General features: G+C 35.7%; 8 protein-coding genes and 4 pseudogenes across 10 annotated transcripts; 8 read left to right on the top strand and 4 right to left on the bottom strand.

The window, feature by feature from the left end:
* Nucleotides 1-7,373: 7,373 nt before the first annotated feature.
* LOC132161618 (zinc finger protein JACKDAW) lies at nucleotides 7,374-9,856 on the top strand. The gene is made up of 3 exons (XM_088511475.1): nucleotides 7,374-7,891; nucleotides 7,999-8,395; nucleotides 8,549-9,856. The coding sequence occupies exons 1-3, from the start codon at nucleotides 7,756-7,758 to the stop codon at nucleotides 9,603-9,605; spliced, it is 1,590 nt and encodes a 529-aa protein (XP_088367601.1). The 5' UTR covers nucleotides 7,374-7,755; the 3' UTR covers nucleotides 9,606-9,856.
* Nucleotides 9,857-23,342: 13,486 nt separating this feature from the next.
* On the top strand, nucleotides 23,343-28,383 carry P58IPK (DnaJ P58IPK-like protein). Its single transcript, XM_059607372.2, has 9 exons — nucleotides 23,343-23,648; nucleotides 24,064-24,229; nucleotides 24,948-25,149; nucleotides 25,325-25,485; nucleotides 25,573-25,666; nucleotides 25,842-26,054; nucleotides 26,245-26,325; nucleotides 27,384-27,602; nucleotides 27,732-28,383. Exons 1-9 carry the CDS (start codon nucleotides 23,519-23,521, stop codon nucleotides 27,927-27,929), a joined length of 1,464 nt encoding a protein of 487 aa, XP_059463355.1. The 5' UTR covers nucleotides 23,343-23,518; the 3' UTR covers nucleotides 27,930-28,383.
* A 505-nt stretch (nucleotides 28,384-28,888) lies between these two features.
* On the bottom strand, nucleotides 28,889-29,680 carry LOC132162177 (fasciclin-like arabinogalactan protein 11 pseudogene; annotated as a pseudogene).
* Nucleotides 29,681-31,696: 2,016 nt separating this feature from the next.
* On the bottom strand, nucleotides 31,697-32,809 carry FLA11 (FASCICLIN-like arabinogalactan-protein 11). The gene has a single exon (XM_059571757.2). It carries the CDS (start codon nucleotides 32,796-32,798, stop codon nucleotides 32,037-32,039), a length of 762 nt encoding a protein of 253 aa, XP_059427740.2. The 5' UTR covers nucleotides 32,799-32,809; the 3' UTR covers nucleotides 31,697-32,036.
* Nucleotides 32,810-35,438: 2,629 nt separating this feature from the next.
* On the top strand, nucleotides 35,439-44,117 carry LOC132191269 (uncharacterized). Its single transcript, XM_059606214.2, has 11 exons — nucleotides 35,439-36,068; nucleotides 36,614-36,928; nucleotides 37,012-37,120; nucleotides 37,208-37,301; nucleotides 40,471-40,558; nucleotides 40,648-40,731; nucleotides 41,664-41,760; nucleotides 41,853-41,940; nucleotides 42,126-42,231; nucleotides 42,322-42,414; nucleotides 43,356-44,117. Exons 1-11 carry the CDS (start codon nucleotides 35,898-35,900, stop codon nucleotides 43,752-43,754), a joined length of 1,644 nt encoding a protein of 547 aa, XP_059462197.2. The 5' UTR covers nucleotides 35,439-35,897; the 3' UTR covers nucleotides 43,755-44,117.
* A 212-nt stretch (nucleotides 44,118-44,329) lies between these two features.
* Nucleotides 44,330-49,354, bottom strand: LOC132191271 (uncharacterized). Its single transcript, XM_059606215.2, has 8 exons — nucleotides 49,093-49,354; nucleotides 47,675-48,172; nucleotides 46,614-46,779; nucleotides 45,693-45,987; nucleotides 45,244-45,316; nucleotides 45,085-45,175; nucleotides 44,915-44,994; nucleotides 44,330-44,812 (listed from the first exon to the last, which is right to left on the bottom strand). The coding sequence occupies exons 1-8, from the start codon at nucleotides 49,177-49,179 to the stop codon at nucleotides 44,501-44,503; spliced, it is 1,602 nt and encodes a 533-aa protein (XP_059462198.2). The 5' UTR covers nucleotides 49,180-49,354; the 3' UTR covers nucleotides 44,330-44,500.
* Nucleotides 49,355-56,660: 7,306 nt separating this feature from the next.
* Nucleotides 56,661-59,233, top strand: LOC132191889 (small ribosomal subunit protein mS80 (rPPR6) pseudogene; annotated as a pseudogene).
* A 1,231-nt stretch (nucleotides 59,234-60,464) lies between these two features.
* On the top strand, nucleotides 60,465-62,139 carry LOC132162385 (protein argonaute 16-like; annotated as a pseudogene). The gene is made up of 6 exons (XR_015909351.1): nucleotides 60,465-60,610; nucleotides 60,708-60,805; nucleotides 60,893-60,990; nucleotides 61,091-61,258; nucleotides 61,351-61,467; nucleotides 61,550-62,139. The product of XR_015909351.1 is annotated as a protein argonaute 16-like (transcript).
* A 4,560-nt stretch (nucleotides 62,140-66,699) lies between these two features.
* On the top strand, nucleotides 66,700-68,881 carry LOC132161920 (uncharacterized). 2 transcript variants are annotated; one of them, XM_088510895.1, is made up of 2 exons: nucleotides 66,700-66,988; nucleotides 67,184-68,881. In XM_088510895.1, exons 1-2 carry the CDS (start codon nucleotides 66,873-66,875, stop codon nucleotides 68,541-68,543), a joined length of 1,476 nt encoding a protein of 491 aa, XP_088367021.1. In that variant the 5' UTR covers nucleotides 66,700-66,872; the 3' UTR covers nucleotides 68,544-68,881. The 2 variants fall into 2 exon arrangements, with proteins under 2 accessions (XP_088367021.1, XP_059428122.1); XM_059572139.2 differs by lacking the exon at nucleotides 66,700-66,988 and having other exon boundaries at nucleotides 67,003-68,881.
* A 1,397-nt stretch (nucleotides 68,882-70,278) lies between these two features.
* Nucleotides 70,279-74,598, bottom strand: LOC132192079 (putative E3 ubiquitin-protein ligase LUL2). Its single transcript, XM_059607284.2, has 3 exons — nucleotides 73,790-74,598; nucleotides 71,146-71,644; nucleotides 70,279-70,663 (listed from the first exon to the last, which is right to left on the bottom strand). Exons 1-3 carry the CDS (start codon nucleotides 74,281-74,283, stop codon nucleotides 70,547-70,549), a joined length of 1,110 nt encoding a protein of 369 aa, XP_059463267.1. The 5' UTR covers nucleotides 74,284-74,598; the 3' UTR covers nucleotides 70,279-70,546.
* A 10,955-nt stretch (nucleotides 74,599-85,553) lies between these two features.
* LOC132162033 (putative serine/threonine-protein kinase) lies at nucleotides 85,554-87,564 on the top strand. The gene is made up of 6 exons (XM_059572279.2): nucleotides 85,554-85,731; nucleotides 85,859-85,974; nucleotides 86,099-86,315; nucleotides 86,404-86,641; nucleotides 86,730-86,880; nucleotides 86,976-87,564. Exons 1-6 carry the CDS (start codon nucleotides 85,668-85,670, stop codon nucleotides 87,288-87,290), a joined length of 1,101 nt encoding a protein of 366 aa, XP_059428262.2. The 5' UTR covers nucleotides 85,554-85,667; the 3' UTR covers nucleotides 87,291-87,564.
* Nucleotides 87,565-91,388: 3,824 nt separating this feature from the next.
* On the top strand, nucleotides 91,389-91,964 carry LOC148583424 (putative ripening-related protein 1; annotated as a pseudogene).
* The last annotated feature ends 29,932 nt before the right edge of the window (nucleotides 91,965-121,896 follow it).

The following is a 121,896-nucleotide window of genomic DNA, read 5'->3' as shown; positions in this document are numbered from 1 at the left end:
AAAATTGTTGCCCAATGCCCATCAGTATTAATTGGCGGTGCCACTCATTAGTTAAACAGTACAACAAAAGCTTGTAAAGTCAATTGTCATGAATTAATAGGTAAACTTTCACACACACGTACACACGTCATGAAATTCATAGTAGATTAGGTGAAAGTAAAATTAGTACATAATATTTTATCCAAATATATATATAATACAATTGACCGCACCACCACGTACAATCCTGCTAAGGACACTGCAAAAACAAGCTAAAGACAAACATAGGTGTATTGATGGTGGACACTCTAATGTTTAAGTCAGTAAAATAATTTCTAAGAGAAATGAAAAATAGTGTTGCATGTGTACCTCAAATTATGGCTCGTTACCTTGCTTATAGGATTGCCATAAGTGAGGCAAGTAGGCCTGATGTGGCATCATCAGAGGTCAGGGGTTTAGTATCCGCCATCCGGAGGTGGTTGATTCTCATTAACGCCTTTACTTCTTAATATATCAAATTAGATCCTTTCCTTATAGAGTCACCCCTTCCTTATACATAGAGCGTTAAGTTTGAATAGGCACGACTGCTAACGGGGATCCTTATCCTTTTCCTTATATAGTTTTCTTAGTATATATGTATGCGACTACTAAGCAGGTGATCGTTGGTTTACTGGGCTTGTTGTTACTGTGTACAATAACTGATGAACAATATAAAATCGAAAAGAGAGAAATTAAGAGAGAGAGAGAGAGAGAGAGAGAGTTGAGATACAGATTTAACGTGGTTTGGCAATGTGTCTACGTCCACAGAGAGGTAGCTATATTTTTCTCTTATTAATGATCAAGGTTTACAACATAATATATATATATATATATATATATATATATATATATATATATATATGAAAAACCCTAAACCCTATTTAAATTCTCAAAATACTCCCGCTCCATGAATGTCGCTATTGCGACGTTCACTCCGCTCCCGTCTACTTGGCTTTCCACTGGTATTAATATGAGCCACTAGTTTCAATAGGACTCTTTTGGACCATTGATGCTCGAGATTTTATTGATCAATCGGCTTCCAAATGAGCCCTTATTCGAGGAAACCCACGTTGACATGATGCTCAACTCATTCAACATGGCCACACAGACCTATATGAGCCCAAGGGCTAACGGGTATGGGAGGGAAATTAGAAAGAAAATTCGAACTAATAACTTTCATTTCATGAGACGTGGCCCCAACTGATTGAACCCTATTGAAGATAGGGCCAATGAGTCTTAACATGCCTATTTTATATCACCAAGAAAAGTTTTCCCTATATATATGTTTAACATTATTATGCACGTCGATCCACAATTAATTTGGTTTGAAGGAATTCGTATAGATCAATTTTTATATCATATAGGGTCTTTGAAAATCTAACACTAAAACATGTTTAATACAACATTTTTTTTTAATTATTAATCTTCGAACAACTCATGTACGTGTACTTTAATCCTCGTTAATTTGTTAAATATCTCCGAGCAAGACGAAGCAGTTGAAGGGAATAAAGAAAGAAGACTGGGCTTCTCTCCGTGCATTGGGGGGCAGACGGGGAATCTATACCCGCAATGCATGGATGCAAAGGATGTCATTATCCGGTCGGACAGATATAATATAATAATATAATAATATAACACATAACTCATTCTTCTTCTCTTCCCTACTTGAGAATTAGGGTTTTCATGATCCACGCAACCAAACACATGGGGTTTTGTGTATTTCTTTAAACGTGTGCATGTTTTTGTGTAATAAGAAATATCTATAGAGAGAGAGAGAGAGAGAGAGAGAGAGAGAGCATTGGATACTGATTTGGGATGAGGAAGAATCAATTACTTGGAAGGAAGCTCCGAATGGATGGAGCCAAAGCAGTTGAATTATCTAATGTCCTTCAAAATATGATCTCATTTAATTTTGATCAATAATTTGTGTAAGATCTGATCGAAGGCGCGGGGGGAAGTCAGCTCGGAAAAAGACGTGGTGGTGGTAATTTGGTAAATAATTAATGAAACATTTCCAGATTGCCGCTTGTTGTTTCAGAAACGGTAGCTAGCATGTCGTTGACAGTACCCCCATTTGCGTGTCCCGGCCCTCCTTGTGCTTGATTGATGTGTCTCTGGCTTTATTCAAATTATTGCGGACTTGAAAGCTTTGAATCTGCCTGGAAGGATAACTAACGTCGTAGTAGGTAGATGAATTTCGATTAGGAATTTATTGCAGTGAATCATCAATTTCAGTGAATAACCAACTAACCAAAATTGAATTTGTGACGATGACAGCTTATGTTGGTTTTTTTTTCAGCAGGATAATATTGTGGTACTACATGGCTCAATGATCATTCTCTTTGGAAAATGTTTGGAGCACTACAGTTGTATTAGCACGACAGTTGTATTATAGTTCTTTTTAGTGGTTGATGTGATAAGTGTCAATTAGTTTGTAAACATTCATACATGTGAGTAATACTGTCATGTGGCAGTCTACAATTGAGTGGTTGATGTGATACGTGTCATGTAAATTGTCATATCAGTTTATAAAGAATTTGTAATAAAAGCTTTGCTACCCATCACGAATGGAGGTGGGTAGGAGTGTAAACCCGGTTTCAGTTAACGGTTATTGATAATTTTTTTGATTTCATCCCTTCTACCCATAATTGCACCCCTCCTCAATAGATTGTTTAAAAGTCATATCCTTTGGGGCTATATAGGGTGGTGGCGGTTACTGATTATTGTTAAATTATCACTTATCCCAAAAGCTTAAGTTTATGAGATAAGTGGTAATTTAATATGGTATCAGAGCCAAAGGTTCTGAGATCGAACTTTAACTCTGTCAATTCACCCCCCATTTAAATTAAATATTCCACGTGTTGAGCATCACTTATTAAAAGGGGGGGTTTGAGCCCACACGTGAGGAGGAGTGTTAAATTATCAATTATCCCAAAAGCTTAAGCTTAAAGGTTACTTTTGGGATAATTGGTAATTTAACATGGTATCAAAGCCAAAGGTTTTGGAATCGAGATTCATCTTCCATTTAAATTAAATATTCCACGTGTTGGGCATCGCCTTATTAAAAGGGAATTTGAGCCCACATGTGAGGGGAGTGTTAAAGTAATGATTAAATGATTAAATTTATCTTTTCCTATCAGCTTAAGCTTTTGGGATAATTGATAATTTAACAATTATTGCGTCTAATTCCAAACCACCACTTTAGGCAATTAGCAGTTTTGAGTAACCATACCGCCCGCCTATGTCGTGTAGTTACTATCCGTCCTCATCGTCCGTTAGCGGTTATTTTTGCCCAAATTGCACTGCGGTAACCACCGGTCATGCATATATGGGCCTTTTGGGCATATTTTGATGTTTTGAACTTCTATCTAGAACTTGTTTTAGACGGTTTTGAAACTATTTTAGGCATGTTTTAGCGTTTTGTTATATATATATATATATATATATATATATATATATATATATATGGCACTGTTTGGTAAACAGTTTGGCCAAGGCACAAAAATCTAACTTTTTTATTTTTTCAACATTCTCTTATTTTTTACATCACATTAATAACTTTTTATTACTATTCTAATTAAAAAATCATCACAAAATAAAATTTTTTCATATCAAATATTCTTACTTTTTCACTTTTCAAAAAAAAAAAAAAAACTTAATTTTTTTTCACATTAATCAATTTTTGCTACATTATCGAACAAAAACCAAAATAAAATCGTTTATCCTGTGTGTATATGTGTGTGAGTGCGAGAGAAGGGCCGGTGTAGGGGTTTAACCGCTTCCGCCTACCCTACCGCCCCTAACAACACCACTTTGGGAGGTTAGTTGGAAAAAGCCAACCACCCACTCATGCACGTACGCTTACAGGGTTAATAGTTAGTGGCAGTTCACTGTCCTAATATCCATGCTGCGTTGGAAATCATACAATCCACATCCACCAAATTATTTGATATAACGTAGAGTTGTCATATATATATATATATATATATATGAGAAATGAGAAAATAAAAAAAGAAAGCGAGGGTCTAGTGTTAGAGTAGAACATTATAGTGGGTTAGGGTGGTAACGGCCAGGTCACCCCGCCGCCCCTAGCATGCTTGTTTCAATGGAAGTCAACTACCCTATATATATAAATCAACTCAAGAATGTGTAAACACCAACTATGTTTGAAAAAGATCAAAGTACTTCTAAGCTACCTTTTAAGCAGCTCCATCGAATTTTCTATGTCCAGTACTGCTTGTGACTTGTGACTGTAACTGACTAGCTACCACGTCAAAAAATCTCTAAATTTCTAACTCAAATTGACAATCTTTTACTATATATATATAAGGGATTCTACCAAAGTTAAAGATTGATTTACGTTTTAAGAGCATGCTTGAGATTGCGTTGGGAAATAGAGCTTTTACAATCAAAAAAAGTTTTTTTAAAAAAGTTTTATTTTTAAGCTTTTCTTTTTGAAGTGCGTTTTTACCATTTTTATAGTGAAAAAGTCAAAGAAGTATTACCAAATAAGCCAGCTTTTTGTTTTGCACAACTTTTTAAATACTAAAAGTATTTTCTAAGCTCTGTAATAAAATTCCAAACATACTCTAAAGTAAAAAATGCCATGCTTGGGATGACGTTTGACAAAAAAGTATTAAAAGTACTTTATAAGCTCTCTAAAATATGTTTGAGATTACATTTCGAAAATAAAGATTTTAAAGTTAAAAAAAAAAAAAAAAAAAAAAAAGAGTATTTTTTGTAGTTTTTTACCAAACATATTAAATTTTTGTTTGACGTGACTTTTTAGATACTGAAAGTACTTTTTAAACCCTCTACACTTTCCCGCTTCTTTTTTTTTTGACCGAAAAGTATGCTTAATTGGGTTTGTTAAATTATGAGAACATGTGGTGCATAGAAGATGCACATGGTCCATCAACATTAATTAGCAATCTAAATCTATACTTCTTTATAAGCACTAGGTAATCACGTGGTATCATAGTATACCAGTAACTAGATAATAATAACTTCAACAATTCTGTTCTTTGTTTGGTTGGATTTTTTATTTTTTATATTTTTTTAGCGCCTATTTGGTTTAGAATTTGGGAGTACTGTATATATGTTATTTATTAATAATCAATTATTTTGTTTGATTATGACTTTCTCTCGGCGTTTTTGTTCAGAAAAAGTTTATACGTAGCATTTAAAACTACCACTCAATTGGTAATGTCCTTTTCAAATTATCAAATTTTGATTATATTCCTCCCTAATACCCGAAAAACATTGACGGATATTTTTGGATGATAGCTTACATGGGTGATGTACAAGTACCTTAAGAACATATATGGTGTTGAATTTCTTTGGTTCTGAAAGCCTGGAAAAGATGCTCCCTGAAATTGAACAGGCAATGACCAGAAGATTACACCGGTGGTCACGTCATGACGCCGCTGAATTCAAAGAGGCAACTGCAAGTGTAACCATTCTTTTCCATTAAAGAATCAACAGATAATTTGTTGTTAATCCACGTCTAATAATAATTTGATCTTTACATATGATTTTTGATCTGACTGCAAAGAAACTGATAAGTTATACTAAGTCCTCAGAAAATTTGGGGGTGGCCGAACCACTATCAAATGGCCAAGGCCACCCACTATTATGGCATGGGTTTTTATTTTATTTTTTGTTTTTAGTCTTTCTTTTCTTTTCTTTTTTAATTTTTAAATGTGCTTTTTATGGAAAAAAAACTTTAAGGTTATTTTTGTCTTTTCTAGGCCTTAGGAGCCCCGGAGGACATTGACAATTTTTTTGTAAATTAATTTGGGAGGAAAAAGTGGGGAATATTGTTATAATAAGTTCGCGGGGACATTGTCACTTGTAAAACCCTTCCTCAACCTCCTTTTGCATTTGTTTCTATTTTCTTCAACAACTTTTCTCTTTGGGGTTTAATTTGGAAGCCAAATCTATCGTATATCCTCCACTCACCTAAGCCACGCACCCCTCCACCACCATCTCCGGCGCCCATCCCTCCTTCTCCTAACAATCACCGATAAATGCAACGCACATATGCCACGCGCTGCCTTGGCACATGTGGAAAACACATGTTATTGCCCTTTTTGGCTCTACCCCTACTCCACTTACCCTCTATTGTGGAGCTAGCCTTTTGGTGCAAGGACCTCAAAATACATTGGCCTCACTATTTTTTGTCTCACATTAATCCGTGTTGGTAACTCTGTTACCATCGGCATATATATTTCTTTGTTTTCCCAACTCTTTTTGCAACTTACCTGAAATTAAAAATCTTTTGGATGCCTTTTGTTGCACCTACAATTTTCACCAAGGCCTGCTACCACCGACTTCACTGGTATCATTCTCATTTGCTTCTCCTATCTTGAGGATCGTCCCCACTATGGAAAGGATTGCTACAATGGATAATGCAATTTTTTTTTTCTCGTGTCTTTATTTTGGTTATCTGTAATTTTCTTATTTTGTTTCATATTGCTATTGTAATGTGTTGTTTCGCTCATCTATATAGAAGAAAAAAAACAATATTTTGACTTTTTTTACATTTTTACTGATACTTTTAACAAGTATTAATTACCAGAGAATTAATAGAGATACAGTGGGAAGGATTTGATATAGGCAGTATATATAGAGCCCTAGGTAGCAATACCCCCGGCTTCTCAGCGGTGTATAGTAGTATACGTGAAAGAATCGTACGATCATCATTATCATCAACGTCAAGGAAATAGATGCATATTACTGCCACATGCACTCAAACTTTTTGGGGGTGATGATGGCCGATGACTGTCCCACGTTGGGTCCCACCTGAGACAGAGGTCCCACGTTGGGTCCCACCTGAGACAGAGGTATCACGGACCGTCCTATCATCTGCCTCGTGAAACGTAACTCTCTCTCTCGCTCTCTCTTTCTCTCCGCGTCGCCCCAGAGCCCCCTCTGATTCACCAGCATGCTAAATAGGGGTCTAGCTTTTTAATTATGGCTTAATCATTTCATACCTGATCAAAAGGCAAACTACTTTTCTAAAACCCTTTTTTCTCAGTAAAACCATCCCATCATTGCCCTTTTTTTACTTTCTCTTCAAATACTTGAAATATCTATATATATAATATATGTGTAATATATTGGATTATTTATTTTTATATACATAATAATTGGAGTATGAGCTCAAAAAGCTACAAGACGACACACAATCCTACACATACTGGCAGAGCGAGCAGCAGACTGCCTTGCACACACTTTTACAACAGTACTGCGTGTGTGAGAGAGAGAGAGAGAGAGAGGTGGTGGCCCAGCTAAATCTATGGCTGACCGACTTTGAGGATACGAGCAAAGATAAAAGAAAGACTAGGCGTAAGATTAAGACTGGCGAGACAGAGAAAGAAAAATAGAATATAAGATGAAATATTCTCTTTAGCCATCATGGTTTTTGGTGTTTTCTTTTTAAGATCAAACAAATTATAAAGCAAACCAGATCTCTGTTACAAGAGTCCGAAGCTCTAGCATATTTTTTTTGTTTTAGATTCAAGCTTGAGTTGGGGTTTTTTTTTTCTTCTTCTTCTTCTTGTCTTTTGGCAGAATCGGAGCGTCAACAAGATTTTTATTACCAAAAGATTTATCTGTTTCTGCTTGGAGAGGGAAAAAAAAATCCTTTGTTTTCTTGTCCAGTACGGTCGATCTTATTTACCCTTTTGAAAGCTAGTTGTTTCACAAAGCAACCCGTTTTGAAATTCAAACCCGATGATGTCGGCCGGCGACGCTTTCTCAGTACCCTCTTCAATCGGAGGGTTTCCTCAAGAACAGAACGCAAACCCTAACCCTAAACCTGATCCTACTCCAGCTGTCAAGAAGAAGAGAAACCTTCCGGGAACACCAGGTAAATTAAAACATGTTTTTTTCTTTTTTTTTTTTTTTTTTTTGCCTTTTTCGAAGTTTTGATTTATTAGTTCTTTTATGGGTGTTTTTTTTTTTTGTTTTAAACAGATCCAGATGCTGAAGTTATTGCTCTTTCACCGAAGACACTCATGGCGACGAATCGATTCATCTGCGAAATATGCAATAAAGGGTTCCAGAGGGATCAGAATCTACAGCTTCACCGGAGGGGTCACAATCTTCCGTGGAAGCTCCGGCAAAGGACGAATAAAGAGGTCCGGAAGAAGGTCTATATTTGCCCGGAAAAAACCTGCGTCCACCACGACGCCTCCAGAGCTCTCGGCGACCTCACCGGAATAAAGAAGCACTTCAGCAGGAAACACGGCGAGAAGAAATGGAAGTGCGAGAAGTGTTCGAAGAAATACGCCGTTCAATCTGACTGGAAAGCTCACTCTAAGACCTGCGGCACTCGCGAGTACAAGTGCGACTGTGGAACCCTTTTTTCCAGGTATATATATATATATATTCTTTACAATCTTCTTTGTTTCTCGATACGTTGTAGTAGAAATTAATGCTCACGTAGAGGGTTTCATGGTTTGTGGGCTCGAATTAAATGCAACTAAATTGGCTTAATTTGTTTGGTTTGGTTTTAATTAAACAGGAAAGATAGCTTCATCACCCACAGAGCATTTTGTGATGCCTTAGCCGATGAGAGCGCCAGGCTTACTTCACTTGCTGCTTCGAATCTGAGTTTCAGAAGCGATTCGTCACTGAATGAGACGGTTATAAATCCTCAAGCGGCCGGTTTGCCACATGGATTGTCCGGCAGGGGAGTTCAAGATGCTGCCGGAATTTGCCAGTTCCGTCCCGGGTTTCGACCGGATTTCAATGGCATGGCAATTGGAAACTCTCTTGGTTTAGATCAGCAGCAGAAGCCGAGATTGTCGCTGTGGCTTAACCACCCAAATGAGATGGTAGCTAATTCTCATCTGTACGCGTCATCGAGCTCTACGGGTTTTCCTGACATGGTGCAAGCGGCGCCGGGGAATGCTCTCTTTGGTTCATCTTCTATTGCTAATTTTGGAAACTTCAATGAGTTTGAAGGGTTTGATAAGAGTAGTACTGTTAATCCAGCTTCAGCAAATGCAAGCCTCTCTTTAACAGCGCCGCTTCATGAATTGAAGGAAGGAGGGAACAAAGGAAATTTGGTGGAAACGCTATCCTCTCTTTACTCCGACAAGCAATCAAAGCCGCCGGGGGCGGCGGCTGCTCCGATGTCGGCCACTGCGCTTTTGCAGAAGGCAGCGCAGATGGGTTCTACAAGAAGCAACAACCCATCACAGTTTGGCAGCACATTCGGAGTGATGAGCTCCTCTTCTTCAAACCCATCAAGCTTCATTAATAACGCTATCAATCAAAACAGAAACGATCATCAGCTGCACCAGGTGTTTCAAAATGCAAAGCAGCAGCAGCAAGCAGAGAATTTCGCAGCAGCTGATGGAATGCTGGGCTCAAAGAGCTTTGATCAGCTGATGATGCAAGCAAGTGGGAAACAAAGTGAGGCGGTTCCAGTTAAGCATCATCAAAGCAGCCCAACTAGAGACTTTCTTGGCATGGGAGGAAGAGAATCTCAACGACCATTCTTACCGCAGGAGCTGGCAAAGTTTACTTCAATCGGCTCATCTATGGGTCTGAGCCAATTCACTGGCAACCACTAAAAGTAAGCTTGAGCTTAATTTTCTTTCAATTCCATGCTGGAAAAACGCGTAATTCATCTAGAGAGAGATAGAGAGAGATTGTGAATAGTCTGGAGAAGGTGGGGGGTCCAGTGGATGTCGGAAAGGACTGAACGGAGAGCGGGACTCTGAGTCATGCATGTTCATTGTTCATGTTCAATTCGTTTGTTGTTGTATTTGTTGTTGTTTTTATGTTCTTGTCTTAACTTTCTTACCTCTTTTCGCTCCCTTATTTTGAAGAAAGAAAAATTTGAGTAGCGCAGAAAACTACGTCGTGTCGTTGACTGTGTCTGTCAAAGTATATTTTCCTCATCTCCCTAGCCCTCTTCAACTTAATTTGGTGGGTTTAAGAGGAACTCTTTTTAAGCTCACTGGATCAACCATAATTGGTTTATTTATTTATTTTTTAATTTTTTTGTTTTAAGAGGTCAAGCTATATGGGTGTAGTGACTGTTTTGGCTAGGGAGAATCTAGGTGCTGCTGGTGGACTCTCACTCGCTCCCCAATCCTGAGAAATTTTCTAGTGCTGATTATGGCCATTGGAAGGGTGGAAAAATGCAAGAAATTTTTGGTCAATGATAGCAGCCTATATATATATATGTCAAAATGCAACTTGATGATGGAGAATCATTTGGGATATTGACATGTATAGCTAGCATGAAGTGAATGACGCGGCTTTGAAAATTCATATAATAACTCCAAAAACTGCATGATTATTGGCAGGAAGGAGAATTGGACTAATTATTTCCAATAATTATTCCATTTTCTTTTGTCAATTGCTTTTCCGTTAAAATGGAATTTGATATATATAAAACAGACCAGACGACTGATGATGATCCAAACATGCAAGTACATCATATTTACAATATTTGCTACAATTTTTTCAAACTTCCACATTTTTTTATTAGTTTCCTACAGTAACAAATATATACATATATAAAAGTTGGTTTTTAACTTGAGCTAGCTCACCATAAAAAGTTTCTTTATCTATCTATTTTCGAACTGCAAATTTCCATTTGTGAAAAATTGGAAAGAAAGTAAGTAAAAAGAGAGAATGTTTGGGGTTCCAATGTAGATCCTAGGAAACTGCATGAACGCTGTTTGGTGTCTCAAATATGTTTCCATAAGTAGTTTTTTCGCATCTGTCAAGAAAGTAAAATCCAGGAAAACAGAATGGTTTTTTTTTTTTTTTTTTTTTGACAGTTTTTTTTTTTTGGTTAAAGGTTGCACCCACTCACAATGTTGTCCCTACGAGGGAGTTGCTGGGCAATCTATACGTAAGAGATAGATTTTGACTTTCCAATGCCCTATATACGTAGGAAAATGGGATTAAAAAGTCTTTAGGGAGCTCGATTACTAAGCCTATTGTCATGTAGACTGTCCCTTGGATTATAGGGCAGTGTCCACGAAAAGCACAAAAGATAAGACTATTTTAAGAGCCTAAAAGAAGTGAAACTTTATTGTAATGAGTTCACCTTTTTATTGGTACTTGGCACGACCAGCTTTTTGAGACCTGGGTCGGGCTAAGCTATAGCTTCGAACTTTGAACTTTTTAGACAAACATTTTAAAATAAATAAATAAAAAGGTTTGGGTTTAGTACTCGTGAAACCACAGTTTTTAAAGATGAATCATACCGTACAGATGACATAGGCTAGCTGGACATTATTCATCATAAAAAGAAAATAAGGAAATTAAGCTAATTAATATGTAGATGTTTCCACAAATTATTCAGTTTTTTCTACACTATCCTCGTCACAAGAGTGAGATCTATGATAAGTTCCATCGTGTGAAAGAGAGTAATTAATGTGAAACTAGCGATTCATGGTGCAACATAGCATCTACGTCCCCTAATTTTGTATCTACAATTAGGTAGGAGTGGTAATTTGTATTCATATATTAAATTTAGGACGTGTATATATATATATATATATATATATAGAAGATATACTCTAACATAATTCATTTAATTAAACGAGTCAAATCTCCAAACATTGATCCTACCGCTCTAATTTTGTATTGAGTTCGTGGGTCATGTAAAAAATTACACGTTATTATGTCGCGTGTCAGGTTTGGACAGTATCGGTATAAGATTATATAGGTCAACCTTAATTTAATCCACTTAGTTAAATGGGTTAAACTCCTCAATTTTAACCAGGAACGAAGCCAACCTTAAGAATGGGTAGGGGCCATGAGGCTGAAAAAATTTAATGGGCAGAGGCCCATTAGCAAAAAAAAAAAAAAAAAATTGTTTTTTATGTTTTTTTTTTTTGTCATTTGGAGGGTCCTAGCCCCTGTCAGTCCCTCCCTTCCCCGTCCCTGATTTTAACCTTTCAATTTCGTATCGAGTTAACATACGGTGTCAAAAATTGACAACCCTACATTTAGGTGTTTCATTTTATGGGTCTTGCATGAAATATTTCTTAATGTAAAATGCTGAGAGCTTTTTAAGCAAGGAAGTACATTTTCTTCAAGCTCTCCTTCCAATCCTATATCATCATTGAGTAATGATTCGTGTAGGAACAATAGGATAGCATCAGTGAACCAATACAGGGTCAAATTTTATCAATAAAGATATCCTGTACCTTAAAAGTTATGGAGGCCGGCCAGCGGTTATGCTTTGAGGTGGATGGAAAAAGGCATGAAGAATTGACGGCGTGTGAGGGCACATGAGGACATATTCTTGTGATCGGAGGTACACTCACTACAAGAAATTTAGTCATTAGCGACCAAATTATTAGCGGCTATTTACCCCTCATCAGTGACGACTCTTAGTAGTTGCCACTATTTGAGCCTCATTAGCGGCAACTCCTCAAAGTTGCCACTAATGATGGGTCAATAGTGACGACTTAATCTTGCCGTTGATTGAGCCTTATTAACGACGACATTAAGTCGTCACTATTGACCCCTCATCAGCGGCGACTCTAAGGAGTCGCCGTTGTTGCCTACTCAATCAGTGGCGACATTAAATCACCACTATTTGAGTCTAATTAGTGGTAATATTAGTCGCAGCTATTGAGTCGGCAACAGCGACGACTTCTCAATGAGGCTCAAATAGCGGCGACATCTGAAGGTCGCCACTAATGAACATGAAGAACAAAAGAAATTAAATAATAGTGCATTGGGTTCCTATTAAAAACAAATTTTCCTATTAAATTAAAACGCTTAATTTTTTTTTTATATATATATTATTATTGAAGTTTTCTATTTTTCATTCTTATTTAAAATATATAAACCGATTTCTTTTTTTTTTAAGATATATATAAATTATTTTCATCACGATGGATCTTAGTGCATTGGATTCTAGACTTGGTCAAATGTACTATGAACAAAACACAATGATATCATGTATCACTCTTCTAGTGCATTACTTCAATCGATCATGATACAATCAAACTTGACATAATTGAAAGTTCGATCAAACATCTGATCAATCGTAGTGCATTAGTCTAATCGATAGTAATACAATCAAATGATCAATCGAACATTATACGATTGTAGGTTCGACCAATCGTCCAATCGATCATAGTGTATTAGTCTGATATATCGTACTATGATCAAATGATCAATCGAACTTGACACATTGAAAGTTCGATCAATCACAGTGCATTAGTCGGATCAATTGTGATAAAATCGACTGATCAATCATTACTCTGATCTATCATAGTTAATTGGTTCGATTGATCGTGATATGATCAAATGATCAATCAAACTTAAAAAAATTGAAGATTCAATCGAAGATCCGATCGATCTTAGTGAATTAGTTTGATTGATCGTGATAGGATCAAATGATTGAAACAATTGAAATTGAATGTTTGATCAGACATCCAATTGATCCTAACGAATTAGTTTGATTGATCGTGATAGGATCAATTGATCAATCAAACTGGAAACAATTGAACTCTAAACATTTTATATTATCTTAGTGCATTAGTTATATTGATCGTGATACAATTGATAGAACTTGACATGATTGAAGGTTCAATCGTACATTTGATAAGATTAATTCCGATCAATACTAGCACATTAATACAATCAATCGTAATGCGATTAAATGATCTATTAAACTCTTTGGATTTTGTATTATCTTTATGCATTAGTTAGATCAATTGTGACAATTTCTTTAATATTTCACCAATCGAACATCTAATTTGATGCAATATCCCCATGTATTAGGGTTTGGCGTTAAAATGTTAAATTACTACTTATCTTAAAAATTTAAGCTAATAATTAATTATAAGATAAATATCAACTTAATGATCTTTATCATAAAAATTTATTAAACGTAAATTATTAGTTAATATTTTAATAATAAAAACATATTCAATGTTTCACTCATCGAACATCTAATTTGATGCAATATCCCCATCCGTTAGGGTTTGGGGTTAAAATGTTAAATATATATTATCTTAAAATTTTAAGCTATTAATTAATTATTAAAAAAAATCACATGAATTATATTTTACCATAAAAATATCTTTTATGCCCTTAAAATTCTTATAGAATTTCAAATTTATCCTACATTTCAAATTAAAATTACTTCGAAAAAATTAAAGTAATTTAAAAAAGAAAAAAGAAAAAGGTGCACACATTCTAGGTGCATGACCCAGTAACCTAGATGGGTCACCCGTGACCCAATTGAGTGGACAACAGCAGCGACTCCTAACCGCTGATTGAGCCTCATTAGCTATTGAGAAAACGACCCCGTTTTAGAGAAAAGTTTTGCATGGATCCATTAATTGGCGCTACATATTTCGCACGAAAATTCAATTTCCCTCATTTTTTTCTCACTCGAGTCACTGGTCCTTTTTACCCTAATATCACGCCCATCTCTCTCTCTCTCTCTCTCTCTCTCTCTCTCTCTCTCTCGCTTTCTTGTTGCAAGCGACAAGCCATCGTGTCTCTCTATCGTTTGCCATCATGTCTCTCTATCGTTTACCGTCGTGTCTGGTGGCTTAACTTCACCGTTGTCTCCCTCACTTTCTCGTTGCAAGAGGCAAGCCATCGTGTCTCTCTCTCGTCTCCCGTCATGTCAGGTGGCTTAACTTCACCGTCGTCTCCCCCGCTTTCTCGTTGCAAGCGGCAAGCCATCATGTCTCTCTCTCGTCTCCTATCATGTCAGGTGGCTTAACTTCATCGTCGTCTCCCTCGCTTTCTCGTTGCAAGTGACAAGCCATCGTGTCTCTCTCTCATAGTCGGGATTGGACTCAGGGTCCTGGGCGTCCTACATTATGGCGCTGAGCTTGTGGGACCATCGGTAAGAGGAGGACGAAGCTACTGCACTTGCTTTTGTCCATGCCATCGACCTGCATCGGATCAAAAACCATCACTATCAATTCTATGTGCAATTCTAACAATAACTCAACTAACTATACAAGTGGTGACTTAGTACTAGAGATTGATATTTTCCCCTTCAAGTGTTAGAAAAATGCATAAAGGGATGTTTGAAGCCCAGAGAGGTCAGTTCGTAGTCTAGAAATTTGGTCAAATGCTCAATAATAGAGTTTTGAGCATAGCAGATAGGTTTGATTAGGTCATCTCAAGCTTTAGGCAAACTACTTAAGTCTGACTGGGTGAGAATTGGTGGGTTCCAGATGTCAGGCCTAGCTTCAATTTTAGGGTCATGCAATGGGGTTAACAAGAACACCTTCTAAGAGGATAGGTAGACAATCTCGGGCTATCAGGGGTATTTTAATATTTAAAAGAAGATAGCACCGAAAATGGTTGGTGCCACCTCATGATCAACCCCATGGCGTCCTCAAGATGTGAGAATACCGGGGTGATTGGGTAGTTGGAGAAATTTGGGCTAAGGCCTCAAGGGTATTTTGAAGATTTCAAATTCGGACAAAATACCAAAATTCGTTTGGTTTTGAGGTTAATGGTTTGAGGTGTTTGGTCCTGCCCTAAGGGCAAGTCCTCAAGTGGAAACCTCATGGTGCGAGCCACCCCCAAGGGCCTTAAGCGTGGTTCGGCCACCTCGAGACCGGCCATGGGGTGGCTCGAGCCACCCCTTCTTGGTTTTATTATTATTATTATTATTATTATTATTATTATTATTATTAGTTTTAGGTTTTTTTTTTTTTTTAAAAAAAAAAATTAGTTATTTTTAATATTTTATAATTTTTCCTCATTTTTAAGTTTTAATTTTTATTTATTTATTTTTTTTTGGTAAGTTTTGTCACGTAATTTTTGAAATGGGAGTCTGTTAGGTTTTTAGTATTTCTGAATTCAATGTCAAAACTTACTTTGGGTTGTAATGTTTATTTTTGAGTTAAATGTTAAGTTGATGATGAAGATGGTCGAAAACATGAAATATTCAAGTTTGTGAATATTGTCCGTGAAAGCCCTTATTAGATTAAAACAACCACCTCTTTTGATTTTGATTTCGGATGAAAACAAGCTTATTGGTGTTGCAAAGCTAATGCAAAGGGCTACAACTTTTATATCACAAAGTTTTTCCATTTCTGATATTTACTAGGTTAAAACGGGTTGTCATTATAAGTCTAAAGGGGCTTTGTTTGGTAATGGGGATGAGGTTGGCCCAAACACTGTTCATCACCATTTCCCAAAAAAATCAATATCAAAAAATTCGAACTTTTTCACTTTTAATATCAAATCATTCACTTTTTATTATTATTCAAATAAAAAAATCACTACAAAACAAAATTTTTTCACTTTTCCATACCACTTTTTCATTTTTTTATACCAAACATTCTTACTTTTTTTTTTTTTTTCACATCAATCTACATCAACTACAGTGTTTAGGTCATCCCATTTGCCAAACACCCCCCTAAACATTACAGAAAATCAACCCTATACCAACACTTATTTGTAGGCGTTTATATTAAAATACCGGCACACATTTTGTTATTGGCTTTTTTTTTTTTTTTTTTTTTTGGTTTTTGACGCGTCTCATACCTAGCACCAAGAAACGATATGCTGAAATAGGTCATTTTTTTTTATAGTAGTGATTTAAGATTCAAAACCCACAAATTCTAAAGACTTAGGGAGGCTATTTCTCATTTGTTTTATAGAGGTTCGTCTAAATGGTGCCAAACCTTTTCATTCATGTTCTGAAAGAGAAAATTCTTCCCATGTGCTTACAATAGCATATCTCTTAAGAGTTTTTGTTCAAACTGCATCAAATCACAAATTACAAACCTTCAGTTTAGCAGAGTTCCAGTAAAGCATATCAAGACAAAGAATTGCCCAAAGATTCTGAAGCTACTACGGTAAGAGGCAAGTGTGTCGCTTGCTTAGTACTGGGAGAGTCACCTACAAACGTTTTGTAAGTGTGAACTGTTTGTACATTTGAATTCTTCTTATTGAATTTATTTTATGAGTTTGGCTGCCACATAGTGTTTTACCTTTGAAAAATTCTTCAAAGGGTTTCACTTCGTCAACAAAAATCTTATGTTGATTGTGTGATTACCTTATTATTATTGTTGTGGTTTAATATTTTTGAATTGTACAACTGCATATATAATTTGCATATTGCCATTGTTGCAGCACATCACCTACTCACCCGCTCTAGGTGATTGTTTGAGGTCTAACGCGATTTTCAACATGAAAATTGCTATCAAAGCATAATAAACAAGAATCCATCAAATACACTATAATAACACAAGCATATATTTATCCATTGACAACGCGGTACATATATGGCCTATACACACTTAATATAAACAAACAAGCATATATCTTAAGGGAGAGAGTCTTAGTTTAAGTAGAAGCACATCTTAGGAAGCCATAGCCTGAATTGACATCACTTAAAAATTATTATTTGTAATAGCATATAACCTATAGTTGGTCATATGCATTTCCCGATTGTTGCCGTTCAACAGTAGTAACAGTAGCATGACGGAATAATTCCATGAGACCATTCACATTTCCCACTGCTTGCATGTCCTGTTCTCTTGCATCTCCCTTCATAATCGTCGCAAAGAATAGAAAACTTTTTCTTACAATTGAAATCTAATGTGGGTCCTGCCATCCAAAGAAATCATCAGATAAAAAAAAAAAAAAAACACATCTCTCGTCACAATCTCATGGTAATGTTAGGAGCTGTACTTTACAAAATCATTATGGGCATATTAGATTCCCACAAAATAATTAAAACATAGATAATCATGTAACATGCTTAGTAGAAACGGAATCAGGCCTGGTTTTTCATTCAAAGAGGTCAAAATAAGAATGAAGAGTCAAATTTAATTTTATAAGGGTTAATTAAGCTTAATTTTTAAGCCTAAAAATACGTCTATATTTAACATAATAATAAAAAAAATTTTGAAAACTAAGGAAGGCTACGACTACTCTTGGGGCCTATAAGTAATTCCATCCTCGATGCCTACCAACAATAGTAGAATTTACTTTTGGCCACACATGGATACTGCAAAACAAACAAGTTTAAACTACTTAATTACCCGCATTTACAACGAGTATGAGTGCAAAGAAAATAACAAAGAAATAAATCGATTTAGTGATCTTAGCCATGTTTTTCCTTCTTTTAATTTGCAAGTCATGGATAGCAATTAAGGGTATTTATAATTTCGTGCATAAGCTATGGTCATCATTATTTTGTTTTTTCTACGCAATACCGAATAAAAAAAAATTTAAAAAAAAAAAATTGAAAGGTAAAAAGTTAATATTATTTAACTTGCTTTATTATTTTATTGTTTTAAAATTTGAGACCTTATGGTTAAAATAAAGGGGTAGAGTTTTACTTATATTTTTCATATGTCTTTTCGAGTAGTTTTAAGTTATCACAACTTGTCTATGGCTTAGAATTTTTCAAAGATTCTCCAATTATATATGGTTTATAATATAGTTTTGCTTATGGGGGGCAAATTTCTAATGAAGCAATTGGACATTGTTGTGACTTTAGAGTCAAGGAGGAGAATATACAGGTATACAGTACCTCCACTCCACCTCCAGCATCTGTCATTCTCCATTTGTCGCTTTTTTACTTTATGATTCTCATCACATCAGCCTTTTAAAATTAGATGAATTTATTTTTTTCTTATTGAATGAGAGAAAAGGACAATAGGGGAGGAAGCATCCCAACGTTTAATTCAATTTATTAATGTCTTACCTGGAGCATGACTTGACTTTGGTGGCAACCTGATACGTTTATTTATGACCTTGCTCTTACTATATTATTTCAATATTTTTCAGTGTATATTAATAAATATGAGTGAAAATGGGAGTGGCTATTAGCGGTCCACTAACTTTACTAATTGTTAACGCTTTTGAAAAAACTGTTTACCACCAAGCTAGGTAGTTATATATATATTATTGCTAACGTTTTTGTGTTTAAATATATATAAAAATTTAGAAACGATTTCATATATAGTAAGGTATTATCGTTAGGGGTGAAAATGCGGTTACGGTCAGCGGTTATTGGCTAAAATCGCTAACCATAACCACCTAGGTGGTTAGTAAAATTTACCAACTGCCCACTGACTGCATATGCGGTTAGCGGTTAATAACCTTAATAACTGCTAACCACTTTTTAAAGAAAAAATTTTAAAAAGTTTAAAAAAAAATTAAAAAAAGAACAAACAAAACCACGTCATTTTATGTGGTTAGCGGTTAACGGTTAGCAAACAGTTAGTAACTACCTGCATTTTCAACCCTAATTATCATATTATTATAAAAACAACTTCGGTTTTTTTCTTCTTTTTATTTTTTACTTTTACTTTTACTTTTACTTTTACTTTTTATAATGTTTTTTTCTTTTAAAAAGCAGTTAGCAGTTATTAGGGTTATTACCCGCTAACCACCTAAGATGTTAGCGGAGGCCGTTAGTGAGTTTTACTAACTGCATAAGCTATTAAATTAGCAGTTTTAGCCAATGAGTACTACTAATTGTAACCGTTTTTCCACCCTTAATAATAATATTGAACTGTACTTCTTAATTATAATGTTTGTATAATAATCATTTGGTGGAAGCTTTGTCTGATAATTTTTTTTTTCTCTTTTGCTTTTTTTTTTTCAAAAATAAAAATATAAATAAACAATCCAAAATATATATATATATATATATATATATATATATATATTAAAAAAATTTATTACCTTTATATATGCCACATTAAAATGCTTTTTCAATTTAAAAACATAAAACACTCTCCAAAACACATGGCAAACAAAGCTCATGGCATTCACATCGATCCCACTCGAATTACAAAAATGGTACGTTGCTACTATTTTTTTTTTCCCCCTTTTTGAAATGATGAAAAATCAATGAAGTAAATGGCTAAACATATAAACGAAATTCCATATAGGTAGGGGTCCAAGAGGAAGAAATGTAAGAAAAACCAGCAACTTGACCTTTAACACAAGTGTTATATTAATTTGATTATTTATTAAAATCTCCCTTTGAATGAGATGGATGAATTTATAGTGACTATTTAGAAATTATAAATAAGAGAGCACATATATATATTTTTTAGGGTTAAATACTCCAAACCCCCCTAGGGTTTTTCAACTTTATTTTTTTCCCCTTGGGATTTCATTTTTATCACAGGAGGTTCCTGTGGTTTTGATAAGTGACCAAATTAGTCTATTCGTTAGTTGACTGACACGTGGACCAATCAGACGTCGACACGTGGCACATATATTAATTTTTTAATTTTTTTTTTTTAAAATTAAAAAAAAATGTATTTAAAAAAAAAAAAAAGGAAAAAAAATTGGGGGTGGCTCAAATGGCCAAGAGCCACCCCCAATTTTTTTTCCTTTTTTTTTTTTTTTAATTTAAAAAAAATATACAATTTTTTTTAATTAAAAAAAAAATTAATATATGTGCCATGTGTCGACGTCTGATTGGTCCACGTATCAGTCCTAACAGTCAACTAACGGTCAACTAACGGATGGACTAATCTGGTCACTTATCAAAACTATAGGGACCTCCTGTAATAAAAATGAAACCCAGGGGAGAAAAAATAAAGTTGAAAAACCTTAGGGGGTTTTGGAATATTTAACCCTATTTTTTAACCAAAACCCTTAAAAGAACATGTGTTTTTTTTTTTTAGGTTTTTCCCCATCTCAATTGTGTATATGATTTTCTACAACCTTTCAAAAACATAAGTGCTTTATATCATGAGATGTGTTTTAAATTCAATATGTTGCAAAAATACACACATTACTTAACCCTTAAAATCCCAGTTTCATTCAAGAGCCTATTTCCAGTAGGCAGCCTATTCTTTACTGCAAGCTACAACATGAATGAATGTCGAGGAGTTGCTAGAGATAACCAAATTAATCTCCACTATAAACTTCTTGATGTTTAGCTATAGAGGGGCCAGATACCTCGCCACTAGAAAATTCACAAAAGGCCTAACCACTGGCCAAAGGACACACATAAAATTCTCATTAATGAATTTACTAATCATCTAGGGAAATCGGACGACTCTTGGAGGACCCAGTAAATACTCACTTAAGAAAAATGCCTACACTCCAAATCAAGCCCAACCAATTTGTGATCCAACAGGTTTAAGCCATTAGGCAACCCAAGTAGCTAACAACCCGAAGACCACTCATCTAGACCCGATCCGAGACACCATGACTCCTCCAGCAGACTCTAGAGGACTCTAGAAGGCTCTATATATATGCCGGTATATAAGGCCTAAGGTACACAAATCTCTATTTCATTATACACTCTATCAATAATACTCTCCTCATTTGAGAGAGCTCTTCTTCAGGCCCCTTACTAACTCGGGAGTCAGAGTCCCTTCAGCTCTCTAGGGCTGGCGGGCTAGCTTATGATGTCTTCTACTTCTTTTATAGACGAAACTCCTCCTTGGAAGGCAACTTGAGGCCATTACTGGTTCCATACACCAACAAATTCTAGTAGCATTAAGGCCTAAACTTCCTTCCTTTTTATGAACACAAACTAGATCTGGCAACTAATGAATAATTTCCAGACCACAAAAATCTATTAAGCTTTTGCTCTATTGATCTAATAGCCTCTTTAGGAATAATAAAAATACTAGACCAACAAACCTAGATACTATATAACACAGAGGAGAGTAATTGCAACCTTCTTGAAAGATAAGTATTGGACCATCTATATTAATATTATGACATATACATTGTTATAATACCATTCATACAAAGTATGATGTGTAATTTGAGTTCAAAACTCTTTGGATGCATCAGAATTGAGTTACACACTTAGGCGAGGGATCTCTTTCCTCTCCAAATCCTGATATACCACTTTGAAAAACATCCAAACTAACAAAAAAAAAAAAAAAAAAAAATATTTTTCTCTTTCAATGACTCATAAATGAAGCATATGACCTAGTAGGATATATGATCCTTAATTTCTTTGTTTTTTTTTTGTTTTTTTGAAAGGATATGATCCTTAATTTCAACTTCACTGGTCGTGTATAAAAGGATAATGTAGAGGATCATATCTGCTTTGTTTGATAAAACAATAAAAACACACACACAAAAAAAACTTCTTCGAGAAGTTTTCTCTTCAGCAACAACTCCTACTAGATGTCCATTTCTGCTCTGGTTGGGACCTCCTCTCTGATCTCCTGCTCCTCCTAGCCTTCCCTCTCTCATAAAGCTGCTTTCTTCTGATTCTATCCGTCTAGAGTTTCTTTTAGATCCTTTTTGCATCTTATGAGACCTTATCCATTGCCTCTGGCGATCTATCCCCGATTCTTCCAAAATCGCAGCCCCAGCTTCTCCTCCACTGCCTTCCCGTCTCCTTCGACCAATTATGACACCTCCTCCTCGAGGAACTACTTTGGTTTTTGGATTTGGTTTTTCCAAAGCTCGATGTGTCATCCTCCGTTAGCTTTGCCCACCACCGCGCCTCATCATCGTCTTCACTGCCCTTCCCACTCCCCTGTGGCCGCCTCACGCACCTCCGCCTGGGCTTCACACACTCCCATGTCACTGTCGTCTCCACTGCTGGTGTCACTAATTTTTGGGTTTTGTGATTTATTTATGCTATCTTTTCTGTATTTCAATTATGCATTGTTGTTTTCTTTGAATTTTAGCATCCCTACGGATATTTGTTGTTGTTTCATTGTTGAGGTTCGAGACAAGTTGAGGGGCCTTTCGAGGTTCGTGCCGCTTTTTGTGTCTTCTCCAATGTGCCTTGTCCAACGGCCTTTATTGCGACCAATTTTCTTGGTGTTTTTCTTAAGAATTTATAGGACTGCATAATTCATTTGATGTATTATCTTTTAATTTTTGTTTTTTCGCACGGTCTGATTGTTTTATGGCTTTTCGTTATTGTTGTTTATAGTTCATTTTGCCTTCTTTTAAGAAAAAAAAAAAAACGCTCAAAACTTCTTGCATCTTTACATGACAATAAAACACTTTCTCAAATAAAATATAAAAAAAATATTCTCTAAAAAGCAATAAACAAATTGTACAAAATAAAACCACCACTTGGAAATTATTTGGTTTTGTTGAGGAACCCACAATCATAAGGAATTGGTTGGGTAATTCCTGTAAGATGGCCCATGTAATGCCAACCCACACTGGGCCTTGGTCCAGTTGACCCAAAATTCAATACAATTTCATATATAACCAAAAAAAAAAAAAAGAGTAACCAAGGATCCAAAAGCAACCAAAAAATGATACAAAAGCTCTCCATGACGTGTCAGTTTCGTATTAGCCTGATTCTTGACAGGTGGCCAAAGTATGGTCCAAAATCCACGTGTATCACAGGCATTGGTACGAGCAACGTGGAAGAACATGCAGACCCTCGCCTCGGTTCTCTAATATTAAATCCAATAAACACCAAATATTGGAAGGAAATATAATGTAATCTGAATTCTTGGACCTTCTCTGTTATCTCTGTTGTGCTTATACGAGTGAAGCCTATATTTATCTGTACAACACAAAAAGTGTTTGCGAAAAAGAGCGAGAGACGATGAATCTTGCGAGATTCTCAACGGCCATGGATGGGGTGGCATGGAGAGGATTGGTGTACTCGGTGTTCATACTCCATTTTGTGTTTGCTTGCCAGCTCCTCCTCCTCCAGCCGCTGGTTTCTGCGTTAGGTTTGTGACTCTCACGCTTCGATCTGTTTACTTGGATTTTCTTTCCTCTTTTAGGGTTGAAATCAATACGCTTCTTCTTGATCTACTTCCGTTGTTTACAATTTCTATTTCCTCGATCATCTTCTCGTTGCTTGGGTTCTTGTTCCCCCAACCCTGCCAAAAAAAAGTGTTTTTTGGGAAATTTAATCGTTTATTTTTTGTGTTTTGTGATTATTTATTTCTATGAACAATGCCTGCCATCATGAACTGATGAAGCAGAACAAGAAATTGTAATTTTATCCATGTGGGTTTGAATTTGTGCTATCATTATACGGTTTTATGCACATACTAGCTTCTTCTTCATAATTGGAAGCTTTGTCTCTGGTTTGACTATCTTGTGTTGATGATATCTTATGGGTGTAATGTGGGAATGCAGATGGCAAACCTGGTAGCGCCGCGGAGTTGCTTGAGAGGGTTTCACAAAGTATAAAAGTGAAACGCTATAGTGAGGCAATTGATGATCTTAATGCTGCTATAGAGGCAGATCCAACACTTTCGGAAGCTTATTTTCGCCGTGCATCCGTTCTTCGTCAGCTATGCAGGTTCTTTCACTGTTTAAATTTTTGTTAGTTTCTCTAGTGTTTTCTTTTTCTAATGTCATTCAAAACATTGAATTCTTCTGATTATTGTTATGGAAGTTACCAATCTTTCTTTACCTTCTAGAGTGATTATAATAAATGCTAATGCATTAATTGGAAATACAATGGATGTGATTGGTAAAGATACTGGGTTTTGTTCAGCAGGGGATTAATTGTTAATAATCAGCCATTTAACTCTAGCTCTATTCCTCCTTTAATTGTCCCGTAGGGGTAGAGGACCTTATCCTTTGCTATTGTGACTGTCCTGTTTATCATGTGATTACTGTGATCATACTCTGTGGCTGATAATGTGATCTGCCCCTGAGCATAAAGAGTATGATCTGAGTTACCCATCTTATGATGGTCAATCTAATTGCAAGGCGCGACCAATACATCCATCAAGATTTTGCTGTCTTTCTTTCTTCTTCTTCTCTCTCTTTTCCATATTGCTCTCTGGTAGTCTACTGTGTGTATGAATTGACTATAGTTATTTATTGTAACAATAAATCTAAGTTGATACAACTATATAAAGTTGAGACTGATATTTACACACATTAGCACAGCATCCTCTTAATGTAAAAATATTAGAAAAGAATATAGGGTCACCCCTCCTAGGCTCTCTCTCCCCTTCCAATTTCTGATTGGAATATTATATGATTCAGGCAATTTTTGGCTGATGTAGATATGAGGAATCTGAGAAGAGCTACGAAAAGTTCCTGGAGTTAAAACCTAGGAATTCAGCTGCAGAAAAGGAGCTTTCTCAATTGCGTCAGGCTCGGAGTGCTCTAGATACAGCTTGGACTCTCTTCGATTCAGGGGACTTTACAAAATCTCTGGAATATGTGGATAAAGTTGTGCTTGTTTTTTCTCCAGCATGCTTAAAGGTAACAACATCTGCTAGTTTTTTTGTTTTCTAATGACTGTCATTCATTTCATCTCCCTTCTACCATGACTATATCGAGAGCAGCATGTAAACTGACCCATGGAGATTGGATTAATAGTCTTCTGTAATTTAAGTTTTTCAGCAGCCCATTAACCCATTTGCTTTTCCCTTTGCAGGCCAAACTCCTCAAAGTGAAGTTATTATTAGCAGAGAGAGACTATTCCAGTGCCATATCTGAGTCTGGATTTATTCTTAAGGAAGATGAGGACAATCTAGAGGCTTTATTGTTACGTGGCCGTGCCTACTATTATCTAGCAGATCATGATGTTGCCATAAGGTTTGTGTAACAAAGCTGTAATGTCATTATGATTTGGCTAGATTAATTATTATTTTTATATATAATTTGTATTATTTTATTTTTCAGGCATTTTCAGAAAGGTCTCCGCCTAGATCCAGAGCACAGTGAACTTAAAAAAGCATATTTTGGATTGAAAAATTTACTCAAGAAGAGTAAAAGTGTAAGCCCAGTAAATTTCTTGGAGTTTCTCCTTTTTTTTTCCGCTCTTTCTCGGGGTAGGGGCTTAGTTGGTGAGGGAATTGGGATGAACTACAATTCCTCAGTCAACATTCTTCAGGGTCATCACAATGTTCACCACTGGTGGTAATTTTGTTCCCATACTTGTGTCTTAACAGGCAGAAGATAATGTAAATAAGGGTAAGCTGAGGCTTGCGGTGGAGGATTTCAAAGGAGCACTTGCATTGGACCCTAATCATCTTGCACATAATGTACACCTTCATCTTGCCTTGTGTAACGTTTTAGTCAAGCTTGGTAGGGGAAAGGATGCTATAACCAGTTGTGATGAAGCACTCAACATCGATGGGGAACTTATTGATGCTTTTGTTCAGGTTTGCTGGTGCTTCCACGCTCTTCTTTGTTATTGCTAGTAGTAATGACTTGTCACAATCCATTGGTTCATATAGAATCCATGTCCTAGGTGGAATTATATGTGCGTTAATGAAACATTTTAGCTTTATTGTCCAGCAGGATAAGACTAATTTGTTCTCTATTATATGTGTGTTTTTTTTTTTTTTTCAGAGGGGTGAAGCTAAACTTCTAACAGAGGATTGGGAGGGAGCTGTTGAAGATCTGAAATCAGCAGCTCAAAAATCACCTCAGGTTAGTCATAATATTGAATTTCTCTGCTAGTATAGTGTTATAGTCAGTGATGTGATGCATAACACACTTCTTATGAATTTAAAGCTTAAATGGTCTTTCCTATATTGAAGATAATAAATTACTATAGGTTTTCAAGCAATTTTCTGTGTCATTGTTTGGAGTCAGGATTTATCAATTTCAATACTAGTTAAGGCAAATGAATAGTGCATGCCGTTGGTATATGAGTTGTGCACCTATGTGCTATGCTCTTCCTATACTGGGTCCCATTCAGCAAATTTAGAAATATGGGGATTAAATAAATCCTTCACTTATTTCTAGCTATTAAATTCTTCCCCAGGTTACTGTGAGACCTATATCTTTTGAGTTAGAGCTGATGGAATTTGCTTTAGTGACTGAGTGAAATACTTCAGAGGTTGGCAGTTTGGAAAAAATTGTTTGAAAACATTAAAGATTAAATTTTTAAGTATGAATTGCAATGTCTAGAGAAGTGACTAATCACTTGTATTGCTTCCAATTCCTTTCTTCTGGTCACTCTACTTGAGTGTTAAAATCTACGAGAAGTCATTTGCTGGAAACTTAGTTGAGAATCTCATATGCTTGAGTTTCTGTGTTGCAATACACCCTTCATGATAAGTATCCATTTGTCATGTCCTTTATCTCTCTGCTCTTCTCTGTTTGAATCCTTTCACTATTCTTCGCTTAGATTAACTGTTCAGCATTGTTTGATTGTGTTCAGATTGAAATGTTTCCATTTTACGTTTGCAGTTACTTAGTCAATCAGTCAATCATCTATGTTCCCTTGTCTTTTTCTGAAATTATTGCCTTCAAGCTACTATCTGTTAATTGTGTTGTTTAGATTGAAATGATTCCGTTTTACCTTTGCAGTTACTTACTCAATCAGTCAATCATTTTTGTTCTCTTGTCTTTTTGTGAAATTGTTGCCTACTTGCCTTTAAGCAACTTTCTGTTGATTTCTAGTTTTATATTTTTCATAAGTGCTTTGTTATTTGCCTCACCCTAGATGATTTATGATAGAAGTAACTTGCCAATTGATGCAGGATATGAATATTCGGGAAGCACTGATGAGAGCTGAGAAAGCTTTAAAGATGAGCCAACGCAAAGACTGGTACAAGATTTTAGGAGTTTCAAAGACTTCATCCATGTCCGAGATTAAGCGTGCCTACAAGAAGCTTGCTTTGCAGTGGCACCCCGATAAGAATGTTGAAAATAGAGAAGAAGCAGAGGCTCAGTTTCGAGAAATTGCTGCTGCATATGAGGTCTGATTCTGTAATTTTTTGTTTAATCTTTCCCTTGCTGACTAGAATTTGATCAATAAGTTACAGTAATAAAAGAATTCCACTAGAAAGACATGTTGCTAGTTCTGATTTATGTGTTGTTCTTAATAGGTTCTCAGCAACGAAGACAAACGAACAAGATATGATAGAGGGGAGGACATTGAAGATATGGGCATGGGATCGGGCGGAGGCGGTTTCCACCCCAACTTTGGTGGTGGGGGGCAGCAGTATACATTTTCGTTTGAGGGTGGCTTCCCTGGTGGCGGATTTGGGGGAGGCTTTCCTGGAGGGTTTGAATTCCAGTTTTGATTTAGGTAAAAGAATGAGGATGCTTTTCTCCTGAAAAGTTCATGAAGAAAGTTATTGAAATGCAGTAGCTTTTTACAGAGGAGAGCCCTAAAACACCAATGTGACTAATTTCTGACTAGTACGTGGTAGTAAATACTTTGGCAATCCAGAGAGGCTTGATACGTGAAATTATATCTCTTGAGGAAGTTTTGCTTTGCGGAATATTTGAGTCTGGAATTTGTATTGGTTGATAAAAGGAAATTGATGAGCCCCTGGTTTACTGTATATGTTGCATTTGCCTTTAGATAATGGATCCTTTAGAATCCAACCAGCCACTGATACTGGTTGACATAGTTGAATTTATTTTATTCTCGACAATGCAAATAAATATTTGCTCAAAAATTGAATTTCATGTAATGTTCATTAGAGATTATGGAGTTGATTAATTTCTTCTATAGTACGTAATTTCCTTAAATATCCTATTATTCGCTGAGTGGCCCATTAAGAAACTTTTACTCCCTCTGAATTTGTGTGCCCGTGCCAATGTCTACTCGGTGGTGCATTGGAAATTTGGAATTGATCGCAATATTCTAGTTTTTAGTTTTGTTATTTATTATTGTTTATTAAATCATCGTTTATCTTAAAAACTTAAATTAATAACAATAAATAAATTTAATTAATATTATAATACTGAGACTAGACATGTGGTAAATTTCAAATTTACTTAGTTAAACTACTATTTATCGTCCATACAGGGATTTTTTTTGTTGTTTTTTTTTTTTTTTTTTTTTTTTGTTTAAGATCCATGCTCGTAGAAACTGGAAGGAATTGATAAGGTAATCTGTCGTGAATTTGCTTAAAGGTGGTCTGGTGTCTGTCGAATCTTTCGTTGTATATAAACCAATTGTATGCTGAGAAAGAGATTATTCCAAAGATTTATTTGGTTGAAAATTGAAATCACAAAAGCAGTTACACACAAAATGTCATCATCATCAACCAACACCAAAGATCATAGCGAAAACAAGGCAGCAACCGCAACTCCAACCGATATTGCCGCCGTTACTTGGCCGTTTGGATCAACTCCACCAGAAGATACTGGAGCAGTAGCATTTAAACCATCATCCTTCTCAGGCTTAGACGGCGGTGGTGTCAGCGGAGATGTCCCAAAGAGTTTTAGTGGAAGAAGCACGTGGTCCACCTGATAAATAGCAAGCCGGCCATTTTCATTAAATAGGGTATCGTCTATTGTTGCATTTACAACCCCTGTTGTTATGTTGACTTGTGTTGATGAGGATGTTACATTTAGCTGAAAATCACCCTCGTTGCTGTCGCCAGCCACTGTATGCACAGGGTTTGTAGCAGTTTGGAGCTGCAATACAGATAAGTAATCAGGGATGAGATGGAATTGCACCAGTTGGAGCTGTTCTCTGTCACTAAGAGAGTTTAGAGTGCCTAATTTGAGGTCGGAGAAGCCGCTGTCCGGCGGTGCAAAGAGGGTGCGGCCAAGGTTATTCTTTTTAAGCTGTCCGTTGATTTGTTCCGCCATGTCGGTGTTTTTTAGCAGCCGAATGAATGTAGTGAAATGGCCGGACTTCTTGAGGATTGAGATGATTTTGATGGGGCCTGATGGTACTGCTGCTGCTGGAGACTCTGCAGGAGCTTGAGCTGAGGTTGTGGTGCAACAGATGAAGAAGATGAAAAATATAAGAAACGAGAAGTGAATGACTTGCTTCATTATACCCAGCTTTGCAAGGTGCATACAATGAGAAGAGATGTAGATTTACTAAGCCTTGATTCTAGTGTGCGGTGGATTGCGGGTATATATAGAAAGAAGGGTTAGGTGAAATGATGCAATTTACAAGGTAGTAAGAGAACCTCATTTTAAGGTGGTAAAGGGTGAGATGTTGTGATGATGCTTTGATTGGTGGAACCAATGGATCACTGGTTGCCTACTCGTTCTATTTGGATCCAAAAAAATGAAATGAATCCATCCCTCTTAATTCTGTCATTTCAGGTTGCGAGACACATTAAAATTATATGTAAGTCTCCAAAATTCCAAAAAAATAAATAAATAAATAAAGAGAGAAAAAGATTATATATACTTTTTTCATCATATATGTTAGGATAATTGTTAGATGGTATAACTTATCCTTTTAAACTTTTAAGAGATAGTTGTAACATCAGAGCAGATGATAGCACAATGATAACTGTCTATGTGCATAATGGTTGCTGTCGCTTAGATGTTGTGCATGAAAACGGTGATTATCTAATAGACCTCCTTTTAAGTCGCCCATTTTCAGCCCATTGGATCGGCAACAATATCTTTGTGAATTTTGCCATGCTAACCTTATCTGTAATTAGCTGTTTGAATTGCAGTCAATTTGAATAATTAATTGAGAAAATATATTGTTTGAATTGCCCGAACACTTACTTAGACTAGTGAGCTCTGTCATGACTCATTCATATTAAAGCCAATTCCGGTCCATGATAACTCATTGGGTTTCACCTCCATCAAAAAGCCTCGTGAGAGACTTATTGGCGAGACGAAACCAGACAAGTTATACCATCCTCAAAGGTATGTAAGTACACATTGTCCCTTATACCATCCTCAAGGTACACCATATAAATTACGAATATGGCTTTTCTTCGTGCAATGAACTTAGAACCAAATGCTGCCTACATCATTGGAGATCTTAAACAAAGGAAGAGTGCTACCTTCCTTTCGGTAACCATTAGGCCCACTAGACTTCATAAAGAAAAAAAAAAGAAAAAAGAAAAAGAAAGTACACATTTTCCCTTAAATTAACAATTAGGCTCCGTTTGTCTTGGCGTAAAATAATTTATGATTTTTTTTTTATTACTTTTTTGTGTTTGGTGCAATAGAAAATAATAGTCAATGGAAAAAACATTTTTCAGTTTGACAAAAAAAAAACTTCTTTAATTTTCATGAAATGGTTTCTCTTTTTTAAAACCGTAAACTATTTTCCGAGTTTAAACATCTCATTCTCAAACCATCAATACTTTGCTGAGACCCTGTTACGACACTAGCGGGACTTCACTAGGACTTGGTCAAGGACACCGTCGAGACATTGTTGGGACCCTGCCGGAACTCTGTTGGGACACCGCTAGGACCTGACTGAGACTTTATTGGGACACTGCTAAGACCCCTATTAGGACTCCGTTAGAACCCGTCAATGCATTTTCGAGACTCTGTCAGGACACCATCAGGACACTACTCGGACTTTGCTGAGCCCCCACCAAGACCCCACTAAGATACCATCAAGCCCCGCCCGGTCCCAGTTAGGGCACCATTGGGACTTCATTGGGAACCCATTGTGACTTGATCGGGCCACCATTGGGATTTCATTGGGACCTGGGACCTGCCGTAACATAGTCAAGACTATGTTGGAACATCGTCGAGGCCCTGGCTGGGACTCGCCGTGACACCATCAGGACTGTGTCAAGACATCATCAAGTCCCAGCCAAAACATGTACTTGTGTGTATTTATGATAGTGTCACGACAATGTCTTAGCAATGTCCTGACGGTGTCCCGGTGCACCAAAGTCGGAACTCAAATTTTTTATGTTTTTTTTTTAAAAAAAAAAAAATGTATATTAATATTTGTATATGTTGCTAATAAATATTGACTTTTTATAGGTTAACATGATTAAATGAAAATTTTATATATATATATTTTGATTTTCTGTATATGCCAAACGCCAAAAAAAATATTTTCGAAAAAAAAAATTAAAATATAATTTCTCTAAAACGAAAAATATTTCACGCCTAAACAAATTAAATGACGCTTTATATATTTCAACATGATAGGCCAAAAATGCAGGCTTAGGCTTTGATAGTCAACCTACTTTCGTGAAGCCCAAATGAAACACTAGTCAACGCGAGGCACAATCACTGGGCCGAAAGGCCCATCCCTTCGATCTTCTTCATTACATGTACGCCCATGGCAAAAGCATCACTCAGCAGTCAGCTCGAGCACTCCAATTCCTCAAACATGTAATAGCGACACAGACATTAATCAAAAGAATAATGATTTAATATAGTAGAAATCAAAACAGCCGCGCTCAAGATTTCATCATCATCAATCAATCAATCAATCAACACAAAAATCACAACCACAAAGAACAAAATATTGCGGCACTAACTGCAACTCCTCCAAAGGATACTGCTGCTGTCGTTGCACCAGAAGTGTCAACGGAGGCATCATTCTTAGACCCAGATGGAGCATCCGAACCCGAAACTCTTTTCTCAGGCTTATCAGACGACGGAGCCGGAGCCGGCGACACAGGTGCCCCAAAAATATCCAACGGAAGGAGCACCTTGTCCACCTGATACACCGCAAACTGGCTATCACTAAATATAGTGTTGGCCACCGTTGCGTCGACGACCCCTGTCGTTAGATTCACTTGGTTTCCTGAGGTGGTTACGTTTAACGGGAACTCGCCGTTGCTGCTGTCGCCGGCCTGCGTGCGCAGAGGGTTGCTGACGGTTTGGAACTGCGATATGGAGAAGAGAGAAGGGAGGATGTGGAATTGCACCAGCTGGACTTTTTGTTGGTCGGTGAGGGAGTTTAGAGTGCCGGATTTGAGTGCGGAGAAAGCGTTGTCGGTGGGTGCGAAGATTGTGAGGCCTTGGTTGGAGTTGTTGAGCTGCGTGTTGATTTGGTTGGCCACCTGGGTGCCTTTTAGGAGGCGGATGAAGGTGGTGAACTGTCCGGCCTTGTCGAGGATTCCGGTGATGTTGGTGGGGCCCGATGGTCCCGGAGAAACGGCCTGGGAATGAGCGGGAGTTGTGGTGGAATGGAGGAAGAAGATGAAGAAGAAAAGAAGGAAGGGGAAATATTGAAGCTGCTGCTTCATCGTTAACTGCATGTAGTGTTGTGCTATTGGGGTGGTGGGATGGGAAAACGGGGTCGTCTTATATATAATGTGTGTAGTGGTGAAGTGAAGACATGAAATGGTAATTAAGGGAGTCCAAAGAGTTAGGTGAAATGGTGCAATTTAAGGTGGCATGAGAACCTCAGTCTTCATCTTTATTGTTAAGTAAGAGGGAGAGAGAGAGAGAGTTTTGTTTGGGACCCAGGAAAAAAATCAGAAAAGGTTTCTTTTTAATGAGCAAAAGAAGTAGTAGAACAATACCAAGAAAGAAAAACAAATCAAATACAAACAACATAACACTATTCATGCCACAATCCATTCTACCGCTTTGGAGAGGATTCTTAAAATGAAAGTAAGATACGAGAGAATGTCGCCGACGGTACTAGTTATAACGGCCCATAGTGAAAATGTGAAAATACTAGTTGTGTTTGGGGAAGGGCGGGACGACCCAAAGTTCTATTTTTTTTTTTTTTTTTTCAAAATCAATCCAAACATTCTTACTTTTTACATCACATCAATCACTTTTTATTATTATTCAAATAAAAAAATTACTACAAAACAAATTTTTTCACTTTTTTTTCTCACATCAATCAAATCTGCTACAATACCGGCCCACTATATTTTTTAAGCCCCTACCCAAACACAGCCATTGTGGACGGCACCTGAAAGGTCGTTAACCGGTATACTAGCTGCAGAATGAGCTATAAAACCGGATTGAGATCTCCTAAAATTCGCTTTAAATTTGAGATTTTTAAATTCATAAATCTCAGCCGTTCATTTCATTTAAGCGTCTAAAATAAGACATGTTTTAACATTTAACGAGAAAACATGACTAATTAAATTCCTTAAGGGTAGCTCCCTCATTAAATTTTATCATTAAATGCTGAAACATGGCTTATTTTAGACGCTTAGATGAGATGAACAGCTAAAATTTATAAATTTGAGAATCTCAAACTTAAAGGGAATCTATAAAACCTAAGACATATATCTATAGAGTAATGCTAGGGACCATCTTTTTATCATTTTAAAGCTGATGTGAATTTCAAATTCACTATTGAATCAAAATTCAAGTAAGATTCATCTAAAATTTAATTGTAATTTTAAAAGCCACATCAACTTTAAAAAGATAAAAAGATGATCCCTAGCATTACTCATATCTATATGTAGATACCTTAGACTATAAGATATGAGCCAAATAACTACAAGATCAGTATATCTTAGGTTATGTTTAGCAATAGCCACATACTATTCATCTAACATTCTTACTTTTTTTCATATCAATCAAATTAAAAAAAAAAAAAAAAAGAAGAAGAAAGGGCCAAACAAAGGCAAAGGCCAGTTTAAAGTCTAGATCTGAATCTAGAGCCTTCAAGAGAAAGGTCATTGAAGTGGGAGTGGAATACTTTAAGAATAATACAAGTGTGTTTTTGCTTGTTGGTATGGCAAACTTTAAAAGGAAAACTTGTGGTTGAAGTGATGAAATACGATCGAGGAGTAGTTAAAGTGGATGATAATGATGCACTGGTGATGTTATGGTGCAACCAATATGGACCAACGGCTTCCTTATTTCTTTTTTGACCAATGCGTGATGAAAGAGGTATGTTGTATCTAATTCTATCATCTGATCATATATGTTGCGTCCTCTTTCAACAATGATTTCCATTGCACTCAATGCAGCCCTATTACTTTACAAAAGTTTATTTTGTCAGCAATTTAAACGTTGATCTGTGGGGATTTCAAATTTGACTACTGATGATAAAGTTATTAGTTAGCTCGATGGTGGATCTCAGCCAACAAAAAAAAAAAAAAAAAAATCATCAAAGTGATGATGAAGCAAAGAGTGTTGCTGTTCTTTGACCCGTTTTTAGCCTTTTGGTTAGAAAAGTGCTAGGGAGTCAAACAAATGAACCCAGAAAATTTTTTAAACTGGAGTGGCAAACAAGGGAGAGAGAATTACATTTTTTTAATTTAAAAACCCTTGCCATGTCAGTTTGAAAATTTTTTTGGGTTCATTTGTTTGGTTCTCTATCACTTCTCTTTTAATTGAGTCAGTTTTCTTCTAAGTTGAATCGGAAGAATTATTAAACCAACATTTGCTCAAAAATGCATGAGAATTTTATTAAACTGACATTTATCCAAAATGCATTTCATTCTCGCGAATCACATACTCTGATCATATTCATTTTAAACACATCTCAATTTAATAAACTAAATTAAAAAAAAAAAAAAAAAAATCAAACCCAATTTAATTTAAAAGAAAACTCTCTCTCCTAAAAGGTACCATCTAATGTCCAAAGCTTTGTGGGAGACCTAACCAAATCACACCATCCACTCTTTATGTAACCCACCAACTTTGGTTAAATAGCAATTTGGGCTAAAATCTTTTGAGCCCAATGAATAATCATTGGGCTTGAGCTTCTACGAAAACCCAAAACAAAATATAAAACAAACACTCAAGAGGACAATTAACCTGCGTAAACAAAAACATCATTTGATTTCATCAAAAGCCCTAAATACAAAATCAAATTGTCTTATTTTCCACGAAAACCTTGATGGGCTCAGCCCACATGGCGACACCATCAACCACAGAATATGCTTTCTTCGATGTACCGGGAGTCCATGAAAGAGAAGAGAGAGAAAAAAAAAGGTCACAAAAGTAAATCATGAAAGATTTGACAAAACCTGATTTCCGGTTGAATCAATCACAACGGAGTCCATCGCATTGCGTTTGTGTCATTCGCTGTTTTCATGCTTCACGCAGCTTCGCACTCTCTCAATCCAGAGACAAGGACAGATAGTGCAGACCTCGTCATCCCCACCGTCTATTTCGTTGACTCAAACCCCACAAAGTCAAATCTCCACCCCCATTGAACTATCATTACCATCATCACCAACGTTCGCATAAGCCCCAAACCACAGGATCCCGCCTTCTGATTAGGAAGCCATTGAAGACCGACAAAGAAGAGGTTAACGAAACAGAGCAACCCAGAAGCAGACCACACTGCGAGGTCTTTTCTTTGAGAACCAGCGTTGAAATTGAAAGCCCTAGTAGTGTCATGATCACATGCTCCCGGGCCTACCATAAGCAACACCATGATCAACAGCTCCAACGGCATGATGTCAACGTCGTCTTCATCCGCCACCGCACAATCACCGGCCCTAAAGACCTATTTCAAAACCCCAGAAGGCCGCTACAAGCTCCACTACGAAAAGACCCATCCCTCGGGTCTCCTTCATTACGCCCATGGCAAGACCGCCACTCAGGTACTTGAAATTCTCAGTCCTTTTATTCTTTTTCAGTCTCAATTAATACTTGGAAGCACTTTTTTGAGGAGGTTTCTTCAATACTCATTTCGTGAAAAGGATGTCCTGTGAGCATTTTTGTTGTTGACATTGATTTCTAGGGTTTTAATCAATGATCAATACCCGTTTCTCAGACTCAGCTTTTGGATAGAGTTTTCGTTGGTTTTGATATTATGTTAATTTGTTTTTCTTAGTGTTTATCTTTATAATCCTTTTTTTTTTAAAAGCAATTTTTAATCCGTGTTAACATGCTAGGATATATTTGTGCCCAATTGAGAATTTTTATGTCATTTTAATTTTAATTTCTATCTTCGTTTTTTCATACACATTTCTTAACATGAAGTCTGAAAACATTTTAGTCTATTCTCTTATCCTGGGAATGTTCTCAGACTCCATTCTCTATATTTCATTGTTGGTCACACTTTTTAGTTAAATGAATTAGCTTTTTACTTATTTATTGTTTATACTAAAGTTTTGAAAACATTGTTGGTTGAGTTTTATCCTAGGTAACCCTTGCTCATCTAAAGGACAAGCCAGCCCCATCAACCCCAACAGCGCAGCCTTCAAGCTTCAGTGCTAGCAGTGGGGTACGATCAGCGGCAGCGAGGTTGTTGGGTGCAAGTAATGGGAGCCGGGCTCTTAGCTTTGTCGGAGGAAATGGTGGGAGTAAGAGTACTAGTGGGAATGGTAGAGTTGGGTCATTGGGGTCATCAAGTTCGAGTAATTCAATGGCTACTACAAACTTTGATGGGAAGGGGACTTACTTGGTCTTCAATGTGGGGGATGCTATCTTTATAAGTGATTTGAATTCTCAAGACAAGGTAATATGGTATTTGGTTATTCAGGTTTTAGTGATTTTTGCAAATTTTTGGTTGGTGTATGACAGGTTAATCGGTAAATGTAGGATCCAATAAAGTCTATCCATTTCAGTAATTCGAATCCCGTGTGCCACTCATTCGACCACGATGCTAGGGATGGGCATGATTTGCTTATTGGGTTAAATTCTGGCGATGGTAAAATTTAAGACAAATTTGAACTCATAATTTTTTTTTGGAGGTTCAAACTTTACAAATTTATTGGTGTTGTGTGTACTATTGTAGTGTACTCTGTGTCACTGAGACAGCAATTACAGGATGTAGGAAAGAAGCTTGTTGGGGCCCAGCATTATAACAAAGATGGTTCTGTTAATAACAGGCAAGGATTACCTCACTCTTAGTACCCTCTGCATGTGTTACTTGATTTTGCTTCTTTCTTTCAAAATTTTCTGCTTTGTTATTATCAGGGCTATCAGATATTACACTTGGCATCTAGTTTGAGAAGATGCTACGGAATTTCATTTTTTATGTTCATTAGTCAAGCCATGGAAAATGCGTACAATGCTAAAAGGCTTGCAAAGTCTCAGCTAATGATTTTTTTTTGTCCAATAAGCAATTGAATAGGTCTTTTTTCCATAAGTAATTCTTTTGGTTTAATCATGATTTTCTTGGAGATTGAAGATTAGATGGCAAAGAAAGGGAAATAGGCTGTACCTTTTTTAGTATCCTATGGCTTATGGTAAGGTGAAGGATACCTTTCTCATAAAGAACTTGACAGCTACACTGAATTGTTCCTGGAATGTATGTTGCAGCAGATATTGATATCCTTCATCAATTACTAGACTTAAGTGGAATCTAAAAGGTTGCTATACCTTGCCAAAATGCGGATAAAAAAGAAGAATTTTTTTTTGAAAAGCAGTAGTCTTGAATGGTGTTAGTTGAAGGTTTTTTTTTTTTTTTTTTTTTTGGGGGGGGTACTATGTGTTAATTAGGTCTATGCAAACAGTAGTGCTTGATGCATTAACTTTATACACAAACTTGTGCTTTGACTCTGTTGTTCTTAAGCTATTTTGTCTTTTAGGATTTCCATGTTGATACTTACTAATGCCTTAACTTTCTAGCATAATAGACATTGTCGGGAGACCATTAAGACCATTGAATGCAATAATTGTTGAAAATTGAATGAATATTGTTTGAGCTTTTGAAATTTTCCTGATAACTTCGGGGTTGCTTGGATTAGCCTCTCCATCTTAGGCTAGGCGTTTGTCAGTGACCAAAGTAGCTTTTCCTAGTATCATCCAGCTGCTAGTTAGTGGGTGAATTTCTTGATGCTCATCTTGCATCACTAATATTAATTTTTTTCAACCATTTCCAAAAGTTCATAGTTGTTTTGACGATCTTGTCATTGGAATATTTCCTTGTACATGGTTCCAAGGCCCTTATGCTCTGCTTCAAAGTGGTTGTTCAAAAAACTTATCAATGTGAAATTGCTATTTTGCATTGCATCTAAATAGCCATATTAATCTTTTGTACATAATATGACTGATGGTGTGTCTAATACACTGGGTATTTTCACTAACATGTGCCTGACAATGAAAGCGAGGAGCACATTGATTGTTCTTTGGAGTATGAGATAGTTGCCAAATTTATATTTTGTATTGGGGGTGAGTACACGAAGCGGTCTTGCCTTAGAGGGTTCCTCATCATAAAAAATAAATAAATGTGTGTGTGTGTGTGTGTGTATATATATATATATATTACTTGAATTTTATATGATGAATTCACATCCAATGTTGGAGATACTTGCATAGATTCTCCATATTCCCTATGATTCAAAAGAAGAATTGGACACTGCAACCATGCCATGTCATATGGTAGGGGATTAGATTCTGAAAATATAACCATATCAATCAGAACAACTAAGTCAATGTGACATGGGCTACGATGTGATACTTCTATGAATCCTGATTTCTTATTTCTCTGATTTTTTTAAACTTCTGTTTTTTTTTTTTTTATTTCCTATGTGGTAGTATGAAACTTGTCGAGAACTAATTTTATATTTCCGTTGCTAGTTTTTTAGCTGGTTGATCCATATTTGTGGTATTGCTTCATGTATACATGCATGCATTCGAGGACAGTGAACTCATGTTTCAAGTTGGACATAGAGAAGGAAAATGTCTTTTCATGATAGTGTATGCTATTTCTCAATAGAAACATCATCAGCATCAAGTTTCAATTTGGAGATGTTGAAGGAAATTGTTTTTTCTTATTACAATATTTGTGATATATATAATACACGTACAATTGAACATCTTTGAGTAAGGTATTCCCACTTCAAATTTTAATGATTAATAATACATATCATCTCTGGTACTGTACTAAAACTAGTAAAGTTTTTTGTTTTTTTTTTTCTGAAGATACAGTGTCATTAATATGTGTTCTATCTCATCTATATCAGTGGATTTCTTTTTGATGTATTTTATGCACAATTTCTATTCTAGTTCATATAGTTATGGAATTGACCTCTGAATACACCGCAACATAATGTTGTTGTACTTTAAGAGGCAATAGTGATTTTTTTTATAAGTATATGATTTTCGTTGCAAACCAATGGACGTACCCAATTTAACAACAATTACTAGAGAAACACCTGAACAGTAAATGAAAGAGATCATAAAAGTCATGAAAATTAGAAATGTGAAAACAATCAAAAGTAGGGCAGACAATTTTTTAGATGACACGTGAACCTGACACCAGCCTTACACGAAATTAGTAAGTTAGAGCCGAGGTGTCCAACTCATTTAATTAAATTAGTCAAGTTAGGGTTGACTTATATAGTCTTATACCCATGTCTTGACACGACCTAAACCTGACACGTGAACACAAATTGTCACCTCTAATCATAAGCTTATCCATTGAAATAGGGTAAAGATAAAAAAATAATTTTTTTTATACTCCGCCACCATTTTCTCACTGTCTTCAAAGTTCCGATCATTTCTTTCTCTCCAAATGCACCTCATCAAATAGAGTGGGATACAGTACCATAAGGCACTATCTATCTTGTGGTAGAGTGCCATAGGCAATAGTGATCTAGTTCTTGGATAAGTAGTTGCTTCTTTTTTCCTATGTTTTCCTTCTTTTATTTTTTTAAATGTCTTGTATGTGCACCATTATCTGGTCTGGTTGACACAGTAGGTAGTTCTCACCCTATTTTTAGAGGACTGCTAAAATTTGAATTGCTCAAGTTTGTGTAGGCAGGCAAACTGGTCTGTCAAGATTTACTTTTGCAAAAGAAATATAAAATGTAGAACTCTCAACCAGCGCATTCTAGATGTTGGCTGCATCTACTAGGCAAAACATACGGCTGAAAGCTTGCAAGATACTACTGTTCCAGCTCTTAAGGCTGAGGGATAGTAAAAATAAAAGCCATATAATAACTGATAGCTTGTACATACACACACACACAACACACTTGTATATTGTTGTTCTTTAAGTACAAGAAGTCTAAATCAAATGACTAGTTGATTAATGTTGTTTCTTTCCAACAGTCGTTGTACTAGTATTTCATGGGTGCCTGGAGGTGATGGTGCTTTTGTTGTTGCTCATACCGATGGAAATTTGTATGTGTATGAAAAGGCAAGCCCTAAACTTACTTATTTCACTGTGGTACATAGAGTGATTTGAGCATGTTTTCACCTTTTCCTTTTTCTTTTATTTTTCCCCAGAGCAAAGATGGTGCAGGTGATTCTTCATTCCCTGCTGTTAAAGATCCGATGCACTTTTCTGTTGCGCATGCACGTTACAGTAAGGTGCTTTTTTGGTCATGTCTTGTGTTTGTTTAATTTCTCTGATTGTAGGTTGTTTTAACTCTCTTCTCCACATATTTAAGTTTATAGCTTTAACTGATATATCATATAGGAGACTGGTCTCAATATATGTTTCCCATTCAACATAATGTTTCCGCATGCATTTATCCATTTGCAATGATAGATCTAAGTTCTGACTGGGACTTGGAGTAGGCGCAAAAAATTGTGATTTAATTGCTCTAGGGAGGACCTCTGAAGTTGCCCCTGTACCCAAATTAGCATGATTTGGAGTCTCTCACTTGATCTCATTTAAATTCTCAATTCCTCCCTCTAGGTTGTCAAAGCTTAGTTCCTGTTAGTGTTTTACGTTACAAAGGTAATTGCATCATTTGCATGTGTGGTTAGTGTCATAAGAATGGCAGCATTGTATTATTAACTACATTTACGTTAGATGTGTGTGTTTATGTGTCTACCTTACATTTATTGTTATGGGAATAATATCATTTGCTTGAGAGGTCTGTTGTATTTTGTGTTGATGTCTTTGCACACATATTTTTGGTGGGTTCAACCTAGACCAAGGAATTATTGCTCACTAACCAGGAAAAGCAAAATTGCTTACTATTACATAATGCATACTAAGATATGCTTGGTTCTTCAATATACTTCTAAGGGTTGGGTCTCTAGTAAGTTGCTTTAGTGTTAGTTAAGCAAGATTAGTTTTTTGAAGTTTTGTAAAGGCTTATGCATGGGGATATTTCAATTTGCTTTTTGTAACTTAGATGAGTGCTCACTTCTCTAGTTACTGGTTTAGTGGGCTGACCATTACTAGTTAACATATGTATGGGATGCATCTGGGGTGTTGAATATTTTTTTTTTTCTCTTTTTGGTAGCTCTTGATTCTCATACTCTCTTCCAATACATTTTTATATATACAGAGTAACCCAGTTGCCAGATGGCATATATGCCAAGGTTCAATTAATAGCATTGCTTTCTCAACTGATGGTGCCTATCTAGCGACTGTGGGAAGAGATGGTATAACTTACTCTTTTTTTTACCACCTGCATATTTTGGTTTTGTTTGTTTATTTTGTACATAAATGAGCTCAATTTAAATACTAAATGCAGGTTATCTACGAGTTTTTGACTACTCTAAAGAACACCTCATATGTGGTGGCAAAAGTTATTATGGTGCTCTATTATGTTGTGCTTGGAGGTTGGTAACTTTACTGGTTTCCCAGTCATAGCTTATAGCTGTTACTTTCAAATGTTCCTTCCATTGTCCTTGATTTTTCCTTCTTAATCTAAACTTTTATGTTATGTGGTTCTTTTTGGTTTAAATTTTATCATTGTCTTTGAGAAAATAGATAGTATGATTGACAACAAAATGCCACTCAACAGCATGGATGGAAAATACATTCTGACGGGAGGTGAAGATGATTTAGTTCAAGTTTGGAGCATGGAAGATCGGAAAGTTGTAGCATGGGGTGAGGGGCATAATTCATGGGTAAGCTTCTTATTAAATAATGCCAGGGTAGTTATGGATTCTTACATGATTATAACTACCTTGCTTATTGTTACTAAATCATGCTGGCAGGTCAGTGGAGTGGCTTTTGATTCATATTGGTCATCGCCAAATTCAGAAGGCACAGGGGAAACTGTCATGTACCGGTTTGGTTCTGTTGGTCAGGTATTGAGAAATATTGTTGGTGTGATTGCTATGGTGGTTCCCTCATACAAGTGTTGAGTGTTTGTCAATTTTCTGGATGTAACTTCAACCTTTTTAACTTCTTAATACCTTTTCTCAAACTAGTTCCTAACGAATCCAAAGTATGTCCTTTCCATGTTTAGAATTTCCCACCAGAATCATTCCTGCAATCGGCCAGTACAAATATATAGAAACTATTTAGTTCAGGAACCAGGTTGGAACTGTAATAATATGCTTTCTGAAATTTGGGCTATGTAATGCTTTCTGAAATTTGGGCTATGTAGAAATTATAGTGGAGGTACACTGTGTCAGAACTGTGGGGAAGGTTTAGAATCAAAAGGGTTTTTAGAATAACTTTAGGAGCAAAAACTGAGAGTATTGTTGAGGATCTATGACTAGAAAGTTTTTGAAGAAAGAAAGTGGAGCAGTGTTTTTGTGATGTTAATCTGATGAACGATTGTCAAATTGAATGTTAGATTATGTGAAACAACATATCTTATGATGCAAATGTTGAGTGGTCAACTAAGAATATATTATGAGACTGATGAGGCTACAAGCAGGAGGTTAGCATTGATTATTGGCTTACAGGGCAGAGTAGAATTTGAAATGATTACGTTTTAGAAATGGCCTTGCATACTTGGTCTTTGGCCTTCTGTTTGTTCTTATTATTCTACTTTGGGTGAAATAAGGAAAGAAACGGAAACAATGAGTGGCTAATATGGTCATGCAAATTAAACCAATGACTGCAATGGTAAGGATTAATGTGACGCTATAAGAATTTATTTGACAGCCTTTTATCTGTGTAATATATTATTCTTTTCTTATGTATACTTCTAGGCATTTTTGCCTAACGCTGATTCCTTGCATCACATCCATGCTTTGAGGTTTTCATATTTCACCAGCTTGATCTTTTTTGTGGGCAGGACACACAATTGCTTCTGTGGGATCTGGAAATGGATGAGATTGTAGTGCCATTGCGGCGCCCTCCTGGTGGGTCCCCCAAATACAATACTGGAAGCCAGTCATCCCATTGGGACAATGCTTCCACAGTGGCCACTCTGCAACCTGCTCCAAGCATGCGAGATGTTCCAAAGATCTCCCCACTTGTGACTCATCGCGTTCACACCGAACCCCTCTCTGGCGTGATATTTACGCAGGAATCTGTTCTTACCGTGTGCCGAGAGGGGCACATAAAGATCTGGATGAGACCAGGGGTGGCAGAAAGCCAGTCAACAAACAACACAGAAACTGTCTTAAGTTCCAGCTTGAAGGAGAAACCTTTATTCTCAAGCAGGGTTGGCAGTTCTAGTTACAAGCAATAACCAAATTGTCATCAGAAAGAAAAACTAAGCTATTTTTCATATAGCCAATGTCTTTTCATCCAGTTGGTTTTATTAGGTAAACAATACGTGATTGGAGTGAGAATAGCCAACTGGTTCAAATGTATATTCAGGTATAAAACATACCGCTGACGGCAGAAAAGAGTCGGGAGGGAGACGAGCCCCCGTGTAAGTACGAAACGGCTGTTAGTAAGGTACATTTAATGATTGACAGGAATAACGTGAAGTTGCTCCTTTGAGACGTGTTTTTCTCAGCAGTGATTTCAAGTTATTTATTCTATTCGTAGTACATTGTCACAAGAACGTATTGACATGGTGAAATTCTTCAGTCACATTCATTGTGTACTTGTGTTCTAAAACATTACTGTCGAAAAAGAGGAGGAACTTCTGCAGAGATGCTAATGTGAAGTAAAGTTCTAGTTACTAACAGTGACCAAACTGTCATCAGATTCAACGCAAAATCAAGCTATTTAATAAATCTGGCCCTTTTTTTCCCCATTTGCTTGGGTTTCTGCTGTGAACTTGATGGGGTTGCGGTAATTCCACTTGTCCTAAAGTAAAAGGAAATATAGAAGAAAAACCTGCAAAGGGATTTCTTCCAGATTGTTATTATATTAAGAAATGCACTGCATAAACTCAAATTTACAAATGATATGGTATTTATACAGCCAAAACCCTCCCTTATGATGCCACCACATATGGCATTAATGAGTCTAATATATACAGAGTCAGCTGCCATGAATGGCTTCAACATCTCCTCTTTCACTTGCATGGTGGCGAGGATCTGTCTGAGATTGGTCTGCAATCAACTCATCTCCTCTTTCACTTACATGGTGGTGAGGATCCGTCTGAGATTGATCGGCAGTTTCAGTTGATTGTTCTGGCTGCGCCACCTCCTGAGAACCATGTTGTTGATTTGACTCAGAATGCCACCTTTTCCTCCAGTTCCATATCTCAACAAGAACAGAATGTCCACACATTGTAACTCCGAACCCAGCAAGTGTGGCAATAAGAACAGATAGAACGGACTGGATGTGAACCTGTTGATCCCAAACAAATATATGAGACACTAAAGAGAGAGAGAGAGAGAGAGAGAGAGATTAACAAGCCATGACATAATCAGTAATCAAAGAATCCCTTACCAGTGAGTAAAAAATATGTCCGAAGAGAACTACCAGACCAAATTGAAAGGCTGCATAAACCCAGACATATCTTCTGTTTACTAAACACAAATTTCACAGGAATCAGTATAACTCTCAGATGACAAGATCCAAGCACAAAGGATTGATGAAATACAGAAAACACAGCCTACCCATTGTTGTGGCTGTCATGGATGCTAGAAGACCCAATATGCAGGAAAATGGGAGAGATATAGCTATTGCACCGGATCCCAATTTTGAAATCTGTCCACATGATGATATTAGGAACTCAGAAAGCTGGGAAGATAGCAGTTGGAAGTCACTAAACTTACCAGTAGCTGCTCTAGAAAAGAAAAATAAGCAAGCATGCTGACAATAACAAGAACTGGAATATCCTGCCATATCCTGAAAAAAAAATTGCATTAACTTTCAGTTATATTATCCTGGAAGATGATATTAAACAGAGTTTAGGCATAAGTTACAGACCATTTAATTTGGGATCAAGTTAGAGATGGCTAACAACAAAGCGATTCAAGTCTTTTCAAATTGTTTACTTGTCAACTAGACTTAAACCTGATTTAGAACGAATTGCTCAATAAAGGTTTTGAACTTGTAGACCTAAGTATAAGACAAGGTAAAAACTAAATACAAATCGTCTTTAGTTAAATGATGAATATTTGTTTGGAGAAGTAGCAGGAAAATTACAAAATAGATGAAAATGGATAGACAAATCAAGGATATCCTTTCCCTCCGCAATGCAGAGTGGAAAATTTATACTTGCCTATATCTAGCAACCTCAGCTTGCTGACCACTCTCTTGCCAGTTAAGAGCCTGAACAGTTTGAATTCGTAGAAGGGTGACAGATAGGTTCTGAACTTCTTGCTTGCAAACATCACATATTTTATTACCTTTTATGCTAAACCATTTTACAGCACATTCTTTGTGGGCCAAAGCAAGTTCGCCTTTGCAGCTACATTCCATCTTGAGGGACTCGGCACCCTCCCCCAGTTCAACGAGGCAGATTCTACAAACAGCTTCTTCTTCAAGTATATTTTCACCCTCATCATCATTTCCATCTGAACCACAAGACTAAGATAAGGCATAGGTTGGTTATCACACCTCACAAAACAGAGAAAATCTGAAACTGCAGGCAATTCATTTCCTAACTCGTGGTTTGTGGATGATTACCATAAGGATTATACTTGTGTCAAATGTATAGAACAATATACCATGAATCCTGATAAAATAAAATAAAATATACAAAACAACAATTTATCAATCAAGTCTTTCATAGGGCCACAAATGTACTCATAGTTGGACTTTTTATACGAAGACAGCTCTGTCACAATGTGCCATGAATCCTGATAAGGCAGCAAAGAATTAGATTTGTCATGTTGTTAAATGTATATGCTACTTTTTGGTGCTTTTTGGTGAACCATATCGGAGTTAATGTCTTGCTGCCATTTCTGGGATTTGGAGTTTGATAACAACCTGCTGAGTTAACTTTGGCCAATTCAACCTGCAAAGGCCTTCTATTGATTTTCAAATAATGTAGTTTGGACATAACAACTATGAAGATGGGGAGTGGGGAGGAGGTTTTATAATTTGTGGACATGCGATCAAGAATGATAAGATAATAAGTTTACAATCCTTTTCCTGTCAGGGAGAGAGAGAGAGAGAGAGAGAGAGAGAGGAAATTTACCAATATCATCTTCTAGGGATGGGTTTGCCATTGTCATGACAGTCCCCTCAGCCTTTTGTGGAGTGGCGGGAATTACGCGAAAACCACCACGTACAGATAGGCTTCCTTCTTTGCAAAGCTCAGGAACTGAATGTGAACGAGACATAGGTCGCTGGGCCCCTCCTTTCTATATAGCGAGCAATTATGTAAGAATGAACAAGTGGAAAATACATTGGAGGTACATTGAAATGCCAAATTATGACGTCAAACAAGTAAATAAGCTAGTTAAAAGAAAATAAATTAATAAACTTTTCACAAATGGGAAGAAAATGTTCTACATTGGTCTGAGGTGGTGGAATATATAGTACAGAAGATGACGGTGAAGTCAGGAAACAGCTTGGCACACTGCCTGCCTTACCAACCATAAATGTGCTCAACAAATTTAAATTGTGGAAGTTACTTGGATTTATGAATGACAAAGAAGTTTGGCGTCGACCTTAGATACCATCAAATTTCAGCGAGTAGAAAAAATTTAAGCATGTTAATGATAAGAATACAAAAGCCTGAATGTCCTGAAATTAGAAGATTTGCAAATAGTTCAAGGGTTAAATTCAATCAACAGAGGCAACATTCAATTCAATCACAAACTATGTGCTCTGTCACTGATCTCCACAAATTTAAATGAAAGACAAAGAACTTTGCTGTTGGCCTGGAATACCATGAAATTTCAGCAAGCAAGTAAATTTGACTAAGTAGTGAAACTGAAGCACGTTTACAATAAGGTTACAGCAACCGATGTCCTTAAATCATGAAATTTGCAAATGGTTCAGGGTTTAAATGTGATTTCACAATATACTTGAGGCTAATCAAATAAATTTTTACATCTACAAAATAAATTTGAGTTATAAACTTTCAATCAAAAGTATAAGATGCTGGATTGGGACCTCAAATACATATTACAATTTTCGGTCACAATAATGCTTGCCATCTATCATGTTAATTCGTAAGAGAACCCAACGTGGTTATTTAAAGTATTCAACATAAAGTAATAGTTCTCAAGCTAGCAAGTGGCTGATACTCACAACAGAACTTAATGGACTGGTCATATTCCCTCCATGCATAGACTCTGGATTTGAGTGAGCAATTGGAGTTCCAGGTACAGATGATGCTCTATTCATTTTTGGTGTGAATAGCTTTGTAAGAGACAATGTCCTTGAAATCCGACGCTTCTCCCATATTCTTGTAGGTGAATCTCCTAGTGCTATAATAGCTTCCTTCTCAATGTCTGAAGTGCTACCCTGACGTTTGAAACTTAGTTTTGGAAGAAGGCTTTTTATGGTTAATTTAGTTTTTGATGGTGAGGGACCTGGGGACCAATTAACTTTTGCAAAGCTAGGGCTGGGTAATGGGGAAAAATTTACTCTTTTAGGAGTGCGACTTGGTGTTTGAGGCATGTTTATTCTGACATAATCCTCCCTGGCATCCTCAATAAATATCGTTGGTTTTTCTGATTCAAAGTAATTTGGACTCTGATGGTGACCAGGTGGGGTTTCTTCAACTATTTCGGTTGAGTGTTCAACCTATGAAAGCAGGAAAAGAACAAAAAAAATCCTTGGATCAGCAGAAAAGCAAATCACTCATTTAGCTTTTGTAATCAACCAAACAGTAACACAAGAATGTCAGCAAGCATAACATGTCTCATACATGGAGAAATTACAAATGACCATTGAGATGCATCAGTCAATTTAATTTGTCCCAAATGACAACGCTGCAAATCATTTAGGAAAGACCAAAGGGCCATGAATTGCTAAAATGTGAAATATTGACAAAATAATTTTTCCTTTTTAAATTTATGCCCCTGTATAAAGCAATATAGAGATGCAGGGTTCATGTGGATTACCCCAAATAGTCAATGAGAAGAAAGAAAAGAAAAAAAAACATAGTTTTTCTGATGCATGAACTAATAAATATGACACATCCAGCACAAATTCAAGTAAGAAAAATCTGAAATAGTTCGATCACCACTTATCCCAAAAGCTTAAGCTTATAGGAATGTATGAATTTAATCATTTAATTATATTTTAACAGAAACAACCAGAACTTACATTTTGCCTTAATTTTGAAACATCTATGGCTTCAATCCTTAGAAACCTAAATTTGTCAGAGAATTTAAAGAAGACCCACTAATATATATGTTGTTTAGCTACGTTCAACTGGAGAAGTGGAAGAAACAACACATGAAAAGAATGGGACACATAACAAACTACAGGATCCACAAGTACGAGAGAAACAGAGGAAATTGTAATTTATGATAAACGAAAAAAGAAAAAGAAAAAAAAGAGGATTCTGGGATATGGATAGTCGGATACCAATCCCAAATTAGTAAAAAAAAGCAAACCCCATTTCCAATTTGGTGAGTTGAAGCTATGAATTTTAGTAGAAGCTAAAGAAAAGGTAGAGACAGAACAGAGGAGGCAGCAGAGGAACCAAAACAAAGGACCTGTTGAGTAGGAGCGTCGTCCTTGGTGGTGGTGGTGGTGGAAGCGCTGTGATCCTTCAGCTTAGCAAAGGGTTCTTCATTCTCCATTTCCGGCGAAAGAATTTGAGAAGAAAAGGAGGGAAGAAGTGCAGGCTGTGAGGAAAAGCGAGAGCCAAAAACACACTAAAACCCTTTAGGGACCATAGCATTAGAGAAATCTGAAACAGCAGAGGAGGGAAAGTAAAGGAGATATGTGTGGGACAAGTGGCTCCTCAGAGTTCGAGGTGGCGAAGTGCAGGTGAAACTGGAGTTGTGTGTGTGTTCTTTCCTTTTGCATGGGCCCCTGGCTTCGGAGACGTGACGTGTCACATGGTCACACGGACAGGAACCCGTTTCGGAGACGCGACAATTTGGATACTTTTATGGTAGTTTTGAAATGTTTTTTTTATTCCTGATTTGAAAAAGTAATTTCATATCTTTTGAATTAGAATATTGTGGAGCCAATACAACAATAAAAACGTCAGCACATGGTTCCTAAGAAGTAATCCAATCAGTTTGGATTATACTTAATAAAGCGGGATTACTAATTTGAATCTTCTTCTTCATTTTTGTGCGAACATATAAAAAAATAAAAGAATAAAAAAGAGTTTGCCCATTTAATATTTTAAATTTTGATCTATATTAAAAAAGTATTCAGTGTTTTAATTTTTTTATGAGAAACTATCCACTAAAAAGTTTAATTGACCTCTAAAGGTATGAAGAATCACAGGTCATTAAGGACTAAATGGAAGAATCACAGGCCATTAAGGACTAAACGGCTTAACAGTCCGATGACCCATAGCCCCCTCCAACAATTAGGATCCGAGTGTACCATCCCCGAAGGGATGTCACCAAGCAATTGTTTCTCCTTCCGCTAGCTCAGCTAATCGAACGTCAACGCCAAACTACCACTACTAATAGATTGAGGGAAAGAATCTCCACATCAAGTAACGACTTGTTGGCGGGAGTCCTTCAAGCCCTAAAGAGATGCCGGCCTATACAACGAGCCATAATGAACCTCAAGTATATAATTTAACCCTTAGCAAAACTCTGCTAAAATACCCTTTTAAAGTACTCTTACTAACTTTGGCATTAGGGTAGCTTCACCAATGAACCCTTCTAACATTTTTTCTCTCTTGCAAAACTCCTCTTAAAAAAAAGGTAATTTTGAGGTCATTGTAGAGCTTTTTATCAATATTTTGAAATTTAAAAAAAGCAATAAAAACCATTAGAAAAAAGTATATTAAATTCTTCACATGCGTTGAGTTGATACCAAGTTCAAATAAATAATAATGGTAATAACAATAATGAATCCATTAAGTACTTTGACTATTGAGTTAAATGATAGAATTGAGGAATAGATAAGTGCGGGAGCGGGATAATTCCACTAAATACAGATGAAAAGGTCAATGTGGTTATGTTTCATTAGAAGAAAACGTGTGTGGGGGAATGATTTTGACGTTTTGATTATTTTTACTAAATTAAATAGTTTTAGAGCTTTTGAGAAGTATTTCTAAATTAGCGTATAAATATATTTCATTTTATCGAATATATTTATTTAATCGTGTTGACTTTTTTAACAAAAACAATTAATAAACACTAAACATATCAATTAGTTCCAATCATTAAAAGAAGCGTGCCATGTAAACTAATCATCACTCGCATAACTAAAGAATAAGAGAGATAATTAAACCAAGGTTTGGCTCTAAGAACATTCTTATCAAGCTCTTTAAAATTCCTCTAAATTTTATTTTGAATTTTTTTTTTTTTATTTAACTAGTCACTTTTTAAAACTACCAAATATCAAATTCTTTAAATATTTCTCTACTTTAACTAAATATTATTTTTTATTAATAAATGTAATTGTCATGAAACTCACTTACTTTGATTTCAAGCAAGAGATTTACCAAAATGCCACCCCAACAACCAAAATGCCACCACCCTTAATCTTTGATGGGTGGTGGTTTGTTTTAGCTTGTGTTTTTTTCTTTTTTGTTGGGGACCATTTGTAATTGTTTGATTGGGATGGGGTGTTTCATTGTTTGATGTAAAGAACTGAGTTCCAGCTTTCTTGTTGGTATAAATGGGCAGGGATAGACCCACGTTTCAATTTGGAGAGAGACCAAGGGCTAAATTTTTTTTGGAGGGGACCAATTGGTAAAAAAAAAACATTAATATTTTTTTTTTTGCCTAAATTTTTTTTCTTCTTATGATTGGGGGGGGGGACCAGGGCCACTTCCGGTCCCCCCTGGGTCCGTCATTGTGTATGGGTGTTTAGTTTGTGTTTTGAATGAAAATTTTATTCATTAAAATAATAATAATAATAATACTATTAAAAAATAAATAGCTTTTGCTATTGGTGTCTTTATATTTGGAGAAAAGTTAAAGCAAATGTTAAATTTAACTTTGGATAAAAAATTCGTTAAATGATGTTTTTTTGTGAATTTTGTTAAAAATTTAGAAAAATGTTAAATATGAAGAGTTTGACAGGGATGCTCAAATAGTGAAGGTGATTATATTTTCATCAAGTTTAAAGTTTAAATTTTTTTAGTGTAAATAATTTTTTAGAGCCACGCTCGTGGTGAAGTTGAGTCTTACATATTTCCTATAGGAGGCGCCTTGCACGGGTCTAAAACTTGTCTGTTAAGTATTAATACACGAAATAGATAATTAAGAGAGACAAAAATTTGAGGGGATTACTCATTTGGCTCTAAATATTTGGGTGTGTGCCGAATGCTAGCTTATTGACATTAAATATTTTGTATAAGTAACAAAATGCATGTCACTTCATGCAATTAGTATCAACTTTCTTTCTGTAATCATTACTAATGTATTAAATTAATGAATATTATATTTAAAGAAGAGACATGTGTGGTGTCATTTTCTTATTTATTTATTTATTTTTGTCTAAATTAGTTTTGAAAAGATCGGCTAATGCCTAATGGCCCCCTAAAAATGATCAAATTGTTTGTGTATAATATTTTGCCCCACGATTATTTATTTTGTGATAAGACTCACAGTTTATTTTGTTCCACGATTATTTATTTTTATTCCAAGATTTTTTATTTTATTAACTTTAAATTCATTTATGAGTACTTTTGTCTTTTAGGTTGAAAATTTTAGGTTCATGAATTTACTATATTTCTTTCATATGTATACTATAAACATAGTATATAGTATATACTTAAAGAGTGCACCCCATCCCAAAAAATAAATAAATAAATTTTTTTAAAAAAATAAAGAGAGCACCCCAAAAAAAAAAAAAAAATGATTTTGCTTGTACTTTTAGGGTTAATAACTTTTTATGGGAGTGGCCGAACCACCCCCAGCCACCCCCAAGGCCGGTCTGGGGTGTCTGAACTACCCCCAAGGGCCACGGGGGACCACTCCTTTTTGGTCCTTGGGGTAGCTCGGCCACCACCAGACCGGCCTTGGGGTGGCTGAGGTCAAATTGGGGGTAGTTCGGTCACCCTTATAGAATTTTTTAAATTGGAAGTGGTGATTCGGTATTTTTCAAAATCTAAAGTACTAGTTTTGTCATGTTTTAAAACCTATGGAAAAAAATTAAAAAACTTCAAAACCCAGGTACCAAAAACGTTATTAATCCGTACTTTTATTAAAAAAGTTTTGATGTATAATAAGTGAGTAATTTTCTATATCAAAATTAGGTTTCTCTCCACTTTTAACATCACAATTCATAAATCTCATATTTTTTTGAATGATTAGATTTGTTTCATTAACATAATTTATGAGGATTTGTGCAAAGACAATGCACCCATAAACCTTGTTAATTTGTGCCTGATTGTTTATTAATATATTTTATCGCTTTTATATATACGTAACTCTAACAGCCACCATGCATTGATTAATGGGCATCGGTGAATCTCCTCCATGGGCCCCGACTCCGACGGGATGATCCATGTTGTATTTCCCCCGGCCAGTTGCTTACGTAGTCTATATCCTCAGCTTTGAAAATCTCATTGTTTTTTCAGCGGAGGTGACGTGTACAAGATATTAATTGGATAGGATTAACGCTTAATGATACAAAATAGTAGTGCTAACTAACCGGATCATCTATGAAAATTATTAATCAACTTAAATGGGCCTATAATATAATATAATCTAAGTCAACTTCTGTGTAGATCAAAGAGTTACATCGATCCCTCTATAATTATATTTGAAAGAATTGTTTTCTTTTAATATTTATTTTGTTATAAATATATACAAGTGGCATGGGGGGTGTTGGCTAGAGAATGTCAAACAAGAAATAAATATTCCCAAATTATTGAAGTTGCGGACACGTAAAAGAAGGGTAGATTATTCTTTTTGTTTTTTTACTATTATTCTAGAGTGCAGGCGTGCTGCATGCAGCCATACATGCATGCATGTTCTGCCTTGGCTATATATATATAATTTAAGGCCAATTTTTTATTTTAATTAGGCCTAATTTTTTTTTTTCATAAAAATTTAAGGCCCCAATATAATAAGTTCATGGTAAAATAAGACCAATTAACCCAGAAAAGCAAATATTCTTATACTTAAAAAGAGTCTATCTATCTATGCATCCGAAATTATTTGATATTGAACTATCATTTTAACCCTACCTAACCACCCCCACTTTCTTTCCTTTCTTTTTCTTTTTCTCTTTTCTTCTCCACAGCCGACATCCTCCCCTCTTATCCCTTTTTTTTTTTTTTTTTTTTTTCACTCAATACAGAATGTGATGGAGAGAGATGAAGAGAGAGAAACATGTGTATCAATGAGGTAAAGATTCATAAAAAAAAAAATTGATTTTTTTTTTTTTTAATTTTTATAATGTTTATTTATGTGCTTGTTTTTTCTTGTGGGTTTTGTATGAGTTTTTGTTAATTTTTTTTTGGTGGGTTTTGTTTGAAATAGGTGTATCAAAGAGGCAATGATTCATTAAAAAAAAAAAAAAAAATTGATTTTTTTTATTGTTGTGTTTATTTTTGTAAGGATTAATAAAAATGAGAACTCTAAATATAATAATAATATTAAAATAAATATTATTTAATTAATATATAAATATTAAAAATAAAAAAGCCCCAATTAAAAATTTCGCCGTAGACTCCCAAAAAACATTGAATCGGCCCTGCATCCGGTTTGACAAAGGAACCCATGATTAATATGATCATCATCATTTCATAGAAAAATGTTAGCAATTAAACGGTCGTATCTAGGAACGGTAACAATTGTTTTTCCGTACACTTGTTGTGTATAGCAATGAAATAGGTAGGTATTTATCCATTTTTATTGCTAATGAATCTGGGATATGATTGTCGCAAAATCATGACAAGTTTTTAATTTAATATATTTATTTTACTAATGAAATCCTACTAGATATACACGGGTTTCACGATATATATATATATATATACATCCACCAAAAAGAGAAGAGATAAGTTAGAGAGAAAGAATTGGAAAAGAAAAATAATTAGTATCTCCTCCTATCTTATATAAATGAAATTTGACATTTGAAGTATGGGCTTATAATTTCACATTTGAAGTATGGGGGAGACATGGATCTTTTTTTGTCAGTGGGGCCTGGGGGGCCCAAAACAAATTTACATGGGCTCCCCCCAAATTCCAAAAGAAATTCTTGAGCTTTATAAGCCCAAACCCAAGCTAACCCCACCCAAAAAGGCAAAAACTTAAAAAAAAAAAAAACACATACACACACAAATTTATATGGTGATTTGGTCAAAATAATAATAATAATAATAATAATAATGAATTTTTTAAGCCGAAACTTAAAAGCTCCTATAGACTGGACACCAAAATTTTATTTATTTATTTATTTTAAAAAAAGGTCATACGAAGGACCGACTTAAAAAAAATTATATAAAATGGTCTCTCAAAACATGACATGTCACGGTTACACACATTTTTCAGTGGTTCTTTAGAACTTCCCTTCATGTTTGGTCAATTGACTATTCCATTTCTGAAGAATATAGCTTAAAGACTCCATATAACACATAGAAGGTGGGGGATTAAATAGGTGTTTACAAATATAATGTAGAATTTAAAAATTAAACATCACAACAATCACTCAATTATGCAGTACAATAGAGAATGAAAATTTTGCATCAGTGAAATAAAAACAAACCACAAAATATCAATCAACAGAAAAATTTTGGTAACGAAGTGAAAACCTATTGAGCACTTCAAAGAAAAACCATAACGAGGTGACAAAATCCAGTTTATCTATCTATTATAGAAGAATGATAAATTATAAGTTGTTCACACTTATAAAACATTTGTAGTTGACACATCATTGTACTAAACAAATGACCTGCTTGCCCGTTATTGCAATAATTCTATTAGAGCCTCTAAGCAATTGTTCTATTTGATTTCCTTTATTGACGTCGTTTTGATTTTATTTTTTTTGTAGTTAGCAGTTATTAGAATTACTAACTACTAACCATTGATTAATCACCCACGCGGGTCAATAGGTCACGGTCGACCCACGGCTGGGTCACGTAAGTCAGCTGACCAACATGGGTCACGGCCTGACCCACGCTGGGTCTGGACGAAAGCCACGCTAGATGCAACTTACTTCTTTCCCGCGCAGAAACAAAACCTTGATCCAAATTGCTGATCGCAAATCTCTGTTAATCGGAATTGTTGTTGTTCATCGTCTGAAAAATATCACAAATTTATAATCACTGGGCAGTGGGTTCTTCGATGGCCATTTCGTCGGAGTCTACAGCATCCAGGTGGGTCATCAAAATCTTTTATTTTCTTTTAGGGTTAAATACTCCATACCCCCCTAGGGTTTTCCAACTTTATTTTTTCCCCCCTGTGGTTTCATTTTTATCACATGAGGTTCCTGTGGTTTTGATAAGTGACCAAATTAGTTGACCGTTAGGACTGACACGTGGACCAATCAGACGTCGACACGTGGCACATATTTAATTTTTAAAAATTATTATTTTTTTAAAATTAAAAAAAAATGTATTTTTTTTTTTTTTAAGAAATTTTAAAAAATGTATATTTTTTTTTTTTAAAAAAAAAAAGAAAAAGAAAAAAGAAACGGAAAAAATTGGGGGTGGCTCTTGGCCCTTTAGGGGTGGCTTTGGCCATGGCCACCCCCTTTTTTAAAATACTCTGGTACGTACTTATTTTTTTTTAAAAAAAAAATACATTTTTTTAATTAAAAAAAAATACATTTTTTTTTTAATTATTTTTTTTAAAATTTTTAAAAAATTAAATATGTGCCACGTGTCGACGTCTGATTGGTTCACATGTCAGTCCTAACGGATGGACTAATTTGGTCACTTATCAAAACCATATGGACCTCCTGTGATAAAAATGAAACCACAAGGAAAAAAAATAAAGTTGAAAAACTCTAAGGGGGTATAGAGTATTTAACCATTTCTTTTATTTCTATTATTTTAAAGGTTTTTTTTTTTTAAAAAAAAAAAAAAAATCATTATGGGATTCTTGATTTGCCATAATTCTTGATATAGTTTCTTTGTGAATTCTTGAATTGTGTCTGTTGGTGGGTTTTTCTGGTTCCGGCGTAAAATGGTTCTCCTCCACCGGTAATTTCTCTCTTTCCGGCCTATACCTCTGCTTGTTTTCTTTTTGGATGTTATCCGGTGTTTTGGTTTTATTTTCTTAAAGTGTATTAGGTGAGGTGTCAGCATTTTAATAGAAGGCAGAAAGCAGAAAATATGCCCTTTTTTGCCACGACCGCGTAGAAGCAGCTGTCCTCTGTAGAATAGGAACCTGCTATGCGGTCTGGGCCGTCTGGCTTGCAAAAGCCAACTTTTGCAGCAACCAATAAAAGAGGTACACCTAAGCTAGATACACTTAATAGAATAGGAACAAAAACACTTAATAGATCCATTTTCAACCTCAACGCCTAGACCTAAAACACGTCCCTGCCCAACGCACAACCTCAACGCCTCGCCCAATCGCCGCCGCCCCTGCTGCACCGCTGTTCTTCTCCTCCAAAACTCTTCTCCACTGTTTCTCTACCCCTTCTTCTTCCTTTAGCTCGTGACAGCGAGGAGAGGATGTGGAGGTCAGTGGTGGCAAGAGCTGCTCTCTCCAGTCAGGCAGTAGCACGGAGCTTCTGTGCAACCCAAAACCCCAATGTACTTTCTTCCTCTAAAACCCTTACAGAAGCTGATTTTGACTCACATCTCACTGAAGCGGGGCAGTCTTCGGTGGGTTTTGGTGAAAATGGTGATACCCAGTTGGAGAATTTTTCCGATGCGGTTGAGATTCCTGGGGTTTTAGATAGGGATGCCCAGTTGAATTGTTCTGCCTCTGGGGATGACGTTTTTGGGGACTCGGAGCAATTTGTTCATGCTCAGTGGGATAGTTTTGCCACTGAGGGTGAAAATAGTGAGGCTCAGATTGAAACTGTTGCTTCTGGAGATGGAGAGGGGGAGATTTTCAAGATTGATGTGGAGCAGTTGGAGAGTTTGTTGTCTCTATTACAAAGTAGTGTTGATGGGTCTTTGGAGTCGAGTCTTGATGTCATGGGTTTGACTCTACATGAGGAGTTTGTGGTGAAAGTGCTTGAAACCCCAGTTGTTTTGGGTGAGAATTTGATTAGATTTTTCAAGTGGGGTATGAAGGAGAAACCGGAGTTTAAGGTAACTACCCGTGTCGTGTATGCCCTTGCTCACGCTGTATGTAGTAATCTTAAGAGGAAAGATGCATATGCTTTGTGGGATTTGATTAAGGAGACAGGTGAGAAGGAGAATGGTTTATTGAATGTGGAGATTCTCAATGAGTTGATAGCTTTGCTTTCGAAGTTGGGTAAAGGGAAGGCAGCATTAGAGGTGTTTAACAAGTTCGTGGATTTTGGGTGTGTCCCAAATGTGGATACATATTATTTCACGATTGAAGCACTATGTAGACGATCAATTTTTGATTGGGCTTGGTCTGTTTGTGAGAAGATGCTCGGTGCAGGAAGCTTGCCTGAGAATGAGAAAGTTGGTAAGATCATATCTTGGTTTTGTAAGGGGAGAGATGCTAAGGATGCCCATTCGGTTTATTTGTTGGCGAAGGAAAAGAACCAGTACCCTCCTCGCTCTTCTGTTAATTTTTTGATCAGTTCGCTCTGTAGGAAGGATGAAACTGTGAAATTAGCTTTGGAAATTTTGGATGACTTTTCCGGAGAAGCACGGAAATATGCGATTAAGCCATTTTCCACTGTGATTCATGGTTTGTGCAGGATGAGAGATGTCGATGGGGCAAAAGAGTTGCTTTCTAAGATGATTGCAGAGGGCCCGCCCCCTGGAAATGCAGTTTTCAATTTGGTTATCAATGGCTATTCCAAGGCTGGAGATTTGGGAGAGGCTATAGAGATTAAGAAGCTGATGGAGAGAAGGGGATTAAAACCAGATGTGTACACTTATACTGTTATATTGAGTGGTTACGCAAATGGTGGTCACATGGAGGAGGCCTGTGAAGTCTTTTTAGAGGCAAAAAAGAATCATTCTAAGCTAAGCCCTGTGACATACCATACACTCATTCGTGGGTATTGTAAACTTGAAGAGTTTGACAAGGCTTTGAAGTTGTTGGGTGAGATGAATGATTTCGGGGTTCAACCTAATGTTGATGAATACAATAAGTTGATTCAATCTCTTTGCCTTAAGGCTTTAGATTGGGAAACAGCAGAGAAGCTGCTAGAGGAAATGAAAGAAAAGGGTTTGTATCTCAATGGGATCACAAGGGGTCTCGTAAGAGCAGTCAAGGAGATGGAAGAGGAGGAGCTGGTGCTGGGTTAACAAGTGTAGAGGCCGAAATTGTTAGCTGGTTGTTGGAACATGATTTGAAGATCCTGATAGGCCAGTTTTGTAGGGTTTTTCTTTTTTCACCCTTCTTTTTCCATGACATAGAAGAGTGGAGCTTTGTGGCCGACTTCTTTGAAGGCATATATTCTTTTTCATCAATCAGATTGACAGAGAAGCTTCATTTATTTTTCTTCTCTTTTGTTGAGTCAGTTTTTGTGTCTTTTGGCTTACATTCTCATGGGAAGCCTTCCTATGTACGTGAGGAATATGCCTTCTACAAGTTATAAAAGCAATGGCTGACGGCTGTGGTTGCATTGCAGCAATGCAAATTTCAAACTTTTGTTTAATTTATTTCTCGTCATTACAAATAAAGCTGTCTATAATTCATGTAATCTTGTTTTCTATTACTAGAATTGAAAAATGGATCGAGAGCCAGAGGGCACACATGTTGAGCCAATTATTCACACAAATTTAGTCCACTGTGAAAGGTCTACTAAGACGAAAATTAAAGCAAGTGAATGAAACAGTAAAATAACATCTTAGGTATGTTTGATAAGAAATTTCTAGGGGTACTCCCGAGACAGTAATTTTAGGGCACCTAGAATGACAATATCCCCCTCTGGGTTATATATACATGACTTGCTCTTACCTATATTTTATCAGTCCCATGCTTTGTTTCTCATGAATGAACAATCTTAACAAACTCCTTGTCTTTTCATCTATTGGAAATATATGCAGCTTCTCATTCTACAAAGATAATCATGTATTCATGTGCTTATACTTCAGAAGTAATGAGGCCGTAATGGACATTTGAATTTTATTGGATTTTCTTGGTTGGCATATATTGTAATCTAAAATCCTTACCAAATCTATTGTCTTGGATAGCATTTGGTCCCTAACTTAATTCAGTTGTTACCTGACTTGAGACAACGTGGACTTCCTGGTTGGAGCTAATGCCCTGTTTATTTGTTATCACTTATGATCTATGAGCATATGTTGGTCTTCTATGTTATTGTTATGAGGAGTGTATTTTTTATTTAAATATTGTCTATACCCCCTCTTTGCTCTGGGGAGAAAAGTCTCTACACCGTTGGTCCTCTGCCACCGAACAAGTCTGAGTTCCAAGTGGTGCTTGAGGAGTCATTTGGAAAACGGTATACCTTTTTCCATAATTTCGTCCAATTTTCATTTTGGAGTTGATTTTGTTGTAAAATTTACATGGCATTTCTTGTTGTGCAGTAGCGAAACTGTGATTCCTGATGACTATCAGAGCCCCAGTGGCACTGGTAAAAAGTCAAAGCGTTCTTTTCGGTCAAATACCTTTAAGGTGGAGCTTGGTTATGCTGCCAAAATACCCTTGAGGTCCATTGCTCTTGCCTTCAAAGGAGCAGATGTTGATAATAATTCTCAGGATGCTTTGAGAGTCCTCGATATTATACTAGGGCAGCAAGCAGCAAGCAGCAAACAGGTACATCTGTTTCTTTGTTGTATTTCTCTTTTACTTGTTATTTTTAATACACCATCTGGAAGCATATTCATATTGCTTTTAGAAGTAACTTTCTTGAACTATGGCTGTTGAATGCATAGGGGTTGCCTTTTGGTAAGACAATCGATTTTTCACGATGACTCAAGGGACTTAACTGATGTTGGAGGAGGAGTAAATGGGCTTCGGGGGTTCCATTCCAGCTTTCGTCCGACTCAAGGGGGCTTGTCTCTTAATATGGGTATGATTCTTTTTTCTTGGTTCTTATAAACTTCATCATAACATTCTTCTGTCAGTTGTCGATACTACTGCTGCTTTAATTTTTTTTTTTTGTGCAGATGTGTCAACAACAATGATAATAAAACCTGGCCCTGTGATTGACTTCCTTTTAGCTAACCAAAATGTGCGTGAGCCTCGCTATGTGGATTGGTTAAAGGTAAAAAGCTTCTAAAAAACATTGTGTTCAAGATTCAAACTCTCGCGTTAGATTTTCTCTGAATATCCATCTTGTGGTCATTTACAGGCTAAGAGAATGCTTAAAAATCTTAGGGTTAAGACGAGACACCGAAACATGGAATTTAAAATCATTGGCCTGAGTGAGAAGCCCTGCAATCAGCAATAGTATGTTCTTACTTCAGGAAATTCTCCCCCACCCCCCTCTTATTTCCTTGTTCTTTTACACTTTAATAACTTCCTAACTTTGGTCTTACTTTGGGCTAAGCTTTTCAATGAAAGTGAAATGGTGACTGTGGAGATGAAGGGCAAACTAGGGACATTACTGTGTACGATTATTTCACTGTCTGTGCCATAGAACTCGGGTATTCTGCATACCTGCCATGCCTTGATGTTGGCAAGCCCAAGCGGCCCAACTATATATCTACCTCTGGAGGTCTGGAAATCTTTTGCTTGATATGATGTTGGCATTAGCTTATTTTAGTTTTAATCTAATATATATATATTTTAAATTTGTGGGTGATTTAGCTCTGCTCGCTAGTTTCACTTCAACGGTACACAAAATCATTATCCTCGATGCAGAGGGCATCTTTAGTTGAGAAATCTAGACAGAAAGCTCAGGAAAGAATACGTACACTGACTGATGTAAGTATTTGCCTTGACACCTGACAGAAATTTTTTTGCTTGTTTTGGATGATGCAATAGTTTTGCTCACTTATTCTGGCAGGCTGTGAAAAACTACCGGTATGATGATGACCCTGTGCTTACTGAGTGTCGTATTTCTATTGAGAAACAGTTGACACAGGTTGATGGCCGTGTCCTAGAGGCTCCAAAGGTTTGAATTTGTTTCTTTTGTTGAAAATATATATATAGAATGGTCTCAAAACATGACATGTCATGGTTACACACATTTTTCACCTACTCATTACTGTTCTTTAGAACTTCCCTCCTTCTTCAGTAAATCTACTATTTCGTTTCTGAAAAATATAGCCCAAATACTCCAGTATAACACCTAGAATGGAGGATTAGATAGGTGTTAACAAATATAATGCAGAACTTAAATATTAAACACCACAACAAGCACTCAATTATGCAGCACAATAGATAATGAAAATTTTGCATCAATGAAATAAAGACAAACACAAAAATATATTAATTACCACACAATCAATAGAAGAATTTTAGTGATGAAGTGAAACCGATTAATGTGAAATTACGAGTTGTTCACACTTACAAAATATTTATAGTTGATACACCATTGTACTAAACAAACGACCCGCTTGCCCATTACTACAGTAATTCTCTCAAAACTTTTAGACAATTATTCTGCTGGATTTTCTATATAGAAACTCCTATGGCTGAAGGTTCATAGTTTGTAACTTTGTGTGCCTATATATATATATATATTTACTCCAGCTCTGTCAATGTTGAAATAACATGAACAACTTTAAATTCTCATATCTTGAATAACTTTTTCACTAACTTAACCCTAAACTTAAAGCTTACAAGTAAACATGTTTTGACACTAAATTTGTCAATAGTAAAAACCTAGTAGTTTTTATTTTCAATTTTCTCTTATCATGCTCCAACTTTCTTTCTTTTCTTTGCAAGCAAAGAATGCAAAAACCTAAAGAGGACTAAAGTTTAAAGATGACTAGACATTTGATAAATCATCTTCCTGTTTTAGTTTTAATTTTCTTTTTCTTTTAGCAAATCCTATTATTTTGTATTATTTTGGTTGGGTTATAAAAAGAGTCGACTATTTTAGCTGTTAGGCCACCATACAGGTCAAGCCGACACTAGCAAACAACACAAAACTTGTTTTATATATATATATATATATATCTCGCAACTGTTAATACTCAGTAGGATTTACGTGCAAAGGACAAACAATAATGCATGTGGGTACTGTAGGGTTTAATAATTGAGTAACGCTAGAAATTATATTTTTGTTTTACACGTCCCCAGTAGGATTTACGTAATATATATATATATATAACAAAGACTCATTTAATAGTAAATTAAAAATTTACGTGTAAAACAAAAATATAATTTAATATAATTTTCAGCGTTACTCAATTATTAAACCCTACGGTACCCACATGCATTATTGTTTGTCCTTTGCACGTAAATCCTACTGGAGATTGACGGTTGGGAGCTCTTTTGTGGCTTAAAAATGATATAATGCAATATGTACGTTGAAAGTGGTAGGGCTTTTGGACGCTTGGGGGGTATTCAATTCTTGAAGCATCAAAGGGACCACAAGTGAAGTGAGAGACAGTGATGTTCTTCGTAAAAGTTGATGGGATTTCTTGGTTGACATTGAGATTTTTTTCTTTAGGCCTCATATAATAATACATTGGCAATGCTTGCCACCATAACTTTCAGTCACCTTTCTTATTATCTTTTACTAATAATTAACATGTTACATCCACACACGCCCTTGCTTCTTCATAGGTTTATCTGTGCAATCAGAAACTAAAAGAGCCATTGGAAATTGACATGCAATTGCAACAGGATTAACCTTCAACTTTTATCTTAAATATATCTTAATTAATATTTCAAGACATGTCATTGTTCTGTTTCCCTTGCGATGAATTTGAAATAGACATATAAAAAGAAAGTTATCCAGCAAGCGGAAGAATAAGCGAATCATAGTGCTAGCTACTTGCATGTACAAGATTGTCCTAGAGACGAATGCTGTTATTAGCGTAGAGAATTGCAGCACTGCACCACACGCGGGAAGAGAAATGCGAATGCATAATGTGCTGTTTGGTTGCCGAGAAACTGCTGGAAAAAGAGAGAAAAATTGGAGAAGAATACTATAAAGTATAAAGCATTCTTTTGTGAGATGTGTAGGAGTGGGTATTGGTTCGGTTGGTGTCAGTAGGAGCATTTTCGCCTACCGATTCGTAAAAGTCGGTTCAAAAAAACTGACTTCATACCGATAAGAAATGGTTTCGACTTTTTTGGTTAGTCAGTTAATTGTCGACTACAAGTTTTTATATTAAGATTTATTAATTTCCTTGTAATTAAAGAATCAGTAAAGAATATATTTTATAAATGAAAATAGAAAGTAAATTCATAGAATATGGACTAAAATGACAACTATAAACCAGTTAGACAAACACAACAAGAAATGTTATCAAATAAAATTTAAAATTCACTTGAAAATTTGGCTAAGTCAGTTAACTGATAAAAAAAAAAAAAAAAAATTTACCGCCTATTGAACAGAACTGATCTCAAAACAGTATTTTTATTCCGCCTACCGACCGTCAGAAGTCGGTTATTGGTTGGTGACGGTTCGGTGGCAGTCGATAAGCGATCAGTAGGCGGTAAATGGTTAACGGCTAATTTGCCCACCCCTAGAGATGAGTGATGTGGCAATATTTTAATTGAACGGCCACACCCCCTAATTACCTTTTCTTTTTCTTCTTTTTTTTTTTTTTTTTTTTTTTTGGCTCAAACAGTATTTAATCACCTTTTAAACTTTATAAACCTATTTGTTATGAATAAACCTTGAATTCAGACCATCTGCAAAAGGCACCTTTTACAGTTTTCACTCACAAACAGACACCTAAGCAAATACAAAACAAGTCTACAAAAATATCATACACTCACACACACTATATTTTGAGCTCAAAAGGGCTGAGTGGTGGGTCACTCCAGACCCGTGAGTCACTTTCTCCAGCGTCAGAATCAATTTTTTCGGCCATTAGGGTGATAAAATCCCTTAAGGGTTCACTTTGTACCTCTAGGCTTTAGTTTTAAATCCAAAAACGAGTTTTGAGGCATTATAATCGGGTTGTGATCCGGGTCACGATGGTTTCAGGCGGGTTTTGAGGCGGGTCATGCCGAACCCACAGCGTCGTGGGTCTGGCAAGACCCATGACGCCAAACCCACGCGTGGGTCTGGTGATAGGGGTGTAGGGGTTTTTGGTCTTTTTGTTTTTCACTTTGATTTGCTATTTTTGTTTTCACTTTAATTTTTTGCAATTTTATTGAAATGGTGATGTGTCAAATGGAGATTAGAGGTTGCAAAACAGCCATTTTACAGATGGTCCGGACCCAAGGGTCTCTCATTTTTTATAACCCCAAATTATTAAGGGCTTTTCCTTTTGTGGGAGAAAATTTTTGAGACATACTATTCTTCAATTTCTTATTTATATTTTTTAAAAATTTATTATTGAATTTGTTTAATGATAAATTTTAAAGATAGGTGAACCAGAACCCATTAAAAAAAAAAAAAAAGGCATTTTTCAATAATCTCGTAGGCTATATATGTTGGGAATATTTTCACTCAATTGGCCTATTTGACCTTGAGCTTTATGGCCTATACGGCTATATCAAGCTTACAAAGAAAGCATTATTAGAGTAGGAGTCTCAATCTAGCTCCAATTAGAATTTCTTGAAGAATTTAATACAACAGTCTTACTCCAAACTTAATTGAAATAAGACCTCATATCCAATTCAAACTTTCAACACTCCCACATCAAGTTGAAGAATGAGACATAGTTCAAGTTTAACTACACTCCTCAGCCTATAAACAGGCCCTGCACCAAGTTATAAATCTCATATTCAATAAAAAACTCAAATCTTGTGTATTGGCTTACACTCTTCTCCTATAAACGGCATCGGAGGAGTTTCTTGTGTATTGCGGATCTAGAACGCTTTGAAGAACATGTAAGTCACACTGTACCCGAATCTGTTCTAAACAATATATATATTATTCGAAGAATTTTAATTTTGGGGCATAAAAGTAGTATTTTCTAAGAAACTTTTGTTAGAACCGAGGGATGCGCGTGCAGCCAAAGTCCTTTTATATCGTCTGACATGAAGAATCCCGTGGGGCCCTACAAATCTTTTTCTAGCTTCACTATTTCTCTCTCTCTTTTTATCTTTCAAAAAAAAAAAATAAATAAATACTGATTGAAATCACAACAATGCCCACATAAAAATGTGCTGGAATTTGAAAAACCAAAAGTTTGTTATAACAAATCAAATTTGAGCAAAATAAGGTTAGATTGTTTATATCCGTCAACAAGCTTGTATAAATATAGGAAAATGCTAATGTTCTTTTAGTATTCTTTCAACTGTGATGTGACTTTTTAAATCAATAATAAATTAAAAGTTACGATAATTTTAAAAGTCACATTACAGTTGAGAGAATACTGAAAGAATATCTAGCATTTTTAATAAATGTTTTATTATTATTATTTTATTTTACCTATTAATTTTTTCAAAACACTTACATATTGGTTGAACATTTCATCAGTCTATTTAAATTTTATTTCTTTTTTTTTTTTTCCTCCAAAAAAATTATATGAAGAGAGAATCAACTTTAATTTTTTATTATTATTATTTTTATGCATAGTTGAGCTAAAATTCTCAATAAATTTTTTTAAAAAGCTTATTTAGAATTGCATTATTGCTTTTTAAAAAATATATTAAAAGCAAAATAATTTTTTTTTTTTTTTTACTAGTGAAAATAACCTTTTTTTTCACTATTTTAATTATTGCAATGTGAATGCTCGGATTCTTTTCTTATATAAAATAATAAAATATTGGTCCCATCCCATTTCAGGTCATCATGTGCCTTTGCTCCCCATCCCAACAAAGGATGAAATAATCAAGCGATACGTTTCTCAAGAGCATCATAAAATGCAAGGATTATTGGACACGTCACTATCAAAGGACATGTGGGCTCCCTGGCTTTTAATGAGAACAAGGTAAATTGGGCCTCCTTTACAGCTAAGTTTGTTGAGAAGGTTCCTGGTGATGCCACGACACCCATTGCGTCAGCCACGGTCTCCCTCCACCGACAAACCCACTTATAATTAAAGCCTCGTAATATCCGGCTATACAGTCGCTCGTTCGCTCACTCTCCAGAGTCCAGAGTGTCTCTCCCCACTTCTTCACTTCCACACAAATCTTAAACCATAATTTGGATCCAACAGTTCCAAATCTAGGGTTTGTGAGAATCATCCACCGACAAACACCCATCTTAGAGAGTGTTGTATAATGTAAGGTGATGTAGATTTCTGCAACCAATGGTCCGATTCGAGATGGGGTTCGAGCCAATGCAGCCAAGGGTTCCGAGGAGGGTCTGGTTAGGGTTCCAAAAATCAATGGGTGTCCTCGTGGGTGGGAATCACACCTCCTCCAGGTTTTGCACTCGCTAGTCTCTCTGTAAATCTCTGTTTGGCTTATTTCCTCTCAAGTTTTTACACAATCCTTCTTTTAAGTGTTTGTTAAATATTCCAAACCAACTCTTCGATTTGCTCAAGAATCCGAAAAGGCCTGTGCATTTCATGGATCTCAAGGCCGTGAAATATCAGATCCTTCATGGGTCTATAGCGAGGCGCGTGCTTTATCGCACTTTCATAGTCGCCTCGGCGATTTCGATCATTCCCTTGCTGCACATCTTATCTGGTTCCGATCTGGGAACATTTGCCTCTGTGAACTCTAGTGACTGTAACGTGAATTTGGGCATTGCGATGGCGACTGAGGCTCCGGGCACGACTTTGTTTCATTCCCAGATCCTGAATCCAATGTGGGACTCAATGCAATCAGTGCAGTGCAAGAAGAATGTGAATTTGACCGTTAATGTGGTCAGAGAGCTAGTGGGCAAAAATTTGTTGAATTATAATGCGAAAGCTCTGTGCGTTGGAGAAGGGTCGGCCTTCGCCTTGTTGGCATTGCGAGATTTGGGATTCTCCAATGCCCGCGGTGTTTACAGGCACCGCTTTCTCTCGCTTAGGCGAAGACAGTTCATTCATGAGCTTGATTACATGGACAATTCATTCGATTTCGTGTTGTCCAAGGATATAGACCAGGTTCCTGTCCCTGCATTGCTCGTGCTTGAAATTGAGCGCGTTCTTAGCCCTGGTGGAATTGGTGCCATTCTTGTGGGTGTTAGCGGCTCCTCCCCGAATAACTTGATTAGGTCTGCCACCCCGGTTTCCTCATTACTGAAATGTTCCAATGTTGTGCATGTTTGCTATGTGCACAACTTCACTCTGGTTGTCTTCAAGAAAATATCCGACGATGCCAGTTTCTTCAAGCAGTATAGCCTTCCGGCTGACTGCCCATCTATTGCGAACAACAAACCTTTCATGGACCAAATTGAGCCTCTTGTGGAGGGAAAACCAATGGGATTTGAGAAAAGGTATTATTATTTGCCCAAGCTTATGGATGTTGATACTAAGAAGCGGTTAGTCTATATTGATATTGGGGCAGGGGTGCATCTAAATTCTAGTGTCATGAACTGGTTCCTGCCATCTTATCCTGTGGATCGCAAAGCTTTCAATGTTTATTTTGTTGACCATAACACATCGGTCCTGTTATCCTATGTCAAAAGGCCTGGCATCACCTTTGTTTATCATCCGGGCTTGGCTGGAACTGAGGCTACGGCCAACGTGAGTTCTGATGAAGACGTTGATCCACCTTTGGAGAAAGAAGGGTTCAATTTTCTTTCTTGGTTTAAAGAAACAGTGAAATATGCAGATTTTGTGGTCCTGAAGATGAACGCAGGTAAAGTGGAAATGAAATTTCTCTCGGAGTTATTTGAAAGCGGAGCAATATGCTTTGTTGATGAGATGTTCCTTCACTGCTCGGGCAGTGTAGAAGATGAAGAAGGTGCATTAAAGGGAGACTGCATTGACCTCTTCAGGGGCCTTAGAAACCGTGGTGTCTTTGTCCATCAGTGGTGGGGAGACTAAGCAGCATTGCTTTCTTGTATTTCATTTGAACCGTCTTCAGACTAGTTCTGCTGTCTGGTATGTTGTTTTGAGTTTGTCGTTTAGGATGCATGAACATCCAAGTTGCTTTGTGGTTGGGCACTTAAGCTACTAAATAAACAACCATATGCTTATGTTATTTTGAGTCTGTCGTTTAGGATGTATGAACATCCAGGTTGCTTTGTGGTTGGGCACTTAAGCTACTAAATAAACAACCATATGCTTATGTTATTTTGAGTTTGTCGTTTAGGATGTATGAACATCCAAGTTGCTTTGTGGTTGGGCACTTAAGCTAAATAAACAACCATATGCTTATGTTATTTTGAATTTGTCGTTTAGGATGTATTTTCATACATCTTGGTTTGTAGTTTGGCGCTTATGTTGTTTTGAGTTCGTCGTTTAGGATGTATGAACATCCAAGTTGCTTTGTGGTTGGGCACTTAAGAGAGTCTATTTCACAATTTTGCATAATAGAGCAATTTTAAACCAAATTGCAAGAAAATATTGCAATCCGAAAAAAAAAAAATTTAAATTGCCGGCAAGTTAGTGATTAATAAGATGGTTTTAGCTTGAAGATCACCGATTACAATAAGATGAAGGTTTTGTGATTCAACAGTTCAATGTATCTGCTCTATTTTTGCTTAATTTCTTTTCACATTGCTGCGGAGCTCAGTTCCCCCGGGAAACCATTGTCTTTTGCTTTCTTGTAATGTTAAGAACCTAAAAAGCCAATATTATGCCACAGGTCTAGTGGTGGCAAAACGGGTTAGGGTCGGTGGCTTGACCCGTAATGACCCATGACTCGTTTAGTATAAATCCAAACACAACCAGTTTAGCAGCTAATGGGTTGACCCCGCCAAACTCGGACACGACACAATAAGTTCGCAGGTCACCCCGACATGACCTGCTTAACTTTTTTTTTTTTTTTTTTTTAATTTTTAAATGAAAGTGATGAGTTCGGTCATAAATGGGTCAATGGACCCATTTATCAAAATAAACGGGTCATAAATGGGTATGATAAGTTCGCAAGTCACCTCGACACGATTCGTTTAACTTTATTTTTTAAAAAAAACAAAAAATTAAATTTTTTTAATGAAAGTGATGCGTTCGGTCATAAATAGGTCAAATTGACCCATTTATCAAAATAAACGGGTCAAATTGACCCATTTATCAAAATAAACGGGTCATAAACGGGTTAATAGACTCATTTATGACCCAAACCCATTAAGGTTTAAAAAAAAATAAAAAAAATATATCGTGTCTGGCGAGTCATCCACATGTAACCCGTAACACGACCTGTCAAGAGCAAAATAAACAGGTTAACCTGTTTATAACCCAAACTCGTTTAGAGCAAATTCAAACTCCGTAATTTCTGTTCGTGTCGAGTTGTTGAATTGTGTCAAAATTGCTAGTCTTACACAGGCCCACAACTAGAACGTCCCCCAGCTCCAGCAGCCAAGCATCTGGCTTTGGGATGGGATGGACACATTTTAGGTTATTCAGAATTAGCATTTCACACTACTCCTAATTGTATTAAACTAAGATTCAAAGAAAAATTTTAAGGGAGCAGATTATATATATAAAAATTGAAAAGAAGTAATTTGATTGGCATGGCCACGGTTTAATCTTATATTGTATTATAAAGTTCACACGTCATGAACTGGGGTTTTCTCACAATCGCCTAAATTGATCCTTCTTGAGAAATGAAAGGCAAATGGAAAACCAAAAATAAAAGGATGCCAACATGTATCATATATATTTTCCAGAGGAATTGCCACTAAACACTCACCCAACTGACCCAAGCATACAGAAGGCATTGTCAGCATGTTACAATGCCCAACTCCTTTCAGATATATATTTCTTTTCATAATTCTAAAACCAAATATGTAAAAAAAAGGGGGAAAAAGAAGAAAAAAAAGAAGAAAGAAAGACAACAACCGGGCTATACAGCATTCGAGTGGCCGAATATATCATATATCCTCTTTTCATTCCTCAGTTTCATTGGTGACCTTAATCTCCAAAAGCCTCTCAACTAATTGTCTACATATTGGGCACCGGTCTGTTTGGAACCTTAAAACCTTTGCACATCCACTGCACATACACTGCAACATGGAAAGAAAACCAATCAATACTACAAGAATACCAAGCTATTATTAAGTAATTATTTACATTCAGGATATGTAAATGGGCAACATTTTGCTTAGGACAGAAACAGGATTGATGGGAGACAGATGCATCCCATTATAGCTCATATTTACCTTTAGTAACAGCAATATGAGCAAAATTGATGCTCGTGAACGAGTAACCCAAGAAATCGGTCCACAATACATCCTAATATTTCGGGATGAAATAAATACATGCAATTGCCAGCCATGTTTTATCAACTCACCATAAACAAGGGTTGCAATAAATTCATGTTCACAAAGTTTTTTTTTTTTTTTTTTTCATGGGCCAGGGGTGTTGGGGAGGGTTTCCAAGGTCAATGCAGTAAAATGGCTCCTTGCAACCATTGTACAAGAAACTAATTTGGGCAACTTATTTCTAATCATACAACTTCAAATGGAAAGACAGAGAGTTTGATTACCATATGTCTGCAGGGAAGGACGGTTGTGTCCCGTGGTTCTGACAAGCAGATGACACATTCTTTTCCCAGGTCATTCCCATCCAAGTCACCCTCAACTGAATTGCCAATCCCATATATCTCCTGCAGCTCATACCTCATACTATTGACCCACAAGATCTGCTTCACTACCCTCACCCGGAATTCGCCTTTCTCCTTCTCAAACACCGCCTGAGTTATCTGAGAGTTTGTGGCTACAGGTATTGGGTTTCCATCTGTACCATTCCTGTTAACCGGAATTGCCTCTGCCTTAACCGCCAAAGGGTAGACGTCCATATCACCCACTTTCAGTAACTCGGTCTCCTCAAACATTGAGAAGTCAATCCCAGTTCCAGACGACTGCCTGAACTTCTGGCCCAGACCTTGTTGGAAATGTACTGTCACTGGTGCAAGAAGGTTTTCCCTCATTGGTGTCAGGCTACAGTCTCCACCTTCTTCTTTTGCAAAGAAAATAATGGTGATGCTGTTTAGCAAAGCAAATGAAACTTCTAATCAAGACAAATATTAAGATAAAATGTCAGATAAAAAAAAAATTAAAAAGTCAAAATATCTGAAAGGTGGAAACTCCATAACAAACAAAGACAATATTTGAAGATCTCAGTAAATATCAAAGAATCAAAGTTAACAGTCTGATTATAAACAAAATGCTCATACTGGACAACAAATAAACAAAGAAAGTGATGCTCTGTAGGAGATGAGACTGCAGATAGAACACCAAGGAAAACAAAACTACAACCAAAATATGCTACTTGAGCATACCAAATGGAAAATTTTTAATAACAATGATCCTATAAACCATATGAAAGCTAGGTACTTCACTTCTAAAGGAAACATTGTAATGATTATGATCTCATAATAGCTGTGATCTTCAAGTATAATGTATAAAACAAAATATCAGTCTTCTCAGTTTTTGAACAGCAGCAATATAAACCACCACAACAGTGAAAGATGAAATGGAATCTTGCATACACCAGGACAATATCTTTGAATCTTTTTTTCTAAAGATCCAAATACAGACTAAGGTCTCCATAAGATCATTTTGTATCGCCTGAAGAGACATGTTGAACGTCCCACTCAGCCACCTTGATCTATTGTCACTAATTAAAGAGTCCCACAAATGCTCAGCACTTAAAATGAGTAACTACAAAAGCAAACAACTTATTATCATCATCCAAGCCTTCATGGCATCTGTGTATTGTGTTCAAACTCGAAGCCTCTTTTTCAACTTTTCACCAATATCATGGCCATAGCGCCCCCTCCCAATTAGTGACACCTAAAAGTTTCTACAAATATCAGTAAGCCATCTCAATCATCTCTCTACCTGTTTAAGCTTTACTATAATTTCTCTAAACTTTCTTCACCACTCACAATCTTATCACTCCCAGTGTCACTAGATATATGTGTATAAAAGGAATTTTTTACATTCTAGTCTTTCTAGATCCAAGGATATCTATAGAAAATGAAGGTCATTCTGCCATTGTACTAAACTAAGAAAACAATGTTCATCAACACGAGGTAAAATGGTAACCTTCTCCATTGCAACTAACATGGTGCCCATTCAAGGAAGGTACACATTAGTGACTGTTTCCTCTTTTTTTTTTTTTTTTTTTTTCTTTTCCTTCTTATTAAAGAAACATGCAGCTTGTCTACTCTTCCACCAACACCAGTTGCAAAATTTCTCTCCTCTCACAATACCCTAATATACTCTCCTCAGCAACCAGATTCCACCTTCAGCTATCTTCCCAGAAAAATAATGCTAGTTTAAAAGCTATAGCAAACCTGATAAAAGCTCTCTCATGGATAGCAAACCCCTCTTACTATCAACTTCAGCTCGTAGAGAATTATATTGATAGCAGCTAATTAAACATTACATCCAATCTTAGAATATTATGTAAAATGCATAAGAAAATTTGGTATTTTGAGGATCGGGCCATGCTAAGCTAAACCTAAGCAACATAATGCTTCCTTTTTATTCATATATTTCAGTGTGCCTAATTCCATTAAAATTAGATTCAACGAGTACAACTACTGCAGAAGAAAATGGAACTAGCTTTCTCTAGGGACATTTGACTTAAACAAACGCCACGGATTTCTAACTTATACAGTAGACAATATGGAATTTTAAGCAAAAATGCTTCAGCAAAAATCACTAAAATCACTTTGTTGTAGCAAATTACAAAGTTCTCCAAAATACCCACAAACCCATAAGTCTCTGCACCAAAAAAGAAGTAACACTTGCCCACAACATCTCTCCTTCATCAAGAGAATACCTTTTTTCTAAGTCTTCAAAGCATCAAATTAGTTCATTTACATGTGCAAAGGATCAGAAATGCTAAAAATCAAAAGCAAATTATAACCAAACTGATATTAACAAAAGGGACTATAAATCATAATATAGAAATCCCATTCCCAGCCAGTCATTTGACAATTCTTAACGTCACTATCCAAAACGACCTCCCTTATATTTAACCACATAGATTGACCCAGTAATGAATTATATATAAGCAGCGAATCCTAGCTCAACGCATCAAACAATTGACAATAAAGTTAAAAGCTGAAACACATTTCGACATATTTTACAAAACCAAAGAAGCACAAGCTTATATACCGCCCGGTAACTGTGGCATCGAAGGTGAACGACACGAGAAACCGGCCGGGATTTTCCTCGTCCGGTTCGACCCTCAGAGTCTCTTTCTTGAGATTAACATCGTTCCGTATAGTAACCGCCTTCTGGTGGTCGATACAGGGGGTGAGAGGACCCATGACGGGCCCACAAGGGTACCTCCCGCCGACCCAATGGGCCTGGCCATGGGACGGGTCTAGGTTGGGATGGGCATGAGGCCCAGCTCGGTGGTGGTGGTCGTACGGAGCCGGTAGAGGCACCTGAACGGCCGGTGGCGGAGGGTAATAAGAACTCGGGTATGGGTAGTACGGGAGGGGAGGGTGGCTAGGGTTTGGGTACGGCGTGGCGGCGGCGAACACGTAACGGTTGGCCGATATCTCCGGCTGAGGCGGCGCCGGTGGCGGCGGAGGCGGGTGGCTCCGACGGCTCCGATTTCTCCGAGGACCGTTAACGCCGCTACTACCCACGACGTTTCCCATGGAATTTTTCGGCACACACCGAGAGAAAATCCGAAATCTTTTTCCACCCTTTTCTCACTTGTTGGAAACGAAGCGCATCGGCAGGTGAAACGAGATGCATGCAATGTGTTTGGTTTTCTTTTCTTTTTGCGAGCAAGAGAAAGTTGTGAAGGATTCGACACCGCCAGGAAACTTTAAAGATAAAAATGAAATGCAGTGAGCGAGGAGGTGGGGCTCTCAGGAACAGGAATCTATGGATAGTTGGTATAATGGGATTGCGTAAAGCTCCACCAAAACACCATCGATGGATTTGGAACACCATCGATGGATTTGGATTATACTAAAGTTAACTGCAATTGCTTTTTCTTTTTCTTTTTTTTGTATTTTTTCTTCTTTAATAAATTATTTTAATGTAAAGATATATTTTATTTCACTTTTTTACGAAAATGCCCTTAAGCTCTGCTTAATCTTAAAAGCAGTAATGGTACACAGTACAGTAGTAGTACACATCCCCAATCATATCACTCTTTGACTTTAAGATTATTATTAAATTTTACTATCACTATGGATGTAAGCTTTTAATACAAATTTGACATATCACTTAAAAATATTAAATAAAATTGAAATAAAAATAAGGTATTTTTAATTCAAATCATCATTCACTACAGAACCTTTCACTCACCTCCGAGCCCTCAACACCAGTCTCTAAAACCAATAAAGACGGCAGCTCTTGTTTTATTATTAATGTGTATTTTGTCAAGAGAAGAAAAATTATTTAATGTAAATGGTTATATTATTTTTTTTATGTTTCAAGTTGAGGTGCATGTTTTCTATTGGAAGGTACAAAACATTGAATTTACACCATGACCTTATTGAAGTTATTTTCTAAATTTTAAATTGATATATATATATATATATATATATATATATATTTATTCAACCCAAATTTTTTTAAAAAAATCAGAGAAAGTGTAAAAGTAGGAGTGAGAGTGCGTGTGATATTTATTCATCTAAAACGTAAGATTTTTTTTTTTTTTTACATGTCCACACAATAGGGGGAGGTAAAACACAAGATATTGATTTCAAAGTCTTGTTGCTTTTTCATAGACTAATGCTAAAAATATAATTACACATATTGATCAATCTAAGCCCTTAATATATCATAAGTTATGGCTTTGTTTTGTTCTTCTCTCTTTTGTTTTCTATTTTTAAAATAAAATTATTAAAAAACAATTTAAAATACAAGAGATTGTGTATCGTTTTTATTTTTATATCACATCCTAACATTGTTTTAAAAAAAAATATCCCAAAATTAGCAAAAAAAAGCTATTATTTTCAATTAACCCAAGGGCTATGTTTGTCAAGAGAAGGGACGGGGCCGGAACTATTTAGGAATGTCTGATTGATTGGTTTAGTAAAAATGTTTTGCCAAAAAAAAATGAATATATATATTTTGTTTTGCAGTAATTTTTTTATAAGAATAATAATAAAATGTAAGAATATTGTAATTAATTTTGAGATTAAAATATTCTATTTTTGAAATTGAGGAAGAGGCTCGGTCCAGCCCTCTTGGCAAACACTGCCCTTATTTTACGTCTTTAGTGATGTTAGGTATTGATCACCTGGGATTGGTTGACAGCATTTAATGAAAGCCAACACAATCTTGAATAGACAGATATTTCATGGGGTGACTTAGGGGACTTACATTGCCGACTATCAATTGAGTCCAATCAATTGATAAGGTTGGCTAATCTACTTTAGCAAAGGAGTGATAAGGGGAGAAAACTAAAGTTATAAGTCGGGACAAAAAAACATTACAACTTTTTTAAAGGGTTCAAAAATTAATTTCAATATATATATATAATTTAAAGATTTTTTATTTAATTTATTTAATTTTTGGGAGCTAATTGCCCTTAGTTTATAAAATTGTACACGCCAATGCAGTTATCAGTTTTAGGTAACTGCATCAACCCGCTTAAGCGGACAGTACTAACAATTATTTGGACAGTTATTATAATTATTGAAGGCAAAATCATACAACTAACCACCTATCAGGTAATAAGTCTTGTGGGCTTATTTTAGTGTTTTGAGCTTTCTTTCATTATTTGGACTTGTTTTTTTATGACATATTTTTAAACAATTTTGAAACTGTTTATGACATCATTTAAATGCAAAATTAAATTATTTTCGATCAACTGAAACCTTATGATCAAAAAATAGATTCACGTGTATTAGAATAACTTGTCACCTAGTAATATATCATGACATCATTTAATGCAATAAAACATAATCTAAACTATAAAATATAGATGGATTTTGGCAACTAATTTTTTTTTTTTTTTTTTTTTTTAAATGCAAAATCAGTTTATTCAGTTATACCGTTTGCAATAAGCTCCATGCGGCATAAAAATGTTAAGAAAGTTTCTTATAACATGCAAAAATAATAAATAGGCCACTGCACACAACTTTCATCTTCTTTTTTTTTTATCAGAAACCAAATGAAAAATGTATGCACCAATTAGATTATGAATTTATGATACATGTCACCAATTCACTTCTCACATTATGAATTTATGACATGTATCGAGCCACCTCCAAACCGCCCAGATGGGGGTGGCTTGGCCAAAGGGGGTGGCCAGCCACTCCCCAAATGGCCAAGAGCCACCCTCAAATTTTTTTTTTTTTTGAAAAAATATAATTTTTTTAAAAAACATTTTTGTTTAAAAATTTAATTATATGACATGTGTCGATTTTTTATTGGTGCTGACGTAGCGTTCTATTAAATTTTGAACCAAAAAAAAAAAAAAAAGAGTTTAAACCTAGAGACAATAAGGTATTTAACCGTAAAAATAAAAAATAAAAAATAAAAAGCAAAAATGAGGGTAACGGTAGATCTGCTTTGTTTGCATGATAAAATGTTTTCCTCTAAACCAAAAAATACTTTTCATCAAAACAAACAGAGGCTTAATTTAAGTACATGTGTCAAAACATGGTTTGTCTATAAACATGTAGGATTCATTTTTCATATACTCAATCCATTATAAAAATAAAATAAAAATCTAATTTTTTTTTTTCTAACAAATTTTAATATGAAAAAAAAATAAAAAAATAAAAAATGTAGAGATAAGAAGTGGCGGGGAGGCATGGCCCAGCAATCGTTAGTTTCGTCTCTGGAAGGATTGCATTCCCCGTGATTGAGATAATCATATATATCCACCATAAATTCAACTTTGTTATAAATAATTGAGGATACTCGTATCCAATTGTTTCATTTTTTTAATTAATAAATAAACCACTAAAGTATTGAACCTACTTTGGGTTGGGTGGGTGGGTCAGAGTGAAATGACAAGATGCATTGTATACAGTTATGTTAGGTCACACAATCAAGTTGCAGTGTAAACCAAGCAGGCACCCTACCTAGAAAGGATCAAGATAGAGACAAGTGTCATTTTACACTGTTTTTTTTTTTATTTTTTATTTTTAAGCATATTTGGTTGACGTGGCATGTTCAATTCACTTTCGATTTTTTTCTTTTTCTTTTAGTTAATATTAATTTTAGAGCAGATTGAGTATGCTAAGTCAGTTGAATATACTAAAAATCATATGTGGTAGAGTGAGGGTTCGACTTTTAAAATTGAAATCTTCAATCCAACTAGTATTAGCTGTCTTGAATCTCACTGATATTTGATGGGTCTGGGTCAACTTATCAATCAATTAGACTTAAAATAACACCTGTAATTGATAAAAAAAAAATAATAATAATAATAAAAGTGGGGCATGCCTACAACTATGGCGATAAGTCGGTTTTGATGTAATAATAGACAGAATCTAGTCAAAGTGATAGTTTAGAGTTAACAGAGTTAGAATCTTATTCAGTCAGGTACTTCGATAGTTTAAGAATACTACTTGGATTAGTAATTCTCTTTGTAGCACTACTATTAATGAAGAAGTAGACCTTAATTAATAATAATTTTATAACACAGTTTACTGTATTTCAAAGATCAAGACTCCCTCGGACGGGTCCAAGTCTTAATCATTCCTATGTGTCGTACCTTATTCCAATAATTTGTTACTAGTGGGTTGGCATCAAATTCTTCTTAAGTTCTTCTTAGGGCATGGGCCACAAAAACAGTAGAAATGTGTTTAGTTAAACGGCACTCAAGTGTGTGCTCCACTTGAATAGGCTCTTTCTCCAGTAGCCGTTGATTTTAATACTATATCCGATACTAACGTAACCACAGCCACACATTATTTTTTGTTTCAGATTCATCATTAACTTACAATGATTCGACGGTCCATCAATCAATCCATTACCTAACCAAACGTGTGATTGCAACGCCACACGTGTTTTCAAAAAGCATTTGGCATGTCTTCTCAAATCTTTTTTTATTTGTTTTTTTTTTTTTTCAAAAAATTGCTACATACACTCTCAATCACTCTTATATTTTCATTTTATTTTTATTTTTTGAATTTATAAGGGTATTTTTATTTTATTAAAAAATTTATAAGGATATTTTTATCTTTTTGTTAGCATTAAGAGATATTGACAATGTTTTCGTAATTTACAAGAAACATTGTCGTAATTAAAAGTTTGACGGAAACATTATGAATTGAGTGGTAGTTTGAAGGAGGTACATATACTTTACCATTTTATTTTTATACTTTTTTAGTTGTACTACAAATTACCATTAGATTTTAAATTTAGCACAGATCCATTGAAAATTTAGTAATAATTTGAAGTGTCGCGTAAGTGAGTGTGCATTTGAGAATGTATAACATTTCTCGTTTTTAAAAGGGAATGTTACGAGTACACTACTTGAGGTGACTCGGTAGTAAAAATTACCATTGAAATTTGGATTCAATGGTGATTTTCATTGTCAAAGAATATTCACTTGGAAGTGCATGCATGTATCATTTCTCATTTTAAAATACTTATCGGTCATTTCTTGTCTTCAAAGAATAATACAATTCTTTACATCTATTTATTACACTCATTTTATACTGACTTATGTGACATCTTTTAAGTGACTTCTTATGTCAGTTATCTTCAGATTTTTGTCGTTGGATTTTTCTATTCAAAATAAAGAAAATGGGATCATTCATGAGAAAAAATAATTAAGCAAGTTATAAGCAAAGATATGAAAGAAGTTGATTGCCTTTGAACATTATCCCTGTTTGATCAAGTTGGGCTTTTCAGGCCGATGCTTACTACTAATGATCTAAATCTCTTCAGCCTGGACTATGAAGCTAAATAGTGGGCTTCAAGAACAAATCAAGAAGACAAGCAGGCCCAAAACTACTAAATGTTTTGGAAATCGTAAAAATTGACAAAGCTTTTCGTCGGTGTTGTTTGGAGAACTACAAAACAAAATTTGTTTAGTAAATTAAAAAGAAAAAAAATTTGAGAGGTGTTATAAAAATAAAAAAAGCCTACTAGAGATAGCTTTCATGGTGACGTCCACAGGTACATGCCAGAAAAATGTGAGGTTATGGCCGTCACGTGAATCTAACTGACACCATTAGGGGTGGCAGAATGTTGGATTGCTGCTGCCGACTTCCGGCGGACGGTAATCGGAATAATTCGACTTCAACTCAGTAAGCATTAGAATTTTTATTTTGCCGGTTAATTGAATCGAACCAACATAAACGAATTTGGCCCTCAATATATTTTACATTACTTGTTCAGCCCAAAAATATGTCCAATAAACACTTGTTTAACCCAAACATAACTTAGTTTTTGACCCATAAAAATAGGCTTGACCCAATATAAGCCAACGTCTAACAAACTTAACCAAGTTAACTGAAACAGTCGATATTTATTCATGTCAGTATGAAGTTGGCTAATTAACAAACTTTTTCGGTTTGGTAGCTAGGTGAAAATACTCCTACCATTATGGATTTAACCGATACCCAGTCCTAGCTATCATGAGATTATTAGACAAATTGCGAGCCATAGTTGGAAGCAAATATGTCTGGCTGCCCCGCGGACCTTGCGGCCACAACAATGGTTGCCATGCATATTTTTCAACCTCCACTCTACAATCTATGCATTAGAGCATTATTATTAGCAATACCGAATTTTACTCATCAAAATAATTAAAATTATACTTTTCTTTATTTTAACTACTCACTTTTTATTTAGAGTATTTCCAATAGCCTCATTATTTTAACAATATACTTTCACTATTTCATTAAAAATATTATTTTTCAAAGATTTGTTTATTATTTCTTTAACCATTAAAAGAAAGAGAGAGAAACATAAAAGAGAAATGGGAGAGAGAAACTATTTTTTTTTATTTAATTGGCAACTGAATAGTGAATAATGTTCACTCACCATTTATTTTGGATTCAAATGGTGACACTGAAAATGAAAGATTTTAGCCACTTTCACCAAATTGCCCCACCAAAATAACCAAAAAATGATAAGAGCATTCACATCCGGCTCTGCAAAAGTTTAGCCAAATTTAGCCAAAATTTTATTTTATTTTTATTTATTTATTAACAAAGTTGTTGAGCATTATAGCTCCTCAGCATACTCTTGGCTAGTTTGCTGAACCGGATGGAGAGTGATTTTAACACTATGGCTCAACAAAATAGCCGGATGCAGGGACAAAGCCAGCTTTGAGTTTTGAGGGGGGACCAAGGGCCCAAATTTTTTTTTTGGGAGGGACTAAATGGTAAAAAATACCTTATTTATTATTATTTTTTTTGCCTTAAAATTGTTTTTTCCTTGTAATTTGAGGGGGACTAGGGCCACTACGGGTCCCCCCTAAATCCATCACGATGTGAATGCTCTAAGATGAAAAAGAAAAATGAGCTTGTATTTTAATTATTTATTTTATTTTTGCAAGATATTGTTTGAAAAGTGTTTTATCTGTAGAATGGGTTTTGTAATTTGTTTTATAAATCAGTGATAAGACCATATGTGAAAACGCATTTAAAGAATTATTGTTTGAAAAGTATTTTCTGAGAAGGAATTTTTAAATCTTTGTCAAACCGTGTCTGCGTCAAAAAAGGGTTATCCATAAATCCAACGAATATCTATTCAATTTAAGAAAGAAAAAAAAAAAAAAAACTTTTTTGTGGACCCAAAATCGGATAGATCTCTTTTTCTTGAAAACTAAGAAAAAGAGTCTTTTTTTTTTTTTGAATTTTTTATTTTAATAGTAATAAGAGATAATTGATTTGATATTAATATGAAATAAGATTTATATTTTTTTAAGAGAAAAATGAAAAAAAAAAAAAAAAGTTTAATAATAGTAAAAGCTAAAAAAAAAGAAAAAAAGAAAAGAGTTTGTTGCCAAACGGCGCTTTAATTCTCCCAGAAAATTAAGGTTTCTGGAATATCTGTAAAGCCCACGGACTATGTTGCCCTAGTCTTTAAGGCCTAAAGGGAATAGAAAGGGTCACAAAAGGTTGAAACTTTGACAGGGTAGCTGGAGGTGACAGGTTGTGAGGATTCGGCAATCTTGACACGTGTGCATTGGGGGGAAAATGTGCGGTCAATATTTGCCCGTCAGTTTGGCCAGGCCAGGGTCTTTTGGCTCGCCGCGTTCACCTTCCAAAAATATGTGCAAGACGTTTTCAAAGTGTTGGGGCTGTTTTGGCATTACATTAATTAAATGAGTAGGAATGCTACTCGTTTTAAGATTAGATGCATTAGGTTCTACTTGATTTTAGGGTTTTTGTTCTTTGTCAAAAAGGTGTTTTGAGTTTTTAAAAATGTGACAAAATTAATTTCATCGAATTTATTATTTTGATACCTAGGTTCGTCTAGGATAAAGAAATTTAACCCAATTTTTGCCACGTGTACAACAAGTTATTTACTACTAATAAAATGTTGTTGGCTTGTCGCTTACATGAAGACTATTCTTCAAAAAAAAAAAAAAAAAAAAAACTACATTAAAACTAAGGTGGGGGTTGTTTAAAAATTAGGTTTGGCCCTACCAAAATTAGGCTTAATCCCTTATTGGCCATTTGAAAATTGAAACAAGAAATTCTAATTCTGTCGATGTACAAAATGTCACCTAATAAAAAAAATAAAAAAATAAACAAAAAAAGAAAATAAAAAAAAGACCTAAGTTAGATATAGGTTATTAAAAAAAAAATGATAGTGGCAGAGAATCACCTCTCCACCACCTAGGGGTGGCCAGACCGCCTCCTGATCACCTGAGGTGGAGTTGCTTAACTTGTGAGGATGACCGTAACCGTAAGAGTTTTCAGAATTGGGTTGGGTCACCCTGAAAAACTTCTTTAGGAGTGGCTGGATTCTCCACCTATAGGTGAGGAGCCACCCCCAAGTGGAGGCTTTTTGCCTTCCTCTTTTTTTTTTTTTTTTTATTTTTTTTTTTTTTAATTTTATTTTTATTATTTATTATTTGATTTTTTTGTTATTTTCTTTGAAAGGGGTTAAGTCGAGGTGGCATTTGTACATATACACATAACAATTTGTGGATAAGATATGCTAGAATCTAATAAAACTCTCACGTTTTGCCCATCAAAATCTTAGATGGCAAAGTGCCATTTGCCATCAATTTGGACCATGTGCCATTTTACATCAACTTGGCAAATAACACTTTGTCACCTAGAATTTTGATGAACAAAATGTGAGAGTTTTATTAGATTCTAGCATTTCTCTTTATTGATCTACGATGGTTTTTTGTACACTTGGCAAAATTTTTGTTAAGGTTTAAAACATAGATGGACAAAAATATCATATATTCTGATATTCATATCAATAAATTTGGAAAGTACAAGTATAAGTTTTGCCACTTTTTAAATCTCATGTACTTGTTTTATAAAAAGCAAACCCCAGGTGTCAATTATACATTTGTATTTTTATTCACTTTACCCATTTAAAGTTTCAAGGGTTTTTCAATTCGAACCTCAATGTTTAAAATTGGCAATATACCACCCTAATGTTTCAAAAATTTTCAATTCAGACCCTCCGTTACTAATTTCCGTCTAATTGGATGGAAATCATCTCTCGTCCGTCTCACGTGGGATTTTGATGCCCTATATTTCAATTTTGCCCTCATTAAAACTTATGAAATTACGTAATTACCTTCATCAAAACCTATGAAATTAAGGGTAATTACGTAATTTCATAGGTTTTAATAAATGTAAAATTAGAATAGAAGGCATCAAAATTCAATGTGAGACGCACATGGGATGATTTTCATCAAATTAGATGGAAATTAGTAATGGAGGGTTTGAATTGAAATTTTTTGAAATATTAGGGGGTTACATTGTCAATTTTTAAACAATGGAGTTCAAATTAAAAAACTCCTAAAACTTTAGGGGGTAAAGAGAATTTAATCCTTTATTTTTTATTTTTGAATTAGTATCTCATTTCATTATTCAAAACAATCCTTGCTCCAAAGCCGCTCCTCTTTGAAATTTAAACCAAGTTTAGCTAACCGATATGCAACTTCTTTTGTAGGGTGTTTAACATGGCAAACCTTTAATTTCTGAAGACTATATATTAAGAGCATCTCCAAAAGGATAGCCAAATGGCTCATAATAGTCAAATTTGACTATTATGAGCCATTTTTCATCTCTAGCAGATTAGGCTTTTTAACTTTTTTCAACTATTTTGTTACGGTGAATAGGCTAATTAGCCTATTTAGGGTAGACACTAGAAACATTTATTTATTGTTTTTTCTCTCTCCCTTTCCCTCTACCCTCTCTCTCTCTCTCTCTCTCTCTCCCATCCACACAACAATGACTAAAAAACAGTAAAAAGAATGTCAAAAAATAATATTTGAAGAAAGTATAGAATTGAATAGATAGTCTGTTGTAGTTTGTATTGAAAAACTAGTAGCTAAAATACAAAAAAAATGTAAATTTTGAGTAGCTAAAATACCTATCATTACTGGAGATGCCCACCCTTGATTTTAAAATTCAAATTTAATATTTAAATGAAAATTATTATCAACATAATTTTTATGTATATATTTTTTTTTTGTGTAAATATTTTATGGTTATCTTTCCTATTATCTTTGACTTCAAAAAAAAAAAAAAAAAAGTTAATCCTTGATTTTGATGCATTTAAAAATTGGTCTTTGTAAGTTTCAGAAAAAGACAAAAAAAAAAAAACTTTCTCTAATTTTTCTTCACTTTAAGAATTAGCCTTAGGTGGAGGCTGACCTCCACCACCATAAATTGGGGGTGGAGGCGGCCGCCAACCCCAACATTGGGAAGGTGGTGGTATGTAGGCCTCTACCCTCAGAAAGGAGGAGAAGACAGCTTCTTCTTCTTCTTTTTATTTTTTAATTTTTTTAATTTTGAAATTTTTATTAATTTTTTAGGCATAATTATAAATTTATAATTACAAGGAAACTGATGTGTACGATGTATCTACTTTATTACATGGTGTGGGAGAGTTCAGAGTTGACGAGTTAGTGGTACGACATAAATTCTGTCAGTAAATTTAGAAGGGAGTGATTTTTAAAAGAGAAGCAAATGAAGCAGCTCATGGCTTGGTGCGGGCAGCAGGGATTACAGGGGTTTTTAGAATCTAGATGGAAGAAGTCCCTGATATTGTTCAACATATTGTTCTCTTAGAGCAATCGTCTCTTGGAGTTTTAGAGCCTCGTGCTCTTGATATTTAGAGTTTTGACTCTAGATGTTTTGTACTATTTTCAGAATTTTTGAATGAGATCAGATTTTATTAAAAAAAAAAAAAAAAAAAAAAGAGTGATTTTTAAAATTGATAAAAACTTGGATATATATATATATATTTTTTTTGAAACCCACACCCACGAACTAAGTTTTAAAAACATAAAATTAAACTTGGGATCTAATTTTTAATTTTTTCTTAAATTAAAATAAAAAAATTATAGTAATTATACATAAAACTAAGGATGAAGAAGAGGTCGTCTGTGCCCAGTTGTAAATCTCATTATTTATTTGGAGATTTGTGCACATGTATAATTACATTATTATATCTATATAAATAATGTTGTGGTTTTCATCTAAAACCATGTTACGTCGTCACTAAGGGATATGCTCTAATTTTTAAATAATTAAAAAATTAAAAAAAGGTCGGACTAGTTCTTTTGAATCTTTTATAGTTGAACGGGCAAATGAAAATGTTTAATCAAAAAGTCATGTTAACGTATCACTTTAATTATATCTAATTAAACTTTTTATGCAACTTGATTATAGATTATCTTGTTCCTAATATGAAATCGAAAAGAAGACGTCAAAGTCTGACCACACTGAAGAAGTCTTCGAGAGCGAGAGAGAGGAAGGTTACAAACTTATAATCCACAGTCGGTCTCCGTCTCCATTTCTGCTCTCCAACGATTCTCTTTTCCTTCCCAATTCCCTTTTCTCCATAATTCTTTTTGATTAACCCATATTTCACGATTTCGAGGAGAATTCTGTAAAAGAATTGCGACATGAAGAGGCGCCTTTGGATGAATTGCTTCTCTTCAGGATCAGAAACGGATATAAGCAGTCGAGGTAAAATTTTGGACAATTCTCGCTTTTCTCTTCATCATCTTCTTGTTTGCTTGCCAAATTCATATTCCTTTGTTTTTTTTTTTTTTATCTCTCTTGATTGTTTTCTCTTCATACCCATCAATTCTAGAAGAAGGAAATGAACAGAATTTTCGCGTATTCACCTACAACGAACTGAAATCGGCCACCAGCGGCTTCCATCCCACGAACAAGATCGGAGAAGGCGGCTTCGGCACCGTCTACAAGGTTAATTAATCTCCTTTCCTTCACATATATAGATTAACAGAGCATAAAACTTCTCAGAAGAAAAAAAAAGAGCATAAAAGTTTTAGCCCAGAGCCTAATCTGGCTGTTTGGTTTGACTTTGTAGGGCCAGCTCCGAGATGGCTCGTTCGTGGCTGTAAAAGTGCTTTCAATTGAGCTTGAATCGATGCGAGGCGAGAGAGAATTCATTGCTGAAATCGCCACACTCTGCAACATCAAACACAAAAATCTTGTCACCTTCCGAGGATGTTGTGTCGAAGGAGCTAAAAGATATATAGTCTACGATTACATGGAAAACAACAGCCTTGCTCACACCTTACTTGGTAATTAATCAATCCTCCTAATACATAAATCTTTCTTCTCTACTTGGATTAAATCTTGGGGGTATTCAAATTCTGTGTTGATTGATAGGTGCAAAGCAAAACAGGGTGAGATTTAGTTGGGAAGCAAGGCGGGATATTTCGATCGGAGTGGCTCGGGCGCTGGCCTATCTTCTTGAGGAGGTTGAACCCCACATTATCCACAGAGACATTAAAGCCAGCAACATACTTCTTGATAGAAACTTTACTCCAAAAGTTTCGGATTTTGGGCTGGCAAAGCTGCTTATAGACAGCTCTTCCCATGTTAGTACTCGTGTTGCCGGCACATTGTAAGTCGAATCTCTGTAATTCCCCCCATCTTTTTGGATTTTATCTTCTTCAAATGGGTTTTGTTAATTTCTTGAAAAAAAAAAACAGAGGCTATCTTGCTCCGGAATATGCCGTCAGCGGGCATTTGACCCGAAAATCGGACGTTTATAGCTTCGGCGTACTACTATTAGAAATTGTCAGCGGGCGGCCGGTGGTTGATTTTGACCTTGACTATAGGGAACAGTATCTAGTTCAGAAGGTAATCAACGGAATTATATATAATATATTTTAATTGTCAAACCATTTGATCAGAATATAGTATTCATCATTCATGTATATGGTTGTTCATGGCAGGCATGGGATGCCTACGAGGCCAATGCCCTTGTAAAATTGGTGGATCCTACGCTTGATAAGAACTTCCCGGAGACGGAAGCCGTCCGGTTCTTAAAGGTGGGTCTGCTTTGCGTGCAAGAAACGGCAAAGCTCCGGCCAGGAATGCCGGCGGTCGTTGAAATGTTGGTCAATGACAGCGTCAAAGATTCGAAGATTTATCCACCTGGGCTTGTTGCTGATTTCACGAATATCAGATTGCGGCCAACGCATTCATCGGCGGGGTCGAGTTCGTCTTTTGGGATGTCCACGGTGAGTTCAGTCAATCTTGGCCGTTGAAAGCAATTACTTCACGGGCAGGACAAGATGGCATGTTAGAACATATTTTGACCGCTATCGATCGTCCAGATTGCAGTTACGTGTGATGTACGTTAAAAGGAGACCAGTCTTGTAATTCCATTGCACATTCGCAATGGGTGTGGTTACAGATTGCAGATGAAGAACTTGTACAAAAACTTTGTTCTTCATCATGTGATCCTGTGCTTGAGTTGATGTAAGTGATTCCATTGAAATTTTTCTGTAATAGTACGAGGTAGTCATTCTTCAAAATGAAATACAACACATTAATTTGATTTGTTAAAAGAATTAACTGTCTTAATGTAAATATGAATGTTACTATTATTATTTTTTTAATAGGTAAACCTCTTCTCATTTCATAAAAGATTCATAATATAAAACTTTTACTTCACAGAGCATCAATTTCTTAAAGAATATAGGCAAAAGCTATGTGGTTATAAAGTCGTAGATACATAAAAAAAATTTAATAATCAAATTGTATCCACAACCTTCGATCTCACTCATGTACAAATTGTATTTATGACATAGATTTACTCCTAGCAAACTATATCTAAGACATGAGTTGATCATATCCTTACAACAAAAGTTTTTATTTAACGGGTTGTGAGGGATAGGCACTCAAACAAAAAATTATCAATCCTCAACTTGAAAAAACAGAACAATATAAATAAACAAAAAGACAAAAACCACAAATAGTAGTGTCAGGCTCACATAAAAACGCTTGACATTCACGCGAACCACAACCGTCATGTGTCGACTGGAGGAAAAACATCTGTCATCGTTGGCACCGGAGAAGAATGTGTAATGACACATATAGGACTTGGACTGGCAGCAAAAACGTAGATCTGCTTCGGAAAAAGTCGATCTAAGAATCCTTGTAGAAACCAACAAAACCAAAAGATCGGGGAGGACAACGAACGGCGAGGTGGAGTAGGTGGCCAAAGCGGTGGAAGAGGCTGGTTGTGCAGAGTCTAAACAAAAACAAGGAAAAAGGAGAAGGGAGGCATCCTTCCTCCCTTTTGGATCGCACTGGAAGGGGACTAGGGTTTGCTCTTCCAACTAGAATATGACCGTTATTTAATAAGTTGTTATATAATTGAAATGACGTACTAGTGAAAATTAATCTTTTTTTTTTTTTTTTTTTTTTTTCTTTTCTTTTCTTTTCAACAAGTGGTGAGCAAATAGCTAATTTTTACCGTCATATTATCAAGTTGTATGACAATCGTATAATAGTCTAGTAAATAACATTATTGTAAGGTAAATGGTAAGTAATGATAAATATTCAATTCTCATCTTGCTTTCATGCAACTGAGCTAATATCATAAGTTTCATCAACTCTATTTTTTTTTTTTTGGGTAATAAAGGCTAATCCAAAAGCTTATAGGCAATGCTGTATTATCTGAATTATATAAGAATGTGATAAAAATTAAATATGTAGCATTACTTGTGAGCTAATATTAGTTGAATAGTATTAGAGTGTATTTGGCATTGTGATTTCGTAGACAAAAGTGCAATTTTAAATCAAAAACACAAAAAATGAATTGTTTGGGATTGCCTTTTTTTTTTTTTTTTTTTTTTTTTTTAAATTTTTTATTTATTTATTTTTTTAAAAAAATTGCTAATTGAAATGTAAAAAATATGCATTTCAAATCATAGGGAATGAGGCTTTTTTTTTTTTCTTTTGAAAATCCACACTTTTATAGGCCAATAAAAGCCAAAAAAAAAAAAAAAAAAACAATAAAAGCAAGGTAATAAATTGGGGCAGTTTACCTCCAATTGAGTTTTTCTGCATTTTACTTTAATACATGATTCAAAATGTGTTATGTTGCTCATAATTAATCTAATGAGTCAGAATTAAATCAATCTAACTTATGAAAGTAAACCCATCCTTAACAATTTTTACACTTTTTTTTTTCTCTATTATTTTCCCTTTTCAAATATTTATCTCTTTAATTTTTCATTTTCTAAAATCATCCAATTCTTATAGTTTATTTTATTTGCCATCACCGACAACTGCTACCGAAGGTTGTTGGAGTGCTTGCCAAAGTTCACAGGAAGTTGCCACTGTCCACTGCCACCGAAGGTAGCCAAAAGTCACCAGAGGGTTGTTGGCGACGTAGCTGAATTTCATTGTAAGTCACCGGAGTTCGGCAAAAGTTGCTCGCCACCATTGTTGAGGTGTTAGTTTTTCGTATGAGCCAAATGTCAAAGCTTATTTTTAGATGCAATGACTCCGGAACCTAAGATATAGTAAATTTGTTTTTATTAAAGGTAAATAAATTCCCTTGCTGCCTGCCGGCACAAGATTCTTCTTACAAATTTGAATAGGTCAATTCAAATTACACTACCATGACTAGAGAAATCTTGATTTATTGAGTGCGTGAGGCAAATTTGATTGAAGTCTTAAGGCAAAGTATTAAATAATAATAATAATAATAATAATAATAGAAGTAATCTTTGGAGTAAAAAGAAATTATATTTGATAGATAATTTTTTTATTCTGATTTGACAAGGATGTGCACAAAAATTATTTTAATAGCATTATTTATGGCTTTGTTTCTTTAATACTTTGTAAATGAGTCAAAATTACTTTATTTTACATTATATATATATATATATATATATATATATATATATATAAATCAACAAACAGTACTACGTAGGACTGACTAGTGACTCCACATCAAATGATGACTCTTGTAGATTCCTTTACACGATGCGTAATGGAGAATTTCTGAATTACAATTCATGCGCATCTCAGCCTTTGATTATAATACCACAGGACACGGAGGTCTCGTAATTAATTAACCATCGGATCGTTAAAAGTTATTGTGTACAAGTGGGCAACAGCTGAGATGCAATGCTGCTTATATTGTGTGTAGATTAAAATATTGTCAGAGTATACGCGTCGGAAGCACGAAGGAATCCAGAACAAATGGTCTATTGACGATGAGGACAACTATGCTCATAAAAAATAATTACAATTAAGATAATACTACTTAAGTAAAGCCCAAAACAAACTAATGTTGAGTTAGGTGCAAATCTACCTAATTTTGACTCTTTGAGTTAGTTTACAATTAAAAAAAAAAATAAATAACAACAAAAAATGGGTGCTCAAACTTGTGTTTAATTTATATTTGACTCTATAAGTTCACGTCGGTGCTCACTGCTCAAGCTCGGGTTGATGGTGACTGATTCGAATTAGGATCCTCTTAAGACAATTCACTTAATTATATTTGAAAGGTATTTTTGTCCTAAAAAATGTAAGGACAAAAATGTCCCTCAAATATAAGGAATTTGATGCTTTCTAGTTCATTTGAAGTGCAAAGGATCCAATTTCGTCCGATTCCTTTTACCATTTTAATTCTTTGCCAAAAATAGTAATTAAAGAAATTGATTAAGGCAAACTTCATTAATTTTTGGGTAAACTTCACTTACCTTTTGTGATTTTTTTATCACTTACAATTATACCATTAAACTTTAAAAAGTGCTAATGTTGGATTGCTATCTTTCAGAAATTTACAATATCACCCTTACCGTTCGGATTTAGGGGTGAATCAAACGGTAGATGGTTGAAATGTTCCTTATACAATTTATAAAATTACAAAATGACCTTAATTAAACATTTTTTTAAAAAAATCGTGCACTGTATCACTTGTGACCCACGGTAGCGGGTCACAAAAAAAGCTTTACTTGGCATTTTTTTTAAAAAAATAGAGGCATTTTGAGTATTTCAGCGTATTCCGTTAGGATTTAAAAGAAATCTTAATGGAGAGAGTGACATTGCAAACTTTTGAAAATTTGTGATCTGATATTGACACTTTTAAAGGTTGAAGGGTATAATTACAAAAATAATAAAAATAAATAGGTAAGTGAAAATTTCTTAATTAATTTTTACATGGAAAAAGCATGTCTTACTTTGCACGATTGCTTTCCTAGTTCTCTTTATACCAAAAGGTGTTCATAAGAAAATAGTGAGTAGGCATTTGCTATAAATACCTGTTCAAAGTTCATCTATGCACCAACCAAGCGCTCATATATGCAAGAATAGAGATAAAGAGAGGGATAGAGAGTGAGAAAATGCAGAGCTTGTGCTTAAGTGCATCTTTCCTCCTACTAGTCATTTCTCTCTTAACTAGCTGTCTCGACGTTAAAGCTCAGGAATGCAGGTCAAGTGGTGGTATTAGTGGAAAGAATGCCCCTTCGGCTTCGGGACAATATGCAACGAACAAACTGACTCAATGTTGTGTTTAAGGTAAGATGTTTACAACTCACGAGTGTTTACCACTTATGTCTAGCCAAACGTTGGCCCATTATTTGACCCTTAACAACTTTGAAAATGGAGGAGATGGTGGTGGCCCATTAAAATGTGACCGCTAATACCACTATGATGACATACTAGTTGTGGCACTATCTACCGGATGGTTCAACAAAATGGCCAGGTGTAATAACAACATCACCATATGCGCCGCCAATGGGCAAAGTGTGGTGGCCACAGTGGTGGATGAGTGTGAATCGACTATCGGGTGTGATGAAGAGCATGATTATCAACCCTCATGTGCTAACAACATTGTTGATACCTCTAGGGCTGTGTGGGAAGCCTTGGGTGTGGATGGTGACAATTGGGGTAAGTTGGATATTACGGGGGTTAGTTGAATATTGCATGGTTAGATGCTTAAGTATAGTAGGATTGACTCTACGTCAAATGACTAATATGATTATTTTTAGGGGTGGAGCTACCCTTGGGCTTGGGGGGGAGGGGGTATTATTATTTTTTTAAAAATACCTTTAAAAATTAATTTTTGCCTCACCCAATTATTATTATTTTTTCTTCAAATTTTACCCCTCAAACTAAATATTCTAGTTCCGTCCTTGATTACTTTATGTAGACATGATTATAGTAAATATTTGTTCGTTGGAAACCAATGACAGAAAAGACTTAGACGGTAGGAACTACATACACTTCTTCAAGTTTGATTAAATTATAGTCTGACCCAATTTTATCAAAATGTAAATCAATAAAATTCAAAGTCATTTACAGTACTAATCGTGCATGAAAATTGATTCAAGCCTCTTCTGATATGATGCATGTTGGAGAATTTCTGAATTTACACTGCATCGCATCTCAGCCATTGGTTACATTACCGCAGGACACGGTAATCGTTGATAGATCCAGATCGGAGAGTAAAATATAGATATCCGACCGATTCCCCCCAAGAAGACGAGTCGTGATTAATTAACCGGCGGATCTAACGGCTGAGATGCGATGCGGCTTATTATATATTATGCCTAAATTCAGATATTGTCAGACGGTATAAGCTAGAACAAGTCTAATGAGGCAGAGTCAGTAACAATGATAAGAAAAAAGCTTAGAAATTAAAATAAAAAAATGCTAAGGAAAAATAATAACAATTAAGATAATATTACTTGAGTAAACCCAAGAACAAACTAATTTTGAGTTAGGTGCAGATCTACCTAATTGTGACTTTTTTTTTTTTTAATAGATTTCTTCCCAAAAGCAAGCATTTGGCAAATTGTTTAAAGAACAACTTCTCAGAAAAAAAAAAAAAAAAATCAGCATAAAGAACTGTTCACTTGTTTAAGAGATACTAATTGAAATCCTTGGAAAAACACAGGTTCTAAAATTTACTTCTCAATTTCTTAAAAGCTTTTAAAAAAAGTATTTACAGTAGAAAATTGTCAATTTTTAGCTGCCAAAAATTAGTATTCTTATATCAATGAATTATACCTCTTAGTTTGTTTAAACAAATACCATTTGAAATCTTCAAAATCTTCAAAGAATACACAAGTTTGCTCTCCAAAATTACTTCTTAATTTCTTAAAGCTATTATGGAAGCCTATGACCTAGTCAATAAATATCACTTAAAAAAAAAAGTATTTAAAGCATAAAATTGTTAAATTTTGATTTTCCAAGGTGTAGTATTCTTAGATCAATTTCACTTGTTTAAATAAATACCAATTGAAATCTTTGGAGAAAAGACACAAGTGTACCACCAACATTACTTCTTAACTAGTTGTAACTTTTATGGAAGCATGTGAAATAGGTCAAGAGACATTACTTTGAAAAGAAGTATCCAAATTGAAAAATTGTGAAATTTAATTTGCCAAAAATTAGTAGCCTCGTTTGGCAAAATTTTTTACTTTCTACGAAAAAGACAAAATTATTAACAAATAACTTCAAACACAAAGCATTAGAAACTACTTTCACCTTTACATCAAATCAAAACAAGTTTTTCTTTTCAAGCGAGCATAGTATTCTTGACTAAGTTTCATGTAGATAAAAATCTTACAGAAATAAATCTTCTAGAAATGTCACCTTTGAAGTACTATGATAAATTCACTAATTCACATCTAAAAAGAATTGCACGAAAGTTGGCCAAGATGAGAGGTCCGCCACGGATAGGCGTAACCTTTGGCATGAGATTTATCAACTAAGCCTGGCTATTTGTACCCTAGAATCCCGACCACCACGTGAACTACCAGAAGCACCATGGGAGGTGAAAAAGGTGGATCGGTCCCCAATGTGATCAAAACTCAACGGAGTACCACTATTGGACAATGTAGCAACCATAATACTCGTCCAGAAGAGAAACAATGTCCAAACTGAAAGAAAGCAAGGAAAAACTTGCTTTTGGGCGGAAAAATCTCTGCTGCTTTTTCATTGAGCTTAAATAGAGAAGAGTTACTGTTAGTGTTAATTATTGGCTAAATGTTCGGTGATCAAAATGGATTCAAAGTGTGCTAAATCTCTATGGCGTCTGAACAGCCCGTAGTCTGCTAGGTTTAATTTAAATGTAATTGAGTCCTAATTAGACTATGCTAGATTTAATTTAAATGTAATTGAGTCCTAATTAGACTAGGGGTTTTTGGTATTATATATATAGATCTCTACAAATCTGAAGTATACGGATTTTCACCCCTAGAGAATTCGTGTGAGGCTATGCTTGAGTGATTATTTTGTTGTGAGCCAAATTGATTCCTCTTAGAGAATTTTTGTTAGTTTTGATTGTGTGCTTAATTGAAGTCTATCGGAAGGGTCCGATAAAGGAGAATCACGTTGAATAAGATTGTGAGCGAGGAAACAAGTTGGAGGCTTGTCGATCTTACAGAGTCAAGGTCTTGCAAAGAGTTGTAAGTGTTCCTAGTGTCTGTAATCTCTGGATAATCTTTTGAGAGTGATTTTCTGGGTTTGGCTGCCCCAGAGAGGTTTTACTTTTAGAACGTTTTCTAAAAGGTTTTCTCTTCATCACCAAAATCTTTGTGTGTGATTGTTTATATTTTGGTGATTGTTTGCTTTGATAAATATCTGTTAATTCCACACAAAATTGAGATATTTATCTGTTTAGAGTTTTTCAATTGGTATCAGAGCGGGTTCACTCTATTTGGCTTAAATTCCTGAATGAGATCCTTGACTCATTTTTACTATGAATACATCTTAGTCCGTTGTCATTGACTCTTTTGGTTTTGATGATCTTGACGATGTGTACAAGATTCTCTCTAATGAGTATAGTCAACTGTCCTACAGATACAAAAAGATTTATAAGAATTTTAAAACTGTAGAACAGAAAAAAAAAGTCTTTGACGAATGAACTGTCTAAATCACATGCCTTGATTGATTCTTTAAATTCTGAGATGTATGTGCTTGTTAAAAAGAATATATCACTTAAGAATGATTTGAAAGAACTCTCACTAAAATTCTCTAGTGATAATCTGAAAAGTTTTTTCTGTGTTGATAACAAGCATAGTATGATTGTTGATAATGGTGTTTGCTTTACTTCGCATGCTTCTAAATCTGAAAGAAAAACCTTATTTGTTAAGCCTGTGAATGTGAAAGAAGTCAAGACTAATATAGTCTGTTTGGATAAGGGCAAAACCTCTTGTTTGAATAATTGTGTGAAGCCCAAATCAAAGACTTCTTCTAAGAAACAAACTCAAGCTAAGTTTGTTCCAACATGCCACCATTGAGGGATTATTGGTCACATCAGACCAAACTGTTTTCAGTTTAAATCCCAAAGACTTTGGAAAAACTCGGCTTCTCCTAAGAAAGAAAAATGTGATATAGAGTCGAGTTTGCCTAAATTAAAGTCTAAATATATCCTTCTTCATAAAAGACAATCTTCTCAAAGGTTTGTTCCCACCTGTCATCATTGTAGTAAAGTTGGTCATATTTGACCAAATTGTTTTAAATTGAGACCCTATGTGCGTCATAAATCTGGTCCTAAGATTATTCAAGAGTGGGTCAGGAAGGATTATAACATTCACCCATTGAGGGGGAGTGGTAGTGGTCTCACTTAAATTTAGGTGAGTAAATAACATGTCTAAGAATGATTGTTTTGCTTATTTTTGAAAATCCTATAGCATGTTGTTTTTCTTTGCTTTGTATTTTTTTTGATTTCTAGTTTATGCATTGCAATTTTTTTTTGTAGTTACACTTTTTGTGTGAAGAGTGTATACATGTTTGTTTTGAAATTCTTGTTATGAGGCATATTCATAAATGACTTTTCAAGAAATTCATATGTTATGATCTTTGAAAGGCTTATAGATGAGATGTTGTGTGCGGACCACCAAGATTTTTGTCTACTTGCTAATCAAGTGTTCATGAATGTGTAATGTCTTGTGAAGACCTAGAAGTAGTTATTAAACCAAATCATTATTTTGTAGTGGGACCTATAAGATGTGATGAAAGTTTAATGCTAAAAGACATTAACGTATTGCCTGTTGTAATCTCAATTCAAGCATGTTGTTTTCTTTTTGCATTGCATTTTTGTTTGTTTTGCATTTGTTGTTCGTTTGTGTGCATTTCTTTTGTGAAAAATTTCAAAAAGACAAAAATATGTTATTTCGATTGTTTTTTTTTTTGTTTTGTTTTGTTTTTTTTTTCCATTTCTTTATTTTGTCTTATACACCTAGATAGTCCATTAATTTCTCATGTTGTTTTTTTATGGATTTAATTCCTTGTGTCTTGGAATGTTCTTAATATGCATGAGATGAAAATTTGTGTCAATGGACTTGTTTTTGTGGTTACTTAAAGCCTAAACTTATGTGATACATTTTGCCTATGCTTTATCTCTTGTGCACATTTAAGCTTAAATTTAGATTTTGTTTCACTTTATTTGTGAGGTCTGTTAGGTAACGATATGAGTTTTTTTTTTTTTTTTTGACTAGTCATATTTTTCAAATTGACCGTATGCTAGTTGAACCTTGGGCTTAAAAATTTCGGCTTTCTCTTTTGTGATAAGCACTAAAAGTTTAAGGACACTTTCTCAAAGAGAAAAATAAACAAAATAGTGAAACAAATAAAATCAAAAGATTATGTTCCAAAAGAAATTTATTTCACTGTGTCAAATTTGTGCAAAATGTTTTACAAAGAGAAATGTATAGGATGAGAGTAGCTAGGCCCTAGTATGATAAGGTTTGACTTTTGATTTGATATACTTGTCAAAACCTCATGATGGTGAAACTTTCTCCTCATTTTGTAAGTTGAAAATTTTTCTCTTTGGATGGCTTACACACAACAAACAAGCATGGGTTGAATGGAACATTTCTCTTGGCTTGGATTAAACAATATGAGGTCCTTGCCATTTCTAGTCTCATGTATATTTTGCATATTTGAAGTATGTTTGGGATATTCATTGCTAAAATACATGAGTTGTTGATGTGTGTATCATGTGTGTTCATTTGACTTTTGAGGGGGAGAAAATTTTTTAAAAGTTTCTTGTTGATTATTAAGTCTTATATTGAGGGGGAGTTTCTGTCACTCATGATCTTGTTGTATTCTTCATGTCTTTTCATATATGTGATCATGAGTGTTTGATTATTGTTTTTCCTATTCCACATATGCCTTGATGTTTTTGTGTTGAGTGTTTCAACATGATACCTTTTGTCAATTTGTGACAAAAAGGGGGAGTATAAAATTGGGGAGAGGATGGTGACTCGTCCAATTGATTTTGTCCCCGAAATTGCCAAAGGGGGAGTTTGTTAGTGTTAATTATTGGCTAAATGTTTGGTGATTAAAATGGATTCAAAGTGTGCCAAATCTCTATGGCTTCCGAACGGCCCGTAGTCTGCTAGGTTTAATTTAAATGTAATTAAGTCTTAATTAGACTATGCTAGGTTTAATTTAAATGTAATTGAGTCCTAATTAGACTAGGGGTCTTGGTATTATATATATAGATCTCTACAGATCTGTAGTATATGGATTTTCACCCCCAGAGAATTTGTGTGAGGCTATGCTTGAGTGATTATTTTGTTGTGAGCCAAATTAATTCCTTTTAGAGGATTTTTGTTAGTTTTGATTGTGTGCTTAATTGAAGTCTATCGGAAGGGTCCGATAAAGGAGAATTATGTTGAAGAAGATTGTGAGCGAGGAGACAAGTTGGAGGCTTGTCGATCTTACAGAGTCAAGGTCTTGCAAAAGGTTGTAAGTGTTCCTAGTGTCTGTAATCTCTGGATAATCTTTTAATAGTGATTTCCTAGGTTTGGTTGCCCCAGAATGGTTTTACTTTTAGAACGTTTTCTAAAAGGTTTCCTCTTCGTCACCTAAATCGTTGTGTGTGGTTGTTTATATTTTGGTGATTGTTTGCTTTGATAAATATCTGTTAATTTCGCATAAAATTGTGATATTTATTTGTTTAGAGTTTTTTAGTTACAATTGTAGTTGATCACAGCAAGTTAACAAGCTAATCTTGATGTGATAAAATAATAAATTAAGAGGGTTAATATAAAAGGGAGACTACTTACAAAAGAGAATTATCCAGAAGAGATTTCGTAGAATTGATCTGTTTGTATTTAATAACAATACCATAAGTAGGAGTTTTTGTAGAATTAGATAACTTATAAAAGAGAGGCTCGTCTATAATCTCGTCTAGACGAGATTGCAGACGAGAGCAACCAGAGAGGCTCGTCCACAATTTCGTCAAGACGAGATTGCAGACGAGAGGATCACTGGGAGTTACAGAGAGGCTCGTCTGTAATCCCGTCCAAACGAGATTGCAGACGCACGATATACTGCTACTCTTCCTTAACAGCCCCCTTCAAACTGATGGGAGGAGAGATGACCATTAGTTTGTCTCTAAGAAACAGGAATCGTGTGGATGTGAGACCTTTTGTAAAAATGTCTGCACATTAATCTGCTGTAGAAATGCAGGAGGCTGTCAGGTCTTTGTGAAGGATCTTTTCTCTGATGAAATGGTAATCAACTTCTATGTGGTTGGTGCGTGCATGGTAGATAGGGTTAGAAGCTAGAGTAATTGCCCCTAGATTGTCACACTATAGCCGATGGGGTGTATTAAGCAAAATATGTAATTCTTTAACCAAAAGATTTTAGCAGTAGTGATAGCCATTACTCTATACTCTGCTTCTGTGTTGGACCTAAATACAATTGGCTGCTTCTTAGCATGCCAAGGGATTAGGTTAGTCCAAAAGAAGACACAATAACCTGTGATGGACCTTTTGTCAAGTAGATCACTTGCCCAATCGGAGTCACAATAGGAATGTATTTGAAGTGGTCCAGGAGTAAAGTGTAAAACATGGCTAGAGTCCCTTTAAGATATCTTAGTACTCGTTTGGTAGCTTGAAGATGGGCAGTTGTGGGGCAATGCATGAATTGACAAAGTTGGTTGACAGAGTAGGCAATGTTTGTCCTAGTAAGAGTGCAGTACTGTAAGGCTCCAACAATGTGTCTGTATGCAGTAGGGTCTGGTAGAGCATCACCATCCATCTTTGTGAGCTTCTGCCCTGAGGTGTATGGAGCTGCATACGGCTTAGCTCCAATCATGTTGACTCGTGTAAGGAGATCAACTATGTATTTGCTTTGATTGAGATGTTGTCCCATCTTGTCTCTAAAAACATGGATGCCAATGAAGTAGGACATGCAATCTAGATCCTTGAGTTTGAATTCCTCATGCAAACTAGAAATAATTGATGCAATGACAGTGGAGTCAATACCAGTGATCATAATGTCATCTACATATATTAGTATAAATAGATGGACTGAATCTCGATGAAGTATGAAGAGGGATGTGTCTACTAAAGAGCCAATGAATCCCAGGTGAAGGAGAGCCTGTGAGAGTCTACGAAACCAAGCCCTAGGCACCTATTTTAGACCATAGAGAGCCTTTATGAGCTTGCATACATGACCAGGGAGCTTGCTGTCCACAATACCAATAGGTTGTTCCATTTATACTTCCCCAGATAAATGACCATGTAGGAATGCATTTGATACATCCAGTTGTTTGAGTGGCCAGTTGTAATGCACTGCTAGAGAGAGAAGTATGCGTATGGTGGCTGGTTTAATGATTGGAATGAAGGTCCCCTTATATTATATTCCTTATTTGTTAAAAGCCTTTAGCTATAAGTCTAGCTTTGTACCTTTCTATTGAGCCATCTACGTGCTGTTTCACCTTGTACACCTATTTATTCTTGATGATGTTGCAGTTTGATGGTCTAGGGCATAGAGTCTAAGTGCCATTATCAAGAAGAGCTTGGATTTCACTTTCCATAGCAGCAAACCAATGAGGAATTGGAGCAGCCTTAGCAAAGGTAGTTGGGATTGGAGGGAGAATAGAGCTAGTTATGGCCTTAAGAGAGTGTTTGGTGGATTTAAGAGAGTGGTATAATTTGTAATCTAGAAAGGGTTTTGGTTTTGATATTCTTGTCATTGATCTGGTAACCATGTGTAGAGATGAAGGTTTAGATGTGGGAGATATAATTTGAAGCAAAGAAGCATCAGAAGAGGGGACAATAAGGTCAGGCTGAGATGATGAAGGTAAAGGGGGTTCATCATTTTGAGAAACAGATTCAGAAGGTAAGGCAAGTGACCAAATGTTTGGGGATTAATTCTGAGGGGATGAATTATGAGGTGTGCTGCTGTCATTGGGAGGTGTTGATGGAGATGGTATATTGGTGGATAAGTTTATGGATGGAATGCCAATAATTGAGATGAAATATTTTCAACACTTTCTAGTCTAGGTGGTGAAGCATGAATAGAAAGAAAGTGAGATGGATCAAATACCATACCTGATTGGAGAGAATCATCCCTTGCAAGAGTAGTAGTGGCTGCTCTACCCTTAGCAGGAAATAGCACTTCATCAAATACCACATGTCTGGAAACATGGATTCGGTTGGAAGTGGGATCAAGACACTTATACCCTTTTTGGTTTGAGCTGTAACCTAGAAAGACACATTGTTTGCTTCGAAACTCTAACTTGTGTTTGGTGTAAGGCTTTAAGAGTGGATAATAGGCACAACCTAAGGTTTTCAAGAAGGTATAGTCAGGTGTTTATTTTTTGAAAAGTTTGTGAAAGAGACTGAAGTTATTGAGAGTAGGTATAGGAAATCTGTTTATGAGATAAACTGAGGTACTAACATCTTCTACCCAATATTTTGGGGAAAGATGTGATTGAGCTAAGAGGCATAGGCCAATTTCTATGACATTTCTCTGCTTTCTTTCTGCAATGCCATTCTATTGAGAGGTGTGTGGACAGGTTAACCTATGAAGGATTCCATTGGTAGATAGGAAGCTTTGGAATTTGTTTGAGGTGTACTCTCGACCACCATCAGTTTGGAGTTATTTGATTTTGAGAGTGAAATAGTTTTCAACAAGACATTTAAATTTGAGAAAAGCATCAAACACATCATATTTGTGTTTAAGAGTGAACAACCATGTATATCTTGAGAAATCATCTATAAAAAGAACATAGCAAGTGCTTCCATTTATTGACTGAATCGGGGAAATCCACACATCACTATGAATGAGCTCTAAAGGAACCTGAGAAATTTGTCTAGACTCAGAAAAAACTAATTATTTGCTCTTGCCTAACAGACAAGAGTCACAAAGGGACTGACTCGCCTAATTTGAAAATACTAGAAGCTGATGCTTGTTGAGAATCTGCTGCAGAACAGATTTACTGGGGTGACCTAATCTATTGTGCCATATTAAGGGAGGTACTTTGACTCCAATGTGGCAAGTGAGAGCTCTCACTTTGTTTCTAGTGAAGTGCTGCAGCTGAATAGGGTAAAGATCATCCTTACTGGCCCTCTGCAGGAAGATCCTTCCCGTGAGGTTGTCCTTAATCAGAAAATAGGTTTCTGTTAGTTCAAACATACAATTGTTATCACAACAGAATTTATTTATAGAGAGAAAGTTTGCAGCAGCATCAGGGCAATGTAAGATGTCATTAAGGTAAAGCAAGGAATTTGAGGTGGGAGAGGAGGAGGAACCAGTGTGGGAGATACCAAGCCCACTACCATTACCTACTGCCACTGTCTCATTGCCCTCGTATGGTTGTTGTATGTTCAGTTTGTCCAAGTCAGGTGTGGTATGGATGTTAGCCCCACTGTCTGCTAGCCAGTGATCCTCATCTTCTAGAGCATTGGATTGAGATGCCATCGCAGTAAGGTCTGATGGTGGATGAAGCCCATGGAAAGCAAAGTCCATTCTGTGGAAGCACTCGAGAACTTGATGGTTAACTTTGCCACAGATTTGGCATGGATTCTTGTTTGCTGCAGAATTGCTGGAGATGGCTGCTCTGTTTGGATTAAAGTTGGTGGATGATCTGGGCAACGATCTGCCTTGAGGTTGTCCAGAAAAGAACTGGTTTGACGAGCCTTAAGGAGGGGCTGGTGAAAAGGCCCTTTTTAGATCAAGGTTCTTGTTGGCAGGAAAGTTCCTTTTGATGTTGTTGAATCTCTGCTTAGGTTGAGTCCTTTGGGAGAACATAGCAAAGGATGAGTGTTCTACAGTGGCTGCTTGGTGCTCAAGCAGTTGCTCATGTTCAAGGAATTGAGATTGGAAATCTTCAAGTATCATTGATTTATCCTTTGTTAGCATGAAAAAAGTCATGACAAAAGGATTGTAGTTTGGACTAAGTCCTCCTATGATGTAGGAGATCAGGTTATCTTCTGATATAGAATGGCCAACAATTGCTAGCTGATCTGATAGGGATTTAGCCATGCGAATGAATGCAGTATAGGTCTTAGAACCTTGCCTCAAGGTCTTTAGCTGACGCCTCAATTGAGTGATATGGGAACGGGATGGAGATGCATAGCAAATGGCCAATGTTGACCATACTTGTGATGATGTTTTGCAGCTATAGATCGTCGGTATAATCTAGCAGTCACAATTGCAATAAACCAACTGAGAATGATTGGTCTTTCTTCTCCTAAAAAGTGTATTCTGGGTTCAAGACTTCAGGTAGTGTCTTGTTAGAGGGTGCGAGAATGAACTTTGGTGGGCATGGCTTAGAGCCATCAACAATTCCCATCAAGCCATTGGTCTTTAGGATGGGTTTGAACGAAAACATACATCCTAAATAATTGTTGTCATCCAATTTGGGTTGACAAAGGTGTGCAATATTGGGCATAGAGAAAGCAAGAGCAGAAGAGCTTGATTCGGCCATGGAGGAGTAAGAAGAAAAATATATAGAGAGAGTATATAGAGAATGTGTTAATCGAGAGGCTCTGATACCATGAAAGAAATCAAGGAAAAACTTGCTTTTGGGCAGAATAATCTCTGCTGCTTTCTCATTGAGCTTAAATAGAGAAGAGTTACAATTGTAGTTGATCACATCAAGCTAACAAGCTAATCTTGATGTGATGAGATAATAAACTAAGAGGGTTAATACAAAAGGGAGACTAATTACAAAAAAGAATTATCTACAAGAGATTTGGTAGATTTGATCTGTTTGTATTTAATAACAATACCTTAAGTAGGAGTTTCTATAGAATTAGATAACTCATAAAAGAGAGGCTCGTCTGCAATCTGTTCCAAACGGGATTGCAAACGAGAGCAATCAGAGAGGCTCGTCCACAATTTCATCCAGACGAGATTGCAGACGAGAGGATCACTGAGAGTCACAGAGAGGCTCGTTTGCAATCCCGTCCAGACGAGATTGCAGACGTGCGATATGTTGCTGCTCTTCCTTAACACAAACACTAATAAGTAACTCGAGAAAACCATCCAGATAGAATATAGTAAAAATAGAATTAGAAGAAGGGTCGGAAAAGAAGTAGGAGAATCAATCAGCTGGTCAGATGACGACTAAGAAGAGGAAGAGCTCAGAGATGGGAAAGCTGATAATTCTACGTAACTTGCTTTTTAATGTGATAGTCGTTAATTGCCAAGTTAATGTCTTATGGATCAATGTGAAGCAACGTGACGGAGGCTCGTATGGCCATTATATTATTATAAATATTTGGGGTAATTACCTTTTTTCTCCATCAACTACAACACATTGTCACTTTGCCCCATGAGCTGACAACCTTATTGCCTGACCCTATCAAACTACCATTTGTGCCCAAAACCTCAATTCCGTCAGTCAAAGGCGTTAACTCAGATGGTCAACCCATCACGTGTGCTCCACATGTCATCTTGAAATTTTCTATCCCACTTTTGCCTTTAGTAGGGTTGTCAGTTGATGGGGGCAAAGTGATAATGCATTGTAATTGATGATGGGAAAATGTGGGATAGAAAATTTCAAGATGGTATGTGGGGCGCACGTGATGGGTTGACCATTTGAGTTAACGCCTTTAACTGACGGAATTGGGGTTTTGGCCACAAATGGTAGTTTGATAGGGTAAGACAGTAGGGTTGTCAGTTCATAGGGGCAAAGTAACAATGCGTTGTAGTTGATGGGGGAAAAAATGTAATTACCCCTAAATGTTTTGAATAATAATTTATTTTTAATGATAATGTAACTTTTTTTTTTTTTCTTTTTTCTAGACATGGTTATTTTATTTATTTTTTTGATGATGTTTAATGTCTTTATCTTTTTGCAAAATGTAATGACGTGAATCATTAGTAGCTTGTGAAATTCAAATGGTGGTCATGGAGAATTTAAAATGAATAGAAGTTATAAAGGTGCTTCGATGATTTATGTGAGAAAATAATAAATAAAATTTTCCTTGGTCACGCACTTCTTTTCTACGTCATTTTTTTTTGTTTTTTTGGTTTTTTGTTTTGTTTTGTTTTTTCTTTTCTTTTCTTTTCTACATCATGTTTTGAATTCATTTCTATTGGCGGTTTCAAATGTCTTGCCATAATTTTTGGGGGTAATTATTTTTTTCCCCTATAAACTACAACGCATTTTCACTTTCCTCTCATAAAATACCAACTGTACCACCCAACCCCATGAACTACAATTTTGTGTCAAAAACCCCCATTCCGTATGTCAAAGGCGTTAACTTAGACGATCAACCCGTCACTTTGCTCCTATAAATTACAACGCATTGTTACTTTGACCGTCTGAGTTAACGCATTTGACTGACGGAATGAGGGTTTTGAACACAAAATGGTAGTTTATGGGAGTCGAGTGGTACAGTTGGTAGTTTATGAGGGAAAAGTAAAAATGCGTTGTAGTTGATGGGAGAAAAGGTAATTACCCCTAATTTTTAAGAATTATTTGTATTTACTTTTATGATTTTTCTTTTGTTATGGATATAATTACTTCCATTTGTAACTTTAATTGTTTATATTACTTTTCCATAAATGTATAGTATGTTAAACATATTGCTGAAGAAGTCCCTGAAGTTTCTGTTACTGCTGAAGTCTTCTAGTCTTACTACATCTCTAGTCTTCTAGTTTTACTACATCTCTTTCCTTATCTTTAAGTCATCTATTTGCATTCTACTTCTCTTGTTCTCTTGTTATTAATTTCAGATTAGTATTAAGTCTTATGTTAGGATTATGTTATTAGTTTTTGAATTCACATCAACTTATGTTATCAAAGTTGGTGATGGATTATATTTGTATTTTCTGTTCTGTTTAATCTTAATGAGAAAGCAGCACAAATCATTCCGCAAAATCACGTTCTCTAAGAAATCTTTTATGGTATCAGAGCCAGTATAGGCATACGCCCCATAGCTCTTCTTTCTTAAGTTGCTTTCTTTTCTTTTCTCTTCTTCTTTTGCATCACACAAACAGCTCTTCTATGGCAGTCAATACCTCCTTTTCTGCTCCTTCTTTTTCCCCACCTACCCTTTCTCAATTCAATGGAAAGCTTGAAGGTCCAAACTATCTTGGTTGGAAAACTCAATTCATGCCTATCCTGCGCACCCATGAATTATTAGGCATCGTGGATGGAACCGAACCATGCCCTGCTCAATTTATCACTGATGACAATGGTAAAGAAACCCTCAATCCAGAATTCACCATCTGGAATAGAAAGGATCAATGCATCCTAAGTTGGATCAATGTCACATTATCTGAGAAGGTCTTGTCCACAGTTTATGGACTTGATACTTCCAAACAAGTCTGGTCAGCCCTAGCAACCAGGTTTGCTAATGATTCTAGGTCTCGAATTGCCAATCTCAAAAGACAATTACTGAGTCTTCACCAAGGCTCCTTGACCTGCTTAGACTACATTCAATCAGCCAAAGTATGGTCTGATCAACTAGCTGCTGTGGGAAAACCTATCTCTGATGAGGACCTCATCTCATTCCTTCTTAATGGCCTCAATCCCTCCTTCAACAGCTTTGTCACCACTGTCTCCCTCCTAACCCGAGAGAAACAACTCTCTCTTGATGATTTCCAAGAAGAACTCATCAATCATGAAACATTGTTCAATCAACAGCAAGCCTCAACAGTTGACACTTCAACCTTTGCCTTGTTTACACAGAAACAAGGTCAGAAATCATCCAAGAACCCTGGTGGGTATCCTCCCAGAAATTTCAGTTCTAGACCCCTGCTGCCAAATTTTTTGCAGCTGCCCTGCATTCACCACAGCCACAAGGTACAGCAGGCCTCCTGGTCCAAGGTCTCCTTATTCCCCTGCACCAAGGTACAACACTCCTACTTATGCTCCTACTCCAAGGTACAATAATACACCTGCTTTGTTGCCAACTCCTAGCACTAGTCAGCCATCTCGCATGCCATATCAAATATGTGGAAGAGTCAATCACCAAGCACTAGATTGCTACTATAGGATGGATTACTCCTATCAAGAAAGACACCCTCCTCCTCAATTGGCAGCAATGGTGGCGCAATCCAACAATGCCTTTGAAGACCCTCAATGGTTTGCTGACAGTGCCGCCAACACACATATTACTCAAGACTTGGAGAACTTTAATGTTCAGGAACCTTTTCAACAACATGACACTGTTGCCGTGGGGAATGGTACAGCTCTTACCATAGCAAATTCTGGTTCTACCACTCTTCAAGCCCCTCATTCTAATTCTAGTTTTAAATTGAATAATGTCTTACACTGTCCTGAATCAGTTGCAAATCTAGTCTCAATTCAACGCTTTTGTGTAGATAATTCTTGCTACTTTATTCTAACCTCATCTCATTTTTTTATCATTGATCTTCAGACAAAGGCAATACTCTTGGAAGGGAAGAGTGAGAATGACATGTATCCTCTCAAGCTGGGCAGGAAGTCTCACAACAACAACAACAAGTCTTTTATAGCTTTATTAGGAATAAGAACATCATCCTTAGTATGGCATTTTAGGTTAGGTCATCCATCTAATGATGTAGTTACTCGAGTTGTTCGAGATAACAATTTACCTATTTCGCATTCAAATTATGTTTCAGATTCAAATTTCAATAAAAATTTGCTTTGTGGTTCCTGCCAATTGGGTAAAAGTAAGAAACAAGCTTTTTCTCCATCTACCCGTGTCTCTTTATTTCCTCTTCAACTTATTCACACTGACATCTGGACCTCTCCAGTACTGTCAATCAGTGGATACAAATATTATATTGTTTTTGTGGATGATTTTTCAAGATTCACCTGGATCTATCCCCTACACACAAAATCAGCAACCTATGATACATTCCTCAAGTTTAAACTTCTAGTTGAAAAACAATTCTCTACATCCATTAAAGCAATCCAATCTGATGGAGGAGGAGAGTTCACATCCCATCTCTTCCAAACTTTCCTAAAAAACAATGGAATTGAACATAGAAAAAGCTGCCCTTATACTTCCCCTCAAAATGGTCTTGCCGAAAGAAAACTAAGACACATTCTTGAAACCGGTTTAACCTTATTAGCCCACTCTCACCTCTCAAATAAATATTGGGTTGATTCTTTTCTTACTGCAGTGTTTGTCATTAATAGGTTGCCTACACCCACTCTTCAAAATATGTCTCCCTATTCTAAACTCTATTCTAAAGCTCCTGACTACCAAAGACTTAGAGTCTTTGGTGCTTATGCTACCCATTGCTCCGGCCCTATAATGCCCATAAACTTGAGTATAGTTTTAAGCCTTGTATCTTTTTAGGTTACAACTATGCAGGTTATAAATGTCTTGATCCAGTTACAAACAAAGCTTACCTATCAAGACATGTTGTGTTTGATGAGACTTCTTTTCCAGCTAAGGATCTTGCAGCTGCACAATTTCCTTCCAAGCTGCATGCACAAGGTGATTCTCCTTTCCCTTTCCCTGTTTTGTCTACTTTCAATACTAACCCCTGTCCAAGCTCATCAGCAAATACTCCTTTTGCCACTCAACCTCCTCCCACTACTGACTCATCACCTGTTGCACCAATCATTCCTGTTGATGAACCAGCTGCTACTGCAGCAACCCAAGATATTCAGCCATCGCATCCTATTGTTACCAGATCTAGGTCACATCTCCTCTCAAATCCACCCTCAATAGATCAACACTCATCCACTTCTGTAGCACCAAACCCTACCTCAATAGCTGCTGCCCAATCTCCTCTTCAACCATCTCACACAATGACTACCAGGTCTAGAACAGGAAACCTTAAACCTAAAACCTTTTCTGACTACAAGATGTTCTCCTCTAGATATCCACTACTTAGTTTTCATACTGTGTTACCCGAGTCAGAACCAACTTGCTATAGTAAAGCTGCTCTTGATCCCAGGTGGCAAGATGCCATGAATCTTGAATTTAAGGCACTTCTCTCCAACAAAACATGGACTTTGTGCCCTCGGCCACCTCACCAACATGTTCTTCATAACAAATAGGTGTATAAGATCAAGAGGAAGTCTAATGGTGCAGTAGACAGATTTAAAGCTAGATTGGTTGCAAAGGGTTTTGAACAAACCTTTGGAGTTGATTACACTGAGACTTTCAGTCCAGTCATAAAACCTTCCACCATCAGAATTATACTAGCTTTGGCAGTCCATTTCAACTGGGTAATTAGACAGTTGGACATCTCTAATGCATTTCTTCATGGCTCTCTCAATGAGGAAGTGTATATGGAACAACCAAAGGGTTTTGTTGACAAGGAGAATCCTAAAATGGTGTGCAAACTGCAAAAGGCAATCTATGGTCTCAAACAAGCCCCTCGAGCCTGGTTTCATAGATTGTCTTGCTACTTACTTGATATAGGCTTCACTGCCTCTCTAGTTGACACTTCTTTATTTATTTTTCTCACTGGCAACATTAAAGTTTTTATGTTGATATATGTGGATGATATAATTATTACAGGGACACATCCTCAGTTGATTACTAAGATTATTGGGCAAATGCAGCAGGAATTTCTTGTTAAAGACTTAGGCTCTCTAAGTTTCTTTCTTGGCATACAGGTTACTCGAAGCTCTACAGGGCTTCATCTCTGCCAAGCAAAATATGTTACTGACATCCTTCATAGAACCAAGATGACAGAAACAAAGCCTGCAAAGTCCCCATGCTCATCTGGTTCTCAGTTGTCTAGCTTGAATGGAGAGTCCCTGCTTGATCCTTTTGAGAATAGAAGTGTAGTAGGTGCTCTTCAATACTGCACTCTAACTCGACCTGATATAGCCTTTTCTGTGAATCAGCTTTGTCAACATATGCATCATCCAACTGTTACTCACTGGTCAACAGTTAAGAGAGTTCTCAGATACCTCAAGAACACCCTCCATCATGGCTTGTTTTACTCCCGCACAAAGCTTCAACTGAATGCCTTTTGTGATTCTGATTGGGCTGGCTGTCCAGATGATATGAGATCCACTTCTGGCTTTGCAATTTTTCTTGGTAATTTCTTAATCTCTTGGAGTTGAAAGAAACAACCTGTGGTCTCAAGATCAAGCACAGAGGCTGAGTATAGATCGCTCGCAATTACTACTACTGAGTTGTTTTGGTTACGAATGTTATTTCAAGAGATACAAATTCCTCTTCCAAAGGCTCCAGTTGTCTGGTGTGACAATGTAAGTGCACTATCCTTGGCTGCCAATCCGGTTTATCATGCTAGAACAAAGCATATCGAAGTTGATTATCACTACATCAGAGAAAAAGTCCTCAACCGAGACATCATAGTATCTTTCATCTCCACAGCCGACCAAATTGCAGATGTTTTTACAAAAGGTTTATCTTCAGCTCGATTCCTTTATCTCAAGACCAAGCTCCAAGTGATTTCATCCCCTTTTAGCTTGAGGGGGCATGTTAAACATATTGCTGAAGAAGTCCCTGAAGTTTCTGTTACTGCTGAAGTCTTCTAGTCTTACTACATCTCTAGTCTTCTAGTTTTACTACATCTCTTTCCTTATCTTTAAGTCATCTATTTGCATTCTACTTCTCTTGTTCTCTTGTTATTAATTTCAGATTAGTATTAAGTCTTATGTTAGGATTATGTTATTAGTTTTTGAATTCACATCAACTTATGTTATCAAAGTTGGTGATGGATTATATTTGTATTTTCTGTTCTATTTAATCTTAATGAGAAAGCAGCACAAATCATTCCGCAAAATCACGTTCTCTAAGAACTCTTTTATAGTACACTTAGATTAAAAAAAAAAAAAAACTAACTCTAGTATTACACACTTTGGATTTGGTTTCCCTCAAATTTTCTAAAATATAAGATTCTCGTATTTTAAAATCTGAGCCCTCCGAAGTTTGTGTGTTAACGAGGTAATTAATTTTAGTTTTCAACATGTCTTCTGAATTTGTTTAGACAATTAGATGAAATTGAGGGCTTAAATTTTAAAGGAAATCTCAATCTGCATGGTTTTCACTCTTTGCATACCAAAAGTTTCTTTCAAACTACGATTTAAGTAAATTCTTCGGTCTAATATCTTCCATGTAATAGATGCTCATTCTTCACTTCGTCAAAATTACTCTTTTCTATGATTCTTTTTTATGATTAACTTGACTTTTGTTAAGACTCACAAGATTATTTACGTAATTAATTTGTGAGTCTATAACCAAAACAGTTACTTGAACCAACAGTTGGTTAACTGGAACATTAAATATTTCAAAAGCCATTATCATTAAAGAACTCCTTTCGAATTAGATTTGTAGGAATGAAAAGGTTTTTCTTAAATAAAATGTCAACATCCAACTAAAATACCTTTTTTCAAATGGTGTCAAGCCACTCAAATGTGATAACAGTGCGTACATGGTCTAATCCTTAAATATTTTTTTTATCTATTTAACTTCCAAACAAGAAAACTTTTAAAGTAGTACAAGGATAACGATGGCCAGAAAATCTCTCCCAATAATTTTAGTGATGAAGTTGATTATCCTTACAATATTTAAAGATCAGGCCAATGCCCTTACTCCTCCCTCTTTTTGTTGCACGTTACCCACCATTTGTCTTCTTGAATCCTCTAAACCCGGCAATGATGACAAACATCATTGTGTTGAAAGCACATTTGAAAAATGCAAAACATATCTCAAAAAGCAATGAAATGGCATATTGTGTTGCTCTTAATTTTTTCTCTTGCATCCGTATAGTAGGAGTAAGTTTCCTGCTGATATTACCAAAGCTTTTGAGGAAGTAGACGAATGCACAATGCGTTGCTTCGGGGATCTGGAATTTGTTGACCCGATCATGTACCTTTTTTTTTTTTTTTTTTTTTAAGCAAATAAGGGAGAAGGGAACAGGGAATTACAAGACAGCCCAAACCAAACCTAATAGCAAAGTAGAAACAAGAGAATTGAAAACCAAGCAAGGTAACAAGAGGGAATGGGTCAAAAAAATGACCTGGCCCTATAAAAGTACTAATGCAGCCACAAAAGGGCTGCTAATAAAGGCAAAACAAAGAAATCCGAAGAAATCTTTGCAAGTAGAACATAACCTGCGATGCAAAAGGCCAGATATGGGACACCGACAGACGGCCACACCATAACAGAAAAAAATAAATACAAACAGAACAATAAGACATAAAGCAGGAAAAAGCAAAGACAAAACAACAACATCAGTGATTGAAGTAGCTGCCAACCGAGAGGAGGGACGGAGGAATACGCTGCATGCGGCGTGTGGCGTTCACGCTCCCGCAAGTAAGATCAACTCTCGGGCGCGTGGGGACCATGTACCGTCTTGTGGTGGCTAGATGATGGTGCAGTCAACGCCAGTAGGAAGCGGAGGGACCCAGGATCACGGAGGAGGGGCGCGTCTGTGGATATGGCTTCCTGAAAATGATGGATCTAATTTAAAAAAAATCAGATCCAAAATCTTCAGAAAGGTAGCAGATCCGGGGCCGAGGACAACGGTTGGAGGCTGAAATCGAGCGGCTGAATGGGTTGATGGATCTGCTTGACAAAGGTAAGTCCTCCGAAGAGGCGGATATAGCCTCCGAAGAGGCGGATAGGACCTCCAAAGAGGTGCAAAAAGTAGCAGAAATAAACATAAGAGAAGAAGGAAAAAGGAAGGGAAGGAGGGAACCGTAGCTCCCTCCCCCATGGGCTGCCGGAAAGGAAAGGTTGCTTGTTATTTGTTAAACTGGAAGCTGATGGAGAATTCAAGCTCGCTAAACCTAATCATAGCTGACCCGATCATGTACGTTGTTTTGTAGATTGTCTTGCTATGCGCATTTAGAAATTACCTCCACACCCATGAGCAAGATTTCTTATGTAATGTATTTATTTTATTTTTTTGCAAGCATTTGAGAAAAGTTTTCTGGTGGGTTGCACCAAGAATACATTCTCATTTTGATATATTTTCAAGATACCAATAAAAGGTTCACTATTAGTTTTGTATTTTTATTTTCCACAACACGAACGACTTTTTCCATTTTGATCTAATTTATACACTGTGCTTTTCTTACTGCTTGAGTTTTGGTTAGTTTTTTTAGGGTAAGATGACATCACAGGTTGGTGAGCAAGATCTTGAGCTTGCTAATAACTTATATAGGAACTCGACAGTTCTTTATGTCCTCCAATAAGAAATACACACATAACATAAGCATAGAGCACCGAAAGGGATTAAGATGAAAACTCCATATCTCATCATATTCTCCTTATCAAGAGAATCAAAACCCCCCCGCCTCCCCCTTCCTCCAGCGAAAGCCATCGCCTTGTTCCTTTGTCGGCCACCATGTCTTCGCCATTTTGCTGCTCACAACTCTATTGGGTTCTAAGAAAAAGTTTGTGATAACTGATAAGGTTTTCTTCTTTTGCACGTAACTAGGTCTCTGTGTGTGTCCATCGTGGGTGGTGGTTCAATGGCCCAAGGATGTTCCCAAGTGGTCAGAGCATGTACGAAGGCGTGGTTTCGACTCCGCATTGAAGAATCTCCACATATGCCTAATTAGTATTAGTCACCTTGGATTCTCATTGATGCCTTGGTGGAGCTAGGTCAGGTTATGGCTCAATCGGACTTGAGGGAGTGCCTGTAGTTCTAACCATCTAGGCACCTCCTGTGTGGCTCCCAGCGGGAAGTTGCTACTATAGTCACGCTCAAGTAGAATAGTCACAATTGGTCTTTTCGGCTTATCCTTTTGCTTAGAAAAAAAAAAGAAAAAAAAGAAAAAAAAAAAGGGTCACTGTGTGTGAGGTTTGATACCCATCACTGTATAAGAATGAAGCACCTTTTATTGGTATCTTGAAAATATATAAAAATGAGAGAGGTATTTTTTCTTTTTTTCTCTTTCTCTTTCCTTTTCTTTTCTTGGTTAGAAAATAGTAGTTCAAGGAGGTTGAGTGTAATAAATGGTATTTATGAGGGCAACATGTAAATGAGTCTTACTTTAGGAGGGAACGTAATTAACCCTAATCATAAATAAATTTAATATTAAAAAAAGGATATAGCTTACATCCTATTAGTAAAATTATGGGTGTGTAGATTAACTGTTTATTGCCTACTGATTGCTTACTAACCGCCATCGAATTGTCACTGATCGATAACCGACTTTCGGCGGTCAGTAGACAAAATAAAAATTGTTTCGACATCAGTTTGGTAGGTGGTATAAATTTTTTTGCCGGTTAACCAATAATTAACCGATTTTTCAAGTAAATTTTGAATTTTATCTGGTAGGCTTCCTTATTGTGTTTGTCCAGCTAATTTGTGATTGTTTTTTTAGTCCGTATTCCATGAATTTACATTTTCTTTTCATTAATAAAACATGTGCTTTACTGATTATGTAGTTACAAAAAAGTTGATAACACATCTTAACATAAAAATTTGTAACCAATAATTAACCGACTTAACCGATTAACTGAAAAAAAACTATTTATTGTCTTTATAAAGTTGATTAATTAATTGACTTTCACGAACTGATAGAGTGAAAATACCTCTACCAACACAACTGGACATCTCTTATTAAGGATTTGGATGGTCAAAGTTAATATTTACACAAAAAAAAAAAAAAAAAAAAAAAAAAAAAAAAAAGAGAAAAGAAAAAGTAATGGGTGATGTAAGCTGATCTCGTTTGAAAAGAAGCCTCACCCTATCCACTTAATTGCAGTGGGGTCAACTTTAGTCACCTACCATGTCGTTTGTGTAAAATTTAATCTGGAATGTCCAAATCCTTCTACAGGAGAATTCATACTAGTATTAGTTTGAGTGGGATCCAACTTTAGCAATTTTGTATCTGAAATTTGACAGAATGTCGGAGGGAGCTTTTTTAATTTGACTCTAAATTCTGTCTCAGAATTATAAATGATTGAATTCAAAGTCAAAAATTTTAAAAAATATACAGTTGGATCTGATCATGATTTTCTTTTAATAAAATAACATGTTTAAAATTTAAATTGCATGTTGTTGGACATTTGATCCGGCCAAGAATGTCAATGACCGCCAGATGTTATTGAACAAGAGATCCATATCAAAGATGTTCACATTTCCCAACCATGATTGGTGGCTGATTTTATGGTAGAATTCCCCCGGTTAAAAACATGGTTAAATTATTATGGCAAAGTTGATGTGACCCTTTCAAACTATGAGCTGGTTTGAAAATTATTTGTTTGAAATTACTTTTTTTAAAAAATTGTTATTTGAAAATGTGAAAAAAAATTTAAAATTTTAAATTGCAGGGTAAAGACGATTTTTTTTTAATATATAATTTTAAAAGTTAAACTGTGATTTTGGTAAATGCTTAACTGTTTTTTTTTTTTTTTAAATCGCATATCCAAACAAATCACTATTCAATTGATAATGTTATTTTCATATTTTCAATTGAGACAATGACCTCTCCAATCTACTAAAAATTGTCAATGTCTCCCAAAAGATGAAAATATCCTTTTAAAAAAAAAAAAAAAATTCAAGGTGAGGAAATTTGATTTCTTTTAAAGGAAAAAAATTAAAAAATTAATGTTTTTTTTTTCTTGAATTTATTGAAGTATTTTATCTTATTGAGAAAAATGTAGGGTAATTTTTGTCCTTTTTCTTGTCTTTGGATGAGACGTTGACAAATTTTTAATACTTTAAAAAAATATTGTTTGAGTTGAAAGTTTGAGAAGAATATTATTAATTAGATAGTAATTTAAGAGTAGTATGTGAATTTTTCCGTATTAGTAATAATAATTCATAAAGAAAGTGTACTTCAATAATAATAATAATTATAATGATAATAATGATAATGAATAAGTGCTTAAAGCTGAGGTTGGTCAAACTGGAGAGAGCACGCAGAGGCCCCGGCCATGATGCTACATATTTTGACCGCAATAGCTCGTCCCAAGAAGACCATTTCTCGCATCCGGATTCCTTTCAATTGAAAAGAAATTAAAAATTCTTCAATTGTTAATCGTGACTCTTCATTTTAAATTCAATAGTATAAAATTATTTAAATTTCAGTAAACAACAAAAACCAGCATTTAATGCCTCAGTTATACAAAATCAGCTAACATTTACAGACCATTAAATTTAAAATGAAGGGCCACAATTAATAATTGGGGAATCTCAAATTTCTCCTCAATTGGAGAGAATCTCGATTCCTATTTCTCCCAATTCATTGCAAATAGGGATGAGTGTAATATAACGTGTAATTGGAGCAACTTTAATTATAGATTATAGCTGCAGCTCCTCCAAGCTTTTCTCTTGATTGATTACGTATAATCTCTAATCAAGTGATTTTCTGACACTAGTAAATGGTCTTACGAAGTCATTATTCAAAGTTTGGGGGAACAAATTTGTACTTTCTAGAAACTATTACATATTCAGCACTTCAAAATTAGGCTGATATTATCTCAATATAGGACTTGCAATCATAAATTTGCGGGGGGGTTTCTAATTTCATCAAACCGATCAAACCAAATTATGTCATCAGGACAGAGAAAAAAAAAAGTTGAAGAAAATCGAGGCTAAAGGATCTTTGGAGAAAATGGGAGACCACCTCCAAGATATGTTGGGGTGGTCGAATCACCCCAAAACATATTTTTAAGGGTAATTTGATCACCTCTCAAGATAAGGGAGTGGTCGACCACCTCTAGGGTACACTAGAGGTGACTAGACCATCTCCAAAACATGCTTTTTGGTATGGTTCGACCACCCCCAACATATCTTAAGGGTGGTCGACCATTCTCAAAACTTGCTTAATTTTAAGAGTATTTGACTATTCCGTGTTTATTCTTAAGGTTATTGACCACCTTAACCTTTTTTTTTTTTTTTTTTTTTTTTTTCAATTTTTTTTATTATTACTTTATTTTATTTCTTTTTTTTTTTTTTTTTCTCTTTCTTCATTCTTGTTGACGTGGCTTGTTTTCAACCGTTTATTAAAAATAAAAGTTGAAATTGTGAGAAATGCAAGTCCTCGCAATTCCGCAGGGGATGTCCTTTACCATACGATTAACCGGTTGCAACATTAGCGGAATGGTTAGAACATTAAATTCTTTGGCCGATCATGTAGACTTGATTGTTTTTTTAACAATTACTTTTTATTTATTTATTCATTTCATAAAGAGTGACAAAGTTACTTTAAGAAAAACAATATCATAGATACAATAAGAACTTTTTTCAATCTAAACTTGATCTATGCTTTGTTTAACATTCTTTTTTGCTATAGATCCCACATTACAGGTCATACAAAGACGATGGAATTAGACCCAATCATATCTAATTACACGAGAAATAAGTTCATATCTAACTTTTTGAATGTTATTCTCCCATTCTGTTTGCAGATCTGTAGCATATTTCAAAAAATCATGTCCTTGTCCACTGCCTGATCCATTAGAACTTTCACAACTAAATGATGATTTCCTCTCTTTTCCACCTATGTTACGAAGCACATTGCCATTCCCTTCGCTTCATCTACCATCAATGACAAAATCTTTCACATGTGTGATAATTTATTTGCCATTGGTCAGTTATTTGCTCCAAAAAAAAGAGCCAAAGAGAAAAATAAAAAATAGATTGTAGATCAAAGACCCCTACTATGAGGGTTTCGTGTAAATAAAACTTTAGAAAACAACAGAATGTAATCAAAACCCCAAATAGCAAAAAAAACTCTACCCCGTAAATTGTTGTAGAAAGCAAATTTAGAGAGAAGATAAACATTAACCACTACAGTAATCTGAGCGTCACTAGACTCATTATTGTGTTTTTCAGAAGAGAGAAAGGGTTGGAGAAGAAGAGGGAATTCCCTCTTAAAATAGTTATTCTTGTTTTCTCTCTTTGGCAGCCGAATAGAAAAAACCCTAACGACTGAGGAATCTAATTTAAAAAAATGTAAAATTCAAAGGTGACTTGATTTTATTGTGATGGACCATGTATCCTCCATTAATTCTTGATCCCATTTTCCGTTCTTGATTGTCAATTCAAATTACTCTACCACGACCAAATTTGGTCGTGGTAGATAGAGCCCTTGGAAAAACATAAAAAGTTTGTGACGAATGCAAAATGAGTTATGATAATGCTTACTTTACTAAAATTAAATGTACACATTTAATCTATATTTGTCAAACAACACCAACAAATGTCTACTAGTATGATACTGTGAAACTGTGGAAGCTAAGGCTCACTCATTTATATCCTTGAAAACTTACCGGTGGTTTGCTTCATTTTTACATGGCAAATTTTGAAATATAATAACTCTCAAAAGTTTCTAAAGCCTCTTTTTCAAAAAATTTCAAAAAGCCACATGCAACTAGGAACTAGGAGTGACAATTTGTATTTGCGTGTTGGGTTTGAGTTGTATCAAGGTATGTGTATAAAAATATATAAGTCAATCATAACCCGACCAATTTAATTAAACTGGTAAAACTCATCAACTATAAACCCTCTAATTTTGTATTGGGCTCGTGTCGGGTTCACGAGTCATATAAAAAATTGCTTGCCATTATATGTTGTGTGTCAAGTGTGGATTGTGTTGAAGTATGGATATAAGACTATATAGGTTAACCCTAACTCTAACCCGACCCGTTTAATCAAATAAGGCAGACTCCTCAACCTTAACCCTTTAATTTCGTGTTGAGTTTGTGGAACGTGTCAAAAGTTGCCAACTTTACATGTAGCAGATATTTTATGCCTTCTCTATCCATTACTTTTAACACAAAGTATATCTCTCTTCACTCCCCTCTCTTCTCTTTGCCTTCTATTGGCTCGGACCATACTTGTTGGGTTTTGTAAGAAACGTAAGTTTTGTAAAAAATGTAAAGGTAAGTAAGAAGTTTGTATTTTGTAAATAAATAATATTTTAATGATATAAAAAAAGATTTTTTTTTTTAAAAAAAGGTTATTGCTAAGTATATTTAGATTGGAGAAGGATCCTCTCCATTCCACTTGAAATGGTGAGGGTCCATTTAGTGTATTTAGGAGGCATAGTTGTCCATTTAGTTATGCCCCTCTAAATACACTAAATGGACCTTTCCATTGTCCATTTAGATAGATAACAATTTTTTTTCTTCCTAAATTTAAGAAAAAAATCAAAAGAAATTTGGTGAGAGTGCTCAAACCACTATCTCGTAGGTCAATTAAATTAATACTGATTCTAAGAAGGTTCGTGGCAGCTATTGGTCAGAAATTCCAATCCCAGCTACAGAGGCCATAAGGGCCAAATTTATTGTAAATTGCATATTTTATTTACTATCATATATGGTTAGGTAGGCTTGCAACTCACCTCTTATGACAATTTGGACGATGGAGTAGGCAGATTGACCATATATTTGACTTCCAGGATATAAAAACATTGAAATATAAACATAAATTAAATTGAATATTAGAAAAAAATAATAATAATAAATTCAAGTTACCAGTTATACAAGGCAGCTGCTAGCTGATCGGACTTCCTCCATGATTTGATCAAGAAATACACATTATGCATGGCTCCTCGTACGCCATACGCGAAGGCCACCATGACTCTCATGGGCGTTTGCATATGGCATACAGGGAGCCAGGCATGCAAGCTTGTGATGGAAGAAATGGATGCGCATGCATGCATTGATGAGGAAGCTAGCATGGCTAGAGCCTAGAACAGAGAAGAGAGCACTCTGTATTTATGATGCAGAGCAGGGTGGGGGGGTGGGGGGTTTTCTTGTGTCTAAAAATAAGTGATCATAGCCAAGTTGGCTTCTAAAAATTGCCTCTTCGGGGCCCCCACTGCTTCACCTAGAAACCAACCAAATGGCTTTTGAGTTGGCATTATTTTGGCGTAAACCAAAAACAGCTGTACAAACCCACTGCAACCTGAACGGCCACGTCTTTTCTCTTGTTTTCTACTTTTGCCTCTTATCTTAGGAAAAAGTAACAAGGAAGATCGTGGTGGCGGGCGGCCATATGTGTGTCTGATACAACGAAACGATGGTCTTTTCAGAACCTTTTAACCTTTTTTTCTGGAGCGTAATCAGAGGTTGTTTGTTCGGGAGTGCTTGTACTAGAAAATATATATATATATATATATATATATATATATATATATCATGTTGTAATAAATAAGCTTTGATACTATGTTAAACTGCTAGTTATCCTAAAAGTTTAACATTATATAAAGATGTAAATTTAATCATTTAATTATTAGTTTAATTCTCTGATCCTTCTCACATGTGGGCTCAACTTTTTTTTTAATAGGTGAGACCCAATATATAGAATGTTTAATTTAAATATGAGTGATTTGACAGAGTCAAGATTTGATCCCAAAACCTTTTGACTCTGATACCATGTAGAAAAAGACAACAGAAAGATAATTGAAGAAAAAAAATTTGTATTTCTGATGTATATTTAATTGTACAATAGAATGCCAATTAAATATTTACAAAATCACATAAAATCAGCATATTTATAATAATAAATACAGTATCAAATATTGCAATAATATATGTTTGAGAATATTTTCATAATATATTGAGAATATTATGATAATATTTTGTCACATAAATACTACATAAATATAATATTCTAACGGTGTTAATTAAGACAATAACTAATCTATTGGCATAACTCTTTGAAACGTGGTCTTTCAAGTTTCAATAGAACAATAGCTTAATTGGTCTCTCAACATGTCTTTCTCGATCCCCCCATGTTGTTTTTTTGAGTAATGTTATAATTCTTTTTAGAGTCCTGATAGAATAATCTCAAATGTGATGTGGCTTTTAAAATTACCAATAGATCAAAAGTCAATAAATCATATCTCAAATTCAACGGTAATTTTAAAAGTTACATCACATTTGAAATGATTCTAAGATGACTCTAAGAAGACTTATAGCATTACTCTATCTTTTTTCTTACTGGGATGCTTCAAGCATTTAACTAATTATAGGAATGTTGGAGGAAATTATTGTTAGCTCAATTCGTTATTTCTTTTGTGTAGTGTAAGAGATTGATATTATCAAATTTTGTCTTCACCTGGATTAGGAAGTTAATTAACCAAATAAAAACAGATCTACTCCATTGGGAAGCTCAACCTTAGAAAACATGAAAAGAGATTCCTTTTGTTAAATTGATCACCACTTATTTTAAAAGGATATGTCCTATTGGAAAGACCATTTTAATAAGTGAGACACGACACATAAAATGTTTAATATTTGTAATGAGAGATGAACTGATGGAGACAATATTTTTAACTCAGAGCATGTTCTAATATTATGTCAAATTATCATTTACCTTAAAAATTTTAGATGTAGTTGTTGGAAAATGCTCTGGACTTGCTGTTTACGGATGATTTCAATACATTGAAAATATATTGGAAGTTGTTGACGATCAATATATTTCTTTTCTGTAAAACCCTAATAAAGTTGTATTTTGTCACTCTTTATCAATAGAATATTAATTAGCATGGTTGTCCCTCATAAACCCTAACTGTCTTTGTGTACTTATCATCTGGATTATTGATTTTGAAAAATTTTCACACGAGAACATACTTTATTAAATTATTAGGTCTTGAAAAACAACAAATGGTACAACCAACGTACCAACCAAAGAGTTCAAATTAAAGTTAGACTTCAAATTAAAGTTTATGCTGATCATTTATTCTTGTACCTGCTTAATAACTCCTAACCCTCTAACCCACCTAGACTTGATATTATTGGACAGCACCGACCGACGATCACGGATGTCCTTATATACATACATGTGCGTGTAGCAGCCCTTTCTGATTATTAATTACATTTTTGCGCACAAGCTGATGAAAAATGTGCTAGGAGAGGTCCCAAGAGGACATTTGTCAAACCCAGCTGGCACACTCCGAGACTTAAACAACAATCGGCGATTTGATTTGATTTGATTACAATGAATGGTATAATCAAATCTCTTAATTAAATCATAGGAGTAATTACCTTTTCTTCTATGAACTAGAACGTATTTTCACTTTGTTCTCATGAACTACCAACCCTACTGATCGACCCTCATGAACTATCATTTTGTACCCAAAACCCTTCCTCTGTCAGTCAAATGCGTTAACTCAGACGGTCAAAGTGACAATGCGTTGTAGTTCATGGAGGCAAAGTGACAATGTGTTGTAGTTTATGGGGCAAAGTGACAATGAATTGTAGTTCAAGGGGGCAAAGTGACGGGTAGACTGTCTGAGTTAACGCATTTGACTGACGGAATAGGGGGTTTTGGGCACAAAATGGTAGTTCATAGGGGAGAGTAGTAGGGTTAGTAGTTCATGTGGGTAAAGTGAAAATGCGTTGTAATTCATTGGGGAAAATGTAATTATCCCTAAATCATATCTAAGAATATATTCTATCAAAGACGTACAAGTCAAGATTGTAAAAGTAATTGCATGTACCCGATGAGTGAAGAACGAATTTGCAGCAAGCTCGTGGCTGCATTGTCTTAGAAAAAGATAGAGTGAAGAGGGTTTTTCTTTGGGATAAAGATTTTTAGTATTTTTCTCTTTAAATTGTTAGTAATTTAGATAATAATTGTGAAAGAACTTAAATGAAACTCATCTGTTCAAGTAAGTGATTAGATAGATCAAAATTTATTTAGACAAAAGAGTAATATTTGAATTATCTCACTTTGGATTACTGAACATATCTCAATTCTTTTCAAAGGAATAGAACTGCTTAGACGAGTGGACTAGTCTTCTAATGG

Source organism: Corylus avellana, chromosome 10, assembly GCF_965113065.1.
Source record: "Corylus avellana chromosome 10, dhCorAvel1.hap1.2, whole genome shotgun sequence".
NCBI classification, from domain to species: Eukaryota; Viridiplantae; Streptophyta; class Magnoliopsida; order Fagales; family Betulaceae; genus Corylus; species Corylus avellana.
Note: the sequence above shows the minus strand (reverse complement) of the source record. Positions and strands in the feature narration are given on the sequence as shown.

Coding starts and splice junctions, on each gene's coding strand:
- LOC132161618 (XM_088511475.1), top strand. CDS start 7,756: ATGATGTCGGCCGGCGACGCTTTCTCAGTACCCTCTTCAATCGGAGGG. Junction 7,892..7,998: donor AAACCTTCCGGGAACACCAG/GTAAATTAAAAC, acceptor TGTTTTAAACAG/ATCCAGATGCTGAAGTTATT. Junction 8,396..8,548: donor TGTGGAACCCTTTTTTCCAG/GTATATATATAT, acceptor TTAATTAAACAG/GAAAGATAGCTTCATCACCC.
- P58IPK (XM_059607372.2), top strand. CDS start 23,519: ATGAATCTTGCGAGATTCTCAACGGCCATGGATGGGGTGGCATGGAGA. Junction 23,649..24,063: donor GCCGCTGGTTTCTGCGTTAG/GTTTGTGACTCT, acceptor GTGGGAATGCAG/ATGGCAAACCTGGTAGCGCC. Junction 25,667..25,841: donor TACTCAAGAAGAGTAAAAGT/GTAAGCCCAGTA, acceptor GTGTCTTAACAG/GCAGAAGATAATGTAAATAA.
- FLA11 (XM_059571757.2), bottom strand. CDS start 32,798: ATGCAGTTAACGATGAAGCAGCAGCTTCAATATTTCCCCTTCCTTCTT.
- LOC132191269 (XM_059606214.2), top strand. CDS start 35,898: ATGATCAACAGCTCCAACGGCATGATGTCAACGTCGTCTTCATCCGCC. Junction 40,559..40,647: donor ATTTGTATGTGTATGAAAAG/GCAAGCCCTAAA, acceptor ATTTTTCCCCAG/AGCAAAGATGGTGCAGGTGA. Junction 41,941..42,125: donor CTATTATGTTGTGCTTGGAG/GTTGGTAACTTT, acceptor GCCACTCAACAG/CATGGATGGAAAATACATTC.
- LOC132191271 (XM_059606215.2), bottom strand. CDS start 49,179: ATGGAGAATGAAGAACCCTTTGCTAAGCTGAAGGATCACAGCGCTTCC. Junction 45,317..45,692: donor GCTGAGGTTGCTAGATATAG/GCAAGTATAAAT, acceptor TTTTTTTTTCAG/GATATGGCAGGATATTCCAG. Junction 44,813..44,914: donor GACATATTTTTTACTCACTG/GTAAGGGATTCT, acceptor TGGGATCAACAG/GTTCACATCCAGTCCGTTCT.
- LOC132161920 (XM_088510895.1), top strand. CDS start 66,873: ATGGTCCGATTCGAGATGGGGTTCGAGCCAATGCAGCCAAGGGTTCCG. Junction 66,989..67,183: donor GGGAATCACACCTCCTCCAG/GTTTTGCACTCG, acceptor GTCTATAGCGAG/GCGCGTGCTTTATCGCACTT.
- LOC132192079 (XM_059607284.2), bottom strand. CDS start 74,283: ATGGGAAACGTCGTGGGTAGTAGCGGCGTTAACGGTCCTCGGAGAAAT. Junction 71,645..73,789: donor GATGCCACAGTTACCGGGCG/GTATATAAGCTT, acceptor TTTGCTAAACAG/CATCACCATTATTTTCTTTG. Junction 70,664..71,145: donor TCCTTCCCTGCAGACATATG/GTAATCAAACTC, acceptor TCCATGTTGCAG/TGTATGTGCAGTGGATGTGC.
- LOC132162033 (XM_059572279.2), top strand. CDS start 85,668: ATGAAGAGGCGCCTTTGGATGAATTGCTTCTCTTCAGGATCAGAAACG. Junction 86,316..86,403: donor CCTTGCTCACACCTTACTTG/GTAATTAATCAA, acceptor GTTGATTGATAG/GTGCAAAGCAAAACAGGGTG. Junction 86,642..86,729: donor ACTCGTGTTGCCGGCACATT/GTAAGTCGAATC, acceptor AAAAAAAAACAG/AGGCTATCTTGCTCCGGAAT.